The sequence below is a fragment of the Apis laboriosa genome, unplaced genomic scaffold, assembly GCF_014066325.1.
Source record: "Apis laboriosa isolate Shangri-la unplaced genomic scaffold, ASM1406632v1 scaffold53_cov140, whole genome shotgun sequence".
NCBI lineage: Eukaryota > Metazoa > Arthropoda > Insecta > Hymenoptera > Apidae > Apis > Apis laboriosa.
Genome location: NW_025223656.1, coordinates 403,352 through 547,530, shown reverse-complemented (window position 1 = coordinate 547,530; position 144,179 = coordinate 403,352). Strand labels below are relative to the sequence as shown.

Genomic DNA, 144,179 nt, shown 5'->3' with positions numbered 1-144,179 from the left:
CTTTATCTTATATATTTTTTTTAATTGTCAAGATTATGAAAAATATGAAAGCTAATGAAATAAATCATTAAGTCACTAATCAAAATTTATAACATTAATCAATTTCAATAATTCTTTGATAATAAAATTCTAAGATTGAGTATAAATAGTAATAATAAATAGTAATAATAAATATCAAATAACGATAGTTTAGTTATTTGAAAATAAATAATAAATTTTTCATTTATTATATTAAAATAAAAATATTAAATTATATTAAAATAAAATACATTATATAAAATAATTAAAAATAAACTTTAAATTAAAATTAAATTAATTTTATATTAAATGTATGTTTAATTTTATATATTTATATTAAAAGATATAATATATAAAATACTGAAATTTTAACACAAATAAAGATTTTTATAAGATTTATATAAAATACATTATATGATTGGAATGAAAAGAACTATATCAATCAATTTTCAAATACGTCATGGTAAATTGTGAATCAGCTATTGAACGAGATAAAAGAAACTTTGACAAAGAGAGATTCTTTTTCAAGTTGAGCGACCAGCGAATCATTCAATAATACAACTCAATGACATTTAAACAGGAAATGGTAAATTTTATTCTCGAGGTCAACACTAATACATTCTACTATCCTTTATTAATACAATTTCTGAAATGGAGTGTTTCTATTATGTAACCAAAAAAGTCCTGAACGAGTTTAATTTAAAAAAAAAAAAAAAAAAAANAAAAAAAAAAAAAAAAAGATAAATAAGCATAAAAGATATTGAAATTCTTTTAGAAATAAGTTTTAAAAATAAATTTAAAAAAAAGAAAAGAAATAAAAAAAATTAAAAAGAAATAAATTTAAAAAAGAAAAAAAAAACAAAAAATTTTCAAAATACCGACTCTTAAAAAATTACATAACTTTGTCATCGATCTTTTGAGATTAAATTTAGAATATTATAAAAAGTTAAGTAATTTTTATACAGATTTATAATTTTATATAGAAAATGTTATAATTTTTTTAATATTATTGACTAAAGACATAGTATTTCATTATTAATCCTATTTTGAATATTAGATTCATATTTTTAATCAAAATATTAGAACATATCTTTAATCAATTTGTATTTATTATTATAAAAATTATTATATAAATTTTTTTCTTATTTGTATTCATTATCAAAAGAAAAATTCATTTTAAAAACATCTTAAAAATTCGTAAAAACAATCAAATAATATTATCAATAATTATAAATATTAATAATTTCAAGAAAATTGATAATAATACATTTAAACGAATTATTTAAAAAAAATTTTATTTTTATCTCAATTTAAAAAATTTTAAAAAATTTTATATGAATTCTCTAATTAATTTTTTAAAAACTAAAAAGAAAAAATGTAAAAAAATGAAAAATATGATAGATATAAATAATCTTGCTTTATAATAATTTATGATAACAATAGTAAAATCATTGAATAAAATTAGAAAAACAGGATATTATTCGATCACATATATCAATTTGAATAAATCGAAATGCATAATTCATCGATGTTTTTAAATCAACAATTAGTCTGATAGTCCTTCACAAATAAAAATGTAACGAATTGAGGTATAATGAATATGAATAACTAGGAGAGCGTTTGAATGATGTTTAAAAAATTCAAGATAACTTTTTCAATAAAATCATTATCAAGAGCTGAAAAAATTTATGCAAATCTCATTCAGATTATTCGAATTATTTGAAATCAAGCAGCAAATTCAAATAATATGAAGCAACTTCAATAACGTGAATCGCTTATTTCACTTAATTTGAAATATTTTTTCAAGTTTTCTTTCTATTCATATTAAGTTAAATCATTTGCTTCAAATAGCTTGAATTCAAACAATTATTCATTTATTTTATTTGATTTTTTGAAATGATTTTTTTAAGCTTCAAATGAAAAAAGAGAAATGAGAAATTTATTAGTAAAAAATTTTCGATATATATATTGAATTCTGCCTATATAAATTAATTTACATTTACATATCTCGAGAATTGATAAAAAAATTAAAACTAAAATTTTAGATTTAGAATGCATTTCTCTTCTCTTTCTTGTTGATATAAATTTATGTATTATAAATTTCATATCAATCAGAAGTATATCCTTTCCGAAAGAATATCTAAAATTCTTTAAAATAGACAAAATTGTATTTTAAATATGAAGACATATTGAAAAATGTCAGACTTTAAGTCTGATTTCATCTAAAAAAAAATTTCTTGGCAACGAAAAAATTGCTTCATGTGTATTTATTATACACTCTTCATACAAACTTTCAACGTTCAATTCAACAAATTTCAGATTGGATAAAATTCTTTGTAATATAATATTCAATTATTTTTATGATCCATTGTAAATATTTTTTAGACAATTTCTAGGCAAACAAATTATAGTAGCAAAACAGAAATTCTCCTGTAAAGATGAGACTTATGCAACAAATAAAAAGAGATTAGAAGATCGTATCGAAAAGGAAGTACATTGTTTTCCATTTGTTTTGACTGATATCAATTTGGAATATCTTACATGCAAACAAAACATTAGTTAAGAAAATAAATATCTAAGCAATGTTATGAAATAGTGTTGTTGAATTTTTATTTTTTTTTTTTTTTTGGTTTAATTTAATTGTAAATAATTATTTGAAAATCAAAAAATACTTCTACTTCTTTCTATAGAAAATTCTACGTAAAATAAATTTCTTCTTTTGCCATGATTAAAAAATATAATGTTTAACAAACAATTGAAAAATACACAAATAATGTATGAAAACACTTTTTATTATATCAATTATGTCATAATAAACGAATATTTATTCATTTTTATAAATAGCTTAAATAAATAAAAGTTTGACAAAAATATATATTATATTATTAGAAAATTTTAAAGATATATATTATTTACTTTTTTACTGTGTAAGAAAAAATAATCTAAAATAAATATTAAAGATACTTTTTTTTTTAACAAAAAATAAATAAACATAAAAAAAAGTATAAAATAAATTTTGGACAGTCAGAAAATAAGATTTGGTTAAATATATTACAAAAAGATATCATCTTCCAATCTCGATGTTATCACATTGAATATTGTTGTGAAGATTTTGACATCATTTATTAAAAATTAATATTAATCCTAGAATGATGTATTATTTTCTTAATTCATGATATAATGAGATTTTTTTAGATTTAACGTCTTTTAATTATATAAAAAAATTTTAAAAAAATTCATTGATATTGAAATAATAGTTTCAAATATCCATATACTTACATATACTTAAATATTCAAGAAAAAATTATGTAAGTTTTATATTTGCAACTAAAATAATATTTGCGATAAAATAATAAAATAATAAAAAAATATTCTAATTAAAACTTTTATTGTATCATTGCAGAATAAAATATATAATTGAAATATATTATTATTACTTATTTATAAAATTAAATATATATTAAAAATAGTATTTTACTTAATATAGATAAAAATAATTATTCCAAATTAATTTAATACAATTAAAACAATATTTTTGAGCAAATATTTTTATTTTATATTCCAAATTCTATTATCTAAAATTAGACAGATCTGAATTAAATACTGTAAATTTCGCATATATTTTACCTCTTATCTTACAAGAATTATAATATTATGTTATAAAAATCATGATCTATATAATCTATATATATATTTGACAAGAATTATTTTATTTCACTGTAATTTTTTTCTGCAATTTTTTGCATAGATTTGCGTTACAGTATTATTCATTATACGTTACAGATTTCATTATAAAAATTTATTGAAAATATCATTATTTATTATATTATTAAAAAATTATCAATTTTATTTCTTATTATTATTATTATTAATTTTATTATTTATCATAACAATTATTATTTGTAAAATTTAACATATATCATAATAATTTAATAGTAATTTAATTTTTTTACAATTTAATATAATTATTAAAAAATTTCATGGATATATATATATATATATATATAGATTTATACATGTTACAATTATGACGTACGACTTTTATCTGAAACATTTTTCGGTATTTATTTTTACGAAATATTGAATAATTTGAAATAAAATATATGTGTGTGTGTGTGTATATATATATATATATTTGATAATGTAATATTTAATTAATACATTAAATAGCATATTTTCATTATATATATATATATATATATATATATATATATATATAATATATTAATATAATTATAATATAATTATTTTATGGAGTTCTGCAGAAAAATTTACAGATACCTTATCTCGATAGTAAGAGGATAATCAATCATAATTATTATTAAATTAAATCAGTAGAACGAAAGAATGAACATGATATTAATCACATTAATTCTATTAATTCCAAACAAATGCACATTAATGACGAATGTTCAGTATTTATAAATATAAATAACGATAAACCACATCATTAATGTGGTTTTACATTTATGAGTCGATTAATTATGTAAGAAAAGTCTAGTAAGTAATCAACGAAGGGAAGTTTTAGACGATAATAAATCTTGACCTTGAAGATGAAATGTAATAATCAGAATTGCATAATTACTATTTTCTAATAGTGAGAAAATTTGCTTTTTCAAATTTCGCAAGGAAAAAATAATTTCTATAATATTAATTTTTAAAAATTTTTATTTTATTTTTTTAATTTTTTTTAAAGATATTAGAGAAGAGAAAATATTAGATTTTTTTTAAAAATATTTTTTTTAAAGATATTTTTTTTAAAGATATCTGATATTTTAATTTTCATTTTTATTTTTCTATCAATTATAATATTATTTTTTTTTGATTTTACATTATAATTTTATCGATATTTTAAAATAAACATATATGTAAAAAAGACATTCAGATTATAAATTAAAAATTTTTGCAAAAACAATTTTTTTTAATTCCAAATTTAATCTAAGATTATTTATATATAATATAAAATATTATTTGGCAAAAACAAAACAAATTATTTTGAACAGAAATTTATATAAATAATAATTTTCATAATATATTACTAATAAAAATTAAAATATAAATTAATCATCATTCACAAGTTTTTTTTATATTTTTCTTTTTATGCAAGCATATTTGAAAAAAAATTTATTAATATACTTACAAATTATTATTTCTCTACATTATTTTTTTCAATATATTCGTCTTAGAAAATGAGGAATATAAATTCACAAACGATTAATTTTTTTACTTTTTCAATTTTTGTCAGTAAATGTATATATTGCAATTCTTGTTATATTATAGTTATTATTTTAATTATAAAAATATTTTAACAAAATATTTTAAGAAAATATTTCATAAATATAATATAAAATATTTATCTTGTGAAATTGGGGCAAAAATTATATATTAAAAATTAGAAAAAAAAAATTATATTGAATTTAAAAGATTAGAAAAAGAAGAAGAAAATCAAATATTTTTATGGAATTTCTATTATATAAAAAATAATATTTATAATATATTTTATAATGTCATAAAATTTTATGAAAAAATTTTTTTTTCATAATTCAAGATAATTTTAAAATTATTAAACGCAATCATATTATTTTTTGCATTGTATAATAAAAAATATTTTTTTAATTCACATGTTTGAAGCAATGGAATTTTATATTTATATTTGATAAACACAAAATAATATTGATACTGTAAACCTCAGGTTATCATAGAGTTGTTATATTTACTAAACTATCAGAAAATATTGATAAATTAAAATTAAAATATAATAAGTTAAGATAAATTATATTTTTTAAAATTATTTATTTTTAGTTGAAAAATAAATGATATAACATTTTAAATATTTATTTAATATCTGTTAAATCTCTAATTTTATATTAGATGCATGTAAAATATGTGCAAAATATAGTTATTTAATCTAGCCATTTTTATTTTTAACATCGAATGACATACTAATATAATCATATAATATAACAATAAAATCGTAAATATTGTCAAAATTAAGAGACATTATCATTCTATTTATCAAAAATTATAATTATAAGCATATGATTTTGGAAAAATATAGAAATATCTAAATATAATTTTTTTAGGGAAAACTAGTTTCACATCTATTCAACGAATCGTTCATGACCAATCGTCCTATGTCTGAAGCACCTAACCTACTTAATCCTCGCTCTCTCTCACAGTGACGTCATTTACTGCCATCGTGAGTGAGAACTAACTTCATCAAGCCCCCACAGATTTATTTTAAATGTACATTCATAACTTACACTCACAAAGTTATAAAGAACTGTCACCAGCAAATAATTTTTTAATCAAATGTTTTAATATAAAAAAATAAAATTTTTTATGGCAATTATACGCTTTTTTTGTATTATTCTGGAATATAAAAATAACTAATTTTGATTGATTGATTCTTTTCTCGAACATTTTCTAAATTTTCTGTATTCAAATAATTTTAGTCGTGTTAATATTACATTATTTAGAATCAATATATGATACTATAATCTGTATATTATACAGTTTATTGCATATGAAATAGTTAAGATATTATACATATAATATAAAAATTGAATTATATCAACAAATATATTCTAATTATGTAATTACATTCATATTATAATAATATTTTTTAAATAAGACAATTTTTTATGTATTATCATCGAAGGTTCACTTCAGTGTATTCTAATCAATATAAAGCATTATTAAAACATCAATATGCAAGGCTGCATAATCGCGGACTGTCAAGTTCATTGCAAGTTCATTAAGTTAAAAGAAATCTTATTTCTTCAAGAAATATTTTAATTTTAATAATTTTCAATTTTTTTTATCTTATTATAAAATTAATTATTATTAAAATTCTAAAATAATTAATTATTCTAATTCTAATATATATTTTCAAAATTTATTATTTTTTTAATAATGATAAAAATATATTTTTAATTTTCTGACAAAAAAAAAGAAAAAATAAATATAATAACTATTTTTCCTATTTTTTGTTAAATAATATTTAGTGATATGCAAAAAAAAATGTTCAATTTTCTTTTTGAAAAATATTATTAAAATTTTGTTTATTTAAAACAATATTTATTTAATATTTTTTTCTAAATTATACACAAAAAATTTTGAATTAATCTATAATCATCTTGCAGCATAAAATGCAATTTTGGAATACAACTACGAATATTAAAAGATTCTCAAAAAATTTTTTATTTAAAAGAAATAAAAAAGAAATGTATTAATTATACATTAATTAATGCTATATTTTTTAATAAATAAATAAAACTATCTTAGAAATATTGAACGACATTAAATATTATAAGATAATATTATAAGATAAAAATCATTTACTGAAGCTAGAATTACATAAGCGTTAAAAAAAAAGACGAAACATATATTTTTTTGTTATAAATACACAAGATTATATAATAGAATGTAAATTATAATAATATTATATTTGTATCATTGTACATATATTCGTAGATTTTTCTATAAATCATCAGATACAAAAATATATTACAAGATATGAATTGTTATAATTATAATTATAATAGTTATAATTATAATATCATATTGATACTAATTAATGTAAAAATATTGTGTTTTAATCTTATTTTTTAAATCTATTTTAATCAATTAAATATAAAATAGTAATAGTAATATCCAATATTATTGAAAAAAATAAATAATATATAATATATAATATATAAATAATATATATAATATATATAATATAAAAATAAATATTATCAAAATAAAAAATATATTAGGATAATATATTTTTGATCAATGATTCATTATATATATATAATTATATATATATATGATAGAGTTTGCTATGATTTTATTCTATTATACATAAAATAATTTACTTAATTTGAAGAAATATTTATTATAATATTTCCATTTTTTAAATTCCATTTTATAAGATTATATCATTTACAATTAGATAAAAGAAAGAATTACAACGAAAAAATTATTAAACAAATATTATTTTATAATCATGATATTAAAGATAAAAATTTATAAATTAATATTAATTATTACTATTAATATAATAAATAAATATATATATATATATTACTATTTAAAATTAATAAATTTGATTATTTATGGACAAGAGTGTACCTACAATTTTCTACGATATAATTAGAAAAGAAAGTGAAACATATATGTATATACAGGATGTTATCTTTTCTTCAGAATATCTTTAGTTGATTCTACATGCTAAAATAAACACAAAAATTGCGTATACAAAAATGACAATTGAGATTTATTTATAATTTATCGAGATATAAGCAATTTAAGTTTGTAATAGATGAAATAAAATGAAGATATGATAGATATAAATCTGTCTCATTTTATTTTTCATTTTACTTCATCTAAGAATTTAAACTGCTTATAAGTTGATAAATAATTCAACTGATATTTTCTTAACAAACCTTTGTCTTTATATTGACCTCTTAAATTGACTTTCTAAAAATATTTCAACAATATTATAATTTATATGTATTAACTATATAATTCTTCTGAATCAATTATAATCTATAATCTATACTTATGACAGAAAATGATTAAAATTGAAATAATTATATATATATATTTATTTATATTATATTAAACAAATATCTTATAACAACTTTTTTACAAATTTATCATGTATGTATATTTAATAATAATAACAATATCAATTGCTATCAAATACATTGAATAATAAAACACATCGAAAAAAAAAAAAACAGTCGTTTTTTTTTTCTAACGGTATGATGTCGAAAAATATATATGAGAGCAACCTCTATATGTACAATGAGACTTGCTCAAATCGATAAAATTTTTCATTTAAGATGAATAACAAGTGTGATGTTTATGTATATTTTTATTTAATAGTATTTATATATTTTATTTTATAAATATATTTTATTTTAAAAATGATGAAATAGCATTTAAATATCTTTTCATATTAAAAAATTATAATTATAATGATTATTTTGTATATTTAATTTAATAGATATTTAATAAATATTATACAAAAAAAAAAAATAATCGGAATATTATATCATCAATTGGTCCAATCATCCAAGCAAGTTTCACCACAGAAATGTAGGAAGGGATGTTGAAAAATTAACGATAAAAATAAATATTCAATTTACTTCAATTTATAATTAAAAAATACTTTAATTACAATTAATAACAGAAAATAGATATTTGATTCTTTATATCGTTAAAATTTTTGATTGATTGCTCAATGTTTACGATAGAATAATTAATGAATAATTATTGAGTAATTAGTGATTAATTTATTCGATTAAAAAAATTAATGATTAATCGATAACAATAAAGAAATTACAAAAATATAATATTGTATTTCTTTTGTCAATTTATTTATATATAATATATAATATTATATTAATATTATATATATTATATATTTATATTTATATAATATTAAAATATAAATTATTATAATATTATTTTTAATAAAAAGTTTCATATACGATAAAATGAGATATTTTATAAAGATATAAGATAAAGTAAATATTCCATTTTAAGATATTTCTCATAATTATCTAACATAGCACATAAATGTTTATATTTAATTTTTTTTTATGATATTGGGTGAAAATATTACATTATTTTCTTCGTTTCACAATTTTTAACATATTCAATGCAGGTGATATGAACATAGATGTTATGCAGATTTTCTATTTTATGGTATCTAATACAGTTCCGTCATAAACTTTTCCACGAAATAAAAGATGAAAAAGAAGTCTTCCATATCCAACTTTCCTTTTGCATACATATTCAGTACAAATTGTCGTTAGTGTGCATAGATATTTTGAATTACATTCTATTTTCACTTTTTTACAATCGTTTTTTGCATTTTTCAAAAATCTATATTCATCATCAGGAACACGATTTTTGATGACACATTGAATATGATCCTAACCTAACCTTAAATTTCTATTTATTGTCCAAAAATAAAATAGAAAAATATAAAAAGATGGAAAACTATGCTATCTTTACCTTCTCCATAGATATCATTCACATTAAACAAAAGTATAAAAACAAAAAATCTTTGATGAGAATTTCAATGTAATAATAATATATATTTTTGTATATTTTATAATAAATTATATTCGTTCAAAATCTAAGAAGGATTAGATTCAATGCATTTCATGTTATGAATGGATATATAAAGATTATATGATATTAAAGTGTAAATAATATTCATTTATGATTTTTGCAATTATAATAACTTAATGAAATGCAATAAAATAATCTTTCGATAATGATTATTTCGAAACAATTTACTATATATATATATTAATAAAAATCTAATTTTAATTTTAATTTAAATAGAAAAAATATTTTAAATTCTCTTCACCATATTACTAGTTTATGAAAAACAATTGAAAAGATAAATGAACAATAAATTGAAAAAATGAAAAAAAAGAGAGAGAAGAGAAATAACGAAATGGATAAAAACAATTTTAATCAAAATATTTCAAAATATAACTAATAAAAATAATAATAACAATAATATATATTAATTATATTCATAATATAAAAAAATATTGTATAATTATTTTATAATTTTATAGATATTTTATATATTTGCCATATATTTTGCATATATTTTAACACATTTTAACACATATTTGTCTAAAAATTTTTAACATTATAAATAATAATTTATACAACTTTTAATTATTTTTTAAAGATATTAATAAAAGATGACATGTTCTTAAAATAATTCTCTTTCCGTGATTTCTCATTCAATTTTTCTAATTTTCCAAATAATTATTTTAATATATGTTCAAAATAATTTGTAACATTATTTTTATGTTGTTTAATAAAAATTATTTTTGTTGATTTTATTTTAATTATAAGTTAATTATTAAGAAATATTTCAATATTTGAAATTCAATTTTATATCAATTTTTATATTTTTTAATTTTATATTTTTATATTTTATTAATTTTATATTTTTATATTTATATTTTATATTTTTTTAATTTTAAATTTTAATTTTTTTTTATATCAATTTACATAAATATACTATAATAATTATTTACAATTAATTGCTTTTACAATAGTTACTAATTATTAAATAATATATTTTTTGAAATGTATCTTTCTAATAATAAAATTAAAAACATTTGATAATTACATATTCTAGAACTTTGGCACAATACTATAAATAGGAAATCATCGTAAAACGATGATCCGTAACCCCAAGATGTAATCCGTTACTCAACCAATTTTGATGACGCAAGGATATAATTGATTTGCAAAACAGAAAAGACCTTATGAAATTTCTGACCATGGAATTTTCATCATCAACTCTTTACACATTGTGTTTAGTTCGATTAAAATGCAATCTTGAAAGTCTTTCGTTTTACTCGAGTAAATGCAGGTTAAAAAAATTCTACAAGGCGAAGCCTTTCGCGTAAGAAGCGTCTATCCTCACTAATTCTAAGGTTTCATTGTTATTTGCTTCTATATTTTTTTACCTTTTGATTTTGTTTATATGTAACAACCTTTGATGGAATTGATAACACATTTTAAAATTAAACTTTATGGCATCATATTTTCAAATCATAATTTTTATTCATTAAAATAATAATACATTTTAATATTTATATAAATAATAGAATGTATCATTTATTTAAAAGAAAAAATATAAAAAAAATATAAAAATAAAAATATAAAAATATTTAAAAAATATATCTTTAAATATAAAAAAATTTCGATCTAGAATGAATATAATATAATATCGCTAATAAAGATATTTAGTTGTCATATTGATCGATTTTTCTATAAATCAATTTCTCAATGTTATTTACGAATATTATTAATAGTAATAAATATCAAATATTTTATATATTATATATATATATATATATATATATATATATATATTATATTATAAATTTATAATAAAATTTTTTATAAAATTTTTATTGATTGAAAAATACTTTAAAATATGAAATTAATTATATTTTTAAAAATATAAAAACTCACTATTAATCAAATAATTTGTTAAGATTTTAAAAAATTTAAAAAGTAACATTAATTTTAGAATTATTTTAGAGAAACTTTGAAATTTAAAAGAATTAAAATTCACAAATATGTAAAATTATATTTTTAAAGATGAATAAATATTGCTTAATTCAAATATATTAATTTGCTAAATCATTTAAATTCAAAGTTTCTTGGAAATAAATGTATAATTTACCATAAATTATGGAAATTTGATATATAAAGAAGAAACAATTTCATAAATTATCAAATCATTAAAAAATAATTATTATTAAAATAAAATGTGTATAACAAGTAACCTATCTAATAATAAGAAAAATATGAATTTGATAAATACATATTTTGATATTCACAGAATTTTTTTAACAGCAAGAGATATGATTATATTTATATAATTTAAATAACATTTATTATAATTATAATAATAAAAGAAATATTTAAAATATTTATAAGAGAAAATTATCCGAAAAAAGAAATTATATTTAAAAAAATTATCAATCCTTAATTGTTAATGTTTTTATAATTGTTAGCTTACAAATAAATATAAAAAAAAATGAAACTTTTATAATTTTATAACTTTTATAATTACTTTATAATTTACTATATATTTTACTATATATTTTACGCGATAAATTGTTATGAATACAAAATATTATTATATGATTTATTATATTAACGATAATATTATTATATTATTATTATTATTATTATTATTATATTATTATAGGAATACAAAATAAAATTAAATATTTTTAAACTAAATATTTTTAAAAATTAAATATCTTAAAAATTGAGATAATGTATAAATGTTAATTAATATAATATAATAAATTATAATATAATAAATTTGAAAGATATAATTTAAATCATATTATATATTTTTTCATAACAAAATTATTTAACATAAGCAAAATAATTATTTAATTAATAAAATTATTTAGAATAAGCATTTTTATTAGAAATTATATTTTTTTAATTATCATTTTTTATTATATAGAAAACAAACATATTAACATATATTAATATTGTAAAATAAATAATTAAATATAAAAATACATCATTATTATACGTAAATCTTATAATATTTATTAATCCTAATCTTATATTATTTTATTTTATATAAAATTGTATATATATTTTTTGTTTTACATTGTAAATAATGTTTTAATACATTTTTATGCCCATAGAAAGCAAATATAGAATAATAAAAGAAAAAAAAGAATATTGTTTTTTAAGATATTCAAAATTTCAGTTTTTAAAGAGACAGTTAAAACATAATTTTGAATTAAAAAAATTTAAAATAGCATTTTAAAAATTTTAAATAGCATTTCAAAATTCTAATTTTTACATGAATATAAGGATATATATAACATATATAATATAATAAATACATAAATATTTCAAAAAAAAAAAAAAATATTTAAAGATCAATTTATTATTTCGAAACATTTATTATCTATTATTTTTTGCAAAACATAAATATATATATATATTTATGTACATATAATATAAACACATTTAATCGTTTCAAAATGCAATCTACTAAATTTGTCATTAATTGAAGAAAAGATTTGTTTTGTTTGATATTAATCAACAATAAAAATTTAAAAGAAAGATTCAAATATATATGTACTTACGAATTTCGAAGCACGTAAAGTGTTGCGTGGTGCATAAAGAATCGTTCGAAAGTGCTAAGTTTAAAAAGATAAAACGATTTGACGCTTACAAATGGCTCAAATAACTTCGTGTATTCCGTATTAAATTAGTTTTATAACATTGCAAGATGTTCGGCACGTTTTTCTAGATTACTACGGACAAAAGATTTGTATGAACACGTGTTTACTGCACAACACGATATTGGTCGAAAAATAGTTCTTTTTTCTTTCTCCCCCCCACTCCTAATGTTTTCACACACGCGTGTGTATCTTATTCCAAATAAATACAATCACTGAACTGGTCGCAGTGACGACTCAGCGTACACTGAGCAATGCAGCGTTTGCACTGTAATATTCTACAGTTTTGTTCCCCCACCACTTCTATTCCCTCACTTCTGATACAATTTATATTTCTTATAGGAGAAATTTATATGAAAGCATATACTTGAGTTTGGATCTATAACAGAACAATTTTTCATCATAATAAAAATGGGATTTTTAACATTTTTAAAATAAATTATAAAGTGAATGAATTTATAATTAGATAAAATACTGTGTAAAAAGGCGTCGATTTAAATATAATACTTGTGCATAAAGGAAGCACAATATTTTGAATATCGTTAATAATTTGAAATATTGATGTTGAATGAGAGATATTTGAAAAATTATTGATATTATTTTTATATATTTAATTTTTAATGATTTTATAATCAATGACATTTGTAGATAAATTCTAATTTTAATATTTTGCAGAGAAATAAATGTGCAGAGAAATAAAACATCAATTTAAAAAATTTTCTTTAAATATTGAATTGTTGCAATCATTAAAACAAATTAAAACTTTAGATTAAATTTAAGCTAAATTTTAAATTTAAGCTATTCATTTGTATATTAATTTTACGATTTTGCATCAATTTTGCAAGAAATAAAATATAACATAAAATTTTAGAGTTTAATATCATATTATTAATTTGGAATATCAAATAAACATATAAAAATAAATATAATTTGAAATATTTTAAAATCTATTGAAAAGGATTCCTCTTCTGCGGCAATGTGAATTACAATGAAGACAAAAGACAGAAGATTAAATTTCATATGTGAAATATAATATTACTATTCTGAAGATTATGAATGCGCTAATTATAATTGTGAAAGTTATATCTACTTACATCTAATTATGACTGTTGCGAGTAATCTTTAAAGTTTAATATTTGTTTACTTAAGAGAATTGTTTCTATATTATGATTTTTATTTTAAAAGAAAATGGTTCTATTATCTATATATTATTTTTATATATGAAGAATATATATGAAGATAAATTAAATTAAAATTGAAAAAAGAAAAATATCATTACTTCAGATTATCTACATTATAAGAAAATTATTACTTTATATTATTATTAATTAGAAAAATTTGCATTAAAAATGCATTAAAGAATTTTAAATATTTTTTGTTTTCTATTATTATTGAAAGTTTAAAATATAAAAATGTTCTATGATATTATGCATTTATTTAAACAATTATTGTAGAAATATATTACATATAACATTATACTTTAATATTTATATATTAAATACAAAAAATAAAAGTTTTATTGATATATTTATCAAGAATGAAAAATCTACCGATTCATTTTTTAAGCGTTAAAATAAAATATTATTCGTAATTTGCGAGAATATTTAGATACACTTCAACGTTATCAAATTAAGATAATATATATAGTTATATAAAACTACTATTCTTCTACTATTCTTATGTAATAAATTGAATTATCAAATGTAAGATGATAAAAAAAAGATAAATAAAAAAAGATAAATAAAAAAAGATAAATAAAAAAAGATAAATAAAAAAAAGATAAATAAAAAAAGATAAATACATATTAAATGAAATAATAAGTAAAAAATAATAAATTCATCTAAATTAAAAATAAAACAGTTTTGTCAACAAGATAATTTTTAAAAAAATGTTATGACTACCAAATGTATGTCATCAAAAAAAAAATATAAAATACAATAGTTAACTGTCATAAAAAATTGTTATTTATATTCTTTCAATTTAATTTAAATTTAATGTCCAAATATTTTCCGATGTTAAATTTCCCTATTACTTAACTTATCGCTTATTATACAAAAAAACTATATGCATTTCAAAACTTTATTACAATAAATATTTTAATATATTAATATATATTTAATATATTTAAAAATACATATTTCGTTCATAATAAAATTGAAAGAAAAAAGTTACTCATCAAAAAAAATATGTAATATATAATTTTAATATATTTAAAAATATATTTAAATTAATACATATAAGATAATCAATTCAATTAAATTATAATAAATGAATATATAAATAATTTCTTGTAATAATGCAAATCCTAATGTCCAAGTATTAATTAATTTCATTTTATTATTTATCTTCATTTAAACTTGGAAAAAAATTAACGCGATATATTTAATATAAATTTTGATTGATTTGAACTTCAAAGTAATCATTTCTATGAAATGATTTAGAAATATCAGTTCAACATGTTTCCAAATTTAAATAATGTGATAGATACTTATGTGATTCTACGAAAAAGTAAATCGAATATTTAAAATAAAATTTTTTCATTTGAGGCTTGATCTTTTTATTTTTACATATAGAATAATTATGACTACAGAATATGACTATAGAATATAACTATGACTAGAATAATAGAATAACTATTTATTCAATAAGTAGCTAATTTTAATTGTATTTGAAAAATTTTTGAAGTTGATTTATTCGAAAACGAAGGCTCAAATAAAGAATTTTATTTTATCAAAAATTTTACCGTAACCATCAATTTTTCTGTAACCAATTATAGAAATTTTATATATTCGATAATAAAAAATCTTATTGAATTTAATCGATTATATTCAGAATTTAATTGTAAGCAATGATAAGAGTCATTAATAAAATTTCAATAATCTGAAAAATGTATTTTTAATTTTCTTAAAACTAATTTTATAGTCTAATTATTTATTATTTAAAATAATTTTCTCTATAATTATCTCTATTATTTACCAAGATAATAGTTATAATAAGAAAAAAATTAATAGCTTGTGATGCAAATTTTATTATCTATTTTATTAGAATATAGTCTATAAGACTCAATTAACATTTTCTAAAGTGATTTCAATTTTTTAAAATAACTTTTTCCTTTCAGTTTTATTATGAGCGAAAAATTACAGAGCACATATATATATCATATTACAATAATAGTATTGAATATGTTTCACCAAATAAATTCGAACAAATAATTAAAATAATTTTAAAAGCATTGTTCTTAATTTAAAGAAAGAATACAATAAATTTTTTGTACATATAAAATAGAATTAATTGAAAATAGCTTATTATTTATTAATTCACAAATACTGAAAAAATAAATAAATTATACACAAATTTTATATTCAAGACTTATGGGAAAATATTTCAGAATCAGTAACCAAAAATCTGGAATCAATGCCAAATCACCAAGCAAATAAGTTTTAGATGTAAAAGCAAAAAAAAAAATATTAATTTTTTTACAATTATAAATAAATTTTAATATATGTACAATTTATATGCATCAATTTTTGTATTTGTAAAATATAATTTCTTTATTTTTAAATAAATGTTAATATTAAATATAAGCAAATAATTAATGTTATTAAAAATTTATGTATATTTAATTTTATGAGTAAATATATTCTTTCATGTAAGTAGAAGTCATAATATGTTTTCATAATATTATATATATATTGCGATATCAAGTTCAATTACAACGCAATATATAATTTTCACGATGCCAAAAGTCACGATATATATTTATTATAATAAAACTGTAAAATTCAGAATTTATTGTCGCATGGAAACATAAATACTAACAGGATTTCTAAGTGAGATTGAAAATTTCAGTCATACAAGTGAGATGTGCGATTTTGTAACTGTGTATAATATAATATAATATAAAAAAAAATGAGAAAGAGAAATATAGAGAAAGGAAGAAAAACAAGAAAAATCTGAACAATATTATGTTTTTATGCTTTAAAATTAATGAAAAATGACAATAAAATAATTAAACATTAAAAAAAGAGAAAGAGAAAAAATTTATATAATATGAATAAAAAAAATGACGAAATAAAAGCTAGGATATTTTTAGATAACAATAGATAATTTTTCACGAAATTAGAATCAATATTTGTTCGTAACTATAATTTAAATAAATGATCTCTCATTTTTTTTTTTTTTTTTTTTTATTTCTTTTTCATTTTTGCTATATTAAAATTAATTACCCAACAAAATAAAATAATCATCCATCATACAAATGATGTAACTATTATTTATTTTATTTTAATTAATTTATTATGAAGTTAAGATAATTGAAGATAAGTTTGTAAAAAATTAAAATTTTTATCAAAATAAAATCATCAGATTCGATTTCTAATTTTAAATTTTAACAAAATTTTTATAATTATCACAATTTAGGAAATAAATATTTATATTATTATATTATTACAAATTTATTAGTTTCATCTTTTATTTTATTATTTCAATACTTTTAAGTAATTACCATTGTTGCATTGCATGCCAAATCACTCTCGAACCCTAACGAAGCACGTGAGGGTTGGTTTATAACATAAGTATAAGGTTATTTTTGAGTAAAAATTTTTAGAAAGTTTTTAACAATAAACCAGATGCTCCAAGATTTCTTCCTTTCTACTCTCAATGCTTTCAATACTCTCACAGACATATTATAAATTAGACAAGGTTAAGTCGTTAAAGGTTAAGTCGAAAGCAATTTGTCATTCTTGAGCCCTTACACAGAAGACGATTTCGAGACCTCGCATACTTTCATTTCGAGCATCACTTCATTCCTTCCATTGAGAGCGTTCGACACCGCGAAACATCATCTTGTCAATGTTTTTCTTAATTGATTTTTTCAAAAAGATCACCAATTAGGGATGAAGCAATGAGTCAATAGAACGAGATGCATAACGCAAAAAGAAAAATTTAATTATTGTGCGAGATTAATTGTTATCCGCAAACAGACTCATTTCAACATCAAACAGCATTTACTTCTCATCAATGAGCCACAATTATCTCAACGAAATTCAATATTGTTAAATTGAAACTGAATCACTGAGAGTCCCATGATAACACATAATGGATGTCTTTCTTCAATATTTGTCATTTTGATCAATCAAGAATATCGATAATAATATTTTTCATATTTGACGACTCGCATATATTTTTATTCCTTTAATCATATCGTATGATCAAAAGTCAAAATCGATATAACGCAGTAACTGATTATATTAAATTTTTTTATACACATTGCAGCGATTGCAGTATCTTTTTCCTAGTATATTCGACAAAAGTATAAAAGAAAATTCTAAGCTCTGATCAAGTTATACATTATGAATTAATGCTTTTCTTCGATTATTGCAAAACTTGATTAAAATAATCAAAACATAAATAAAAAAGCAAGATTATAAGAGATTATTATTTCTTAATAATACATTTGTTTACTAAATACTAAATGTTTCAAAAGATCGTTTATTTGTTCATAATCACTTATTTTATTATTATATTGCATATTAATTTTTTTAGATAAGATAATTTACTGTTTTACGATATATAGATATGTTGTTACATTGATTTCTCAGTTTAAGATACGCAACGATATACTCTCTAGTTTGAATCTGTGCAATAAAAAAAAAATGTTATTAATATTGCTACTAATATCAATGATTTTTAGCAATTTATTCGATTTTAATTATTGTACGGGACTCCATAGAACAAATAATAGAAACGGTGAATTACAAGAAAATAATAATTTGGAAAATCTAAAAACTGAAATTGCTGCTGTTTTATCGAAACCATCAAGTCGTGCTTATAATTGTTTTCTAAGGATTAATTTTAATTGTGATATATTTGAATCTAGTAAAAATGTTGGGACAATCATTGGATTACCGGATTTCTTGGAAAATGGACCCAGAGATGGAGAAATCGCCAGCGCTGGAAACTCGTTGTATAGTATATTAGACGAACATCGTGTTGGACGTTGGAATCCATCATATCTAAAAATAAAAAAATACAATGCCACTCATTCTGTTACAAATATCGTTTGGACGTTCAACAAGAAAACGGTACTAGTCGACAAAGTGGAAATATACTTATCCAATAATGATTATACCGAAGATCAATCGATTCGAAGATCTTCGTTAAATTTAGTGTGCTCGAACAAAGGATCGATAGATGTTGATAATTACACTCTTCGATTCGACTGTTACATTCATGACAAATTTATAGAAAATCTTCTCTATAGTGTCAAAGGTTTAGGTATCCTTTTATCGACCTTAAGAATAATTGGACAAAATTATGCATTCTATCAGATTGCCGATGTTTCTCTTCATGAATCTATTAAACAGATAAACAATTACCATGGTTTCGTTTCCGAACCGCTTAGCCGAGCTAAATTATGTCAATTGAAGATAAATAAAAATTGTGGATTAATCATATACGAACCGCAAAGCGTAGAAGGATTTCAAGGATTTCCTGATGAGGAATATAGTCCACCCGATGGTAAAATTGCGAGCGGTAATAATATTCGTTTCAAGGAACTCGACCAATATGGTGCGGATCGATGGAATCGGGTCCAATTTCCCAAAGTGGAATGTCACAATCAGACACACGTGTCTTTCAAATTGAACTGGTTCTTCACTAAAACTCATCGCACCAGTGACATTCAAATCTACATCAGTAATGAGAATTACACATCGACGGAACCATTATCCAGAAGGCATTTGGATCTCGATCCATTGTGCACAACAAAGTTTCACGGGGAACATCCGCCTGATCAATTTACCATATTATGTCCAATTTCGTTGAAAAAATATCGGGAATTGAGCAGAAGGAACGAATTATTGTTGTTAAGCATATGGAATGTGTATGACACTATGATGGCATTTTATCAAGTTATAGATATCGAAAGATTGTCCGAGGAACAATCGTATGAAAATATATTGCGCAAATGTCAGTAAATATATGTGAAATACATAACTTATCTGAAATTGTATTATTTTATAATGTAAATTTTTTTTTATAATACTATTGTTTATCATATGTGTATAATAGTTTATATTATTGACTTGAACGTTACAATATTATTGAGTTAGTTATTAATTAATTATTAATTAAGTTATTAAATGTTATAACGTTAGATAATAAAAATATTTATTATTTTTAATCTTTCTATGAAATTTTTATCTTCAAATATTTTAAATATATGTCATTCTATTCTTAAAATTGTGTAAATTATCGTTCGTGTTTTTATTTGTTTTTTTATATTTCTGTACTTAGTTTATATAATAGGAAATACTATCAAACACAACTTTTAATTTATTGTATAATTATTCTTATAGAAATACACACACAGATGGAAGTTAAGAAGTTATAGTTAAGAAATAAGATAATTAATTAAAAAAAAAGAAAACGTAATTATCTAAACTGATTTTGATGATTTTTGAAATATTCTTCTAATTTCTTTATATTATAATTTATTAATATTTATTAATTTATTAATTTCTTTATATTATAAAGAAAAAATTTTTAACTTTTTCATATGCATATAACCAGTCTTTTTCGAGATATTTTCGTAAAAAATTGTCACGATTATATAAAATTTCTTTTATTGTTAGAATGTTATTTTACAATACTAATATTTTCGTTTAATCCCACGTATGATATAGTTTCGATTGAATTATAAGCAATTGTTCGAGAAAAATTTATTTCTTATAACTGGAATATTTTCATTTTTATATAGATATTCTGAAATGTATATGCAAAAAAGATTTACTTGTTATGAATAAATAAATAGATAAACAATTGTTATTTTTATAATAAAAAGAAATATTTTTTTTTATTCTTTTTTTTTATATTTGTCTTTTTTTTTTAACCTCCCGAAAATGAGGAATAATAATAAATAAATAATCATAAATAATCATATATATATATGAAAAGAAATATATCTTTCTAAACAATGTCGCTGTATCTTTTATATATATTTTATATATATTTCATATATATATGAAATATTGCAAAATATTTTCTTGTATATAAAAGATACAGCGACATTGTTTAGAAAGATATATTTCAAGATTGACAGAATTGGATGGAAGACAAGAAATTTCCATGATTTTCTACTTTCATAAATATATTTTATTATAAATATTATTATTATTATTTAATATTATTATTGTATTTCTTTTTTTACATAAAATAAAGCAAAATATCAATGGTATGAAAGATTTTAATTAAATAATCAATATACATATTATAGTAATATATATATTTAATTAAAAGAATGAAATAATGCAAAAAAAAACACAATCCACTTGCCATTATAGTTTTATTATATTATTTATTATATTATTCTTATATTATAAATTAATAATAGCAATACCAACTTTATTTTTTTATTATTAAATGTTTTGAAAAGATTGCTTTGAAAATATGGCAATAGGCAAAATATGGAAAAGAAAAGATAATAAAATACAAAAAATAAATATCTAAAAATATGTTAATAATAAATGGGACTCTTTTTTAGTAGATATGATAATAGATAGTCTGGATATGAAAATGTTATAAAGAATAGTAAAGATTTTTCAATAATCTCATAAAAAGTGCAAATATATATATATATATATATAGTAATATATATATATTAAATATAAATTAAATTAATATTTAATTTATGTATTATTTCAAAAGTTACTGTAGTGGTCGAAAAATTAATGAAATAAAATTCAAAGACTTGATGCAGAAAACACATTTATTTAATCATGAATGGTACTATATATCTGCATAAATATGCATAAATTATTAATCAAGAAAGAAAAGAACAGAATAAAGAAAAAAAATTTAAAGAAATTCAAGAAAAATTACGACAAAGATTTATTTGATTTATTAATCGAATTTCGATCCTATAATTTAAAAATTTTTTAAAAATATAGAAAAAAATTTAATAGAAGTAGAAAAGATAATAATGAAAATATAAAATTTCAGAAACACTGGTATATAATGAAACTGCTGCAATATTTTATTTTTTTGAATTAATTTAAGAAGGAATGATAAGAATAGATCTCTCTGATATAAGTAAATGTATAATTAGTATTATAAAATGCTCTCGAAAACGAAATGTTTCTCAAAACGAGTCAATTCTATACAATATTACTTCAATTTATGTTCATCCTTTTATTGCACGATTTTGCATTGTATTATATTTTCTGTGAAAAAATTAATTGAATTGAAAAAGAATTAAATTGTGAAATTTTTCACTCTAAAACAATGTTTCATTAAATTTATATTGCATATGTTTAAAAATTAAATTAAATTAAAATATTTTTTACATAGAAAAAAAATTTATAAAACATCATGACTCTCAGTAATAAGAGAAATAATATCATTCTTCTTCAACAAGATGTAATATATAATTAGAAGTAAGAATTAGTAAGAATTGAACTAGATAGTAAGATTGAATTATTTTCTCAGTTATATTAGAAAATAAATTGTTCTAAGTTATATCAAATCAATAAATGGTCATTCACCAAAATTAAATAAATATTATCGCCAAAATTTAATTATAATAATAAAAACTAGAAAAATCAATAATGCGTTGGAAATCATTAAAAAACATTTTAAAGTAGAGACAATTGAAACAGAAAATTTCTGTGCCACGAGATAAAGTTTAAAAAATCGTTTCTTACGACATAAATAAATACAAAAAATTGAAGTTTACTATCGATCATTGTCTAGATTGATGATTGAAATTGAAAAGATATAGGAGATTTATATATAATAAGATCAAGATTAATAGATTAAGGCTAAGTTTAATTATCATGAAAAAGATAGTATCTTTTTATTTTTTTGGATCAATCTCTTTGAATCCAAAAAATGAAAAGAAATTTTTATTATTATTTTGCCACTGTACATGTTTTAATAATATATAGTAATTATTATTGTATCGTCTGGCCAATTTGCATATTGATCCATCATTTATAGCTATCATGGGCAAAATGCGATTTTATATTAGTGTTGCGATAAATAAATTATAATTTGAATTAATATCATAAAATAATCCATATCTAGCATTTTTTAAATTAATATTATAAAAAATAAATTAGGATTGCATTAAAATATTTCAGTATTGTGATTTGAAAAAATTTCATAATTGTTGTCTTTAAGTATTTTGTAATTGTTAATTAATTATAATTTATTTAAACTTGAATTAAATGTAATTGTCATCATTGAAGTTTTTGTTCATTCAATAATATTGAATTCATGTTGTAATATTATATATCTCAATTCCAAATAATAGATCAATACAAAAGATTTTGTTCTTTAAAAGTAGTTTTATGTTGATGAATGATCGCATTTTTTAAAATATTGTATATTTTATTACATACACATTGCTCAAAATTCTTTCATTATGACATGGAATTACTATTTCTAAATATTTAATACAAATTTAAAAAGATTACACAATAATCAATATTGCAATTACAACATTTTCTCTTTAATGTTGCGTATAATTAAATATAAGTGCATAAATTAGTAGTTATTTTAGAATTATTAAATAATAATTGTTAAATAATATAATTATTACATTTATATATACATTTCTTCAAATTTTCTATCTTTCATAAAATATTTTTCTTCTCTCATGCACTATATTAAGTATCACGAGAAATGTATACATTATGAAATAGCATATTGCAAATTATCTAAAAAGATTTCGACATTTGTTTAAATCTTTTGATAACATTCAGGATGGAAAATAGTTTTTGTTATTTATAACAACTGATTCTAAGTTATTATTATTCATAATATAAAAAGATTTCAATCTTTCTTTCTAATACGAAAGATCTCTATACGCTATTTCCATTACTAAATTTTAAGATTAAGAAAAATACGTGATGTCATATTATCCCCTCTGTCGCTTCAAAATTAGATAGAAGCGTCATGTGACATGATGCAATGATTTTTTGGAAGCTTAATCATTTGATTTTTGCTTAACATAGTGAATATAATGACAATGAAGATATTGTAATGTCACATAATGTCTTCTCATAGAAATTTGTCGAAGAAGAATCGAACCACTTTTAGTGATAGAGAAAATAACGTATCGTGCTCGAAAACTTTAATAAAGAGTATAAATCTTTTATAATATTAATAAAAAGAAAGAAAATAAATGTTCAAATAATCATGAATTGCACCAATTATGGAAAAAAATATATAGTATATCTATATATATATGATGAAATGTCATTAACCTTAGATAAAATAGTCTTCTATAAAACAGCAACGAAGAGAGATATTATTAAAACAATCATCAAGATATACTACTAGCTAATTTCTATTATTTTTTCAACAATATATCTTGTAATAAATCTTGGAAATCATTGAATATTGATATTGAAAAAAAAAACATTAAAAAAAAAAAAAAAAGAATTAGAAAATGTACAATCATAAAGAACGCATCATATTTTTAAAAAGATAACGATACTTATAAACATCAATTACAACAATATTGAGATAATAAGATAAGATCATGAAAAAAATTGATATTATACACATATCGTAAAAAAAAAAACATAAAAGATAAAATAATATATTTTTAAAATAGTAGTACAATAAAAAATGAAAAATGCTAGAAAATAGGAGAGAATAAGACATGCTATATATTGGGCTCTAATGCATTATAAATCATAATTGCCGCAAAAAAACACAAGTTATATTGCAGTACAAATTACAAGTTAGTTTCTGATATCGAAGAAATCGATTGATATCACATAAAGAATATATTCTACTTCAATATCATTGTTAAGCAATAGCTAAAACTATATATTCACTTGTTACATATTCGTATCTTGTTATCATAACATCATTACACTATTATTATTATTGCTTACGTATTATTTGCGGAATAATCAATACCATGAAAAATAAGAGTCTTAGTTCTTTCTTATTACATTTTTCAAATTAGCAATAGTTTTGTTCACATTTTTATTCATCATATATTAAAATTATATATTTAAAAAAAAATCAACAGATTGATGAATATTACAAATGTACAAAAACCAAGATGTGTATAATAATTCTGCAACTTTTTATAGTCTAAAAAATAACTATACAATGAAATTGATAAATATAATTTTGATGCGGATAAATATAAATGATGCTTGACACTTGAACTTGTTATTATTATTCTGCAATGAATAGCAAAAAAAATTATCGTTGACCAAAATAATTCACAGTGAATTAATCGATTTGCAGTTTTAATTAACATGGATTATATAAAAAAAAAAGAAAACTTCATGAAAATCCATTTAAATTTTTTTAAATTTTTGCTTCAATTAATTAATCTCAAAATATTTAAGAAAAATATAAGATTCGCAAAGGAAATTTAATACAAGAAAGATTAGTACTGATATATTTTTTGGTCACTAGTAAATCGTATATATTTTTAAAATTTCGAAGAAGCAATAAGTAAGATCGTTTCAGAAATGTGTAACGTTTATATGAAATTTGTGTATTTAATGAAATTTTGATGAACAATTATTTTTAATGAAATTTTGATGAACAATTATTTTTAATGAAATTTTTATTTATGTTTCGAATTAATCTAAGTTAAGAACGAAGCATGCTTTAACGAAAGACGAACTACTGATCTAAGATGTAACACGCATGCACTAGTCTGGTTCAAACATTTGCTATCGTAAAATTGTGATTATCGACTAACTATATATTATCGATATCTTATTGATAGTTTTTGAAATATTAATAATATCGTTAATCTTTATTTCTATTTTTTCTTATTCAAAATAAATATTAAAAGAGTTACAATAAAAATAAATATTTGAATATAAAGGCTATCAGAAATTTATATATTTCTGTAACAAATACTTTGACTTTAGAATCAATTTCATATTAAAAAATCAGATTTATTAAAATATTAAAAAAATTTATTGTATTATTCAATATATTATTTTTTCATAGATCATAGTTTCTTCATATACCATCGATATTCACATTATATAAATCATAATTGTTTATGCTTCATACGTTATCGATATTCATATATCGTATGGACTTCGATATCATCAATATACATTACTGTTATTGCTATCTGTAGACAAAATAATGGTATATCATCGTTCGCATGGACAGATTAATGAAATGCAATTGTTATTCGTTATTTTTTGTGAAAAATATAGAGGAACATTATTGCCGTTCGTCTAGACAAAATATTGAAATGTATTTTGTTGAGGATTTAAATAATAATGCTAGAAAAATAATAATAAAATAGAATATCATTAAATTCATCGAAATTTTTAATTTTAAAAAGTATTGTATAAGAACAGAGTTTCTATTAAAATTAAATCAATCCAATTTAAAAGAAATTAATTATCCAATTTAAAAAAATCCAATTTAAAAGAATTCAAAAGAAATTAGCAATGAACAAAAAATCAATAAACATTGTAAAGAAATGGAAAAACAACATACATATATATTGCAATACAATAATAATGAAATATAAAAAGAATTAAAATCATACAAGGAATAAAAATAGAAAAATTATGAGAAAGACGAACTTTTAAGAGGCACATTGCAGTACTCCACGAGTGACAAAAGATCGATACGATGCAAAATCGAAGCAAAAACTTGCAATTAGAAATAGAGCAATAAAAAATGGATAGTTTATAGAAAGAAATTATGTATCTATTATGTATTATAAATATTTACTTCATAGATTACAATAGATATTATATATTATATTGTATTATATAATATTATATAATACAATATATAGTATAATATAGTATATATTGTATATCTATAATATTAGATAATATTTATTGTAATTTGTGAAAGTAAATAATCACAGAAATATTCCAAATAATATTTTATCAATTTATAATATCTTATCAAAATTATACCATTTGAACCATACGAAATGTATACAATTGTTGTTATTTTCAATAAAGCATTTTTTTAATAGTATAAGTTAATTATATTACTTATCGGTTCTAATCTTCATTAGAATAACAAACTTTAATGAGGAATACTATCATTTAGCTTCTTTATCTGACATTAACTTAACTCTATTAAGGACAATTATCGAATTATATTATCGAAATAAAAAATAAAAAATGTCTAAAACTAACTGTCATATAGCAAAATAATAATTTGCTAATATGATATACTTTGGATGATTTTTATTCATCACTATTTCATTATTATAAAATAAATCTAGAAGAATAATTATGCATAATATGCATTATGAATAATAAATAAAATATTTATTTCATTTATATCAAAAGAAATGAAAATTATAAAAGTGATGCAACAAATTTTATAAAAGTATGAAGATGACAAATTTTGGACAATAGAAATAAAACTAAAGAGATTTTATATGAATTATATAATATCTAAAAATTGCAAATAATAATTGTAGATAATAATAATAGTCAATAAAGTTGATTAAAGAAATTCGATGCTAAAAAAAGAAATTGTGCTTAAAAACATGCATAATTAAATAAAAATCTAGCATAATATCTAATAAAGGATATATGTAATTATGCAGTTTTCATGAAAGAACTATTCTCTATGTAAGCAACTTGATAATAAATTCATCAAATTACATCATGTCAAATGTTACATGAGCAGTTGAAAGATAAAAAAATTTTTTCGAAATTTCTGAATTCATTGGTTAACTTTATCTACTTGGTTTAACTTTATCTAATTTTGACTATGAAAAACGATCAAAATATCTCTGCTTTAAATATTAATATATTATATTTATGCAATTAAAGTATACAACTACTATAATTAAAATGCTTTCGGTTTATGTAAGAGACCAATAAAATTTCGAATATCATGATCAGATAGTGTAAATGTATGAAACAGTGAATGCAAAATAAAACTGTCATGAACAAAGAATAATGTAGATGATATATTGTTTTGCATACTGGCGCAACATAATGGAAATGCGAGAACTGCAGCTATCATTATCATGAGATATAGTTAAAACTATAATCCAGTAAGTAATATTAAGTAATATATATATATATATATATATATAGTTACTTAATTTTAGACATTGTCAAGGAGACACTATTTCTTCTACTACTAAAAATAACTTAATTCTCTATTAAATTTTTGCAAAAAATGAAAAAAATACATATAGTCATTATCTGTCATTATTATTACTGTCATTGCTAGATTAGAGATAGAACTACTGTCACGTGACATGTTGCGACGCTTGGTTTTGGTGGAAACTTGGTCACGTGACTCTGTTTAATCTAGTAACAATAGTGAGAATAATGTGATGTCACGAAATTTGAAGAGAATAAATCATTTTTAATAGAAAGCATAGAATATTTTCCTCATCGGGCAAGTTTAATTAGAGGAACTTATTTAATGCAAATTTAAAAAATATTTTATTAATGAGTATCTTTATTTTATTTTAAGTTCAATCTATTCAGTTCTAATGGCAATATACCGCAAATTGAGCGAGTATAGATAGATACAAAATTTATGATCCTAAAATTACTTTTAATTCGGATGAATTGCTGAGGAAAATAAAATAAAATCCTTTGTTTTGCAAATATATGTTATGGACGGATGAAACACTTTTCACAAAACTTCTAATCATCACATCACTTATTTGATTTTATTCAAATTTTATTTATATTTATATAGTTTGTCACAAATTCGTTAACCATTTTATGAGTCAACTTTTTTTTAGCTAATTTTATTATTGAATCATAAATGTTTTCTAATAAGAAAAAAATATAATAGAATATAATAGAATATAAAGAAAGACATTTCTGATAAATATCAACATATAAAGTATTCCTGGAAAATGTATTTCCATATGTAATTCCTAATGTCTAAATGTAATTCCAAACGACATTCTTATTGGAAATCTGGATCTGGATTTGGATCTAGATCTGGATCTGGATCTGGATAAATATATTTATTCAATATGAGGACATATAAAATCAAGAATGACTGTGTTTATTTAAATAAAATCTTTTAAAACTAAGGAATTGGAAACTTTGTAGCTCCATAGATGGATATATATTGAATAGATATATGGAATGATATATATTGAATAGATATATGAATGGATATATATTGTACTGAATTTTTTCTTTTAAGATTTATCTAAAAATAACTTTGTTATTAATATTATTTCATATGTATCATAATATATATGTTATATACATTTTTTATTTTTACAAATAAATTTTATTTTAGAATGAATTTATTTTATACTTATCGATATCATCAAAATTTAAAAATCAGATCGATGTTTTAAAAATAAATGCAAAAGCATGTTCATGAAGCATCGTGAACGGTAGTCTTATAAAATAAACAATTAAACCTTTTCAGAGCTTCCATTCTTTCTAACAAAAATAATTTAAGATAAGATAATTTAAGATAAGATATTCAATTTTATTATTGGATTATAAGAAAAAGAAAAGAAATGTAATAAAGTAATAAAAAAAATGTAAAATGTAAAAAGTAATAAAAATTAGAGCGAAAAAGGAAAAAATGGAAGAGAATAGAGAAAGAAATTAAAAAATTAGAAGATTGAAAGAAAGATAAAATAGAAAGACGTATTTTAAAGTGACCGTGACCAATAGAAATAAAAGAAGTAGAGAGTCAAGAGACAGAAAAAGAAGTGTTAGTTATGATGGAGTCAGTAATATTATTGCTTTTAAAAAAAAAATGCATAAAAAAATAAATAATAATAAAAATAATATAAATAAGATGTTCTGTTGTAAATTTTATCTTTCTTTTTAGTTTTGGCATTTTAAATTTTAGATTTCAGATTTGAAGAAAAAAATAATAATAAAAATAATTTCAAATTCTTAAAATATAATGTCAGTAGATTAATAGTATCATTAGAAAATAATATTAATAAAAAAATTTCTATTCTTTATCTTCTATATCTTTTTCTTTTTAAGTAAGATTGCCAAATAATTATTTGAATAATATTGGTGTTTGCAATTAAACACAACAAAAATAAACAAATATCATCAATAGTAAATTTTGCAGCGCCATCACAAAACAATTCTCGTCAAAAAAGCATAAAGATTTAACAGAACTTTCTCTAATATAATCAAATATCGAACAAAAAGATTTTCTAACATATGATCGAATATTTGTATACGCATATATCATTTTCTATAAGCATGGCGAGAGTTCAAGGAAATCGCAAACACAAAGCGTAATAGTCGAGGATGCTACTTCAAGATGTCAAATATAACCTAAATATTTCGAATAAGTTAATGACTTATACTGTTGACTGAAGCGTATAGAATAAAATATACAAATTTTTTTTTTTTTTTTTGTATGAATCCATTGCTATTGTAGTATATTATTTTCACAATGATTTAAAAAAGACTGGAATAAAAACATCGACTGATTTCCAAATAAATTATTGGAATATAATACATTGATCCAGCGATTAGATTAATGTAAATTTCGTTTAATATTATTAGCGTTATGAATATTAAAAGAAAATCAATTGTATTTTCGTTATTATATCAACATATCCAAGAAATCGTAAAATAAGACGTTCGTATTAAAATCCAACTAAGAAGTCAGCAAAATATTTTTAATAGACAAATTTTATTCACTGACAAATAACATTTATGCAAATTAGATTTTTTAATAATGCATAGATAAAAAAATCTTTACTCATGATGTTACAAAATAGATATTACAAAGTAATTTTCAATAGCAATTTAGTATCAATACAATATATAATATCAATACACATATATCATTACAATATACATATATAAACAAAACTAATATGTCCGCAAGTAAATTTTAAAAATTAATAATTTAGTAATGATTTATGAAAAATATATAGATAGTGTTTTGAATATATTGTACATACAATGTAGATTAAAAGAATATGCAAAAAAATATATATATATTTCATTTAAAAATTTAAATGTAATCTTCATATTTTGTAGTCATATTATTATTTTAAGGCCAAATGATTAATATCATGATATGTTTCCTATGATATTATTATGCCTTCTGAAAAATTTTTTCTTATTTCTGTTATTTATAGAAATCATAAGATCATCAAATTAAAAATCATTTAAAATAGACTACTATATATATGTATATGTACACATATGAAAAAAAATCAAGAACTATTTAAGAAAGAACTATTTAAGAACATTAGTAATTTTAAATTTTAATTTGAAATGAATGATAATTTATTGGCAAGATAAAGATGAGTACATCATTAAGAGCAAAGCAAATATCAAAACTGATTAACCAAAAGTTCAATTTCACCCGCATTCTATTCAGTAACATTCGTCTAACTATATTCATGCATTAAAGTATTGTTTAAAAGCATAGCAAAAGGTGAAAGTGAAGAAAAGAAAATATGGAAAGAATTTTATGTGAATGAGGAGGAAGCAATATTTACATCAAACAAGCAATCATATATGAATATATCCTAATGAGAACAAAATATTCAAAATATTTATCTTAATATCAAAAGCAAGAACATTTTAAGCAAAATCAAGAATTTTAGTCAACAATTTAATTATCTTCACATGAATTCAAAATTCATATCGAGAATAATTATGTTGTAAAACAAACATTTACACTGTAAAAGTAATAATGTATTACAGAATTTATTAACTAATCAATATTTCAATAAAAGAAACTGTTATAATCACTAAAAGCCCATATTCCAGCGAAAAAAATCATCTACATAATCAAATGTATATTAATTATTTGTTAAATTCAAAAAATAAAAAAACTAGGAAGATAGAAATTATCTGTACTTCTTAGAATATAGCATCATTTGATTATTATCTATTTTGATCATTACAACAAAATATGTCATAAGAGAAAAAATTTTAATAATAAAATTAAAATTAATAAAGAAGTTAAAACTTTCATATAAAATTTTTTTCTATCAAAAGATAAAAACTTTTACGTAATAGCAACTTTTACAAAATAGTGTTACAAAATTACTTTAAAATAGGATATTATTATAAATAATAATGATGTTTATACTGAATTGAATTTCTTTATTGATAATTTTATAATTTATTAAAAAATAAAAAAAATGTTGACTTTAATTATTTTTAAACTATTTTTAATAATAAAAGGAATATAGAATATACATTTTATAGCGTATTAAAGAATAGAAATATACTACGATATTCGAGAAATTTTTTTTTGCTAAACTTAAGTTAAATTAATAATTTAATTATTAAATTAAATTGTTCAACTTAAATTTTCTTTTTAACTTAACTTTCTTATTTTCATTTTGTTTATTCAATAATATTTTATATAATAATATAAAATAAATAAAAATCAAATAATAGTGAAATTTCTGAAGCATCTTTACATATGTCTTTGCATATGCAGTTTTTTGTAATCACAGTTTTTTTTAGAATCAACTCTTCAAACATGTTTCACAAATATATTAATTCTATATTATTTTATTCTTTATTTATTCTATATAATATTTTTTATTTAAAACTTTCATTCAAATTTCGACAAAATATTGAAATATGCTTTATTTCGATATTTATGGTATTAAATAAGTTTAAATAGTGTTAATATTTTTAATTATATATTATCAGACTATCAATATTATCATTTAATACAATATTATTTGTAATTTATACAATATGAGGATCCATCACAGAGGATCCATTGTGTATAATAAATCATCATTATTTTTTATATTGATTTCTGCAACAATTTTGAAATTTTTAATTTAATTTTTCAATATTGACTAATTATTATTATTATATTATTATATTGACTAATTATAATTATTTTATTATTATATTATCATTTTTTTAATCGAAATTTATCAAAGCAGATATTTCATCAAAAAATATATGAATATTTGAAAAATTTCTAGAATTACAAATTTATTTATTGTTAAATAATTTAACAAATCTATTATAAAATTATTAAATCTCTTATCGATATAGATCGTCTTTTTTAAATTTTTTAACTCGATTATTGCTATTATTATCCTTATGGATGAAAATTTATTTTCATAAATTAAGTTTGTATTTAACTTCAAGAAACATTCCAATATCTTGATTGTTTTGATTGAAGTTTCTTTTAAACTTTCTCTTCTTTTTGACTTTACAATTATCTTTTGAAATTTTGAAACTGGTTCCGTAGTCATGAAGCATCAGATCAAAATTATGAAATCTCATTATGAAATCTTCATAAAGTTAAAAATTATCTATCGTGTGATACAATTGATGGTTACTGTACAATACAGTATTCATGTTGATAGTTAATTATCTGTGCAAATACAATCAATTATGATCATTTTTAAGTAATAGTCAAGTGATCTAAACTTAAATTGTGTTTCAGTTTTTTATATATTACAAACATTTATTATATATATTAAAAAGATTTATTTCATTTGCATGAAATTAAGTGAATAAATCAGACTAATGGAATTTATTATCAAGAAATAAAATTTGCTATCAGTTTTGATTTTTAAATTAACATTAAAGACTTTTTAATTAAATATTATTTGGCTGATAATAATAAAATGAAATTTCATCTTAATCAATTTCTGTAAATCTTGATGTTTTGATGATTTTCAATTTCTTCAAAGATTAACATTAAAGATTTTTCAATTGAATGTAAGTCTATTATCTCATAATAGACGAGTCTTTTACTTAAAGAAAGACTTAGCCTTATAATCTTTCTATTAATTTAAATGCTCTTCAATGATTGATCCATTGTTAATATACTATAACAATATAATATATCATATATCATCAGCAATTTAATGTGCTTGGATATCATTGTAATTATTATAATTATACTGATTCAATCTTGTTGCAATTTGAAATAACTTGTGTGATACATTAACTGAGTTGCTGTTTAAATAGTTCATCAGTCTTCATGAATTATCACATTGTCAAATCCATCAACAATTTATAAGTAAATCTATAATATATTCAATGAAAAATAAAATATAACAAATTATCCAGTTATTATCCAGTTATTATAGACGTTGTTTTTATCATTCTGTTTTTGATTGGTTCCAAAATCGATGAATAAATTGTTATTTTATACAATATAAAATGAAAACATAGTTTCATACAACATAGTTTCGTTGCGAAGTAAACATGCAAAAAATTATTTTAGATAGATAGATCAAAAGATTTGATATATGATAAACTTCAAGCACTTTATGTATAATTCGAATTTATCATCCTTAATATGTTCGTTGAATATAAATATATATTAGATATTCTTTTGAAAATCAATTATTGATTTGTATCATATAAATCAGGAGATCAGGTTGATTTATCTCATGTTAAATCTTGATCATTCTGATATAACAATTTATTACATATTTATCGGATTTATCAGATATTTGTGAGCCATTTCTTCCACTTACAAATTATGGTAAATAATTTTTTAACAAACCACTTAATTTTCGGATGATCTTAATGTTATTTACGAGATCAAATTAAATCTTGTCCCAATATAAGAACTCTTCTTACACGTTTGTCAGATTTCTCTTAGATAGTGAATCCATTTTTTTCATTTGCAAAATGTAAATAGTCGTATGTAATAGTTGAATGTAATTAGTGTTGTTCGTTGTTTATTATTTATAATACAAATGAAAAATAATAATGATATATTTTATATATCATATTGTTTTCGAATTGCGTTGACAAAATAGCTTTGCATATAGTTTTGACATCTTTAAATATTTGGATATCAATAGCTTATCATTCTTTCCACAACTAGTTAGTCAATAGCTTATCATCATTTTTTCCGTAACAAATTGTTTTCGAATTACGTTGACAAAACAACTTTGCATATAGTTTTGATATCTTTAAACATTTGGATGTCAATAGCTTATCATTCTTTCCATAACTGGTAAAATATATCGATTGGATTTTGAATGTTGCATATAAATAATTTTCACATAAAAGTAATAATGCGATATCTCTATGAACTTATCTTGAAATATTAAGCTTAAGAGAGAGATTATAACGATAAAATTATAATGTTTTTATTTTTTGATCCAATTACTGACGAATGTTCAATTAAAATTCATATTAATTTTATTTTGGAATTTTGCAAGTTCTAAAAATTTCGTAATTTGATGATGAAATTTCATTCTCTGGATAAAAATAGATGTATGAAGATTCAGCATCATCTAAAGATGATGTTCTAATGTTTCTAATAGCGATGCATCAATTCATTTCATTAGACTATGAAGTAAATTGAACAGATAACGTCACTCTCATTTTTTAAATTATTTGATGAGATATTTTTTATATTCTGTTTAATAATAGCACATTCATAGAAATAATTGTTTTTAGTTTTTTGTCACATTAATTCAATCTATATTTATTTGTAACATAAATATAATAGATTACATTTATATGCGATTTACAATAAATCATGCCAACTTAAGTTATCAAATATTTTTGATCATCATTTGATCAAATTTTGCAACAATCAAATAAATATAATTATTTTGATAATAACATACTTATTTCATAATTCATACATATCAAAAAATTTTTTCAAATATTTATATATTTATATATAAATATATAAAGTATAATAAAGTTTATTGAATAGTTTCATTATCAACAACTGTGCAGAAATAAAAATACAACTTTGTTATATATTATTTATAAAAAAGGAACAAATATTTTATAGAATATTATTGTGAATCATGATTTAAATAAATAAATAAATAAGATTTAAATAAATATAACAAAAATTTTGAATTTTCAGTATATAATGGATAGTTTCATGATAATTCATCAATAAAAATTGCATTTTAATATTGCATTTTAATATTGGTATTATTATTATTAGTTACATTATTTATATTATTTTATATTATTATATATTGATATCTGGTGTAACGATAATATCTATTAGATATTATTCTAATTTGGTGTAACGATAATATCTATTAGAAATAAACTTTTATATATCAATCGATGTACCATCGTGTGATATAATTCACTTGAGGATACTTGCTTTTTTCATTTGCTCGACAACATAAAAATTTGATTTTGAAACTTGTTTTTGACAAAGTTGGACAGTATACTTTATTTATAATTTTATTATTATTATTATTATTATTATTACTATATACCTTCTATTACTAAATGTGATTCAATTTCCTCATGATGAATTTTCAAAAGATTATGTACTTAATTTTGACAGAATTAGCATTGTGAAGTATTGGTATGCTAAACTTTACCATTAAAAAAATTCAATTTTTCTGCAACAAATTTCCACAAGACATTGCCATTATTCTCAGTTAATGTTGAATTAAAAAGTATATCATGATCAGGTTTCCGCTAAAGCCAAGCATTGTATTGTGTCATATGATATATCTTTATTATATATTTTATTTATTAATTTTTTATTATTTTACATTATTTTTTTTTTCATTCATTTAACTGTATATCAATTTTTTAAATTCATAAAATTATAAAAACGTTTACCATTGATTTAATTTACAAATATCAAAATCAAATTCTGTATACATAGCTTTTCTGAATTTAACAAAAAAAATTAAAATTCAAAGATGATATATTATAAACAGTTAGATCTCGCAGATAAATTCTGAAAAATTATTATTTATAAATATATAATAATGAATGTAGCGAAAATGTTGAAACTTTTTTTTTAAAACAATGCGCATAAAACAAAAAATATTTATAATAGAAATATCGTTAAATATTTTTGTTATAGAAGAACTTTCAAAATTCTAATATATTATTTATTAGAAATGAGACAATAATAAAATAACAATCAATGACTTTTTTTACTTTAAATTAATAAAAGAAAAATATAATTGTTATTTTCTCAAAAATATTATAAAGAATTTAATTTATAGAGATTATTAAAATTTATGTCAAAGTTTATTAAATCACACAACTCTAAAAATATTGAAAACTTTGAACAGATTTAAAGAAAATATACAAATGTATACAATTTTTAAATCAATAATTTAAAAATATAATTTTTAATAAATAATGCTTTTTTGAACATTTTTTTCTCTTGAAAATATTCGCTAAGTGATTTTATTTGTAGATGTGACATTTTCGGCTAACGTGTGTTTATTTTTATGGATATTTAAGCCCATCACATTAACCATACTTATATTTTTTCCAGAGAATTTATAAACATAGATCTCAATTATACAAAAAAAAAAAACATAAAATAGCGATTATCTCTATATATGTTGTTAACAGTTTATATATATGTATATATATATATATTTTTTAATATATATATGTTTTTAACAGTTTTTGATATATCGAAAATATTAAGATAGAAATAACTGAAGTTCATATTTTTTTATTATTAAATAATTTTGAATTACTATCAAATATTATATAAAAATGTTATTTATAAATTAAAAAATAAAGATAAATAGATTTTATTGAAAATTATTATTTCTATTCCTATTATTGTTATCCTAATGATATTTTAAATATCACAAATTTAATTTTTAGGTTATCGTTAATAATATCTTTAACAATAACTTTGAATAAAAAAAAATAAAAACTTCAAATATTTTCATCCGTTATCGATATTTTAATGATATTATTAATATATGTAATTATTAATAATATATTAACGATGTTTTCCAATGAATTATTTTTAATAAAATGATTATGATTAAGATTATGATTAAGATAATTATGATTAAGAAAAAATATTATCATAATAATATTATAAAGGCAGATTGTTATATTACGATAAATTTAATATTAAACATGTCTGTGATTGAAATTAAATAAAAAATGAATATATATTGGACACATATAAGAAAAAAAAATTTAAATAAATAAAGCTAAATTAACGTATCATATATATATATATATTTTTTTATTAAGATAAAATGAATATAGTAATGCTATCTATGAAATATGATCTATACTAAATATAAAATATATTCATTTATAATATTCGAGAATTCCCTAAATTAAAATATATATGAACTTAATTGTTTTTAATCTTTTTTCGCTTAAAGCAAAGTTTTATATTCTTATATAAATTTCAAGATAATATTAATTTAGAAAAATATAATTTTAAAAAAAAACAAATAATAATGAAGATATGAAAATTAATAATTTTTTATTATAATAAACATCAGAATTGTAATTATAAATTAAAGATATATAAATAAAATATAAAAGAAAATATATTAAAAATAAAAATCGCACATTAAATAAAATAAAAAAAAAGAAGATTTTAACTATTATGAGGAGCGATAAATTTTGCAATCAATTAAAATTAATTTAAAAATGCTGTAGAAATAATATAGATATTGAAAAATATTTGACACAACCTTGTATTTCTTATACAAATAACTAATTTTTATTTTTTGATGATTGTTATAATATAATATAAGCAGAATTAAAAGATGTAATATAAAGCAGAATTAAAAGATGTTTAAAAAAAATGTTGTGTAAATGGTTTTTCTTTTATTTTACAGTATATCATTTTTATCCCAAAATTACAATAAGTTTTCCAATTATATTATATGAACAAAAAAAAATACTATATTATTACATTTATAAGTAATATATAGAATAAAGTAAATATTACAAGTAAAGTTCACGACATAATGTGTAGATTTAACATGAATTGTATAGTTTTAACAATATTCTATATTAGTTCCAAACCGTTTGTAGAGCTATGTTATTAAGTAATAAAACACTAATAAAATAGTAATAAAATTGATTTTTTATAAAGTTCTAGTGCAAAGTTCGTATAAATTAAATGCAAATCTACGTATAAGTTCACTAAATATTAAGTTCACAGAGTTCTCAAGTTCCAAACTTTATAAATTCAATTTCTAACAAGTTTTGTTGTTTAAGGATTAAAAATGTGCATTTAAGAAATAATGAAGTTTTTTTAAAGAATTAATAAAAGATAATAAAGTTATTTAATAATAAAAAGTTAGTGTTTTAACTTTCTTCTAATTTATAAAAACGCTAAACTTTCTCATATTTATTACAGACGATCGCGATTAAACCAATGACATTGCAAATCAAAAATTTATTTATCAATTCCCAATAATATCCTCAAACTAAAGAAAATTCCTTAACTTAAACTGGGAGAAAATGTTACACGAAGAATCCATTATTTTCATAAAAATCGATCTATGAATATTTGTTATAAATTTCTTCGAACATAATATAATGCTATTTATCATTTGAAAAAAGCATAGAAAATGGCATTTAAAGTTTCAAGATTACATTTAATTAAGTTGACGTATTCTTAGAAATATACAATGTCAAGGCTTCTCTAAATATTTTTCTCAAAAATAGCATTGTTCTTTCGCAATATTGTTTATATTCTTTGTTGTGCTTAATATTTTATTTATTAACGCTATCTATTATCTAAAAACAGTACTACTAAGGAATATATATATTACAGTCTACATTACCGACTGTATAGACTATACTATATATATAATCTAATAAAAATCACAAAAATATTTTCATTTTTATAAAATTGCGTAAAATTAAATTTAAAATAATTTTAACGTGATATAAATACATTCAATATTAAATATTGAAACAAATATTTATAATATTAAATATTTAATATTATAATATTATATAAAATATATATATGTAAAAATAATAATATATATATAAAAAATATATATATATTTAATAGTATATTGGGAATATATATAATAAATGTTGAAAAGATTAAAAAATAAAGTTCATTCAGAAAATATTTATAGAATATTTATTTACGAAAAAATAATTATTATAGAAGCATATAGAAGAAAGTCCATTCATTTGAAAAGAATAGAATTAAGAATAGAATCAAAAGAATTCGCAAGAAAATTTATTATAGAAAAAAATAGAAATTTATATTTTAATATTTATTATTATTTATTATATTTAAATCAATATATTTTTTGTATATCTGCCTTCATTTTATTATATTGATTTTTTTTTTAATTTATATATTTATTTAATTCAAAAAATATTCTTTGAACTTTTTTTTATTTATAATAGCATATTTCATAATATAAATATTAGAAATAAATATATTTTCTATGTTTAAATAATAAAAACATTTCGAAGTATATCATCTATTTGTCGTGGTATTTAAAAATATTATTATTATTTAAAAATGTACTGATAATTGAAGAAAATAGAAAACAATTGAATGTATATAATAATTGTAATTGAAAAATTACAATCAGCGTATAAGAGAGATATATATTTAATAATATATATTTGCAAATTATTTAAAATAGATACAATCATTATATCTATATATTAATAATAAACAAATTAAAAAAGAATAACGTTGAAGAAAAATTTAAACTTTACTTTATTCTAGTTATGTGAAAGTGAATATATAATATAAATGCATGATACGATAATACGAAAAATACATGTGAGGCATACTATATAATAATTTAATGAAATATCTACAAAAGCAAATCAATGAAAAAAAGAAAGAATCATCATTGACAAGTAAAATCTAGAGAGACTATATAATGAAATAAATAAAGGAGAATAAAAATTCTAAGTTATTCCATCCGAGATTGATTGCGATTATATTCTGATTAAATTACATTTACAAATATATTACAAATATATTACAAATAAATAATAATTACATTTCATAAGTTTCAAAATTAATAAAAAATAAGATTCATGTTTAATCTTTTAAAAATTAATCTATTAAAAATAATAAAATTTAAAAAAAATGATAAAATAATCAAACGATATTAATCTTTTTTTAATTTCATATTGAATATATAAAATCATATATAAACTAATAATTCAATTTACTTTATTTTGATTTAATCATTAAATATAAAATTGTGCTTTGAACGTTTATTTTATTATTGTAAAACATTATTATTAAATACTTACAAAATAATTTTTGCTTAATTAATTCACGTAATGAAAATTCCATTATTATGAAGATTATATTATGACTTTATATTCTATAATAAAATGTTCTAATTATTATTTTAGATTTATTTACAATTAAAAACAATCAAACAAAATTAATAAAAAATTAAATAGTAAACCATAGATAGTTATAGAATTCCATTTATAAAAATATATAGAAATACAAGCACATTCATAAATAAATTTTTCATGCATAACATCTAATTCCTTCATCATCTATGACTTTTTATTCAATTAATAGAAGTTCATGTTTATATAAAAAAAATTTCATGATTTTCTTTATAATGCATGATAAATTTTTAACAATATATAATTAATATATTAAATATTATGTATATATGTAAAAATAATTTATAATAATAATTTATAATTAGATTATAATAATAATAATCTAATATTTAAGAAATAAATTTTTTATTTTGTATCAGAGATACAATATATTTTCAATTATATTGTAAAATCTTTCATATAAGTAAAAACTTAGAATTAAATAATTAAGTATAAAATTTTGTTTATATAAATATTTATATAAATACAAAATTTTACTTTTAATCATTTTTTCTAATTTGCTAGTTACTTAAAGAATGTATATAACATACAAAGTCTAATAATTAACATATTAAATACAAAATTGGTTTAAATAAATTATTCTAAACCGTCACATACATCAAAAATGATATACAGTATAGTTTGATAAATATGTTATAATATATATTTTTTAAGAATTGAAAATTTATCGGATTTTTTTATATGCATGAATAAATTATATGTATGAATTAAAATAATAGATAAAATCAATTATTATAATTTAATATATTCTCGAATGTTTATTATTTTAAAATTTTGTCATATTAAACAATTTATATTATTTTTATATTATTATATTTATCAATTTATATTATTATATTAAAAAATTTATTATATATATACCATTATAATTATTTATTAATTATATTATAATTTTATTAATTATTATTATTATAAAAAACCCTGAACGTAAGCCAAATCACTATTTCAAATAATCACATTGTTCTCTTTATTCCCTTCTTAATAATAATATAAATAAATTATTCAAATTATTTTTTTTAAATTATGTATTTTAAATTAGACAAAAGTTTTATTACTAAACTGCTATTAAAATTAAAAAAAAAATAATATTCTTGAGAAATAATTTTGTCCTAATCAGACAAATTAATTGTGAGCAGCAAAATGCATTTCGAAAAAAAAAATTAAATTGCACAGCGAAATTTATGTTACTTCTACTATTTTTAATATACACTTAAAAAGTATTTTTTATGTAATAATCATTTATAATTTACTTATCAAACATATAAAAATCACATATTATGAAAAAGAAATTTATAATATACTGAATTTAATATATACAAGTATGAAAAACTAATAAAAATAGCAAAAAAAAAACTTATCGTAATAAGGAAAAAAAAATAAAGAAAGGACTTACAATAATTTAAGAATTTGATGTTACATGAGGATAAGATGCATTCGTTAGATTTAGGTAAATATCTAAGAAGCTACTAGATTTATAAATTCCTAAAAAATATAATATTAAAATAAAAATAATGTAATAAAAAATAAATATAGAAAAGCTATTTCCTCTGAGATTTCGATGATTTTTAATATGTTATAGAGAATAAGATTTTGAGTAACTTGTTCTTATATATATAACGAACAATTGGTTTTAACTCTCAAAATATTTGCAAAGAAAAAAATTGCTATTATTATATAAAATTTCGCTTATATATATATATTTGTAATAAAATAATTTATGCCTTTCAATTTTATCAATTATTTATATAAAAATATCAAGACAATCAATGAATTATTATTATTATTATTATTATTATATTTATTTTCATGTTCCACAGATTCGAAATTCTTTATAAATAAATATAATATTAATATCTATCTAATAATTTTGTTATCTATAATAACGTATAAATAAATGAAAATTAATAAATGAGTCGTATATATACATATATATATAATAGACCAAATTTTATGTAATAACAATCTTCTTTTGGAAATATATCAGAAATTAATAATCATATAAAGAAAAAAATTCACAATTTTGCCATCTATAATATATTTAAAAACTATCGAAATCGAAGATAGTTTTTCTACTTCATCCATTGAATCATATAAGATTAAAAATATATTTCATTTGGACAATTGCAAAGCTTCTAAATTACATTTTTAGGAATTAGTCAAAAATTTATTAATAATATCTATATTATAATAGAATAAAAACTACAAATACAATATAGTTTACGGATTTCTTAAATTTATATGTATTTATATATATTAATTTATATTAAATATATATATAAATTTAAAAAATATATAATATTTACCTTGAATGATCATTCAATATTGTATATTCAATATTCATTTCTTCAACAAAATTCAAAAGTCAACTTCTTAACATAGCCCAATTTTTATTTTTATTTTTTACATAACATTTTTATTCGATAAATGAAGAAAAAATAAGATTTAAATTTATTATTTATGTATATCGATTAAAAAACGATTTTTTATTTAATAATATAACTAAACCATTATTTTTACATAATTCAATAATTTAGTAACCAACTATGTCAATTGAAATTGTTTTCTTAATTCAACGATCTACACTCTTTCATATCTTAAACACAAAATGCATTCGAACAATACTGAAGCGATACCAACTGCTTTTTTTTTAGTTGATTGGCTATAGACAAGGACTATAATGGAGACTGCGCGCAAATTCTGCGCAGAAAGTTTCTTCTAAGCATTCTTACAAAATCTAAATATAATTATTTTATTAAATATAATATATATTTCAATTATAAAATTAAATAAATATTTAAGATTTTAGGAAATTAAATATTTATTTTTATTCAAATGTTTATATAAATATATGTCAAAATACGAAACTTGTCATGCATATTCGTTTTAAGTATTATAAAATTTAAATGCAATTATTATTACTTTAATTTTAAAAATTAATAAATAAAATTAATGAAGAATAAAAAAATCATAATTTTTATAATAAAAAAAACTCATGCTTAGAGATCTTTTATTATATTGTAAGAATCAGTTTATATTATACAGTCTTTTATATATAAAAGATATTATATATATATATTATATATATATATATATATATATATATATATATATATAAAATATATATATATAATAGTATACAGTTATAATTATATATACAATCATTTATAATACAGAAAATATTATTCACATTGCAAAAATTTATATTTTTTTTCGTTATTATATTCGTATTATATTTCGTTATATATATTTCGTTGAATACAAAAATAGTGTTTTAAAAAAATTTTTCGTATTCATGAATCGGCACACACATGTAATAATTATTATAACTTAAATTATCAAATAATAAATAAATCAAATAATAAAGTATTTAGTTTTGTTTACATTTATATTATTTTCTATTAAAAAAACGAATAAAACTAAAAAGTTTTCAATTAATTATGAAATAACTATAATATTAATTTCATTAGAAATATTATTAGATAAATTTGTAAAAAAATAAACCGTTTGATAAAATTTTATATACAAAACATTCGTAAGAGAAAAACTATTGTAAGAGGAATTAAAATTTGGAAAATAATGCTTTTCTTAAAATTGACAAAAAATATATGTACATTCTTGAGATGTTCATGTTGAATTATCAGTTATTATCTACAATCATAGATCGTTCCTGAATAAACAAAACGAAAGTGATTAAACAACTATCTCAATATTATTTTATATATTGTTATCTGATATTTTTATTAAAAAATAATATTAATTAAAAAAATATTCCTAACTTTTTATATTTTATCTTTAAATATTTGTTCAAAATTATATAATACAGAATGATAAATAACTTTTATTCATAAAAATGAACAATTTTATTTAATAAACTACATTTTCTATATATTTATATATTTTTTATATATATATATTTTGCATATATGTTACATATATATTATATTTATATAAATATTCATTGTTTTAACCTCAACACAATTCAATAAATAAATAGAATTAGTTCCAGCAAATGTTTTGAAAATATGATCCTTATCTGAAGAAGTGTATTTCCACGAATTGGTTTGTTATGTTATTTAATACTTTAGCATCGAAATAAGATATAGAAAGTTGAAATGAAATACAAAAGATAAAATAAGAGAAAATAGTTCTTTATATATTTAGTTCTTTTTAGCTTTTTTTTACAATGAATTTTGAAGAACACTTCACATGCGATACGCATTTGATCATAAAATATTATTTATGTAAAATTTAATCCTTATTATGCATAAATTTTCAATGATTAAAGTTATGAAATTTCTGTTGTTTAATTTAATCTCTTTACTATAAGAGATATAAGAGATATCAAAGGCATTGTTATAGTACTTTCAAAGCATGATGTCAAGTAAAATATTATCAGTCTTTTGAGTTTTTTGTTTTTATTATTAGATGATTCTATAATAAAAAAATTCCTCAATTTTAATTTTAATTTTTTTCTTTTTTTAAAAATAATAATAATTTAATTTAAAAATAAATTAAATATTCATATGTTTAATCATTAATTTTTCTGAAGAAGTTAATTCTTATTGCTATGATTGAATAAAAATTTCGATAACTCTCTTATTAGTCGATTAGTCTAGTCGATAATTATTCGAAAGTGTTTCCTTCTGATTTCATGATCTTTGAAATATATAATTAAAATCATTATTTTTAATAATTTTTCTTCATATGTATCTATATGTTATTAGTATTAGTTCTAAGATATTTAACATAATAAAATAAACTTAACATAATAAAATTTTTGTTAAATATTTAGATTTATGATAATATATATCATATTCTTATTAGATATTATTATTTGTATTTAAATATTTGATAAATATTTCTTCTTAAATGTCTTAGTTTATGAACGAATTATTGACAAATAAATCTTCATATATTTTACACTAATTCAAATATTCTATTATCAAAACCAATAGTAACTTTATTTCATATGAAACATTATGAATTTTTTCTTTTATTGATTAATATATTAAATTATATAGAAATATAATCGTGATTAACTAATTGCTTAGGCCAGAAGAAAATTATATATTGTGTAATACTAACAGAAAATAAGATCAATTAGATAACATATATATAAAAAAGAATTATTTAAAATTGATTTTTACAATATATAAAAAATCATTGCAAATAACATTTTCTAAATAATTAATACATTTTTATATATATATATTTTAAAAAATCATATTATTTTAAAATTTCGAAAGTTTTTAAAAAATAAATCATAGATAAAAAAATAAGAAAATTTTTTCAATAAGAAAAAAATAAAAGGAAATACATTATATAGTATAATAGTATTATATTTAGTATAATATAGTAGTATATAGAGTAGTAGTATTATATTTGTCTATAATAAAAAATATAATACTAAACATTGTTTTTTAATAACAAAATAATTTTTTTTTCATTACATTATGATAGATTTATATTTTTTTAGATTTTATTACAATATATCTTTGCATAAATATCTGCATCTATTTTCATCATGATAATTTATGATAAATTTATAATAAATAAGATTTGTATCATAAATATTATATTAAGTTTTTATTCGAAGCATATATCATAATATCTGTAATAAATGTGAAATCAATTTTATTATATATAATATAATGCACATGCTTGGAATATAATTTAATATTTAATATTCTTTTCTAAATCATGATATAAAATAAACTGCAGTAATAAACTTATTGCATTTATGTTGTATGTTATTAGAAATATACATAATTTTTTGAAAAAATGAAAATAATGAATTAAGAACATATTGAAAGTGATGTTTAATATTTGTATACAAAGAAAAAGAAGAAAATAAAGTGTACTGTTGACAAATTATTTGTTCGTTTAAGTATAAATAAGAATATACATATATTATAAATAATAATTTTCTCAAACTTAAAAAGTAGTAGATAAATTATATTGGTCTCGAAATATGCATATAGCAATTATGTTATTCTTGTTTTTGTTCAAATTCTTCGGTCTTGCCACATTTTCTTTAAATCGAAGAAATTCGAAGATATCATCTTCAAAAAACGTTGTACTTTTTGTTGGCTCTAAACTGGGAATATTGTACAACTTATTTGGCAGCTTTCTAATAATTGCATCAAATTTCTTCTTAATGCCACTTATATTTTATGCAGAATATGCTTTTAGAACAAATATGACAATAATATTAGAAACTTTCCAAGCATTATTAGGCAGTTCAGTTATAATTTTGACTTTATTGTCTTATTGTATATTTCAATCAGTTATCACAAAGATTGGAAATTATTTGATTCGTATTGAGATTATATTACATCGTCTGCAACAACCACTGAATCAAAAATATATTTTCAATGTTCTATTCTTCGTTTGTTTATTTCAATTGGTTATATTTGTCGTTCTTTTAATTACTGAAATCATATATTTCAAACCTGAACCAATTACATTATTAGGAAATCTCATACCTACGACTTTCACAAGCTTGCTCTTCGTTCAATATTTTTTTGTGATTACTTTAATAAATGAAATTTTTGTAAAATTAAATTGTATTATACAAAATTTTTATCAAAATAGATCGGATGATTTCAATTCTAACATATTGTATCAGAATCGACGTATATTCATGAATTATTCAAGAATTCATCTTCTTCTTCAAATTCGAAATATACATGATCATCTTTGCAACATCTCTAGAGAAATTTCACAATTTTATGCTTTTCCTACTCTTATTGGACTCTGTTTTATTTTTTTTACATCATTATATATCATTTATTTCTTTTTGGTAGTTTTTCTTAAGAATATGAATGTGGATCTTATGCTCACTATAAATGGTATACTTTGGATAATATTGTTGTTATTTCCTTTCGGTTTATTAACTTCGAAAATAACTAAAATCGTAAACGAGGTAAATATATCTAAATTTTTTTCCTTTTTCGAAAATTAATTATTTTACGAAATTTAATAGATTTTTTTGCACAGATTGAAAAAACTGGATGTATTGTACACATATTATTAAATTGCGTGATCGATCAAAAAGTAAAAAAAGAGGTAAAATCAATCATTTTAATTTTTTCGTTATTTTATATTAAAACATATTCCAGCTCAAACAATTTTCATTTCAACTGTTACATCAAAAAATAATATTTTCAACGAATGGATACTTTACATTAGATAATGAGTTCTTTCAATCGGTGAGTGAAAATTGGTTAATTAATTTGAATGTTATTTGAAGATAATGATGAATATCTATATTTCAAGGTGGAACGAAAGAATTAAAATTGATGATTATATTTTAATGATGAAAAAAATTTATTTCTAATTTTAATTTAATTTTTAATTTCTAGATTTAATAAACTGGTTATATATTTTTAAAATTAATTATTTCAAAATAATTTTGAAATTTTAATTTTTTGTTTTTCTTTTAAATTTTTAATTCTTATTTTTATTATTGATCATAATATTATTTTTATTAATCTTATACTTTAAATTTGATAATTTAAAATAAATGTATAAATTAAAAATAGATAAAAACTTATAATATAATATTTTTTTTTTAATTCCAAATCTAATTTAAATGTCATCATTATTGTTATATTATTTTTTCATTATTACATACTTTATATAAATAGAAAGATTTCTTTTTTCAATTAAAAATTATGGAAAATTTATAAAAATGATAATAAAAATTGAAATCATCAAAAATGAAAATAATAATTTTTAAATAAATTGTAGCATCTAAAAAATTTTATCGATCAAATTCATATTTTAACAGTTTAAATATCATTATAAAAGGCAAAATTTTTCTTATTTAGAATTATATTAAAAATTATAAATAGGAATGTTGTCCCTGTTTCGTTCCATCTTAATACATATAATATGTATACACTATTTATTTGATATTTGTGATTTCTATTGTTAGATGATCAGTACAATAATTACATATTTAGTGATTTTGCTTCAATTTCAAACATAGACTTCAAATAAATAAAAACATTAACTCCTGTATGCAATGCTTATAATAAGAACGTACTTACAAATATTTTCGAATTGTCAAAACTTACAATTGAAAACGAAGAAAGAAAAGAGAGATCTCAAATTGTTACCATATATAAACATATGTGTATTTGAAGAAACATATAGTAGGTTGTTGTTATTGTATATATTGGATGTCGTAGTTCATCGTAGTATCGTACATTCGATCAATGCTCAATGTTTCTTTCTAGTTATCTATCCAAATATAAACCTCTACACTCACATTACAACAATGATTATTTCTATTTGTTTTATCATATTTATTTATACATCTTTAATAATTACATTTTTAATACATCTTTAATAATGAAGCAATTAATTTAATATAATATATATGATAAATGCAATTTTAATATAAATATAATATAAATATAAATTAAATTCAATACAATATGTATATTATGTAAATATAGATTATGTAAATTACTAATGGAATTATACTTTTTAAAAAATTAATTTAATTATTACAATAATTAATTTAATTATATTACAATATAATGCATATAGATTTCATGAAAATATTGCCATAGATTTATCATCATCTTTGCATCAGCACAATGATATTATCGAATATTGATATTATTACATATGATATTATACAATATGATCGAGTCGATTGCGATTATGTAGATCGCTTAGAATTGTGTATATATATTTTTGTAATTATTGATATAAATTATTTTAATTATTTTTTTCAACTTTCAAATCTTTGAACTATTCTAATTCATTGATTCATTATCAGTGATTATATTTAAACAAAAAATAATTGGAAATAATAATTCAAATAATTTTATTTAAATAAGATAATGTTTGCAGATTTATTTTATTTAACAGTTATATTAACAACTATATCAAAATATTTATCTAAAATATATATATATTTAAATTATTATTTGAAAAATATATTAGAAATAATTATTTTAAAGTAACATTTTTTAATTCTAAATTTACATTAATTGTTTTAAAAATTATTTTTCATAATTATTATATAATAAATTATATAATGAATTATATATTGTATTATAATAAAAAGTATAATTAACAATAGTGCGGAAAAATATAAAATGAATTAATTATAATTTTTGTTTTATGCTAACGTGCATATTTGAAACAAAATTAGACAATATTATTCTACAGAAATTACTTCTAAAAAATGACTAATTTATTATTAGTGATTTCAATCGTTTATTTAATTTATTTATTTACTTTATAACATATAAAATAAATAAACGATTATAAATAAATATAATTATAAATATTTAATTATAAATAATTATAAATATAAATATATAATTATAAATTAAGACGTATTTACAGTTATTTAATGAATTATTCATATAATAAAATAAATTTTACTTATACGAAATTAAAAAAAATATTAGATATTTTCATATAATTTCATATAATTATATAATTTTTTTAAGAATAATATTGAAATAAATGAAATGAATAATATTGAAAGTTTATAATAATGTAATATTATTATAATATTATAATAGTTAGAACAATTAGGGCCTCTAATAAATCATGGTCATTTTATGTTGATATTAAGAAGTTTGATATTGCTTAATTGATTTCTTATTTAAATTATTTTTTATTATTATATACGAATATATACTATTATTCCAAAACAATATTTATAACCTTTGAAACTGTTAAAGCTTAAAAGTGTGTCAAGGTATTAACCTACCATTGAATCATATTATCTTCAATAATCTTTAAAAGGAGGACGCTTCATCAGCATGATACCCATAATATTCAACCTTCATAAATCATAATTTTATTATTAAAAACAGACTTTCGAATTATTTTTTCCCATGATCCTTTATATCTTAAATAATGTTGTAAGTTATGAATGTATATCGAATCAATTGTATAAAGTATAAAATGAAACTGCATAAATGTTACTAAAGTATAGTAAATACATTAATATCTTATAATTTTTACTTTTCTTTCTACTTTACTTTCAATATACTTTATATATAAAAAAATAATTTTATTTTTTAAATTATATGATAAATATATAAAAAATTATATTTAATATAATTTATTATTTATTACTTATTACATATTATTATTATTTATATAATAATTATTATATAATAATAATATTATTATTTATATTATTATTTATATGAATTAATATTTAAAATATGGGAATTTTGTTATAATATGAAATAATGTAACATAACTGTATAAAATATAATGTATAACTTTGATAAATTAATAAAGTAAAAAAAACTATTCATTTTCAGCACAATATTTAATATTTATTCAAATTGTATATAACATCTTATAAAATATATTATTTCATTAAAAATAAATAAAATTAATTATTATAATATAATTATATATTAATTATATATTAATTATAATATAATTATTATATTAATTATTATATGATTCCATACGCCTATTTATAAAAAAGAATAATTAAGTTATAATTATTTCTTTACTGTACAATTTTTCTATAAAATATTTTTTTATAGCAAATAATTTTTTTTTTATTAAAAGTAGTCACGTTATATAACTCACAATGTATAACCACTGATGCATGCAATGATGTATTAATTTCTTTTAACAGAATAATAAATTTTTAATAAAAGAAAAAAGAAAAAGGCAAAATTATAATATTATATTATATATAATATAATATATATATATATAATAATAATAATTATATATATATAATAATTATAATAATTGATAATTGTATGATATTTTTGATATTATTTCTAATATATAAATGAAATATTAAAAATTATAAAAAAAAATTATAATTATTGAAAAATTAATTTCTATTAAGTTTCTATAATATGTATGGACTATTCTTTCAATAGATTTTCATATAAACAGACGAAGATATAATTTCAAAAAATAGTTTTATTCAATGATGTATTGATAGCTAAGCATAATCGATTTTTAAAAGAGTTGAAGAGATATACAAACGAATTCTTTAAACGAAATCAAAGGAAGAATTTTTAGAATCATTTTTGGACAAAAAATTAAAATAAAAGATTTTCAAATAGCAATTAAGATATTAAAATTGTATCTTTACACAGAATTTTATTGTATTGTACATTCTAAAGATTGGAAATTAAATTATATTAAATTGTTGAATTAAATTGTTAAATATTAAATCATAAATATATAGAGGATATATAAAGGATAGAGATTATATAGAGATGGTAGTTAGATGCTTTTGAAATTGTAGAAGCTTCAGAAGATAAAGCTCAAATTAATTTTCAACATCATATTCAAAGAATTAATCCATGAGTACAAATTTAATATATATATTTCCAAGTTGACTTCACATTAACATCGTATTATATATATAATTATGAAAAATTATTTTATATATATTTTAAATTTATATTTATATTATATATTTATATTATATATTTATTATATTTTATATTTATTTCTACTTTCATACAAATTTAAAAAAAATATTATTATTAATCCATAAGTATGTAAATTGTATTTATTATACAATGCTCAAAAATAACTCATATGAGCAAAAAAAGTATATTCTTATTCTAGTGATGATAAGATATGATCTTATATTGTTTACTTGTACTGACTGTATCAATTCTATTGAAAATAATAATTCAAGTTTGCATTTCTTTTAGAAAATTTTTATTTAGCAATAGATACGGAATATTTTTTTAAAGAAAATCGAAAGCAGATAATTTAACGCTATTTGATTAATTTATAACAAGAATTAAATAGAATTTTTATAAATGACATTTTGGTAAAAAAACTCCAGACCTAAGCCTAATCATTTAAAGTGATGATCAAATGTTGAGTATCTATTGTGTGTATACATATTATTTAGAAAGTTTGAAATAAGCAAACAATCCAAGGTTATATTACTTGCTTAAAAGATAAGTATATTATTCCTAAAAGATCTGATCACGATAGGATTGCTAGACAGAAATATTATCCTCTTCACCACTAAAAATTTTTCTACGAAGAATATATAACGTATAATCATATTATTCCCACTACTGCTAGATTAGGCAAAAGTATATCACATAATTATGCGATGCTTGCTATAGGCAGAAATTTATTCACATGACATGCATCTATTTAATTATATTATTAACAATAATAATGGAGATAACATAATATCGTATATTTTCCTGTGAAAATTCAAAGAAATTAAATTTTTAATGATAATATACTGTCGTTATGCGATAATCTTAGATTACAGAGTTGAAAAGTTATCATTTAGTAAAAAGATTATAAGTGATCACTCTGCATTTATCATTAATAAATAGAATAATAAAACAGAATAACAAAAAAAAATTTCTAACATATGTATATACAGTGTTAATATTCTATTCATAGGACATTATTCTAGAGATTAAAATACAATATAATAGTTTATAAAAAAATAATTTGAGGATTATGGATTATTATGAGTAATTTGATTTTATTAGATGAAACGAGATAAAAATAAAGCGAGACAGTAAAATGATTGAAATAGATTATTTCATTCTATGTTTTGTTTTATTTTTTATTTATATAAAATTCATTGTTTTTAACTTAATAAATAAATTAATATTTTTATATAATAATTTTTTTGTATATAATTCTTGTGTTAATATAATTTTCATGTTTGTTTTGATTTCTAGAATCGATTCTTCAAAGATATTCCGAAAAAAAATTAATTATAGAATGTAATTATAGAATTATTTCTTGGTAAAATACAGGATATTTTTTTGATGATTGTGTGGAATATTTTTTTGAGTTCAAGTTACGGTGTTAAATGACTCTTTTGTAAAGAATTTTTGTGTTTTACCAAAAGTTAAAATATTATATAACTTATATATGAGATATATATTGTTGATAAAAGTTAACAATTTGTTTTTAGTTTATATATATATATATATATATATATATATATATATATTATATTATATATAAATGTTTACGAAATAAAATTTTTTGAATAATCATTTCGTACATTTTATGTAATATAATTTTAATAAAATTTCAATAAAAATTTAAAAATATGCAATTATAGAGAATTATTAAATTTTTCAATATTTTTTATTTAATACTTGTAAAATATGTCTACATATAATACATTAAACAACATTCAATATTAAAATGTAGTATTCTGAATAATATAAATCAAATTACATACGTACGTTTTACCTTAATAATGATGGTAGAAAGAAAGGCTCATATAACGGTGTACTTGCATTAACTGATCAACTAACTAGCATTGACACGATATCAAATTTCGTGGTTACGAGAGAATGGGATCAAAGCGCGAATAGATATTTCCTTTACTTATATTTTCTTATGTTTCCCTTACTTCTATTTCGGAAAAATTTAACATCTTTTAATAAAAAGTTTACAAAAAAAGAAATAAAAATTAATTTCATCATTATACTGTTAATTATTTGTTTACTTATTATTAAAACTTCTTATACTTATTTTCTAATGCTACTCATCAAAAATTAAAATAAATGAGATTAGAATATCTTTTAAATGTTATAAATAATCTAACTTAAATTTAATCTAAATCAATTAACTATTTCAATTCTTAAAAAATACATTATATCTAGTATTACATATGTACAATAATAAAAATTTACTTTTGTGCGAATAATTTTTAAAAATTAAAATTAAATAGCAGGTATACATAAATAAATGTTGTACAAAACAAAATTTTCCAAAAAATCCTTATAATAAGAGATAATATATTTTCATTGAAATCGGTAAAATATTTTCTATTCCATATAATTATCGGATATTTAACTTAATTGAAAAAATAATTAATTTTTATCTTTTAATACATACAAAATAATTATTAAAATAGTACTATGATACAAGAAATGTATCATATTTTTACGTCAATTTCTAACAACATAACATTTATTCGTTCCATAATATTTCATGTTTTACAGTTAATATAAAATATAAATCATAATTGTTCAATTTTTATACACTTTCTATATACTTTTATATACTTTTTTTTTTCTATACACTTTTATATACTTTCTATATCTTTATACACTATCTATAGTATGTAATAAAATAGTCAACGTTCTAAATGATTTCCTATAGAAAGCGATTGTTTATATAGCTGACCACGAATCGAAGTAACCTTAATGCAATCGGTCAAGTTGAATCGTCAACCTTGTTAGCCAATTATTTGAATCAGGTCAAGGTTAAAGGAATAAACTTGGCATCTCGTCACTTATTTTTGATAGTCGAATAAAATCATACTTTATTTGAATTATTTAAAATTTCTATTGATTGATACGCATCGATCGATGACGATTTAACAAAGATATCTTAGATATCTATTAAGATATCCTTGAGTAAACTTGCCGATTAATTTCTTACTGATTTTAATGACTTCGAAATATATTATAAAGACCATTATTTTGATTTTTTTCCTTTATATATATAATCGGTAGGCGGTTTTTTACATTATTTGCAAAAAAATTTCGATTCTTTACATTAAATTCATTAAGATACATTAAATAATATTTATATGTACATATTTATAGATATATACCGCTATTTTTTAATCGTTTATATAAGTACGAATTTAAGCAATGATAAATATTAAGTATAATTCTATTATTACTAATTATTACTTAATTCTATTATTGTAAATTTAATTATTGTAATTTCGATTTTATATTTTATTATGTATTTATATTTATTTTATATTTTATTTATTTGAATTCGAATTATTTATATATACGGAATATCCAAGTTTATAGAATTTTTATCTAATCTTCAGAAAATGATGATAGTGTGCAGTATTATTCTTGTTGATTTTCTATTTCAGCACGATAAAGAATATTATATACATTGAATTTTACATGGCTTTGAATTGTCCTGTTTTTCAATTTTCTTAGACTGTACGCAACAATTTCTCCAAAAACATCAAATTCATCTCGTATTCTTATTTCATTTGATAATTCATTTGGACATACAGAATGTGATTCTTCACTTATATCTGCTTTCCTTTTGATACCATTTGAGTTTGATTTTGTCTGTTTTTTCATTTGTAAATTTGAATAGTTATCATTCTAAAAAAAAAAAAATCAAGATTAATAATTTAATCATATTTTTGAAGAGATGCACATAATATTGAGAATGATTGGAATTTGAATGAGATTTATTATTTAGCTATTTTAATTATAAAAGATCTTTTAATTGTAATGAATATTGAATATACAATGGCATAAATCATAAAATTTATAGTTATTTAGAAATTATTTAAATTTATCGAATAATAGTTCTATCTTGAAGAATTTCATTGATGAATTTCATTCATTTTTTTAACTTATGATACTTTTTTCTTAACAATACAAAACACTTTTTTTTACCATTCTCTATCAAATACTCAGAATTTATTATTCGAGCAAACATATAATGCAACATTACTCAAAATGTAAAAATAAAAATTTCACGTATCATTCAAATTGCATTTGATATCATATTTGTTGTATTTAATTTTTTGAAATATAAATAAATGTGAGAAAATGCAGCACATCGATAATATATAGCTAAGAAAAAATAATAAAAAATTAGATAATTTATAAATGTAATATGCAATAAGTAATTTTTTTTGAAAATAAAAGATACATATGAAGGACAGCTTTGTTTTTCAAATTGAATTATGTATTTTTTTTTATTATGCTATTACTGCTTTATAAAAAAAAATATGAAGAATATGACATAAAACTATTAATTCAGAAAACTATTAATTAAGAAATATTTTTATTTAAATGTTGTAAATCATTATTAGCTAGTTTGCGTAATATCGTATGATATAAGTTTCCATATTTAATATTTGTAAATAAAAGTGTTAATATATAGACATGTGAATAAAATATGAGATATATAGATATATGTAAGATATGTGAATAAAATATAAAAATATGGCATTGTTCGATTCTTGATATATTTTTTTATATATTCGATATATTTTTATTATAATTTAATGATAAAATTATTATCATTAAAATAAACTGTTCATCAAATGCAAATGCGTATAGTTCCATAATCCAAAATCATAAATCATTCGAAGTAAATTCTGACATATTTTCATTCTTTATTATTAGTTAGTAAATAGTTTATTAAGCAATTTGTTCAGTTATTCGTAAAAATAATAACAATTAGACGATGCTTGTATCTTTGATCTCTATTCATATGTTCTGTATTAATTCTTGTTTACAAATATATTCATTCAATATTATATTCATGGAAGCTTAAATTATTCGGAATCATTTTAAGCGAAGAACAATGCAACATTCAAATCAAAATATCTATACTAATTATATCATAAAGATTAATATATATATATATATATATATATATATAATATTTTCTAAAAAATGTCAGGTACATAATGCATAAAAAAAAATATGCGATTTAATTTAAAAAAAAACAAAATTGTATTTCTTATATGTCTTATCTATGTCTATCTGCAATTTAAAATTAATACGTTAATTAATTACGTCAAATTTGTGAAACTATTCGATATTTATTTGAAGTATTTTTTTGTATATATATTATATAATTTAGCAAATATTCGAATAAATCGATTTAAATGAGATTATATATATATTTAGATAGAAATTAGTATATATATGTGTGTATATATCCATAATGAATTTGAGCATTATGAAAGATTTGTGGAATCAAAAAATAAAATATAACAAAGATCCTTGAATAATCAAAATTAAATAATTCAAATAACAATGATAACGATATGAATTTCATGCTTAGTAATTACATATTATTTTTTTTACTATACATATATTTGCATATAATTGGAGAAATCTTAAAAAAAGATCCTGTTCATTCATAAGAAAATAAATTTTTTATAAATTTACACGTTACATATTTGTTATTATTTTGATGTATTTCTATAAATAATTGATAAATTGCAATTTAATGCATACTCTGTCACGAATATATACATATAAGCAGAATTCAATGTAATATCATTGAAAATTTTTTGCATAATTCGAAAATTAAGACTGATTATATTTAAATAAAAAATATCGTTATTAATTTATTATATTTCAAGTTCTAAACTAAAAATTGATAAAAAAAGAAACTAATGTACAAATTCTCTTCTTTCTTTTTAAAGTGAATGATTCGATTAATCGTTATTGCAATTTTAATATATTTTTCAAAAAATATAATAACATCTATTATTCGTATCATTTTTTTTATACTGAAAAATAAGAAATTAACACATAATTATTAATTGTAATTAATTGTTATTAATTTTAATAAAGACATATATAGAGACATGAAAAATAACCTTGTTTTCTTTAAATATATTAAGAAATTAAGTTTACTTAGATTATTACTTATATAGATATTATATAAGATATTCCAAAAATTTTTTATTATATAGATATTTTAAAAATGTAATAATTGGTTAACTGGAGATTTCTGGAAATAATTTCAAATAATATTTTTCTTTTTAAAAATTTTCATTTCGGATTTGTTAACGTCTTAATAACCAAAGCAGTCTAATCATAAAATGCATCGAGTCGTAGTGTTGGATATGAGCCGAGTTTGAACAAACAAATCAATATGTGTCAAAAAAAGTGTGTATAATATAATATAATAAATATAATATAATAAATATTTATATAAATATAATAAATATAATATAATAAATATTTAATATTTTTTTTATTGAATATATATCTTATTTAAACAATAAATAAAATAATTAATTGTTATTTGACAAATTTAATATATTATAAATTATAAATTATAAAACAAATAATATATTTAAAAAATTATCACTAATCAGTTTTTTGTTAAATTATATATTATAATTTTATATTGATTTAATAGATACTTCTATATTTTACAAACAGTACAGTACAATTTTATTAAATATTTTGTAAAAAATTAATGCTCGCAAAACTGAATATCATTACTAGTTCATTATAGCTTTATTAGTGTTTTTAATTTTTCTTATTATATAACATTTCATAAAATCATTTGTTATAAAATATTTATCATATTTTGAATACTTTATTAGAGAGTATTATTAATGATAATAATATTTCAAAATCTTACTAATAATATTTAAGAAAAGATTTGATAGATCATATTTCAATTTCAAATTCGTAATTAATTTGTGAAAATAAATTGTAAAATATAAAAATTATAATTAAATATTTAATTTATTAATATTAATAAATTATATATTTACAATATTTAACTTTAATATTTAAAAGTTACTATTAAGTTTTGCTTACCTCTATCAAAAGACTAATATTAGAATTAGAGTCCTGTGATTCAATGGATATTTGTTTAAAAGATTTTTTTAATAAACTATTTTCTTCTATTGAATTACTTGTTTTTTCTTTTACATAAGTCTTATCTTTCAGAAATAGAAAAGGTTTGAAAAAAATCCATTTTGATTTATAAGAAGCATCTGTTCCATCACCTTCATATTTTCCCTTTTTTATTTCTCGTTGAAATTGTCCAACAAGTATTCGTACCTTTTTTTCCGCTTCATTTGTTTGTATTTTCATTTCTTTACTTAATTCAATCCACGCACTGTGTTTCTTACTTCTGTTTTTATATTCCGCATGCATAGGATCCCATAATATACGTTTTTCACGGTATAATTCGATTAATCGAAATGTCATTTCTTTATTCCACTCCATTTAAAAAAGAATAATAATATATAAAAATGAAATGAATAGAATAGTAATGTCTTTTCTTCGGGAGTTTCACATAGACTGAAGTTCAATAACAAATGTTTCATAATCTGGTTTCTGTTTCAATCCACTGACATGTTATATAACACAATTTATAACTCCCTCCAATCTTCTTATATAATAAGAAATATATTATATATATAATTCTTTTTATATATATTTTAGCAAATTATATATCATTGCTAATAATATATATTTTTAGTTGAAAAATAATGAATATTCCTATTATATAATCGATACCAACAGTCGATACCATTTATTGTTTCTTCATACATATAATTTTAGTTGTCAATATCGACTATTATATATTTACATATATGTGCATTACAAAAAAGAAAAGAACCATTAAAAAATCTTTAAGGAAACACATTTACATTATATATTTTACAAATATTATTTTACAAATATTATATAAATATATTATTTTATATATATATATATTATACAAAAAATTATATAACTTATTAAAAGTATAAAAAACAAAATTTTATATAACTTAAAATATAATAATAAAATTTAATAAAGATATATAATTTTGTCTTATACATAATACTTTATCTAAGAGAAAATTGATAAAATAGGTAATTGATTAGAAAAATGAGATTTTGAAAAACTTTTTTCTATATGTATATAAAATTGTGTGTATATCAATTGTTTTATAAATATCACGTTTACATAAAATATATAATGAATGAACCAATCGAAATTATTTTCTCAAGGATTATAATGGAATATCTCAACGTTAATTAATTTATACTGAATGGTAATTGTATTATAGAAGAGAATATTTATTATTATAGAAGATTTATTTTTTGGATTAGCGAAAAAAATATAAAAAAATTCTTAACATTATAATGATATTATTATTATATGATAAACAATATTATCATATTTAGTACTTCTTCAATATATTATCATATCGAGATACAATATTGTTTTTAATTTTTATTGATTACTAAAAAATAACATATAACTTATATAATGAAAAAAATGATATATTATATAACATTTTTTTNATAATATATATATTATAATATAATATATTATATAGAATGTCAATTTTAAATTAAGCATCTAAATTATTTTCATTAGAAGAGTAAAGTAATTATTATTAATTAAAGTAATTATTAGTAGAGTAAAAGCAAATAACTAAGTATTTAAGAATAAATAAATAATTAATATAATATAAATTAATATAATAATTTCGATAGGCATATTAGATGATGAAAAATAAAAATCGATGAATTTATTTTAACAGTTTTTTTAACACATGATTATCGTATTTTTTTTTTTTTTTTAAATTAAAATTATTTTTCAGCATAACATGATGTTATAGCCAGCAATATAAGACGAATTCAACAATCAATATACCTTTAAGTAATCTTGAAACGAAGATTACTTATTTGTTGATATAAAACTAATAACAAGAAGAGTAATATTTCACTTTATTTTATCAGATATTCAAAATGTTATTATAATAGAATTATATTGAACAGAAATTGTTGAAATAATAAAAATTGTTTTAAATAAAAGAAATTATTCGATTATAAAATTGTATCCGTTTTGTTTGCCTTCAAAATTCGTAATCTATCTCTTTCTATACCAATTTTTCATGCTTTGTACATATCTTATTCAGCATTTCTTTCATTCTTTTTTTTATTTACTTTGTCTTTCACATTTCTATTTGACATTTCTACGTTTACTGTTTATCGACAACGGTCGATGACTCGCGCTCTTTATCCGTTACATATTTCGCATTTTTTCGTTAACATAGCGTCGCGTGGCCTCAACCCTATAATTGGCACAATGAAGTCATTGACACTCTATGATATAGAACTCTACTGAACTAGAAAATTGTTAGCAAATCGCTAATAAACAAAGCGTTTCTGTGATATAAAATTTATTTAGTATTATAGTATATGTGCGCATGTTACTATATGGCGCAAATATTATAAACGATTCATAATCTTTTCTTGAGCCTCTTTATAAATAATTTTTGATTATAGCAGATCTTCAAGAATTGTAATATATGTATTTATATATATAATATTTATATAATAATTAATATATATTTTAAAATACTTATCAAGTAATTATCAACAATATTCAAATTTTAAAAGAAGAGATTTATTATAAAAATATAGTGATAAAATAAAGTGATAAATATCAATGTTTTCATTCATTGATCTATATTATACGAGAATTTTGAAGATCATTAATGATCGATTTTGAATATTTGAATAATGAAATTTATTTATTCATTTTCAAAGTCATTTTAAGATTAAGACATATAAGTTATTAAACTTATTTTGATAAGCTATAATATCATATTGTAAAAAAATGAACATTAATTTGCAAAAAAAAAGATTAAAATCATCTTAAAAAAATTGTTAAAATGATTTTTTACTAAATATTTTTTATCAAATATACTAATTTCAAAACTAATTTAAATATTATCTAGTCTTTTCTTTTCACTTCTAATACTAGAGAAAATAATTTAAATGCTCGATTAAACTTAAAAATATTTTGTATATAGTATAAAAACAACTATAGAAAAATTTTACAGTAACAACTTATGACATAATAAAATTATATAAAAATTTGTTTTTTATTAATATTTTATTCTAATATAATCTAGATCTGTATAAATAGAACAAATATGATTACATATATGATTTGTTAAAAATATAAATTAAAAAATAAAAAAAATATTATATAATGATATTTTCTTTAACATTTACTATCAATATTTATAATATGATATAATATAAGAATAATTTAAATTTATAAATAATTACTAAACTAAGTTTAATTTAATTTTCAATTTATGTATCTTAATACATTTTAAAAACAATAAAATGGTGCATCAATTGATACATAAAAATATTTTTGTCTAAAAATATATTATCTTTTATAAGTACATAAATACTCTCATTCTGATTATCTTTAATAATTTATATTTTCTCTATTTTAAATAGTAGTAATATTTAAAATTAGTATTAATATAAAATTTGATATTCTCTTTTAAATCAATTTTTAAAATTGAAAAAAATTTTTTAAATTAATAAATATTTAACATAAATAAATTAGCATAAATTGCTAATAAAAAAATTAATTGTCAGTTTTAATATATATGTTATGACTTATAAAAATTCAAATTAAAAATATACAAAGTTTCGTATTTTCGAAAAAATAAGGAATTTATTATAAATTTTTAATATTAATTTTGATAATTAATTTGTAAATTTAACAAAAATTATAAAAATATTTTGGTTAGATAAAATTAAAATCAGTTCTTTTATTAATATTTATATCTATTAAAATACAATAAATATAAAAACTAGAAAAAAAAGATTACTTTTAATAGATATATATATCTTATTAATTCGATAAACATAGAAGTTACAAAAAGGATTTAATATTATTTCAAATTAAAATATATTTAATGATTTGTTCATATTGTAATTAAATAGGGATTATAATCGATATTATTTTATAGATTATTATAGATTATGTAGATATTTTTTGAATATCTTTTTGTCAAATCAATTAATATTACATCGTTTTATAAATTTTTTAAAATGATTTATATATTATTATATTTATTATTTAAATTATTAAATTTCAAAAATTAAAATAATTTTATTGTATATTTGTATATTTATTCTCATTACAATTTTGATTAACAAATGAATAACAGTATGAATGAAAAATGAATATGAATAATAAGTCATATATATGATATTAATTTATTAATTAATATACATATATAATATTTTAATTATTATAAATAAAAAGATATTATCATCAAAAATATTACAAGTATTATTAAAAAGTTTATAGTTTTTTATATTAGAAAATTCTAAATACATAAGAATAATTGCTAATGATAGTGTATAATTATTGATCCATTAATATATTGGTAAAAAACTATTATTTTGTATCCTAAAAAAAAGTAAAGCATATCTATAATAACGTGTAATAATATAACTATAATATTCGACTATTTTTATCATATTGTATTCGTACTCTATACTATTCATATATTATATTTATAAGATATAGAATATTATTATTGTATGTATAGAAAAAGTTGTTTAAAATGGAACAATATAATTAATTTATTAATTTCTATAATTAATTACTAATCTTCCTATGTATGTATAAAATAAATGTAAATTTAATTTTTTTTAATTTGAATTTAAATTTATTTAAATTATTTTCAAAAAATATTAAATTAAAATTTTCTAATAGTGTAAACTCATTATGTAAATTCATTATCATTCCATTTATTTAATATTTATCTACGTCTTAAATTTATTTTGTCTATAAGTTAATTTAACTAAAATTTCTTATAACATTATAGGTTTTTATCATATAATAGGTTTTTATCATAAAATTTACAAATTTTAAAAAATTTTTTATAAATTTTTTTCATAATTTTTAAATTATTATAAATTATTATTATGTTTTACAAAAAATATCGACGATTCTGAATTTTTGTTATTTTATAATTTGAAGCTTTGATCGAAGTTAAATTGTTTAGTTAAGTTTATAGTTAATTTATAGTTAGTTAAGTAGTATTTTTTGATCCAATATCTTTCGATTAAATTGTAAGACAAGAAGTTAAATACTAAAATTAAATTATTGCAAGCATTTACAAGTTATTTGAATTGATATTTCAAATAATATTATTTCAAATGCGTCCAGATTTGTTCCTTTAAAATTATAGATCTCCACAAATCCCGCTGATTTTCGTTTAAACTGGGCTTCCGGTATCGTTGAAGGTAATCCAGTTAAAGATCATAGATCATATATAATATTATCCAGTACGTCCACGACGAACGTTGAGAAAGGGACTTAATCGAAGTGAGCAATTTATAAGAGCGTGGACGGTCGAATGTTTCATTCAGTTGAGCCATCGTGAGCCAAGGCGACTAGTCCCGACTAGTTACCTAACGAACCGCTTGCCATTTTCTGCAAACATTTTCATCAAACTTGAGTGATTCTTTCTTCAATGTAAACCTTCGAATTTAATCTTTGAGAAAATTAATTTTTCCTGTTTTATTTGCGATTAAAAATCACTTAATTTTGTTTCATAATTGATTCATTAAATTTCGTTGTAAATAATACAAAGTTTATCAGAGAGAAAATAGTAAAAATATAAAAGTGAAAATTCCAGTGATGGATACGTGAGTGTCAAAGCGAAAATTTTCTAAAATAATTGTTATTTTCTAAAAATAAATTTAAAAAATTTATGTATATCATACACGAGCAAAGTGTTTTATTAAAAAAAGAAAATCGTATTTATGAAAAATTTATCCTTATATTTGTGATTGTGAATTGTTAATAGTAAGTTAAAAATAATTTTTTTTCTTTCTAATACAAATATATTTCATTTGTTATTACTAAAAATATAGGATAAATATGAAATAAAAATTGTTAATTGTAATTAGCTTGATTTTAAATAAAACATTTTAAATAAATATCTTAGATATAAATAATTTAAATAGATATTTTAGACATATTCTATACATTAGAAATTTACATTTCTTATATAATAAAAATATTATAAATGAAAACAAAAAAAAAATAATTTAATAAATAAAACCATTTATAATTCATGAGTTTATAATTACTTGCATATGAATTCGAATATTCATTAAATGTATAAATTTTATGCAACATTCATATTTTATACGTGACAGACAAATTTTAAATTCGTATCTTGTTTAACAAAAAAATTCATAGTTATAGTTTTTACATTTTACGTAATATTTAAACTATATCAATTTTTAAAAATTATATTATGAGATGGGATATAGAATATATATATAGGATAAAGAAAAAATATATAAATTTAATGAATATAAAGGATAATTACATTTTTATCAATGTATTCTTAAGTCACGTAAAGTCTAGGACAATTCTGGCAACTGATGGCTCGCGAATCGAATGCGACTCCTCTCCTCACTCCTAAGTTCCCTTCACCATACTTCTTGGAATGTAGAAAAAGAATAAAGGGGAGGTTAGAAATCTATAGAGGCTTGCTTGTTTAAGCGTTTGCATTTTTGCTTTGCTTTAAACGTTTTTCCCTATTTTCACCAAATTTTGGAAATGAAACTTGAAGTGAGTTTTGAGCGTGATGAATGAAACTTAATACCAATCATTAATTATTTCGGCATATATCAAATTATGGATATTATCTGCAGTCGTTAAGCTTAATAAATATAAAGATAATTTCTAAGAATTCAATTGAAACTGAAGAAAAGAAGATAAATTTTCTTTTCTTGAGTGAGATATCGATAACCATAATGCATTGATATCGAAACATTGGTTTCGATTTAACTTTCATTCAAAAATTTTACTTTGAAATTCCGTTTTCAAAAATTGGAATAATATTTAAATAAGTAAAAATATGTATTGCAATATTATAATAATATATGTATATTCACAATTACAGTGAGATAAAACATAGAGAAATATAGAATAATTAATAATGAAAAAAATAAATATTGATAGTAGTAGATAAATAAAATAAAGAAAAAGTTATCCAAACTTGGTCTAGGATATAGTCTCGGGAAACATATTATATGTATATAGCTATAGATTGTAGTTCAAGTTGAAATATTAAACTGAATGTAGATTCGCATACAATCGCTGGAATAATTATTTATTAGCTTGACATTGATAACTTGACATTAATGATAAATGATATACAAATAAAGGTCTGACAATGAATTTCGCAAATTCATTGTGGTAAGAGCTGTATTATTGATTAATTTCTTGGAATGGAATTCATTTCTTGAAATCTAATATTAAGTATGAAAGTATATAAAAGTTCAAACTGCTACATAACATTTAGCGGACATATGGTCTCTTTTCTAAGTATTTGCTACTATTATATCAGCAACGTAAAAAAGAAACAGAGGATAAAGAAAGAGAGAATAAAGATAATCTAAAAAAAATTTTTCAGATATAACTAAAATTTATTATTTTCCGATTAGATATAAATAAATCATCGATAAATAATTATTCTATGTGTAAAAATAAACAAAAAATGAGATTTTTAAAAATAACTTTTTTCATTTAAAAATTAGTTTTTGAAAAAATTGAATTACACGCCGATTACATGAGTTCTTAACTATATATTTTCAATTTCAAAAACAAAGAATAAGCGATAAAATTTATTTTATATTTTATTTCTTTTTCACATGTAGAATAATCAGTTATCGATAGTTTATTCATATTTAATTAAATTTTATTTGAACATTTTTCTAACTTTTACTCAAAATGAAATTTCGAATAAAAAAATTTTATTTTGATTTATTTTTTCATATAAAATTATTCGATTTATTATTAAGATATGTTATCTTATCAGACTGAATGGAAAATAGAAAATAACAAATCTGATCACTCATAACTAAGTTTTATAATAATATTATAATTTTTATAATAATTTCATCAATATATTAATGAAATTTTCACCAATATATTAATGAAATTAATATGATAACCTGATAAAACCTAATAAAAAAAGTGACAAATTACTTATTATAGATATTATAAATAGAATTTTTTACTTTATTTCTTAAAATTAGTTAACAATAATAAGTTCATTATCGAAAATAAATGAACGATCACCGAGAGTCACGGATCTGTCAATTCTTTTGATTTTCATGATAAAAATTCGCTTTCTATAAAAAATTCTTCAAAAATCTGCAAAAGAGATTTTTTCACTTTGACTTATCGATTAAATACTTATCGACAAATACTTTTTGGGTCAGTTATTTTGTTTTAGTATTAGACTAAAGTAAAAGTTCATTATATTATAAAATAATGAAATCGATGTAATAATTTCAATCAATCAGAATTCAAAAACTTGATTAGAATTTAGAATTTTGCTTGGATTGCATGTAGAAAAGGACAGTGAAAGAAAAATCCAGAGAAAAAAAGGATTCAGAATGAAAATATGTACTTACATGTATCATTCGTTTCATAGTATTTTTGATTAATTATATAATTTTTATTATATATATTATTATCTGTCGTAATTATTAAATTTTTCAAATATATTTAAAATTTAATTATATAATATCTTCTGCAATTGTTCATATTTCATAATTCATAAGCTTAGTCTCATCATATTATATTTAATATATATATACATATATACATCATAGATTTATGCACTTGATATAATTTTGTTTTTAAATTATTATATAGATTAGGTTAAACGTAGGAAAAATATATATTATGTTTGTATTTGCATCAAATTAAATTTAATAAATATATATTTAGAAAATTTTTGAATAAGAACAATTATTAAAAACAATAATACGAAGAATACAATGTTTTATATTTTTATAATTTATTAAATAATCTTTTGACTAATATATATTTTTGTTTAATTTATAATTGACAATATAAAATAAATATTATTTTGAGTATTATTATTTATTTTAATTATTGTGCTTATTATTGTTAAAATAATTATAATTCTTTTTCTTAATAAAATTAGAATTATCTTTTTCTTCAAACTTCATTCATAATATGATGAAACGTTTCATATATTACAAATGAAATTATAATTGTCATCATGAATGCTCATTTTTTAAAAAATTTTATTTAATTATATTTTATAAGTAAATTATATTATAATCATATATTTAAAAAATAGTATAATTTTGATTCTAATAGATTCTAATAATAATAGTAGATAAAATAATAGTTAGATTAAGGAATATATTATCAAGTTGCAATGCAATAAAATATCTAATTTATTTTATTTATACAAAATCTAATTTAATTATATAATATATATAATTTAATTTATAATAATTTATATAATTTAATTATATTTAATTACACGCTAATTTAATTACAATTAAAAATATATATATATTTTTCTATAAAGATAAATTTATAACAAAAAATGATATTTTGTTTTTTTTATCAATAAATAAAATCAAATTAAAAAAAAATGCTTAATTTTTATAAAAATTATTTATACTATAAATTTATTGTGTAGATATATATTAAATTCATAAAAATGAAATGAAAAAATTATTCTACGTGATATTCATTTATAATTATTATATCATTAAAAATTATAATTGCAATTTTCTATAATGAAAAATTATTTTTACCTTTTTTTGAAACGCATTAAATTGCTATAGAAAAAAGAATATTAAATATTTCCTGACTTAAAAAAAAAATTTTCTTGAAAATTAAAACTTTAATTAATTATATCTTGTTCTAAAATCATTACTTATAAAAGATTAGAAATTTCAATTTCGAGTAATAATAGAATTAATTGATTTATGAGAATTAAAATCGAATTAAATTAAAATCGATCGTAAAATATTAAATAACAAATTGAATTATTTAAATATATGTGATGAATATTTTCGTAAATATGTTTTGTTTATTTATTAATATCATGATAATAAATGAATTTTTGCTTTCGTAATAGATGCATCTTCATGGAATTCTTCAGCATTGATATTAGATATTAACAATCTATTATCATCTATCTTTTTTTCTTCTTTATTTAAGCTTATTATTTTTTTCTTTTTATTAAAGAGCCAATTCTCAGAACTCGTTATTTTCATGCAGACGTGACGTAGAATCTCTATGTGCATCTACTATCGGAAGATTATATTTTAAGTAAGTTAGAATGGTAAATAAGACTTTAGTGTTTTAATAATTTTTATTGAACATATTTATTTAAGTAATATTTTATGACAAGATAAGTGTGATGGAAATGTGATGAAAAAACTATAAACCAGAAATAATAAAATGTAAAGAAATAATAAATGTTGTCAAAAAAATTATGATTAAAATAGTGAAGTGAATTTTTAAAGTGATATTAAACAGATTAAGATTCCTTAAACTGGATTCAATATGACATCACCAATACCAAGGTATGTTAATAATTATTGTTAATATATTTTCATAAAAAAAATTGAAAATAAAATTTTTCATAAAAAGTATTATTTTTAATAATTCGATAAGATATATACTAATTAAATTACTTTACCTTGTATTATATTAATTATATTTCAAGTGTATTTCAAATTAATCAAAATGAATTTATTAAAAAAATGTTTTTACAAAAATTATTTAATATAAAGGGATATTATGTGATATAAATGATTTTATATATAGATGAAATAATACGGGAGATTTAAAATCAAAATAATTTTTTTAAATGATTATATTTTTTCCATAGCATTGTAGTTAGTTGAAATGAATTCAATGATTCGTTATATTCGTAAATAAAACTATAAATTAATACAATTAAAATCGTATCGATGTATGTAATTATAGATATGTGTGTTTATGTTTACTATAGTTTACTATAGTTAATGTAATTAACTGAACATCATTTTTTTCATAAATTTTTTTCTTTACGAAATATTGCATTATTCGTTTAAATGACTTATAAATCTGTTAATAAAACCTTTTATGTAAACTAAAATTAATTTCAATTAAATTGAGTGTAAAATCATAAAAATCAAATCATATAAGATACATAAAAATCTTAATTGTTAAGAATCCACAGTTAATAAATTTTCATTTGATTAAATCAAACTGCTTGTCTGCTCAACTTGAATTGTATAGAACGATATTGATTGGTGGATTATGTATGATTTAGCATTTCTATTTTATAGAATAGAAAATAGTTAGAAAATTTGTGATATATAAACAATAGAAAAAAATAATTAAAGTTCTTTGGATTTGAATTTGAAATCTTTTTACAATATTTAACGTAACGCATGATTTCTTAGATACTTTCTTCAATCTAAAAAAAAAAAAAAGATTTGTAATAAAAATTAGTCAATTTTCAATCAGCTACAATTTGCAATTTTTAAATTTAAAAAAAAATATTTTTTTTTAAAAATGTGAAGATTAATTATTTTGACTTTTTAAAATGATACATTTATTTTTAACTTTATAACATTGTTATTTATATCAAAATTAGAATTCAAAAATTGTATTTATTTATAACGATTTATGTTTAATTCGATAAAAAATTGATAAAAATTTAGAAATTTTGTATTTAACTTTTTTATAAAAATGAAAAGGTGTAGATAAAATTTCTGTAATAAAATTCTTAATTTGCAATTTTTTTGATATTTTTTTGATTAACTTAACTTTAACAATTTTAATAAATTTTCTTTTTTATAAATTTAAAATATCTAATTTTTATAAGTTAGATACTTTAAATTTAGATATTCTAAATGAAACTTACTCGAATATTTTTAATCTTTATAATTCGATAATTTTTGTAAAATTACACTTTTGTTTATTCCGCTTTGCTATAAAAATATCTAAAAAATCATATATAATATCTATAAAAATTAAATATATTATATTTTCATTAATTTTATTAATTTAAAATTACAAAATTTAGAAATAAATTAGAGACAATAAATTTAGAGACAAAAATTTTAAAATAACTATAATATAATATTACATATTATATTAATTAATAATGTAATAAATTAATATTAATGTAATGTAATATTAATATAATAAAAATTATTGTAGTTTTCAATTTAATTAATTAATTAAGTTTAATTAATTAATAAATTAATTTAATTAATTTATCTAGTAATTTAACATAATTTAATTAATTTAATATAATTTAATTAATTTAATATAATTTAATTAATTTAACATAATTTAATTTAATTAAAGTTAAATTTCTCCTATATTATTATTTAAACAATTAAAATAAGATTTTTATTTTTTTGTTTTATTAGTGAAGAATGTTGTTCAATATTGGAACATTCTACAGTCGATTATACAAAAGTAAACGAAGTTAAAAATGTTTGTGAAGATATAGAAAATAATAATACTCAAGATAAAGACAAAATTTTTAACGATAAAGATAATGTAATACATTATTCATCGAATTCAAAAGGAATATTTGCACAGGTAAGAAAATTACATAAAATACATAGAATTATGAATACTATCTAAAAATATGCAAAATATACAAATAAAAAGAATATATAAATAGAACAGAGAAAAACTAGAAAAAAAACTATTTTTAATATAATAATTCTTTTGCTTTTAAATTATTTGAAAACTATATTATTATTATATAATTATTAGAAATATTTATTTAATTTTTTTTCTTTTGAAAAATAAGTGATACATTGTTATATTTAGTAATACATTTTATATTTAAAGATGTATATGTATAAAGATATTTTATAGATAAAATACAAATTATTTATACATATATAAGTTTATAATATATATATATATATAAACACATAATATACATTATATATATATATATATATTATAAACTTATATATAGATAAAGAATGTTAAAATACGTTCTTAAAATACCTTAAAATACCTTAAAAAAATCGATTCATAATTTGTTTAAAAATAGACTTTTTTATTCTTCTTTAATTATTGTATACAAATTTTTAAAAAATTATTTAGAAAATCATTTTTTCAAGTATTATATTTTAGTGTTTATTAGCTGGTGCAGTTCTATTAGTAGCAGCCGCTGGAGGAATGCCAATTGGTTACAGTGCTACATTATTACCACAATTGGCTGAAGAAAATGGCACAATGCACGCTGATCAGGAACTTGGATCATGGATAGGTACGTGAAGTTAAAGAGTCAAAATCATTTACTAAACTTGATTTTTTTAAAATAAGATTAAAAGTTTGTAAAATAAAAATTTTTATCTTTAATGATAATTAAATTGATTTATTTATAATCGAATGTAATAAATCAAATATTATAAATTAATTTGGTAATTCAATAATAGTCTTATTAACCAGAGTTTATATTTTTTTATATTTATACTTAATTTGTTTTTCTTTAAATTTTTATTAAAATTTTCTATTAACAATTTATAACGCAATTATTGGTTGTACATTATAAGAGAAATTTTTCCATAATATAATTTTCAAAATATTGTTTTTTTAAATATATTAATTTTCAAAATACTGTTTTTTAAAATTACTTTTAAATTCCAACTATAAATTTTATGATCAAAAAAGTCACATACTGTCGATAAAAATTAATCTAATGCTAATGATGTAAAATGTAATAATATGCGATAAAGAAATATTACTGTATCAGTTTTTATGATATTAGAAGCTTATAATTTTTAAATGATATATCTTTATAATTTTTAAATGATTTATATCTAATTTATGATGACTTAAATCATTAAAAAATGTTTTAAGTACATAGAATGATATAATTTTTAAAGTTTTTTAAAAAATATTTTGTTTTTGTCTTAGCATAAAATATATAAAAACCAATTCAATATAAAGAAGGATGATATAATTTAGAAGAAATTATTTAATCTAAAATGTTATACTTATTAACAATCTATAAAAAAATATCTATAAAAAAATATTAATGTTAAACGTAATATTAATATTTCTTTACCGAAATATATAAATTCACAAAAAATAATACGAAAAATACAAGAAATAATTTTAAAATAATTTTAAATGTAGTGATTATATTCATTGTGCTAATGTCTTATGAATATGTCATATATGTATAAAGAAATGTTTATATTTTCGTTTTTCGAAGATTATAAAAAATACTAAATATGCTAATTAAATGATAATATTTTTATTTATTTATAAATTTTGTTATAATTATAAGAATATAAATAAATAGATAAAAATAATATAATTAATTAGATAATTACAAAATTATCTAATTAATGACATTCAAAGAATTAATATATAATAGTATCCGATTTTTTGTCGCAAAATCCTTACTAATTTTTGAAATTAGAATTTCGATTTTTTAGGAATGTACATATCTCTAGAAACTTAAAATCATATCGTAAAACAAAACACTAAATACTTTTTTTTTATCTCATTCATAAAACCACGTTTCTCATTCAGTTGATATTTGCTATATATATTATATTATTATTATATTATATTATTATATTATATATACTGCTATAATAATATAATAATTTAATAATAATATAATAATTTATTCAATTGAATTTATCAATATTTATAGTACATAAGTTATTATTTTACCGGCATATAGCAAATATTCAACTCAATTATATAAGAAATATAAGAAAATAGTCAATTACGGAAAATTTAATTTTGAATTTAAAATTTAATTTTACATTATATTAATATTTATTTATATAATCTTGAATGTACATAAATGCAACGATAGATTAAGAATTTTTTTTTAAAATATTAAACCTTGAATTTATTAATTTTAAGCATTTATTAATTTTAATGAGATAAAAAATTAAGTGATGCAAATTTAAATAGAAAAATAATTCCCATAAAAAAGCATTTTGATTTAATATTTGTAACAACGAAGAATACGTACCACTCCATTATTTATTCAAACTTTTTCATTTACCTTTTTTTTCTATTGTCGATCACACATATTTAGTATTATTATTTTTTTTTATATTTATCGACATCAGTTAATATTTTACCGTTTGAATTTTCAAACTATACACATAAGACAATGCGCAAATCTATTTCTTAATAGAAACAGTTTTGTTGATTAATAAATGCTGACGCAAGAGAGATGCAATTTAAGAAACATTTTTTTCTTTCGTTCTCTATGAGCCAATAAAGCGAATAAAATTGAAAAAAAAACTGTTAACAATTCTTAAAATATCTATTTTCCAAAATAACTAATATGTTTTGGTCTATTCAGCGATAATAAATAATTAATAGATTATTATTGTAATTGGAAATTGTTATTTATCTATTGATAAAAATATACATGAAAATAAAATTTCAATCGTAAAAAAAAAAAGGAAAAAGAAACTATTACAGAAAAATATTCACTATAAAAATGCTATAAATTTATTAAAATTATTGATATTCTATATAATTTATTTTTTTACATTTTTTTTATATATTAAATATTATAATTATAATTATATATAATTATATATTATATATTATATATTATTATATATTATAATTATATATTATATATTATAATTTTTAAATAAATTGTAAAATAAAAGAAAATAAAGAAAATAAAATAAATATAAATAAAACAAAAAATAATGGATAAATAAAATAAAATAAATAAAAATAAATAAAAATAATTTTTCGTTCCATTTTGTTCTACTTTTTTTGTTTAATAAAAAAGTTTAATGAAATTATGAAAATATCATAAAATATTAATTATATTATATAATAAATTAAATATTATTAATATTATAATAAAATTATTTATATAATAAACTAAAAAATATAACTATTAATATTATTAGATATATGATCAAATTTTATTATTATTTTATTTTTAAATTTTATTGCAATCAAATTTTATTCCTATATTATTATTACAGTATACTATTTATTCAAATAAAAAGTATACTATGTGAAATGTTAAAGATGCATTATTTTATTTCATTTTTTAAAACTTAAACCTGAAATAATTTAAAAATAGTTAGTTAAAAATAATAATTATTAAGGATTAATGAGTTAGAATCTTGTTAAATTTATTATTAAAGAAATTCTAAATAATTTCGTTTGAAAATGCATCAAGAAACAAAAGTTCAAGAACTAGCTTACAAGTTCAAGGATATTTTATGATTGATATAATACGCACTATCAGACTGTCTGACTATTTCTACTATGTCGCGTGTCACGACTGACCTACATATTGTCTGATTGGATAATATTTATCAATGAGATTCAAGACCAAGTGTAATCACCAAGGATATAACCTTGTTATTGAGATATGTCTTTTTTTTAAATGGTATAATCTCTCTTAGCTCTTATACAATAATTTATGAATATATTTTCAATTTTAAGAAATCTTACATTTCCTGATTACCATTTTTTGTTTTTAAATTACTAATTTTGTATAAATTGCAAATTTTTTTATATATAAAATATATTAATAAAATAAATTATATATAATAATTTATGAATATATTTTCAATTTTAGGAAATACATTTCCTGATTACCATTTTGTTTTTAAATTACTAATTTTGTATAAATTGCAAATTTTTTTTTAATTACAATCGTTTTTTTATATTAATTAAATAAATACGCTTTCATATTTTTGTATTAGAATATACAAAAACATTTTAATAGATTAAAAGGATTATAACATATTAAAATTAAATTTTCAAAATATAATTTTAATCTATTATTTAATTTGAACATATGTAAACTTGCTGCAAGAATAACATAATTCAAAATATGTTTTTATATTATTAATATAGCAAATACTTGTTCTTGCAAGAATATTTTTTTTACCGATAGTTTCCTATAAATATAATTTCTATAAATTTGAATTATTTTTGGAATTATGACAAATTGTAATTTTTTCGAAATTTTTTTCACATCATAATAAATTAATTTTTTTAATTTCTCAAAATAACTCAAATTGTTAAATCCAATTTTAAAAAATTATTGTATTTTAAACAATATGCTAATATTTTTTGAAGTCATTATATTTAAATATATGTTTTTATGATTTATCTTTCAGCATCAGTTCACAGTTTAGCAACACCTATTGGGTCTTTGATGTCCGGTCCATTATTAGATGGAATTGGTAGACGTGGTGCTTTACAATTTTCAGCAGTACCGCTATCCGTTGGATGGTTCATCATAGGTTTTTCTACAAATATTCCCTGTCTTTTAGTAGGAAGAGTTGTATTAGGTTTTGGTGTTGGTCTAATGGCAGCACCAGCTCAAGTAAGAAATCTTAATATTTTATTTTTTCCTTCCTTTACATGTATCGTGAATGTATGTATCATATTCATATAAATAAAAGTTATTGTATTATATTATTATATTTAATAAATATAATATTTGAAGAGCATATATGATATGCAGCATTGATATATTCACAGGTATATTGTCTGGTTAATAACATTATTGACACAATCAATGAACTATTCACATCATATATCATCACAAAAGTATATTTTCAATTGTCATTTATTTTACTCACAAATGTTGAAATCCAAATTTTTTTTTTTATTTTTCCATTATTCTATTTCGTATGTATCATAAAGTGAATATTCCTGAATTATAGTTTTGTTAATTTTTTGCGATATATCCTGTTCATTATCAATGCAGAATTAACAATATAACCTAGCAATATCAATCTTATTCACGATACATAAATGGCATTCAATCATTACATGATGATTAACAAATATAAAATTTTTATCGAGACAAGAAAACGTATTAATATTTTTGTTATTAAATGAATACACTTTTATTAAAAATACATATAATGTGAATTGATACTAATCTAATCGATACTAATATATTGATTCTATACATAACTCGATGTCATATTTTTAAATCGTTATGACTATTTTTTATTTACTATTTTTGGTCTTTTATCTATTGAAATTCAATTGACTTCTTTCATTTTTTTAGTTTTTTAGAACAATGAATAAATTGATTTCATTAATTTTACACAAAGAGATAAAATTATAAGGATTATAAGAATTCTAAGATTATAAGAACAAGAAATAGCTTTTACTAGCTTTATCCATGATATTTTAATGTATGTTAATGTATGTTAAATATTCAAATCACATTAAATAAATAATAGATTTAGAGATATAAATAAAGATATAAATTAAGATTTAATTATAATATATATAATATATATATAATATATATATAATATAATAATTTTAATATATATACACATTATTGTAATATATATATTAGATATTTGTCTTTAGGTTTTTCTGGGTGAAATGGCCGATCCGAAACTCCGTGGATTATTAACAGGATGTACTTTAACCTTTTATTGTTTCGGAATTCTCATAATATACGTCTTAGGGGCTTCTTTCACATGGGATATCGTGGCTTTTTGCGGAATCATAATTCCTACGACAGCATTAATTGCGTTGCTCCTGATTCCGGAGAGTCCCGCATGGCTCATAAGACGAAAGAAACCCGACAAAGCAAAAAAGGCTTTACTATGGTTGAGAGGAAATAACGAGAAACAGGTAGAATATGTGTTTGTAAAATATATATCTATATGTTTCAATTTCTATTAAAAAGTAATATCAATTTATTTTATCATTATTTTAAGATTAACTAATATTTACAAATAACATTATTGATTGTAGTTCCTAATTACCAAATAAATTTATGTAGAAAATTTAAGTAGGAGAAAAGAATCTTAAATCTAAGATTTCGAATTTTTATTAGTTTTTTGAAGTATTTTCAAAAAACATTCGCTATTGTATATTAAAAGTATATAAAAATTATTAAAAGTATATAGATATTAGTAATCATTGAAATGGCCTATTCAAATATTATTAATACAATAATCTTTATCATCGCCGTTGTAGGGTATTGTGTAATACATAATAATTATATCGAGCTCATCTATAAGATGTTTTATTTACAATCTAACAAAAATCTGATCACTCATTCTCAAGAAATTTGACTTATTAAATACTATTAATTATACTATATGAGTAGAAATAAAAAAAAAAAAATTGCCAAAATAAAAACATTTGATATGCAAATGTGGCAATTGCTATTATTGCTATTATTTGGGTTATTTTTGAATGAAAACAATTCTATAATTTATTTAACTCGGAATTTAAAATTCCCATGAAGAAATTATTATCTATATATATATATTTATCTATATATATTTGCTATTTTTTATGAAAACAATTAAAGATTTTACCTAATACTTTATATCCTATAAATATTATGAAATATTTAATGATAATTTCTACGATTGCATTAGTTACTTTTATATAGAATTAGAATTAGAATTAAAAATATAGCAATGAAAATTTTTTTATATCTTAGAAATTAATACTCGAATTTAAAATTTTATATTTGAATTCTTCTTTCCTTCTATACTTCCAAATTTTATAATGATCAGATTGAATCTTTTTGGAATTTTATCCAAATTATATGTATAATATCATGGGAATTAAAATTATATAAATAAAAAAATATTATTGTACTTAAATGTAGTGTAAAATTGTGTAAATATAGTTATATAGTTTGTATTTTAAGAATATAAATTATTCATTAATCAAAAATTTGAATATCATGATGATAAAATGATTAATCTTTTAAAACAAATTTTTTATTGCTTTAATCGTTCTTTGTAATTAAAAATATTGAAAATGACTCTTCAATTTTTTTTATTTTTTCCAAGAGAATAAAAAAATATTTTAAAATATATATATTTATTTATATAAATATATATATTTTTTTTCAATAAATTAAAATTTCAACAAAATGTTCATTATTCAATATAATAAAATATAAGTATCTATAATCTAATAAAATTATTAAATAAACATATTTAAAAAAAATTATATTTAATTATATCATAAAATTATATAGTAAATTTTATAATTGAAAATAGGCAAGAGTAGTTTTTGTTATAAATTCAATTTGTTATTCATTAATTTTTCATAAAATTGTCTTTACCATATAAACTATTATATAATATTTAAATATAATTTAAGACAAATTTTAATGAATTTTACATATAAAATAATTTTTATAAAAATATTTTATAAAAATATGTTTTTATCCTCTTAATAGCTTATATCTAAAGGATGAAAATAATCCTCAAAATTATGAAATGAAGTATTTTTAATGATGTCAAAAATATTCAAAATTGAAAAAAAATTATTTAAGCCAAAAATGTATTTTTTTATAATTGTTTTAATTTTGATTAAAAATTATTAATTTTTTATTGAATTTTTTATTTTATAATTATATAATATAAATTACATGCCAATATAATAATTTATATAAAATTATATACTTAAAAGTAATTTAATAATAATTATTTAATCAATTACATTATTGAAAACTAAAGTTTTTGCAAAAAAAAGAAAAAATCGATTTTAACAAACCATATTTCATATTTATAAAAGGTTGAAGCTGAATTGGAGATATTAGAAACGCGAGCAAAAATAGATGCAGCCCGAATGGCGAATACATCATTGTTTGAAAAAAAGTCTTCTATTATTTCCACGCTTCTGGATCCAAGTGTTTTCAAACCATTGACCATAATTAATATTTTTAATTTTCTTCAATTATTAAGTGGAACATTTATCATGGTTTTTTATGCAGTAAATCTTGTTACAAGTATAGGTAAGAGAAATCTTCATATATAAAATATTTATAAAAATTTAATTGCAATTAATTATTTAATTATTATTAATATTATATAATTATTTTATTGATTTTTTTAATTAAAACAAAATAAATATTCAGACATAAGTAATTCTTTTATAAGTAAAAATATAGATAAAATACTTTTTCTATTTATTTTATAATTTATTTTTTAATATTACAAATTTGTAAGAAATTTTAATATATATATATATATATATATATATATAAATGTATAATATGTTTCTATCGAAATACATTTTTGTTATTTTTTTTGACAATTAACATTGTTTTATTATATTTTAAAAAATAATAAAATAAATAATTTTAATTAAAATTTTAATGAATCAAACTTTTTAATTGATTTTCATTATATTCAAAAATGTAATAATTTGTAATTAGTTTTTTTAATGATTAACCATTAACTGAAGTATTTAATAAATAATCAATTGATAATTAAATCTTCAATCGATTAAATATTAAATCAATCGTAGAATATGCGACGATGAAAATTTTTAAATAATTAATATTCATTTAAAATTTAAGTGTAATGTAATATCCTCATAAATGATAAATCACATCATTTTTTAATTGATATTTTGTTATCTTTAATCGTATAATTCAATAATCTTTTATTGGTATTTAATAATTAATTTAGAAAAATTTGAATTCTTATTTGATTTTTTTTATATAAAAATATAAAAAATATTAATTATGTAATTTTGATCAAAGTGAGATCAGTATTTATTAATGATTTTAATTGATAATAATATGATTGTGAATATATAATGTATCTTGAATCATTTATTTTTTTTTTAATTTTTTTTTAACTTGAACTAAAAAAGATATTGCTCGTTATATGAATTTTTCTTATATCTATTTTTTATCCATTATATATGCAGGTGGTGACAACATAAACAGTTATTTGGCAGCAGTAATTACAGCGATTATTAGGCTTGTATTTAGTACACTGGCAAGTTTTTTATTGTTAAGAGTGAGCAGAAGATATCTTGGAATATTTTCCGCTTTAGGATCAGCCTTTGCTTCGTTTGCTCTTGCAATATATATATCAATTAAAGAAGATTTTATAGATGTAAGTTATTCTATTATAAAATGCATGATATATAAATATATAAATACATAATATATATAAGTCTTATTTTTAAAAATAATCGATAAAATAATTAAATAAATACATATTAATCTTATCTATTTACATATATAGAATGTATACATTCGTGAGGCATTTTTATAGAGTTAATTAGCTTTAAAAAAAAAACATAAAAATTGATATAAAAAAATTTCGATTGAGATTTATTTATTAAATTAAAAATTAAATGTATTATTATTAATAATTATTTTATATTAGACAAAGTGAAGTGAAAAAAAGGAATAAGCCGTCTCTTTTTCTTTTTATATCTTGTTCTATCTAATATAAATTTAAATTAAATTTTATAATTTAATAAATAAGTTTTGAATTGAAATTTTATGTTTGTTTTATGAATCTTTCAAGAATATTTTAATATCTTATATATCTATCTATATATTTATGTAATAATAGATAATTATTTAATAATAGATAAATTGTACTCGTTTTATTAACTTTATTAAAGTATTGTTATTATTTTAATGATTCTCATTTTGTTTTTATGGTATTAAAAAAAAAACAGTAAATTCTAATTAATTCTAATTCTAATTATTAATAAAATGAAAAGCATAAAATAATGGTTTTATCAAAAAAATCCCTTTTTAATAGAGATAAATTCTTTTTTTATTTATCATTTAATAAAAATTGAGTTTATATTATTATATTAATATAGTTGTCATAGTCCAAAAATATGTTATTATTTAGAACTTTCGGATATAAGATGTATCTAATAGAAATTTTATCTCAATATATACTTTATATATTTTATATTTGTGTCATCTAATATCTAATTCCCCGAAGATAATACTAGCAAAACATTTAGATAAAATTGAATATAATTTAATTCTAATAATTATCTATTATTTTTTTTAAAATTTTAAAAACATGACAAAAAACAAAATATTGGAATAAAATTTCTATTGGATGCGATTTATATTTGACAATCTTAAGTAATAAAGATTACGGTATTTATTATTTTATAAAAATTGCAATTTTATTTTTTTTTAAGTGATATATGTTAAAAATTATCAGTATAGCTTTAAATCTAAGTTTATCTAATTTAATATATTTTTAAATTATAATAATTATAATAATTAATATTTGTAAATTATAATAATAATAAACTTTATTGTAAGAAATTTTTTTTTTATTTTTAAGCACATTTTAATTTATTACATTTGTATGTTTTAGATATACATTGTTGGTATACTTTTATTATTATACGTGGCAACTAATACTGTGGGATTGATGGCACTTCCAGGATTAATGGTTGCGGAATTGCTTCCGCAAAGAGCTCGAGGAATTGGCGGTGGTTTCAATTACTTTGTTGTCAATTCTTGTATTTTTATTGTAACAAAAATTTTCCCTATGGTATGTTTGCAATTATATGAAATTTATCTATTTTATTAATTTATACAAATGACCAAATATTTTTAATTATATATTTAGAATTTGTAAGAAATTAATGAAAAATAAAAAAAAACGATTTATTTGATTAAAATTAATTATTTTTTAATTCTTAATTTTTGATTTTTATTAATTATTAATTTGATCAAAATTCTAACAAAATTTCATAAAAATCAATATTTAATTAAAACAAAGATTTTGATTGCTTGACATTTTTTTTTAATTACTATTTAATTCTTGATTAAATGTCAATATTCTATTAATTATTTTTTTTATTACTTATTTAAATAACTTTTATTTTTTTATCTTTTTAATTGTATTGTTTATTTAATATTTTTATATTGAAATTTCTAAAAAATTTTTATAAATATAAAAATATTATTATATATATAATCTTATTTATATATAGTATCTAGTAAATTAAGTTTATTTGTTATTTTTCATATCATTTTTTAATTTAATATTTATAAAAAAATACAAGAAGTATAAATTTTTTTATTAAGATAAGACGTGATAATATAATTGAGAAAATTTTAAAAATTAAATGCCTTTTTACAAATCATGATTAAAATAATATTTAAAAAATTCTTTTTAAAAATGTCATTCAATATAGAATGTACAAAATATTGCATTGAAATATATCAACTATAAAAAAATATTTCGAACATTCCAAATAATTTAATATATTATATAATATTGTATATATATTGTATATTATTATATTATCATATATAATAACATATTATATTATATTATATAATATATTATAATATGTAATAATAAAATATATTATTAATCTGATTTTTTTATTGTTAAAATAGGTGAATGAGGCAGTGGGCGTTATTGGAGTTTTTATAATTTTTGGAATTTCTTCTCTTGTAGAAGGATTATTTATTTATATTGTTTTGCCAGAAACGAAAAATCGTACACTTCAAGAAATTGAAGATTATTTTCAAGTATGTATCGTGTATTTATATATTATTAATTTAAAATAAAATAATTAAATATATTAAATTAATATAATATATTAAATTAAATAAATTAATAAGATAATAAGATAAAATTAAAAAAAAAATATAAGATAAAATTAAAAATGAGTTAATTATTATGGAATTATTTTCATCAATTTAAAATTAGAACTCTGGTTTTTGGAGCATATATAAAAACTTAAAATTTTGATATTTGCCAATCAATTAAGTACTGTTGAACAATTTAATTGGTCGATTTTTGCCAATATTTTGCGTCTCATTGATATCAGCATTAATCATATTCGATTATAATGGAAAATCAAATCTGATTGTTATCGATCATGTATTGTCAGTACTGATTTTGTTTATATTTACTAACATCAATCGGTAATATTGCAATTTATAATTATTACAAAAAATTTATAGTTATTACAAAAAATTTTTTATTTTTGTAATAACGATTGATAAATATCGATACAAATGTAGTTTAAAATATATATTGAAAACAAAATACAAAATACATTTTTCTTTTATATTTTTCTACTTCGTCATGACTTAATGAAACGAATGAAATCGAATGAAAGTTGTCAATAATTTTCAATATACTTATTTCTCTGGGTAATTGACGCGTTTCAATCTTGATTCTACGACAGTTATCGACAAGACTATATGCTATTGTATACAAAATATTAATATATGAAACAGTTTTGAAAAATCGATTTTAAAAAAAAAACATGAAAATTAATATATAAAAATATCAATTGAGACTTAGTTACAAATAATTAAATTTATGTTAAATAAAGCAAAGCAAAAATAAAGTAAGATATTTTTATCTTTATAATATGAATTATTCTGTTTCTATTTCGCTTGATTTAACATAATTTAAATTTTTTATAAATTTGTAACTTAATAAATAAACTTTATTTTTTATATATAAATTAATATTTTTGTATATTGATATACTAATATCTTTGATAGAATCGATCTTTCAAAGATATGTCACGAATATATTTACAAATGTATAAAATATAAAATTTTTTCTTTTATTTGTAAGGTTAAAATCAAGAATTATATTTTATAAGAAAAAAAATATTTTAAAATAGAAATAATTTAAAATCATAAGTCGAACAACATTATAATTATTATATTAATACAATAATAATACAAACATTAATGCAATAATAATACAAACATTATTATAATTCAAAAATTAAAAATTTTTTTTATCTTTTTTTTTTGTATTTACAAATTAATTTCCTTCTCTTTTTATAAATAATAATTAAAAAGAAACTTTGCAATCATTTTTATTTTATGATATATATTTGTTTTTATAACTGTGTGATTAAAATTAACATTTATTTCTGATTGCAGCAAGATAACTTATTTTGGATCACCCGTTCAAGGAAAAATAGAAAATATGACATCGTAAATAAAGGTTAATATTTTAAAATGTTTAAATACATATATTATATACATATAATTGTGATAAAATGTTGATGTAATTTTATAATGTTTATTTATATGGTATAATTTAAGTAATATAATGTAAATATGTTTAAATTTTATTATATAAAAATTTAAATCAATTTTAATTATTGGCTGAAATTATTAAGGCAATTCACAAAGTACTTGAATTAAATGCTATTCCTTGAAGGATCCACTCACAATATTGTGGAAGTATATAACTATAATTGTGAATATTCAGTGAATTTAATGATGATTGATTTTTAGCTCTTTTCTATAATAGCTATCTAGCTTAATTTTTATAATCACTAATTGAGATTTGCAACGATTAGTTAAGTTCTAATTGCATTCTAATTGGATTCTAATTGAGATGATAATTGAATAATATTATTGAATAATATTAAATAATATTGAATAATAATAAATTGCATAATTATGATTTATTAAATTATTTTTTTTTAAATACACTTGTCATTTAAAAATTATTGAATTTATGTATATAGTTTATAAAATTATAATATATATATATATATATTCTAAACATACCATAATCTGTAACATGTTAATGACTTTTATTATATATAAATATCTAATTCATATAAAACAATAATATATACGTATAAAATTAATATTTAATATAATTTAATATAATATTTTAATTTTTTTATACGTACTAATTTACAATATTCTAGAAATTCTAGAAATTTATTATCAAATTATATAATTAATTAAAAATAAATTTATATGATTTATAAAAACAAATGTTAAAACTATAAATTAAAAAAAATTAAAGATTAACAAAAATAATATATATAGATCAAAGATTTAAAATAAAATATATTAATGTTTAATAAATTTTTTTTATATAATAAATAAAAAAAATATATAAATTTATTAAATAGTAAGGAATTAAAATGCTTAAATATTTTTATTAATATGTTCTATTTTTTCTTTTCTATTATCATTTATTTATTTATTTTATTTACTTAGACATTTTGATAATAAGATTTACAATAATAATTTTTAATGACTTTATTTAAATAAATGTTATAATTAATGATAAACTAGAATTAAATTTTATACTATCATATATTATCATTCATATATATTATATATAATTATAATCATAAAGATTATTAATTTATAATTTGTGCTTCTAAATTGTTATATACCAAATTTTTTTATTTTTTTGTACTTTTAATATTATTTAATCTGATTTAATAAACTACTCAACAAGTAATTTTATATAATTTAATAAATTGATATTATATCATTTAGTTAGTATTAAATTTAAGTAATTATTAAAATAATAATTAATTAATAAATGATACATTAAAATAAATATCTGCATATTTTTATTTTTCATAATATTTGTTTTAACAGAAATTCTTTGATTTCTTCATTTCTCTATCTCTATAATTGGAAAACTTTTTCTCTTTTAAATATAATAACAATAATGGTTTTCAAAATTATTTCATCAATACAATGTTAATAATTATAAAAGTATATATTCAACTTATTTTGCAGTAAATATAATAACTAAAACTTTATTAATAAAAAGATATAATATATCTTAAGCGTGAGGATTACGGAATTTATTTCCTGCATATCTGGCAGATGAACCTAATTCTTCTTCAATACGAAGAATTTGATTGTATTTTGCCAAACGTTCTGAACGGCAAGGCGCACCTGTTTTAATTTGGCCAGTCGATAAACCAACAACTAAATCAGCAATAAACGTATCTTCTGTTTCTCCGGAACGATGAGAAACCATTGTGCCCCATCCAGCACTCTTAGCAAGTTTATGAGCATTGATTGATTCTGTGACAGTACCTATTTGGTTAACTTTCAATAACAAACAATTACAAGCTTTTTTGTCAATAGCCATTTTGATCCTGTAATGTATAATAAATTTGATAAGATATATATATATATATATATTTTTTTATTATTTACATATTTGTTATCATTTATAAATATAAGAATTAAATAAATATTATAATTGGTTATATAATTTTTTTATTATTATTAAATTTCAAATTATATACAAAATTTTAATTTTACCTATTAGGATTTGTGACAGTAACGTCATCACCCACAATTTGAATATCAGTAGAAGATGTTAATGTTGTCCATGAATTCCAATCATCTTGATCAAATGGATCTTCAATTGATACAATTGGGAATTCTTTAATAAATTGTAGGTATAAATTCTTTAAAGAATTTGAATCCAAATATGTGCTTGGATCAGATTTTTCATTCTTAAAATTTAAATCATATTTTCCATTTTTATAAAATTCTGATGCAGCAACATCCATACCAATTTTGACTTTTCCATCATATCCAGCAGTCTAAATTTTATAATAATTAAAAATTAATTTAATGTTAAATAATAAAAATATCAAATTAAAAATAATGTCAAATTATAACTTTTATAACAAATTATAATAATTATAATTAACAGGATATAATATATATATATAAATTTATTGAAATTATTATATAATAATTCATTGAAATATATATATATTTTTTAAATAATAAAGTTTTTTAAATAAACTTATTTTTTAAATAAACTTACTTTGATAGAATCTATGATCAAATTTAGAGCTTCTTTGTTGTCCAAAATATTTGGAGCAAAACCACCTTCATCACCAACAGAAGTAGCATCAAGACCAAACTTCGATTTAATACCATTTTTCAAATGATGATAAATTTCAGTACCCATTTTCATGGCATCTGAGAAACTAGAAGCACCTGTAGGTAGAATCATGAATTCTTGCATTGCTAATTTATTTCCAGCATGCGAACCACCATTGATAACATTAAAAGCTGGAACTGGTAAAATAATATTCGTATTTCCTGCCAAATCTGCAATATATCTGTAATTATAAGATTTCATAAAATTATTTATTATATTTTTTCTTTTTCAAACATCAAAAATAATATTTATAAAAGAAAAATTTTGTACATACGTTTCATTTTATAAGAAAAATAATTTTAATAATTTTAATTATTTTAAATTATTGTATTATACTATTATATTTAATAATATATTTAAAATTCATAGATAGTAATATAATAACATTATTAATTTATTATGAAATAATATTACATATATAACTTTTTTAAAATATATTGTTACAAATTATAATATGAAATTTAAAAAATAACTTACCTATATAATGATGTTTTTTTTTTTGCTGCTCCTGCTTTACAAACTGCCAAGGAAACACCCAGAATTGCATTTGCTCCAAGTTTTGATTTGTTTGATGTACCATCAAGTTTTAAAAGCAAGTTATCAATATCACTTTGTGAAGTAACATCCAAATTTGACTAAATAATAAATATTGTTCAATTAATATATTGTTTAAATATTATCATTTAATAATAATAATAAATAATAAATCATTTTAATAATTGATAAATTTTGTTAATTAGCAAATTAAAAAAAAAATGTTAATTTTTAATACCTTTATTAATTCTGGTCCAATAATATTATTAATATTATTTATAGCTTTAAAAACAGACTTTCCATGATATTTAGATTTATCATTATCTCTAAGTTCTAGAGCTTCATGAATACCAGTAGAAGCACCTGATGGTACCTCAGATCTGAAGAGTCCATCATCTGTGACAATATCAACCTAAAAATATATTATAAAGATATAAAATATATTAAAGAATAATAATAAAAACATTTTATTTTTAATCACAATTAAAAAATTAAATATATTATAAACTTTCATATATAAATATATTAAAAATCATATGCTAAAAATAAGAGTTATATAATAAATTTTTATAATTTTTTTTTTAAATTATAAAATATAATTTTTTTATCCATAATTTATATTATTATTAATATATTATTAAAATGATACATTTTTTTATTATTTTACCTCTACAGTAGGATTACCACGAGAGTCAAAAATTTGACGTGCTTTTATGGATTTAATGGATGATGACATTCTATTACTGCGAGTAGTACTACGAGTAGTATATTTATTTATTAGAAATCTGAAATAGAAATAACGTTAGTCAAAATAAATAAAACTCTCATTTAATGTAAATAATTCAATATAAGGTATATTATAGTATATTACAATTTCTAAATTATTTTAATTAATGATGTTAAAAAAATAGTTTTTTTTTAATTCATTGTCTTTCTTTTCTTTTTCTTTTTTTCAAATTGTCTTTAAATTTAAATTTTGTTTTAAATATTTGTCAGAAAAATGTATTTTATAACCTCCAAATTAATAGTATTGAAAAATAAATTGTTTTTCCTTAATTTTATCATTAGATTGTTTTTAAATTTAAATATTTTAAATATTTATCGATAAAATGCATAGAATATCGATGATAAGTTTGTCTTCAAAAAAATATCTTTGACCTTGACAAGGTTACTGGAAGAAATTTAATATTTAAGAATTAAAGAACTTACAATGACGTTAATATTTTCTTCATTTAAAAATGTTATATATTTCAATGCTATCTTTTAAAATTACAATTAATTAATTATAATATATTTGAATAATCTCATATAATAATCTTAAAATTAAATTTTTGTGCACGCTGTATGAATTACAAATATATATTATATTTTTTATGAATTAAAAAACAAAACACTATAAAAAATATGAATATAAAATTTTAATATAGCAAATAGAATTCTTAAAGATATAATTTCTTATATCTATATAATACAAAAATGAAAAAAAAATATACTTACCTAGCGTAACACTCCCCTTAGAACGTTCGAAGTAGAATGATATTGTCCTACAATTGACCTCAAATTACAAACGTAGTTCGTCTATCGATTCTGATTCCTTTATATATGTATTTAAAGCGAAGATAAAACTAAAGTTCCTCAATCGATTATTAGTAAAAAAATAATATCTATATAAAATTTGAAAAAAAAATTTTAAATTCTTATCAAATATAAATTTTGTTATTAAATATTAAAAATTATATGATCTATATCTACTACATAATTAATTGAATATAAGTTTCATTATGATTACTATCTTTGTATTATATTATTCGTGGTTTTTCTCAATGGTGATTTATATACAAATGCGCGAATTTATAAAATAATACTAAAATAAATGAAATAAATATTAAAAAATTTAAACTCTATATACTTATATAAATATGTATTTAATATTTTTATACAATCATGTAAATATTAAATTAAAAATAAATATTTTTTTTTTTTTAATTTAGTTATATCAAAATAATAATATCAATTTTACTTATATTTATCATATTTTTAAAATAATAAATTATAAAAACAAAATTTTAATAAAATTAATATAATAATTGAAATAAAAAGTATATAAATTAATTTATTTTGAAACAGAGTATATAATGAAAAAACAAATATATTATACAAAATATAATAATATAATAAACTTTATTGAATAATTATTATTATTCATATTTTTTTATTAAAATATAATATATAATTATTTTATTAATTATTTATTAATTATTTTTATTTGAAATAGAATAAATAAGTAAAAAGATTATATTAAATTATTCATTCAAAAAAATAATTTAAATATTTATTTGTTTAATATATCTTAATATAATTTTTATTAAATTTATAATTATTATTTCATTATAATTTTAAACTGTGTATTTAAATATTTTCTAGAATATTTTAAAAATTATAACTATAATTTTCAAATATTTTAATGAACATAAATTAATCTTATAAGATTTAATTTCTAATTAGTCATTATTAAAATTTATTTTAATATTATAATTTAATATAATATTATAATATTTGCTATAATTTCATAAATTTCTAATATTTTTATAATAAATATTTTTTTAACAATTTTTATTTTTATTTTAAAAATTTGAGATATTATTTATATAATAAATATTCTTATAAAAGATTTTTCTATTTTTTTTTTTTTTGCTAATTGTAATAATTCTATGAAAATTAAAATTTAACCAATAATCTCAATAGAATTTTAATTTATTAGATTAATATATATTAAATTGATGTTCATTTTTTGGTTAAAATTATGTAATATGTTTATTTTATTGCATTTTTAGTATATTATCATTTAGTGTATAATAATAATTATATATACTATTATATTATCTACATTTTATATTTTTTAATTAAAATTATGTAAGTATTCATTTTATTTTATTTCTTAATTTTATATCTTTGAGCTTAATACTCTGTTTTATTCATTGAATTTTTTTCATTCATCTAAAAAATAAATTTTTTTTGAGATTTTTATATATTTATATAAAATTATATGAATTTTTTTTAATTAATTAAAAAAAAATTTTTGTTTATAGTTTCATATTAAATTTAGAAACCTTAAAGGAAAATAATTTAATATATATTAAATTTTCATATTAAATATATGCATATATTTATATAATATTTTCAATTTAATTTTTTTTTAGTTTAAATTTAAATAATTTTATAATAATAATTAAATTTAAAAATATTTTTTTTCTTTTTTTAGCATTTTATTTATTTATTTTTTTTATATGTATTTTAATATATATATTATGGTAACAAATTACATTTTTATTATCATTTTAACATCATATATCAATATTTATATTTATTGTTGTTGTAGAATATTTTACAATTATTTTTATGTAAATATATTAATTATATAGCAAATTAATTAATAAAAATATCTTGTAAATTTAATTTATTTTTCAAAACGTTTTAACATAAATTAATTGCTTCATAATATTAAAAATATTTTTATTGTTAAAATATTTAAGTTTTAAATATATTATATTTATATATAGGTTTAAAAAATGTGATATATTATGTAAATATCAAAAATTTATATTCATAAAAGATATACAAATATTTACTAAACATTATTTTTTTTAAGTTTATTCAAAAATATGAAATATATTCAAATATATTACAGTTTGTACATGTATGACAAATCGATAAAAATTAAATTGATTTTTTTACTAATAATTTTATAAATAAATTCTAGATTAAAAATTATAATATTAAAAGTTAAAATCTATACTTATGATTTTCAAGAAACATATTTTACAGAATTCATTATAAATAAGCTTAAAATTATTTAAATAAATTTTTACATTAAATTGATTTTATAACAAAATATTATATTCGTAAAAAAAATTTAACAATTATTTTTACAATTAATTAATATTTTGTTAGTTTATCATGAATTGTGCTTTCAAAGACAAAGATACTTTGTCATAAAATTTTTCCATTACTCTATTTGCACCAGTATTTTATTAATTAAAATAATTTTATAGAGATCAAAATGTTTTTATAGAAGGCACTTTATATATGTGTTATAAACATAAGAGAAGTGCCAATAAATGAAGATAATGATCGCTCTAATATCTTTTATACATCTTTTATATATATCTATAAAAGAGCAATACATTATCATTAAGATTGTTATATTTTTAAAATGGATTTATATTTCAATGGATGTATCATTATATTATTTCAGTTTTTCTACTGCTTAAACTTTTCTTTATCAATGCCCAATCTTCAAGAATATCTGCATCATTAAGCATGTAAACAATATAAGGTCCCGCAACAGAAACAGCTCTTCTTCTTTCAGTATGATTTCTGCGTCTTCTACCATTAGAATTTAACCATAAATCTGCATGAATATCAACATTATTTCTATCTTCTTCTAATCTACGAATTTTTTCTTGCAAATCATTATGAATGCAATCCCAAATTAATTCTTTTTCACTTTCAAAATTTTGCAATGCAGCTTGTTCTTCTGCTAAAAATTTATTCTGTATATTTTGTAATCTATATTGTTTTAATATCCCAGCTACTTCTGTTTTGGTTTTCATATTTTCTTTTAATCGTTCCAATGGTATTAAATATTCTTCAGATTTTCCAACTCGAACTTCACCTAATTTTGTATCTACTTGAGTAATTCTTTCACGATAAAGCCTAAAATTATTTTTAAAAGTTATATATATTAAATTTGTAGTAATTAAATTCTTTTTATAATTATATTTTTAAAAAATTGTATCATATGAAAATATTTACTGCTCTTTAAGAAGTGTAAATTGTCTTTCTAAATCTACTAAGTTTTCCATACATTCATTACGTCGTCTTTCACATTCATCTTCATCCATTTCTGAAGAATCATCACTATCACTGTGTTCTGCACTACTATCGCATGATGCAGAACTTTGATTACTTTCATTGCTATCATGAGACATTTCTTCTCCTTCTGCTTCAGATTCATCTTTAACACTTGGCATCTGTCTAGATATTACACTCACTTATAAGAATAAGTAACAAAAAAAATAATTATATGCTAAATATATACATAAATATATAAGTATAAAAATTTTTAAATTATGTTTTAAATTAAAAAATATTTTTTTAAGATATTATATATAAAATTTATATTATGATACATCATAACCTCTAATATTTTGTTTTATTATTCAATAAATTTTTATTTAAATATTAATAACATTAAATTAATAATTCTAAATTAATATCAATCAATAATAACAATATATTATAGATATAATAATGATATTTTATAGTAAAATTTTCCGGAAAATTCCTTTAAATTATTGTACCTTGAATTATTTAATATTTTTGATAGAAATTTATATTTTTATATATTATATTAAAAATTATACTCACTCTTAAATAATTGTATATTTTTCTTTTTAAAATAATATCATAAAATGACTATTAATACGAAAATAAAATAACAGTATTTGTCACTTTACTTGAAATCAACCATTTGTATTTCATCACCTAACGTGCGGGATTATCAATGAGCATGCGCCATGAAATTCTTAATAATTCTTTGCTAGAAATGAAAATCTCATTATGAGATTTGAAATTTTGAAATTTCGAAATCATTTGATAAAAAAATTTTGATTTTTTGATCCTTGAACCTTTCTACTAATTTTATAATTCGAAACTTTCAAAATCTAGATAAAAAATAATTTATGTAAATAACTTATAAAAATCAAATCGTATATCTAATTTATAATAATAATAATTGGTCGATTTGAAATAAATTGTTTATTTTAGAATAAAATTATATATAAAGAAAAAATAAAATATAATAAAATTATTTATTATATTATTTATTAAATTATTAAATTATTTATTATAAAATTATTTTTTGTAAGTTAAAAAACTTTTATTGATTAATTAATATTAAGTTTTTTTCATCTTACTATTTTTGTTATTTATATAATTAACTATGTTGTATAAATTTCATGTGAATATAAATATACGGATTCTTAATTTTTTAGTAATAATAAATTCTTTATAATTCATTTATGTACATTATTTACGCACAATGCATGTAGATTACATATAAAATTCACTATATTGATCTATCTTCAGTTTTCTTTATAATCAATATGATAAATTTCATTGTATTGCGGATTAAAAAGATTAAATAAATGTATTTTGTTATTAGTAATAATAGTATATGACAAATTTGAGCATTTTTTAAAGAAACAAATTAAATTTTATAACTAGAAAAGAGATTTTAAAAGTTTTGAATTATTTTTCTATAAAATACCAAATTTGAATCACTTCAAATCTAATTTAAAGCTTAAAAATTTTTAAAAATCTTAATAAGATGAAATTTTCCCGAAAAAAATTTGAAAGTTTTTTCAAATTGATAGAATTAATGAATAGATTCCAAAAATCACAATTTTAACTTAAGAAATTCATATTAAAAATTTGAATAATATGAATATTTAAATATAATTCAATGTTAATCTAGTACTATATAGTTTACAAATAACTAGATCAACTTCAAAAACTAGATCAATAAAACTAAAATAATTTTCAAATATTGAAAAAAAAATATAAACCAAATTTAATTTCAATAAATAAAAATTAGTAATTAATATTTCATTTAAAATGCAAAACGACTAGAATAAAATTAAAAATCTATATTATATATAATTTCAATAAATCGTTATAGGACATCTGTTTTTTATTACTATTTAAACAATATATTTCATCTGTAATCACTAATTTGTTTTATTAAATATGAATATCAATAATATTTAAATATTTTTAAATATACATAATTTTAATCTTTTCTATTCCTATAATTAAAATTGTGATTTTTGAAATATATTTGTTATACATTATATAAAAATATTCTATATAATATAATAATATTGCATATATTTTATATGATAATAATATTATTCTACTGCAAATATTTAGCAACAGAAAAGTTGCAGATTTGATACAAAATCTATTGTATTTAATTATATTAATAAATTAATAGCAACAAAAATAATAAATAACAATAATAATAAATTAATAGTAACAAAAATATAGCAAATTTAGTTTTTGATAAAAACTATTCCGATTTTATTCGTAATTATCATAATAACGATAAATTAGTAGAAATTGAATAGAAAGTATACAATATAATCTGACAGCAGAAACACTGTAGATCCTGCTCTATTAAATGTAATCATTGAATAAAATGATTGTATTTTTCATTCTTTGCTTATTACAAATATTTTTTATAATTGAAGAAATACACATAAATGTAATATTTTTATTTTTATTTTGATAATAAATATTTTTTTTTTAATGATATAAATTACAATTTACAAAATATATTTTAAAAAATTATATTTGACATAATAATGCATTAATAAATAATTAATTCATTAATATACAGGGATCATAATAAAGTAGTATGTAAGTAATTATGTAATATTATAACTTTTTTTATAATTAATATTATAACAAATTATAACTTTTCTTTAATTTTATAATTTTATAATCTTTAATAAACGTTTCTTATAGATTTTAATCTATAAATCATTTTTTTCTAGAATTTCACAGTTTTTGAAAAAATCATTTCAAAAAAAAATTATAATTTTTCAACATTCGAAATATTTTATATTTTTATAGTAATTGTTATTTAGTTGCTCTTAACATGAAATAATTATGTAATATTCTTCTGAATAAAATGATATAGTTATTAGATTACATATAAATATCATATATAATAATGATCAAAGATAAAAAACGTTAAAAATGTACTTATTTTAACTGATATTTTTTAATTTATTTAAAAAACTAGAAATCTAACTTCGAAAAAAATATAACTTCAGAAGAGATAAATCTGATAAATATAGAGCAGACTTTTCTATTAAAAAAAGTTGAGAGAAGTTACGATTATTTTTATTTTCAATATAAAGGTATAATATAAATAAATCGACAAAAGATAAAGTAACAATATATGATTAGTAAATATGATAGTAAATAAACTAATGATAGTAATGATAGTATACAATAATAATAAGGATTTCAATACCGATACAAAATCATCCATGTTATTCTACAGCTATTTGTACTTAGTTACCCCGTATATATCGATTTTAGAACCGTAGCAGACATGCGTTGACATTTTATTATGGAATGCACACACAACTTTATTTTGCCGAGTTCAGTTTTATCACTTGAAAGAAACGATATGTGTCAAATAATTAAACGAAATAAATCTTCCTTGGAAAGTAAGTGTTCAAGATGTTACATTTCCACATTTTCAATGAACCTATCTTTCGAATTGTTCGAATTAAAGTTGCATTAATGTTCGCAATTTCTCTTTGTTAATATAAGTGAATAGTTTTCAACATAAATATTTTCTTATCGTATTTATTTACTTATTAGCTTCGAAAAAATATTTTTACATGATTTGAAATGCATATTTTGTACTTTATATATGATTATTATTATACATCATTAATTATCTTTCATATGAAATAGATATATAATCTTTTGTTTAATTCAATTACAATTGGACTATATCCTATCCAATAGAGCCACGTTTATTAAACTTATATATAATACATATATCGAACAATATCAAGGTCTTTAACGTTAACATTAAACGTGGAATTTTCCACGTTTCTTTACACCACGTACTCTTTATATTTTGCTTAAGATATTTGACATTTACTGGAATTTGTCCACTTATAACATAGGGATCTAAACAAACGTATCAGCAGTTTAAAGTTATTCGTAACTTTTAAAGTTGAAGACGAAAATATGTAAAGTTAAATGATAAAATATATTTTACGCCGCATGAATAGAATTTTATGCTAAATATAATGTAGTTATTTTGATTATTTTTTATTTATTATACGGTATTATCGCGTTTGCTATAATTCTTATAACGCTGATAATAGGTACATGAAAAATATTAGTAACGAAATTAGTACGTGCAAATATGACCACCATCATAGAAAATGTACAAATTCTACAAACTTTAACATCTCACACTAATGATGTAACTAGTGTTGATTTTGCTGGTGATTGCGTATTAGTAACTGGATCTGGGTAAGAAAGTTATAAAAAATTCATGATTTGTAAATATGTAGAAAAACTTTTTTCAAAATAAATGATCGATGAATCTTTCTATATTCTTCCAGAGACAAACGAGTTAGAGTTTGGCAATGGCGATCCGGCACAGGATACATAGAAGCATATTTTTCTCCATTGCAAGGACACAAATATGGAGTTACATCTGTCAAAGTGAGTCCTCGATCAACGATGTTAGCTTCGGCCAGTATAGATGGTACAACATTACTTTGGAATTTACGAGTAAGTTTTTATTATTATGTTCTATCTATTATCCGAAACTAAAATAAATTACGATTAATATTATTATTATGATATTATCATATTATCAAGATAGTATTAGATATAAATATCATGTATTTTCAGACAGGATCAAAAATTCATACCATGGTTCAAGTGGGTGGAGAAGCTGTGAGAGTTTGTAGATTTTCACCCGATTCAACGTTACTTGCAACTGCTGGAGATAATGGACAAGTTTGTCTTTGGGATTTGGTTCGACGCAATTTAGTTAGGCAAGAACCAGCATTGTAATCTTATATAGTATAATATAAATTGATAAATAGTAATAATATATTATTATATATATTATATATAATATATATATATATATTATTATATATTATATAATAGTAAAATAATAGTAAAATTGATAACTTCATGAATTGAACATGTTCAAAAACTCAATCGTCAATTTTGTCAATTCGTATTTTCTTTACCAATCAACATTGTTACGATATTTATTTATTACGACCATATATAAATGAAATCTATCTCTATCGGTAATTTAGATGTTTTCAAAAACATGATGGTGCTGTACAAAGTGTATGTTTTTCACCCGATTCTACTTGGTTGATTACCACTTGTACATTTGGTGTCTTGAAATTATTCTCCACCGCCGATATCATCGACTCGTGCCTTTCCGATAATCAAACAATCACTGCTCTTGCCTGGGTAGATGATGCTCATGATCTAGGCGTTATTTCTTGTGATTTTTCGACTTCTCAAAAGATTATAAGTAATATATAGAAAATTTTTACAACACTTTTGTTTTAGAAAAATATAAATAATTAGATAAAGATCTCATGATACTAATATATTTTTAATTTGATTAATATTTAGGTAACGATCCGCTCACGAAATTATATCAACTAGTTACTTGCGGTAATGACCATTGTGTAAAACTATGGGAAATAATTATAATACAATCGAAATGTGAAACTCAACCGTCCTCTGTCAATATAAATCTCTGCAGAATCATGGAAAAACACAGCAGTGCTTTAACTTGTGTTTGTTTCAACATAAACGGATTGTTCATTGCCAGCAGTAGTCTTGATAAAACAGCAGTGATTTGGGAAACGGTATAAAATATATACGTATATATATTTCTATTCTTTAAAACAATAAATCATGGAACTTGTGTTGCAATTGTTGATGACATTGTGATTTTATATAATCGAATTTCAATATTTTAAAATTCTAAAATAAATTAATATAATGATTTTTAGAATTCGGGAAAAGTAATGACGATAATATCAGGGCATAATAGATATGTAGCGTGTTGCGCATTCTCGAGAGATGGAAATTTATTGGCAACTGGTAATTAATTATATATATATGTATAATACAATTGCATATGCTCTTCATTTTATTAATATTATCATTATAGGTTCTAACGATAAATCTGTGATTGTTTGGGATCTCAAAGGAAACTTAAGTCTTGATTCGGAACTTGTACGACGATTTACACCTGCCTTATTTTTAGATAATCACGAAGAAGTAAATATATATGTTTTCATCTATCTTCAATCGTAAAAAAATAATCGCATTCGTGTAGAACGAAACTAATTTTCTATCATTATATCCAGAGCACTGAATATGAACAGACTGTAATGAAGAATGTTGAATCTATTAATGATGTTCGATTAATTCAAAAATTGGAAGAACACACTGGTGTAGTGAATAGTCTAGCTTTTTACGGAAATCATCTTATCGCTTCTGGATCTGGGTTAGTTAGAATTTTTATATGATTCATGATTAAATTGCCGATGTTTATGCACATATATTTTATATAATATATTATTTATATATATAATATAGTATTATTTATATAATAACATAATATATATATATTTATATATATAATATAATATTATTTATATAATAACATAATATATATATATATATATATATATATGTAGAATCTTATTGTATTCGTAAAAAAATTGATTAAAATCAAAATAAATATGAAAATTGATATATAAAAATTAAGATTTTAAGATTTATTATATAAATAATTAAAATTTGCATTAAATGAAACAAAATCGAAAGAAAAAATTATCCTGTTATACTTTGTTATATTTTTCCTTCTTTGCTTCATTTAATTATGAACTTAAATTATTTATAATCTAATAAGTAAACGTAATTGACATTTTTGTATGTTAACTTTTATATTTATTTTAACTTGTACAATCGATTTTCTAAAAGTGCTCTATGAATATATTAACATCCTACATATAAAAATATAAAATATGTATATAATATTTTCTATTCATGAGTTCATAGATAAGTAGTAAACATATAAGTACATTCGTAAGTACATATATATTTAATATATTCATTTAATTCACAAGCAATGCTTCGTTTTATTTTTGCTAACAACGATAATAATCATCGAGAATGACAGATAAAGAAAGACAACGAACGATTAAAATACAAAGTATTTCAAAAAATTTATAATTTATTTCGATATGAAATCGCTTACATAAAAAATATGAATTATATATAATATACAAAATAACTTTTCGTTCAAATTTCATTGCTATCATTATCTTTTTTTTATTAAAATATACATAAACATCGATAAAATTTCTGAAAACTTATCATGCCCGATTTGGCTAAAATTTTTTGGATATTTTATCTTAGGACAAATATTATGATTACTGATTATGATTACTATTATGATTATTATTATGATCTTATTCTGCGTGTATTATTTATTGTATTGATGATGTTGATACTAAAATAATAGAACAAAACATAACGACTTTTTACAAAATTTTGAGTTTTAACTTTCGAATCGCCAAAAATTCTTCTCGCAAATATTATTTTTATATAAAATGAAGTTATTTGCAAAATTTCAAATCGGCAGATTTTAAATCTATATCATTAAATAATTATATTAAATGTATAGGGATAAATTAATACGAATTTGGACTATTGAAAACGAAGAAGAAGAAACAGATTCCGAAATTACCATGAAATTTCAAGAAAAATCTTACAGTCCATTAGATGGTCATAAATATAGCATAAATCATGTAGAATTTAGTCCTTGTGGTCGTATGCTTGCCTCCTGCTCTTTAGATGGAACTGTTGTTATCTGGAATACTGAGGTAATATCACATATATTTAAATAAAAATTATCAATGTTAAAATAGGAAAATAACAATATTGAAACATCTTAAAGAATAACGAAACATAACGACTTTTCTTTGGTCCATTTCATATAACTTTGTAAATTGTAAATTAAACTCACTGTTAGTGATGCTCTTTTATTACTTAATTTCTCGTAGGACGGCTGTCAAGCAAAATCTTCTTTCGTAAATTCGGGATCCGGTATTCGCGTTTGTCGATGGTCCCCGGATGGTACTAAAATTGCTACTGCTGGAGATGATGAAAGGACAACATTATGGAATGTGGATAATATGGAGGAACTTTGGTATATCTTTAAAATATTTTGACTATATTTCCGAATAATATCAATGATTGAAATCTCAATTTTGGCAATTTATGTCAAAAGAAAAATCACCATTACAAATCCCAATTACTAGATAAAATTAAATTTGTGAGAAGATAATATTTCTTAATAATTCTGCTGATAATATTTTCTGATAATTCACATCCATTCTCTGTCTTTAAATCCCCTAAAATCTACCAAATTTCATTTCAATCAGTCATTAATGCCTTTCCAAGTTTTTATATTTAAAATAGAAAAATCATATCTTTTTTTTTTTTTTGTCTTTTCTATTTAGAAATATACAAGTATTTAAAATTATAGATTTGACTCAAATCGGAATTTTTTTGGATTCGGATCGAGATCTCGAAAATTTATTAATTCATATTCAGATATTCATTATTTCGAGATTCGATTTTCGATTCAAAATCTAAAGTTCGATTCAAAACATGATTTTTTTGTCACTTAATTTTTTTAGTTCTGATTTTGTAATATAATTAAATACAAAAATTCGTAGATACCGATGAAAAGAAGGATCTTTCTCTTTTTATCTAAAACATCAGAACATCAAACTTGAAAAACGAATTATTGCTATTATTTTATAACATTCAAACTTCGATTACGCATGAAAAGGCGCATAAAAAAACTTGTTTCACTAGGGCCTTCTAAATATATATGTATTTGCTATTAAATTTTTAAGCAAAGAAAATAGTATTGAAAATAATATTATTTTATTTTAATTTAGAATAATTTTAATTTTAATTTTATTTATAAATTAGAATAAAGGAAACAACAATATTGCCAGAAAAATTTTGTTCTAAATGGAACAAATAGAAAATCAAATGAATCACAAATTGCATCCAAATAATATATTAAATACAACTTTATTTTTTTATACATTATTATAAATATTAATGAAAACATTATTTTTGCATACATACATATATATATATATATATATAAATAGTAAAATACACATTAAGTTATTATTATGTGCAGTGTTTTCAAAGGTCACTCCGATGCAGTAAACGCGATTGCTTTTACACCTGATTCTTGTTATTTAGTCACGGCTTGTAACGAAGGTACCTGGAGATTATTTGACATTGTGGATAATAAAAATTGTGCGGCGTTAATTATTTGTGGAGAAGCTCATGACTTAGGCGTACAAGGATGTGACTTTAGTCCATCGTCTGATTTTATATATAATAGTGAGTATTATAAAATATTATGAATTAATATTGATGTTTATAACTGCTCTTCGTAATTTATCATATTATCTTGATTTACAGAAAGAATAAATATAAATAATGATAAACACTTTTATTTACTGGCAACTGGTGGCAATGATTCAATGGTTAAATTATGGCAAATAACAATTGGTAAACGAGATGTAAGTGCAACAGGAAGTATTGGAAGCACTGGCGATGACATACAATATAAAGAAAAAAAAACTTTTACTGGACATGGTGGCAATGTAACTTGTGTTCGATTTTCTCCAATTCACAGCGAAATCTTAGGAAGTGTAGCGACCGATAGAACTGCACGTATATGGAGTATAGTAAGTATAATATTTAAATTATCTCTTTTTTATCTTTTATAAAAAATAAGTCATTCTTTTTCAAAAATGGCAATAACAAAAAAAAGAGAAAAATAATATCTAGATATGTGAAAAATTATTTTGCATAATTATTTATAACTTAAAAAATTATACATATAATTTTAGTATTCTGGAGTGTGTTTGTACGTATTAGAAGAGCACGAAAGTCTTGTAACTGCTTGTGCATTTTCGGAAGATACATCCCTTTTTATTACAGGTTTGGGTTATATTATTTTATCCAATGTACATTCTTTTAATTAATTCTTTTTTATATAAATAAATTATTTTAAATCATAAATATAGGTGCTCTAGATAAAACTGTCTTAATTTGGAAAATACCTCAACAATTAATTTCACAAAATATATTAATGAATAATTTAAAGTATAATAGAAAAAAGGTATTTAAAACATGATATTGTATAAAATAATATTTTGTTTAATAATAAAAAATTATGTTAATTATTAACATTTTTAATATTTAATACGAAAGGTTATAGATTGGAAGATTGATGATACCTTAAAATGGTTAGACGAAATAGGTTTATCAATATTAATTAAAAATGCTTCTGCGATTTCTTTAACGGGACGTCAATTATTTTCTTTATCGGAAAATGAATTAATAAAAAAACTGCATATAGAACAGGATGATGAGGTAGAATTTAAAATAATTTATATTTTTTCCTATTCCTATTCATTTTATGGTAATTTTAATTGCGTATACAATTGCAGACAGCAGAAGCACTTAAAACACAATTGTATTGGTTGAAACGTGAAGATGATAATTCTATAGAAATTTCTATAGACGATACCGAAATACCTCACGAATTTTTATGTCCTATTACACATGAAATAATGAAAGAACCTGTTCAATGTTCTGGTAATATAAATAAAAATTATAATTAAGAATTATTAACAAATAATTATTTTAACAAACATCTTAATTTCAGATGGATTTACATATGAGAAAGCAGCTATAAATGAATGGTTTTTATGTGGAAAATATACTAGTCCAATGACAAATAAATCTCTTCGAGATACTTCATTTATCCCAAACATTATACTCAGGAACGCGATATATACTTTTCTTCATGGAAATCGACCACAACTTTAAATACTAATAATTGTTAATGATTAATTTAAATTATAATTGAAAGTATAAGTATAGTATAAATATTTGTAACAATTTTTTTTTTCTTTTTCTTTCTTTTGATTAACATGTTAGCATATCTTTTTCTTGGTCACTTGACACTTTTCTTTGTCACAATTTAAGAAACTTTATCAGAAAAATTGTATGCACTCCCATACATAAATATATATGTAATGCTATAAAAGAACAAATCATAAATGCGCACAAAAATTTATTGTACAAATATAATTAAAAAAATCGATGAACTCGATAAAATATACTTAAATACACTTATATACATTTGTAATAATTTTATAAATATCTATTAAATAAAAATTTTAATTATATACATATAATATAAAAATGACTTATTTTTCAAAAATATTAAAATTAATATTTATTATCGATATTTTTAATATTGAAAATTAAAATATTCGATATTTTATATAAAAAATTATTTGATTGATATTTTTAAACTAAATAAAAATATACATATGTAAGTATTTAAAATAAAATGTTATTATTTATAAACATTTGGAATATATAATAGCTTCTTATTACTATTAATATTCGACCAATTAATATTGAAATTGTTTAAAAACAGGATGCTCATAAAGAAATTTATGATTCAAAATTATATGAAAAATCGAATTCATGTAAAAATTGAATAGTTTTTGAATGGGTACTATTACGCGTAGTTACAGCACTGTTGAATCAAAACAAGTGAATAATATCCGCATGACAACAAAATGTCGTAACATTCCTATCGTATATTTTTTTATATTTTATTTTCAAATTCAAAATGATACTCGAAACATTTTTAGATGATTTTGTTTTCATAAACATCGACAAAATTTTAAACTGTATAAAAAATTTATATTAGACAAAAAATACAAAGTTCATACATTAATTTTTTTAATAAATATAATTATTTTTTATTAATTAATCAAAATTATCAAATTAAATATCTATTAATATTCATATACAGAAAATTTTAAAATTCTATTTTAAAATTCTCTATTAAAATTATATTTATGTAATTTATTATGTGATTTTTGTCCCAAGATTATGCAATATATTTTTTAAAAACTGATAGAACGTGATAGAACAATTCTGCTTCTAAATTCATTTTTAAGATAAGAAATTTTATCAAAATCTTGTAAATATTGCAAATTTAAATTTATATTGTACAATATAATATATCGAAATATACAAGATAGTCTAATATAGTGACCTTTTCAGAGAAAAACCGAAACTATGTAATTCATCGAGATTAGAAATCAGTATCAAGTTCGTAAAAATATAATATTAATAATAGAGTTTCAAAGAATTTATAGAATATTTTTAAAGAATAATATTATAAAAACCGATAAGTTATTATGAATAAATGCAGCTAAATTTTTAGTTTCAATTATTTATATTATATTACTGTTACTATCTCATATAGCTTATAAATGAATATAATTTTTAGAATTTATTCTTTATTTTTTTGATTTCTTGTTTTTAACTATTTTATTTTAATCATTATTTTAACTAAACATATTTTAGGATTTATTAAAAATTCTAAATAATAATAATTTGTTAAAAATTCACTTTCATCTTGATTATTTTTATTTACTTTGATAATATTGCAGTAAAACCGATGACTATATAAATTCTTCGAAGATAACTAGATTGAAAAACTTAGTATGATTGGAGCGCTTGTGTCAAACGTGCACATATATACGTTCACTGTAAAAAGATACGTATTGTGTCTCTGACGATAAATAACAAAATGGTTAGTATTCTTATATACTTTCTTTTCTTTGCTTTTTTGCTATTTTATTACAAAAAATGTACTTAAACAAAAGTAGCAATAAAAGAATGCGTCATATTTTCAGGCATCTTACTCAGAGGATCAGTTAGCAGGTAAGTAAATACGAATGACATTTGCGATATCAAACAGAATAAGATTAAAGAGGGACGGACAGATTGTACTCGATGTTCAATTTAGGTCAAGAATATCGTTTACCTTATTAGACCCACCCTGGTGACATCGATTTACGTGTCGGTGATTTCCTTTTATGGTTAGGCACCTGAAAGAAATAGCAGCAGGAAAGAAGAAACGAAGACAGAAATCGAGTAGCATTGCGTCGTAGCGTCTGTAGAGCCTTTATATTCTGTTTTAAATCGTTTCCAAATATTGTTTTATTAATATACTTGTGTTGTAAACGAGATATATATTGTGTTAAGAAAAAACAAATTTTAATTTATTTATTAATATTCTATATTCTTGCTTTGAAAATGAAACGCAATATAGTATAAATTTTTTTTTTACACATATTTAATTAATTGTAATTGTTTCACTTCTTAAAAAAAGAAATCTTATTTTTTTTCATACAATTTATATGCACATGTATCTACTTATATATAAAGTACACAATGTATGGTTGTAGTTATCAAGAATTAACTAACAGAATGATGTCATCAATTGAGGGTAAATAAATTTATTATTCATAGAATATATCATTTTTTAGATATAATAAATAATAAAGAATAAATATTTCTTTACATATTTATCTATATTTATTCATTTTATATAATTATAATAATTATAATTATAAAATTTTTTATTGCAATAGAATTTCAAGAGGCGTTTCAACTATTTGACAGCCGAGGAGATGGAAAAATTCATGTAGCTCAAATTGGTGATGCATTACGTGCTTTAGGGCAAAATCCAACTGAATCAGATGTCAAGAAATTTACTCATCAACATAAACCTGATGAACGTATTAGTTTTGAAGTATTTCTACCAATTTATCAAGCTATAAGTAAATCTAGAACTTCTGATACTGCTGATGATTTTATAGAAGGATTGCGCCACTTTGATAAAGATGGAAATGGTTTTATTTCTTCTGCAGAATTGAGACATCTTTTAACCACACTAGGTATGTAAAAATATTTTTATTTCTAATTATTTAATCAAATCTGAATGTATAATTTAGTTTGTAATTTACAAACTAATTTTCTTCATTTTTTGACAGGTGAAAAACTTAGTGATGAAGAAGTTGAAACCTTATTAGCTGGTCATGAAGATTCACAGGGTAATATTAATTATGAAGACTTTGTTCGTCAAGTAATGTGCGGTTAAATTTATTTTAATAGATACAGTAATTCAAGTAATTCAGTACATTAATCAAAAAAATTTTTATCTATTATAAAATCTTTTATAAACATTTTTTATCTTTTTGATTTACTTATATTGTATTTTTTTATTATTCAAAATTATGTAAAATTATATACATAATAGTTACCCCAATATTATTTTATATTAGAAATGTAGAACATAAATCTTCTTTTTTTTTTTGTTTATTTGATATAATGAATATACATATACATTGTGCCTTGATGTGAGAAATTCATAAAAAGGTATATTCAAAGTCAAAACTAATATAAAATTTAAAGAAAAAAAAAAATTCAATCTCAATATATATAAAATTTTTTTAATATTCATGTAATTAATTTAATAATTTAAGTAATTATTTTTAATATTTGTTAATAATTCTTTGTTTCTTTCTTTCTATTTTCAAAAATGTTAATTATAAATATAAAAAACTGTATTCGAAAAAAATAAAATTTGTTAGAGATGAAATTTAAACATAGATAAACTTAAAACAAATATTTTTTTTTACATCTAATTATTTGAAATAAATAATAGTATGTAATGCTGTTATGAATCCAGAGATCAAATTTAAATAAAAATATACATATCAATTTTCATATTAAAATAGCTTTTTTATTCTTAATAGTGTAAAAATTTGTATTATAACGTGTAAAAATATTAACATTGTTATAAACATTTATCACCGTGTAAATTAAACAAATAAAAATATTATAAATCGATTTAAATCGAATCGATATATATCGAATCGAAACAAATCGAATGAAGTCGACATTTAAGAAGGAGCGCTTCAGTATCGTTGCATTCGCTTGAGTAGTACGGTTGCCTTGTGTGTTAGTAATTCTACGATAATTTTTTATCAGATAGTAATCGCTAGTCTAGCGAAGGTTTCATTGTGAGAAAGTAAAATTACAACCGTCAAAATTTTACGAAGAAAGAAATATGAGTATTAATTCCGGCCTATCATTAAGTAATTGTGAAAGTACTAAAAAAGGCATAATAATGCCAAGTTTAATATCCAGCAATTGGTAAGTAGCGACTACTGCGCCATTTGTCTTTATTTCATCACCGCCATCTTACATTCTATTTATTGGTATTTATGTATTCTTTATTATTTTTATTGGTCCAATAGTTTTTAAAAAATGTTTAATAATATATGTCCAAAATAATTTTTTTTTTCATGAATAAAAATTTTATCATAAATATATTTATTTAAACAACGAATTTTAAGAAATATTCATATAACAATATCTTCTATCATTCTAAAATCTTTAGATTTATAATTTGTTGTTCATGTTTAAAGTTATATTTTTTTTAATGAAGCGCTCATTATATTAAATACATATTAAGTAAGTATAATATTTTAAATTAAAATATTTTATATAATAGAAGACAATAAGAACAAGAATAAGAGAGAAAAACAAAATAATAATGAAATTGTAATATATTTCATAATTTTTCGGAAATAATATTTATTCTGTTATACTATGTATACTGCCACGTGAATCATGAACAACCATTGCGTGACGTAGAAACAACACGTATTCATCGATACATATCAGCTGTTTTCTCTATGCGTATAAAGCATAAAAATATAATAAATCAAATTTTTTCTGTTCTATTCTATTCTATTTTCTATTTTATTTTATATTATTTTATATATATGCATGCTATATGCTTGCATTCATATATATGTATATACGTATATATGTCAAAGTTAAACGATAAAGATTTCTTACATAATTCTTACTGTACTTATATAGACATATATATATATATATATATATATATATATATATATATATATCAATTAGTAAATATAAAGTAAAATCAGGATAATTTTAATAAGATTAGTAATTACAGTCAAAAAATTATCATTAGATAAAAAAAATATTTTATATTGATGATAATTACTTATCATTTCATTTCATTAAATTTATTTCAAATATGCAGAAACTAACTTAATATCAAGAATTTCACTTAATTATTCCATTATTTTCATATCGCAATATAAAAGATAAAATAATTAAATAATTAAATAAAATTGAATAATATATGTTAGTAAATTTAATAAATAGAACTAATATGTTAATAAGTTTATTTAATATGTTTAAATTTTTTTTTTCACAATAGTATATTCATAATATTAGTCTTATATATTTGTTTATTTTAGATAATAGATCGCTGTATAACAAGCAGTGATATATTTAATTTTACGAGTATACACAAATATATATTACATTACAACATAATATATTATAATTAATAATATATAATAATTATAATATTATATATATTATATTTTTTTTTATATTATATATATATTATATATTGTTAATTATATTTTGTAAATAATTTAATTTTAATATCAAGAAATTTTTAATAGTATATATAAAAACATTTTTTTTTTTATTAATTTGTAATAATATTTCATTTTTAATTTAATGAAATATTATTATATATATAATTAATTTTAAAATTTTATGATTTACTATTATGTGAATATTTAAATGATTTTATGTATACATACATAAATATATGGTAAAGATAAGATTTTAAAAATATTTAAAAAACATTACGAAATGAAATGAAAAATATATATATATATATATAATTTTTTCTTTTATCTATTTATTAAATTATTTATTCTTAAATATATATATATAGATATTTATATACATATATAAATTTATTATTCAGAAATTAATAAAATTACTTTTTTATTTAAATTTTAAAAATTTTTGAATAATAATTTTATTGTAATATTGATTTTTGTTATTATTAAAATTAATAGTAAAATTAATAAGAAAGAATTAAAGAATTAATAAGAAATTAAATATCTAATTTCTATTGTCAATGATAAAATTTAATCAAAGTCTTTTTATCTAAAATATATTTAACATGTATGAAATATTAAAGTTGATTTTACATGGAATTACAGTGACATGTCAAGTAAATGTATGGATGAAAGTTTAGAAGAAGGATCTAGATTTCAACAACATTATTGTATAACGTTGGGTGTGGGGCCTCTGTGGTGGTCCTGATGTGCCCCATGCCGCATTGTCTGTATCTACAGTCAACACAGAGAGCCACGGCGTGGGGATCAAGCAGAGTCAGCTCTCTGTGAGCTCCCATATTGTACAAGTATGTATCCTTAATTATTAATTCTGATTACTTTTTATCATTATGTTGTGATTATTATTTACTATTTACTATAATATTGGCTATAATATTATTGAAATATATATAAACCATAATAAAATAAAACTTATTCTTCTTTTATAATATTATTGTTAATTATAATTATAAATTATAAAATAGTAAAGTTTATTTATATAGTTTTAAACTTTATTTAATTTATATAATTTTAAACTTTTTTTAGGAGGATGAATTATTGAAAGCTGTACGAAATAGCGAATCATTGCGCTTAACTTTTACTTTGCATTTGACGGAAAGCACATCTGTCGAATGGGAAACAGTAGTATGGCGTCGTTGTCTTTATATTCGCGTGCCAAGCTGCCTTTTACCTGAAGGTTCAAAAGAAGGCTTCGTTTCTCTCCTGGAGTATGCTGAAGAAACACTACGATGTATAAATATCATCATTTGTCTGCGTAAAGACAGAGCGGATCGAGGTACTTGTCGTCAACCGTTCTTTGACTCCAATGAAAATGATTATGGAGGAAAAAATTTCTCGTCTAAAACATTTTGTTGTTATGGTTTAGCAATGCTGGTTCGTACCTTCATGTTTTTGGGCTTCAGTGTTCTACCGCCGACTCACTCCTTGGTACCACCAGGCAGTGATGCTGGCAATCTCTACATGCTCTATGCCATCGAGTAGTCAACCAGAAGCTCAACTTCTCTTTCAAATTTAACGCACAGGTATTTTTTTTTTTTTTTTTTTTTTTTTTGTTTTTGAAAAAAATTATTTCAATTAATTTTTAATCATTGGTAATTTTTTATTTTTATTTTTTCTACTTATTTAAATATTTTTTAATTATTTATATAAATCTTTATTATTTTCGAATAACTTTCTTTTTTCATTTTTTTATTTTGTCGATTTTTTTCAATTACAGGGGCGAACGCTGAACGGAAACGTATGTATTCTACGGCCACATCTCAGCATAAAAGAAAAATTACATTATACAATTTAACCCTTTGCGCTCTAATGGCTCTCAGACACCAATCGGTTTGATGCGATAATTCTAGAGGTAACTCTCCAGCATCATTTGAATTGATGTGACAATTCGAATGGCAACAATATTTATTTATGTTTGATTTTTTTTAGAATATCGTTTTATGAATAGATTTCTAAGTTGTTACATATATCTTATAAAGTATGAAATAATATATTATCAAATGGCTAGATTTTTTTTATCTCAAATTAAATTGTGATCGCGGATCAGATTATCTTCAACGTCCGAGTTTGAGAGTCGTGGCAATATTTTCAAAATTTTTGAATTTTGTAAACATAAAATATGATAATGAAATTAGTTCAAGATGAATTTGATTTTTTGTTATTGAATAACGAAATTACTTCTATTCATTAAGAAATTGACGAGAGAAAGAAAATAGTGATGAAAATAGAGATATAATAAAAGAAGATGAAAAATAAGAATAAGATAATAAGTGTGAGAGCATTTGTTATTGGGTTTGGTCTCAATGAATAAAAGTGAAAGATCAAACGACATTTTATTATGATACTTGCCCTGATAAACCAAGAATGCATCTTGATAATTTATATGTTAATTTGTGTGTAAAATCATTTTAAGTTAGCTTTAAGAATCACCAAATGGGTGCAGGAATCCTCTGGAATTATTGGTTTGGCCGAGCGAAAAAGATTTGGAGCGCAAAGGATTAAATATCCTAAATTATAAATGATGTTCTTTCTTTTTTAATTCCTTTAATAAATTTCATTGTGTTTATTATTAAGAAATTAAATTCATAAAAATTTCATAAAAAAAAATAAATATTCTAAATTCTTCTTGCTATAATAATAAAACAAATACAACAAATAAAAAAGTTAATACTTTTGAAATATGTAAAGTATGTAAAATATGTCAGAAATAACATTTTTAGCATTATGCACCTTGGCGTTAAATTTAAGGGAAATCTTTATATGTATACGTACATATATATAGAGAGAGAATATATGCATGTGTATATGTGCGCGCGTGTGTGTGTGAAAGTACGAAGATATATGAGGAGAGATACGAAGAAATAAAAAAACCGAAACTAATAGTCGGGTATGTAGATTGCCAACATAATATGTAGGCAAAAATGTCGATTAATCCTCTTGAATACAATATTAAGAGCATGTAAACAGCTGACGAAGCTTCCCACGTAAAAAATTTGACGGTCTCAAAATCGTAAAACAGAATATGAAACGTCAAATTACGCAAAAATTTATTATTAATAAATCTCAATGTTAATTGTATCAAATTGGGTTTTACCGCGTCTTATTCTGTATTATTATATATTTTCTTATTATTTGTAAGTATTATTATTGTATACACATACATACATGTTATAACAATGCTCAACCAGCATTTGATTGTCTTTAAGTAAATCTTTTGTTTAGTTTATATTTTTTTACACGATGTATCAAAATCCATTACCTTTCTAATAAAGATTAATTTAAATAAAATACTAACTTGTGACATAATTCATAAAATTTCAATATAATTATGTTTTTGGAATGAGATGAAAAACAAAAATAACCAAGTATATTATAATTAAAAAATTATATTTAAAATATTTTGTTATAATACTTACATATATATTTAAATAATAAATTATACATTGACAACAATGATTGTAATTTCAATTAAATCAATTTTTCTTTATTATGTTTATATACAATTAATGTTTGTAGTGATAATAGCAATTAATGATAATGATTATGATTATAGTTAAAATGTTTGGTAATCCCAATCAATTAACATTGTAGTTTGTTTTAGTAAATGCGTTCTATAGTGTTGACTCGATAATGAATGACATGATTGTAAAATCATAAAAAAAAGTAAAATATTACAAAAAAAAGAAAAAAAGTGTTTATAGCTTGATATAGAAATATAGATAAATACGGAATAAATAATGAATTATTATATGTTAATGCATTATCGTCCAATTTGCCTCAATTTTTTTCAGTTGAAAATAGAACTTTGTGTTTCATTAATTATTATTGTATACTGTATTTATACAGTTGATTACATAAAGATATATGTATGCTACATTCATTATTGGAATTAAAAAAATTACTCATATTCCTATTATATGGAAAAAACCCTTGATAAATAAAAAATTAAAAAATAAATTTGTACTTTATTCTATAATATATAGAAGAATTAAAGAAAGAATAAATCTTCATATGTACACACATAATTGCTTAAACACATTTTTTTGTTTAAACTGGAAGTACAATACATATATATATTTCTATACAACAACAATTTATTATTATTTCATATAAAGGTACAACTCAGCAATATAAACGTAATAATGATATTGTAAAACATAATTCAATAAAAATATGTTTAATCATTATGATAATATTTGCAAACTAAGAAATAGATTGTATAGTATGTATAAAGTGTTTAAATTTCATTCATTAAAAAGATTTTCACTATAGATATTTAATTGATGAACAATGAAAATTTTATCTATTATTATTCCCGTTTCTCTAATAAAAATAGATAAATAATAACAGAATATGAATTTCGGAAATAAAAATGAAAATGAATGTATCGATATATGATACATATAATCGATTCAATTTATGGTTTACTTCCATTTTATTATGTTTTATAATATTCTTACCCAAATTATTCTATTACAATTATATGTAGTACATAACTACGAATATAGTGAAGTTACAGTAAGAAAATGAAAAATTAAATATAAATGTTTCGACCGTTGAAAAACATTGAAAAACAACTTGAGCATAATTTAAATGCATAAAGTATTCAAGTTCTTAAGTTTATTTTTTCGAAAATCAAAACATTTATAATTTCTTACTTACTATCACCTCACTATATCTGTGATCCATACTATACACACTGTGTAACTTATTTTTCTTTCAATATTTTAAATCATTCTTTAAATGATTTATTTATTATTTACGATATTCGACGTATTTAAAAATTTGTATTCCACTTGTACTTTAACGTAAATTAGTCCTTTTAACATCGATATCTATTTCATCTGAATTATTTTTTGGAACTAAACCCAAACTGTTTAACATTCCGGACGGTGCAGTATCTTCCACTGGATAGGCAGACATTTTTTTACATCTAATTAAATGTGTTGCTAATTGATTTCCATCAATTGTTGCATAACCACACGAACATTGCATTTTTTTATCTAATGGAATATTAATAAGAGGAGAAGGAACTACCAAACTTGTCATTGGTCGTTCATTATGAATTTGTTGTTGGTGTTCTTTAAATGCACGCCAACAACAAGTTACATAGCAACATAATTGACATTTTTGTTCACCTGGATAATGATCTTGTTCATCTATGTCTTCTTCACATTCTTGACAAGATAGATGTTCATCAAATGGAACATTTACTATAACTGGACCAGTGATCCATTTTTTGATTTTTTCATCACATGGTAATTCTGGTACAGGACTATCAATTTCATATCGTCTACTTTGAAATCTTTGTTTTGAAATCATAATTCCATTATTACCATTTGAATATGGAATAACTTTTGTACCAGATACAGAGTCATGCAATTCTCTTTGATGAATTTTTAATGAACTTTTTTGATTAAACCATAAACAACATCTTGAACATTTATTTCCCCGTCCTTGTTCCTTTCTGATAACATGCCTTTGCATATGTAATAAAAATGCATGAACGCTGGTAACATTAGGATTACCGTTTCTTACAAAACCTATTACTTTCAAACAATAAGGACATTGTAATCCTTCACCTTTCTCGTGAACTCGATAAAAATGATCAATAACGTCCTTATGACTCGAAGTACGATAACCACAACTTTCACATCGATAGGGCATTTCTGAAGGACAATGCATCGATGATAAGTGATTTATAAGAAGGCCACTGTTTCCAAATTTTTGTTCACAAATGGCGCAAACAACCATGTCGCTATCAGAATGACCAAAGCTACTATGTGCTTCTGTAACGTGCGTAATCATTTGATGTTGAGAAGAAAATGCTGTGCAACAATACCTACAAACCGGAGAATTTGATTGTCCTGGTACTTGTGGTGGCACATGACCAATAGTGTGTTCCATCACATCTGTATTTGAACGCATCATTGTAGGACAAAGAAAGCATTTAAAGTATAAAGACGATTTATATTCTTTTAAAAGAAGTGTTTTTTCACCTTCCATTGTAGCATAATAAAATTCTTGTAATTGTATTTGGTCGTTTTTGCACTCCTTATCTTTTTCTCTACCTTTTGAATCAAAACTTTTTTTCAGATCAGGCTCTGGGCTAATTGTTGTTGCTATATTTCTTTTTCGTCCTCTTTTCGAACCGGATTTTGTTATTTGAATAGAAGGTAATGTCTCTTGTTGTTGTATAATGTTGCTACTAGTTGAAACTAAAACTTCGCAGCCCGAATGAATTTCTTCTTTATTTATTGTCATAAGTGGTGTTAATGGTGGTGGATTTGCAGTTGAATAAGACCAATTATGAAAAGGATTAGCAGCTATTTTAGTTAAACGATCTAGAAGACTTTCATTTGAATCAATTCTAGTTTGTTCCGCAATGTGTCCGATAATGTTGTCAAATGCTCGAGCAGCAGTTGATCCATATATTTCTCTCCATACTAATTCATCTAAAAATTGTTGTATCATTTGTCTACTAAGCAAACTAAGAGTATTTTGAAACATTCTTGGAACAATTTTTCTTAAATATTCCATAATGTGATAGTTGCTCATGAAATTTCGAGGACTTTGATCAGAAAATGCTGATTGTGTTACATGATTAAAACCCATTTCTTCAAGTGTGCTTTTATCAACAGTGAAATCAGTCATAATTTTTGAATCAGTATGTACCCATTCTTTCAATGGATGTAAAATATTATTAAAGCGTCGTTTATATGATCTATCACCATCTTGCACTGGATCGCATGCTCTTAATCTTAAATCAAGTGTAGCATAATCCAATACACCAAGCACTTCGACTTTCACTTGCCTTAAATTTCCATCTTGTGATGTTGTACCTAAACTAATTACACCAACTTGTATCACGGAATTTTTACCTCCCATTTTTCGAGTTTTATCCCAAACTGCAGCAGTACAAACACTACGTAAATGGGTATAAAAATTTTTCACATATACATTGGATACTTTTACCCAAGAAACAACATTTTGAACATTTGTTTGACATGCCCAATGATAAATTAATTTTAGAAGAACGGTAGGTGTATATGTAGCACCTTCAAAAATTGAGCCGGAAAAAACGGAAACAAAACGTTCTGGACAACAACTTGAGATCCAAACGTATCCTCCCGAATATGGAAATGTACCTTGATCACTATACATTCCTAATTTCAATTTATACATTCCTAATTTCCTTTGATAATTATTACTATGTTGTGTACAATATTGTTCGGATTTTACTAACCCTTGCTGTATCAACCATTCAGCAAATTTTGTAGCTGAGAACATGAGTACGCTTTTCACTTTTATATCTGAAACATAGAATTAATAATTTATGTAAAAAAAAATAAAAACCAATAATTTGATTCATTTTAATAAATACCTAATTCCGATCTTTCTTTTTGAGCTACTTGTGGAGCGATATCCTTTGTACGAAGATTTGGTTTAGCTACAACAACCAATGAAGGAAATGTTCTGCCTCCATTTACTTTATTGAAAGTTACTTCTCTTCCATCTGGAAGATTTTTCTTCGACTCATCAATTTGATCGCAAGCTAAATTTTAAAATAAATTATATTAAAATTGAAAAATTTCGTTTATTTATTATATTTACTGTGAAGAAATTATATATTTTTAAAAAATTATTCGATTTTTTAGCCAATATAACTAAAGCTAACATATCAACAATCATAATTCATGTAATTCAAATTCTTTTCTTACCTGCATTTTTACTTCCGACTGATATTCCACCGATACTTGTATGCTCAGTTGGCTTTGTAATTGCTAGTCTTGTTGTTGCTGTTGCCGTTACTGTTGGCGTTGTCGTTCCTGTAGTCGCATTTATAGTTGCTGATGTTGAAGACACCGTTGGTGTAATCTGTTGTTTACTTACTGTTTTTATTCTAAGATTAGTGACACCTTGCGGACTGGTTGTAGCTAAAATATTAAATTTAATTGACATAAATATATACTAATCTATAAATTTTGTTATTTATCATATCAAATATATATAAAAGTAAACTTACTTGGTGTAACAACGTGCGTCGAGCAACCCAATTTTTGTCTTCCTCGAGGGACTAGCGTAGGCTATATGATTAATATAAGATGGAATCAGTTCTTCAAAAAAAAAAAAAAAAGAAAGAACTTTAAGTAAAATAATATTTAAACATAACATACTTCCTCTATTATATCAGATTGTTGCACTTGGAGCACTTTTGTTCTGCGTCCGGAACGGGTATATTTATACTGAAAATAAATAATAAAAGAAATTTTTAGTTTTACACTTAACTATAAAACTTATTAATTATAAAACAATGATTGAAATGATAAAATTTTGATACATTTTCTGTTTGAGAATGTGTAACAGAAGATATAGCTGTGGTAGTAGATGTGGATGTTGATCCTGGTGTCAATGCTGATGTGGATACTGAGCTTGATGAAACATTTGTTATAGTAGTTCCTAAAATTTGTTATATTTGATATATTATATGATATACTATATTAATATTATATTTGATATATAAACAATGATCAAAAATTCTCTTACCTTGAGCTTGAGCTACAGATCCAAGAATAACTCCCATTCGTGAATCCACAACAAGTTGTATATTACCCTGAGATCCATTTGCATTATTTAATACATTCAACTTAATAGATTGACTCTTATTTTGATTCTGTAATTATTAAATTATTTTTAAGATGGCACTAATATTATAGTATATATACAAATCTACATGTATATACGTATATATTACTTATAACATAACACTTACTACATTCACAATAGGTTGAGGATTATTTTTAACCGTTGTTTGTGCAGGATTTGAAGGCCTGGTATACGAGAAGATACAAACACTGAGTTTGCTAAAAGAGCAGCAATTGCAAAAAGATAACATCTATGTAGAAAATGATACCTACAATGTATATTGATAACCGTTGACATTGCCTGCTTGGCATACCAATTTACCTCCATGATCTTTAACCAATTCCTCTAAAGTAGCAGCAACCTAAAGTAAGTTAAAAAGTTAATCCACTATGTGAAATTAAACTAAAAAGATAATTTAAAAAACGAACAAAACATACTCTATCATAATTTTCTTTGAGTTCCAATCGTAACATTAATTGAGCTTCACTAAGAGGCTCTTCTGTACACTCCAAATTTAAAGTCATATGAGGTGGTCGACTGTTCGTTACTGAACGTGTAACCAATCGATTTTTTGGCATTTTTGTAAAATGAACAATTTTTCGAAAATGTACGGTACTTCCTACAGAGAGTAACATACATTTAACTCAACTAAAATTTCACTGTACGTAGTTGCCTGTCTTATGCAAGCAATATTGACAGTACATTTACACTTCATAGACTAAAATGGATTTCATACTAGAATAATCACAAAATTTCTTGATTTTCTTATTCATATGACTCTTTTCCTCTGATGACACTGATCGACTCAAAAATTAACTATGATGGCGACGCCGGTGACGCCGCCATAACGAAAACAATGGTAATGATTCACAGCACTGCATAATAATACTTTGTTAATACATATTAGTTCACTTACGAAACTGATAACATAACGATGATCACAGCAGCAAATACACAATGATAATAAGACAATGAATAGGGCAACAATGAACATATAACTTGTAAGAGATACGAGCGACCTCTATAACGAACAAACTATTTTATACTAATTTTTAATTCATAGTAATACATATATATATATATATTTTTTTACATTTACTTAAAATATCTATTTTTTTATTGAATATTAAAATATTTTAATTATTGAGATAAATTCATTATAAATATACTATAGTAAATATATATATATATATATAATCTAGTACGAACATATATATTTTATAGCATATAATTCACCTAGCAACGTAATTATTTTTAATTATCCTTTTAATATTAAATCAAATATAAAAAAATGATAATAGAAATTAAATGCAGTAGAATTATTATTATAATATTTAAGCTTCTTAATATATTCTATATGACATATGATATATATTCAAAATTATATAAATACTATATAAATAATATTAATAATAAATATGTAATATATATATAATATAATAAACAGACTTTTTGCAAATATTTTAATTTTTTTTTATATTCATTATTTTCTTATATATTTTAAAATTATTTATTAATTAAATAACAATAGGATCGAAGTATATTTTTACAAAAGATATTTTTATTTTATATTTATTATTTGGCAAAAAAAGAATTAATTATTAATATTATTATTTAAGAAAAAATCTATTAATGGTAAAATTATATAATAAAAATCAAAATATTATATATAAACGATAAATAATATATTTATTTTATTATTAAAAGATATTTTATTATGATTTTTTATGAATCTTTAATATTAAAATGATTAGTAGAACAATTTGGAGGTGATGTTTCATGAAAATAAATCATTGGCCAATGACGTGCGATTGATTGACGATAAGTTGAATGATCCATTGCATGATAATATGGATAATATGTTTCACTACAAGGTCTCCATTGATCTTCATTAGAACCCACATGACACCTGCAACAAGTATATAAAAAAAAAAAAAAAAAAAATTGAAATTTGTTTTTTTAAATAAAAAAAGAATTAAAATCAATATAAATTGTACCAAGGATAATGATATCCTTGAGAAAATCCACATTGATGATTAGGCTCGCAACAATAATCCCAACTACCATGTTCATTTTCAGTTTCGCAAGACCAAAATCCTGTGATTTCATTTTGTTGACATATAGTGCCATTTTTGCAAGGATAACCATTTACTGTATAACGACGAAATGGAGAAATTTGATTTGCTAATTGTTGTAACGTAAAAAAAAAAAAAAGACTGAATATAAATTGATATTTTTAAATTAAATAATATTTTTAAATTAAAAATATATTCATTTTTTGTTTTGTTTTTCTTACTTACAGTAAAAAAGATTAAGTTCATGTTCTAAAGTATCAGATTCAAAAGAAGGATTATTATTTCCATTAAACAACTTATGTTTATAATCTTGTTCATAGTTTTCATCTTTAAATTTGTTTTTCCATTGAGCAGGAGAATAAAAAATCGGTCTATTAGTATGCGTTCTTTCATGATCTAATATCTTTTGAGTGTTTAGATAATTGAACATATTAGGATATAATTCGCCATGTTTTTCATATTTTGGTGTTGCATTTATCATATTGAAAGCAGTTAAACTACAGTATGGATCAAACTCTTTCCATGTATATAACATGTGATCATTGTCACGAATATAATCTAAATTTTGTCTTAGATCTCGTATTGATATATCACTTAGAAAACAATTATTTTGTGCATTATCAATGGTAATACTACAAACAAAGTTATATGACAATTATTATAAAAAAATCGATATTAAATATATATATATATATATTAATACTCATTTATTTACTTACATATAATTGAATGACATACAAGGTATCACACCGCTATTTCTCATTATCGAACATTTATTCAAGCAATCCGACTTTGTAACAGCTCGTAATGAAGATATTATTGCATGAGACATTAATTTACATGGTTTATGATATTCGGAATAACAAAGATGATCCATATACATTGGAGAGAATTCTTTGCCATATGGAGTAATCATATTTGGAATTGATAATGGTAAAGAATACATTTTGCAACCATGAGAAAGTATATTTCTCTCGTATAATTCAGCACCATCCATATCTGGCATATTGATAGGATTTATTTCTTCTGCCGGCCAATCACTTAAGAAACAATTTGATGATAGGTGTTCATGATTATCTATCTTGTGATTAACCATTGTATATTTGAAAACGAAACTTCTACAAATAAATTCTTGTGACGAAGTACATGCAAGTTGGCATTCTCCAAAATCTTGAACGAACAGTGATTTTTTCGTAACGTCCATCGGTATGTTAAATCCACTTCTGATTCTTGAAAAACACTCTTCCGAAGAATATCGATTTGCTTTTTTTAAATGACAGATTTTAGTGTCTGATGTTAATCCATAACTATCATAATCACGATTTGGTTCAAGATCCGTATAAAAATTTAGATCTTGATAGGAATGATCACTCAATAAACAATTATCAGTAGGATTTGTAGTTACTGTGTTGTATCTATATGGAGTAAAAAAAAGAAATAGAAAAAAAAAATATAGACAAATAGATAAAATAAAATAAAATAATGATATTAATAATATAATATTATAATTTAATTCAAATTATCTACTATTCTTTTATTCAAATTATACAAGATGATTGACTGTGACAATATAATGATATTTAATTGTGACAAAATAATTGAATCTTAGCTATTGAATTCTTAATACGATAAAAACAATTTGATGTTAGGAGGCATATTGATCATTATACTCGTTAAATTTAAAATATTTACATAATAAATAAAATAAATAAAGTAAATAAAAAAAAAAGAAATGATCCAAGTTATTAAATTTTTATCATTGTTTATATATATGATAAAAATTTTTATTTATTTCTCTTACCTGTAAGCAAAACTTTTACAAGAGAAATCTGTCTCATTGATACAAAACTCTTCGCATTGTTCCAAATCATGTGCCACGCAAGTCTTTCGTAAAATACTTCTGCTTAATTTTGAACCCGAAACAACTTTTATTGAACATTTTTGTGTTATTTGTAAATTTTCATGTTTCTCGTAATATGATTCTTTTGGAGCGGACATGTAATTATTATTATAATCGAATGTATTTCCATAAAATTTTCCACGAAACTGTTCATCCTCATTAGGAATGGAATGTTCTTGTATCGGAGAATGTTCCTCGAGTCGTGAGGAAATTGAAGATCTTATATCCGAATATTCTTTATCATAATTGATTAGAGAGCTAGGAAAAGTATTGTCATTAATAATATCGGAATAACGAGAATGTGATGTTTTCCAATTGCGATTCCAATTTAAATCACGATAACGAGACATGAAACCTATAAAAGAAAATATCTTGTTTTTCTATCACATTTCTTTCATATTTAATAGATTTAACAGATAATATTCAAAATATAATAGTAGATATTTAAATAATAAATATCGATTAAATTCGTATATAGTTCAAGTTCAGAAATAGTGTGAAATAAAGGTAAAAAAAAAAAATTCTTATACAATATATCAATATATTATATTGTAATCAGATTTCTTTCATAATTGTCATACACACATACATATGCAGAATTATTTACCATTTTCGTAATGAGATTGTTTGCCAGAACGTGAGGGACTATTGGAAAAATCATTAGCTAATTCGCGATTAGGTGAATAAGTTTCTTGATGAATATTACCCTCATGACCAAACCGTCTATTTTGATCATCATTTTGTTTATAATTTTTAATATGGTCTTTCCAATGGGATATACCACTATCACGCCACGTTGAAGAAGGGCAATTTTCAATCTTCTCATAGTAATCATAATGAGAATCGATTGAGAAATCTTCATCAATATCCATACAAGAATATGGTGTTGACGTCAGTTCGCACGTACATTTCGAATTAGTATTGTGTCTCCTCGAATGATAAGTAAATATTATTATGATCTATTATACTTGACTTATAATGATATATTCTGACTGAGATATATTATTGATTTTTATAAAATATTTTATTAAATATTTGATTTTCTCACTATATATTCTTCGAATCTCAATAATATAAAAATGAAAAATAATTTTTAACACAATATTAATTTTTAATATAAATATGTACTTTGTCAGTAAAAGAAAAAAAAATATATTTATAATAGATATACCTATGATTAAAACCTTTACACACGAAAGTCTTTTCATAATCACATGCCTGATAACAATCTTGTAGGTTTTCACAATTTATTATGCGTTCAATGAATAATCCCATTATTTTCTTGCCAGGTTGTATTTTTCGATGACAAGTCATAACTAAATTTTTTAAATGTATATTATATATGATATATGGTACATTAATGTATATAAAATTAATATATTTTAATAAGAAAATATTTATTTATATAAAATATACATGTGAATAAATTTTTAAACTTCTAACATTCTGTTATTTATAAACTTACGTGTGAAATCATCGTTATTACTTCTCTTCAAGATCGTTGAACTATGGATTGTATGAAGAAAGAACAATAAGAAAAGAAAATTGAAAAACCATGATTTTGTAAACATATTTGAATTTTTATTTTTCATTTCTTTTTTTTTAATTATCAACACAGGCAGAATTTAATTTAAATTTTTCTTTATGTTATTCGAAACAATTGAATTTTTTTTTGTTTTTCTTCCCACAATGATTTTCATAATGAGCACAAAAATTAATTTTCATAATTATGATTCTTTCCAATCAATTATATCGATATAAACTATTAAATTTAAATTATTACATTTATCATGGATACATTTGAAATGAATATTAATCGATGAATAAATATCAACAGAAAACACTACACCCTTAAAGAAATGTCGAAGATGTGTATAAATATGTAAGATGAAAACAGTAAAACGTGTAAAAAGTGATGGTGAAATTACAGTTGTGCATGGTTTTATAGAAAAGTGAACGCTTTAGCTGCAATAGTGGGAGGAAATATTCACACGTAGGGAAGGGACATCTGATTGTTAAGATTTGTTTAGATTAGTTCTTAATATTCAAACATTTGTTTTCACAAATACTTTTCTCTTTATAAAATAATTATACATTTAACAAAAACAATTAAATTATATTTATATTGCTTGCTTATTATTTTGAAATTAAATTACTCATTTTTTATATCCATTGTTTTTCCTATTCTGTTTCATTATTCTAACTATTTATAAAACGAAAAATTAATTTGATTTTGTAATTTTTTTTAATATTAAAAATTAATTATTAACATTTAAATATAGAGATTTTCCATACCTATGTATACCTATCAAAATGATGTTACTTTAAAGTCGAACAAGTTCTATTATTTACGTCCTTGGAGATTCGTCAAGGATACAAGATGCAATTATTTCAGCTAGCTCAGCCATTTTAATTATAGAATAAAATTTGAAAAAATCAATGATTTACGTGTACGTTTAATATCGTTAATTAATTAACTGTTATTTCTAAGAAAGTAGTCTCATAACATTTGCATTAAAAATTATAAGAAAAATAAATAGAAGAAGAGAAGATCAATAATTTTTTCTATTTTAATACAATGAAAACATTTATTAAAATACTATTATTAAAAAAATGATAATATTTCTTTTTGATAAAAATTTATTTCTTTTGAAATTTATAGATATAAATTAATTTATAACAATACAATATCGTTAACGTATCGTTTGTATAAATTATATTACAACTTACCGAAATGATCGATTGGGATTCTTCCATTTTTGTTTTTAATAATATCCAGGATATTATGGTTATCATCAGAAAAAGAATATCTATCACGATTGATGAATAAATCATAAGTACCAATGGGCCCATAATTTTCCAAGTTATTTTTGTTTCTTAAAATTTCAAACAAATCCTTCTATATTTGATTGAAATTATTGCATTCAATAATTAAATTAAATGCATATCACACAATTCACAATGCTTAGAAAAAGAAGTATAAATAGTATAAAGAAAAATATAGAATGGTAATAAAGATACTGTACATATTCGCATGTGTATATATATATATATATATTATTTACATAAATGTATGGAGATAAGAAAAGAGGAAATGAAATATTATAAAGAATTCTAAATATTAATTAAAAATATTAAAATGAAGTTAAATGTAAGAGAATTATGAATACTACAACAACTTGAATAACAATTGCATAAATGAAAATAGAATGACATTACGTATAGTCATATTAATTAATCAATATCAAATTACTAATTTCTTTCTTAATAACTTAGAGATAATTCTATTTTAATGGATTATTCACGATTGTAGAATAAACAACTTATGTATTTATAAGAGTAAATATAAAGTATTACCTTGAAAATGATAGTGTATTATGTGGTGTTAATAATACTGGCTCTGATTTTGATAATAATTTTGAGAAAGAATTGTCATTATTTATCATAAATTCTTTTTTAATAAATTTATTTATTTTCATTAGATGATTTTCATTTTTATGATTAAAATTTCTATGTATACGATCAAAATCACACGATAATGAATCTTGTCGCTTTCTCGCGTAAACATCGTATTCCGGATGAGTTTCTAAATTTTCTAACACCGGTATCTGTGAGCTAATCAAACAGGTACTGTTACCTTTCACACCAACACTAAAAAAAGAAGAAAAAAATTAAACATAAAAATAATAGAAAAAATAAATTCCATTGAAAAATATATAATTTTATATAATTTCTGGTTTATTCTTTAACATTCAATGAATATCGACAATATGAAATAATAATATCGTACCCGAATGAAAATGCATTGCAAATATGTTTATTTTTTAAACAATATTCTTCACATTCAGTTAAACTTATAACATTACTTCGTAATACGATGTCCATATCTTGTAATTTAGAACCAATGGATATTCTTGTATAACAATCTAAAGCAAAAATCTATTTTTATCTTTATCGTTGCATAATTTATATATATTTTTTATATCTTATTCAAATATAGAATTTATTAATATAAATTACCATTCACAATAGGTGTTAAACGATTATCAATCGTAAGACACAAAATATATAAACATTGTTGAAGAATATTGAAAGTTTGAAACAGTAGTGGCAAGGATACATGACACAGTGTGAACATTTTAATAATTCGATAATCTATCAATAATTTGAATTTTTCTTCTAATTGTGATTTATTATTTATTATAATTATTTGAAAAAATAATTGAGTAAAAATTTAATTCAAAAATAGGGAATTTTCGAATTTACATTCACTGTTACTATAAAACTTCATAACAATATCAAAAGCGCAATCATACATCTTACACTAGATATATACTTTAATTGAAATAAAATAATTGAATAAATTTTCCAATAAGGTTTCTGAAACATTCAACGATCTAAACTTGACTGAGAATACTAACGAACAATAGTTCTCTCTTATACAAAACGCAAAGAGAATTTACCAAAGCCGCTATTACGTTAGAGACGTTTCTCTGTCCGTTTCTTCCCTTCTTCTATTGTAGATTTAGACACTCATAGACACGAAGCAACTCTTTCAATGTGCATTCGCAGTAGGTACATTGTTCTCTTATGCAGTTACATGTATAACGTAAGTTCAAATAGCGCGCTTCTTTCTTTACGCAATTGATCGTATAGAATGAATGGAACTAATTATTTTACTTTACAATACAACTTTACTTCGTGTCTATAATTATGTACAAACAGATAAAATTATATACAAAATAAATTAATGATCGGAAATAGATCGAAGAAAAATATAATAATAAATATGAACTTGTATTTTAATATTAAATATATGATATTTTCTGAATTATAATATAATTTTAAATTGTCATCTATATTAATATAATTTCCTGAATGAATTTTTATAGAATGAATCATCAGTATTATGAATTAACAACTGAAGATATACTAAAGAAATGCTTATATAACGGAAGTGAGACAAATTAGACATAAACAAAGCTGTGGGATGCGTTACGCTTCGCGAAGCCTGGCCCAAAGAATGAATGACTCACCTCACTTTACGATACACCTCACCCGTACTTATTAGCACAAGAATTCCTTTATTTGCTTTATTATAAATATATATATTAAATAATACTGTATTAAATAAATAAATTTCATATATTAAAAGCGTTAGAACCAGGCTCCAAATTAAGAAATAAATAGCATGTACAATTTAATTTGATTTAATTTAATAATAATAATATCATTATTAATGGCAATATATAAACATTTATCTTATAGCATTCAATATGGCAGTTAAAGCATAAAATATTTTTTACTTTTTTTAAAAACTTATTAGAAATGCTAACATATATGAAATCAAAATTTATAACAAAATTAATGAATATATTTTTTTGAATCAAAAATAAGAATGCTCACATTCATTTATGTTTGTGCATATTTACATAAAAAAAAGATTTAGATTTTATCTCAAATAATTATTAAAAAACAATTATACAAATTTTATCATTTCATATTTTAGAAATCAAAATAAAAAATCAAAGACTAGCAACATGCATATGGTCTTTCTTGCATTCCATGAGCAATACTAAGATTTTGAGCACTTTCCTCGATAATTGGTGTAGATAACATATCTGTATTGTTCCAATTCAAATTTGTTGATTCATATACTCTGATTGATGTAGAATCACATTCAGCCGAAGATAATTTAAGGAGACCACTACCAATAGCCAGAAATACATTTTTAATTCCTTCGTTTTGGAGAACCGATGTTTCATGATAACTTGCACCAATTTTCGTAGCATAAACTCTACCCTCTTCCGCATCAACTTGGCGTTCTTTTGTTAAATCTGATTTGTTTCCAATTACAACCAATGTCATAACTTCTTCTACATTTCTTCGAAGTTCTGTTACCCATCGTTTCATTGCTGCAAATGTATTGTATTGAGTTAAATCAAATACCAACATAGCTGCATTAGCATTTCGATAGTACATTGGTGCCATTGACTTAAATCTTTCTTGTCCTGCAGTATCCCATACCTATATCAGGTAATAAAAATATTCAATAAGTATAAATATTCAATTTTAATAGAAATATTTATTATAATGTTATTTTGAAAATGTTTATAAACTTTTAAACAATGTTAAATTTATTCAATATATTTTAACAAATAAAAAAAGAAATATAAAAAATATAAAAAAATAAATTTCATGCACATTCATTATATCTTATTAAATAATTATATGAATATAATGAGTTTAAAAAGATTTGAAATATATAATTAATATTATAAGTATTATAGTACCCGTAGCATTATTCTTGCATTTTCTATATTTAATTTACAAGTAAAAAATGATGCTCCAATTGTAGGACTCAAATGCTCATTACATGATTTTCCAATATAACGCATAATTATACTTGTCTTACCAACACCTGAAAAGATTGATAAAAATTAAATAATATTATTAAAAATATTATAAACAATGGGTTAACCTAAAAATATTTTTTAATATTCTTATAAAATTAAAAAACTAATTAAAAAATTATATAAAATATGTAATATAGAATATTTTAAAAGAAACAAATATATATATGTATAAATGCATATATATAGAGATATATATATATATATATATATATATATATACACACAGGAGGTAAATATGAAATATAAAATAAATGAAAGAAAATTAATAAAATTATAATCAATTACTTTCTTATTTTCAAATAAGATTTACCTTGTGAACCCAATGCAACTACTTTTCCCTCTAAAATTTTCATTTTCTAACTTAAAACATAATGCATGATGCAAGCACTTTTATTTATTCTTCATACGATTTAATAACAAAGTGAATATTATTAGTCATTATGCACATTCAAAAACAGGATAAGGTAGAGTAAGAATTGATTATTAATGCCATCTTTTCAGTGATTTTAAAAAGATAATTCTTTGAAAAGATATCTTTTAAATACAATAGATGGCGCTGATGATCAATTCTTATTCTATGTATCTTTCTTCTAGATTTTTTCTTCTTTCTTTATATTTTATTTGCGGCACTCTGGAGATGGCACTGATTTCAATATTTTTATTCTTTCTCTTTCCTTTTTCTCTTATTTTTTTTCCTTGTCTGTATTTGTTCTCATTAGAGCGTAATCACGAACAGATAAGGATTTCAATCGAACATTTCTTTTTTTAACCATGATGTGTTTTAATTTTTAGTGCAAAAAATATAGATAAAATTTTTGTTTTATTATATATTATATATTATATATTACTGATGTCGCAAAATATATGTAATTTTATATTGAAATTCAATTATATTTTAATTTAAATCATCACATATTGCAATTTTATTTTGAATCAAACCAATAACATTAAGAGTAATACTAAAACGATAAAAACTTCTGTTCTTGAAACATGCGAAAATGTATTGAATGTAGGTTAATTCTATAATCTCGTTTGTGGAATAAAGTTCAAAATTCTTTTACCATTCTAATGTCATTTTCAACATTAACTCAGAAAATAAAATCATTTTCGTCTGTGATAAAATTATAATTGTTGCAATATTAATATTTAAAATTGCAATGTAATTTTAATATAAAAATATCATAAATTATAATATTAATATTTTAAAGTATTAAGCGAAAGTAAATTGAGGATCATTCTACTATAAAAATAAAAATTTGAAAAAAATTGCAGAAATAATTATTAAAAATAATTTAAATTAAAAATAATTTTAATTAAAAATAGAATTTTAATTTGAAATCTATAATTATTATAAATATTTTACTATAAATATTTAAAAAAATTATAAGTTAATATTGTATTGATAACATCAGCACAATTTATAATCACCATAATTATGTTTAGTTATGTTTATATAGTATGTTTATATAGTTATGTTTATATAGTTATGTTTATATAGTTATGTATTATTTAGATTAGGCATATTGCAATTTAAAGATTAAATAATAGCAATTAATATAAAAGAATTGATTAATATTATAATATAATGCTTTAATAAATGCATTCTTAAACAAAAAGTATATACATAATTAAAAATAATTAATTTAGTATATACTATACTAAAAATGAAATAAATATAAACTTTTTATTTTTTTTTTGTTTTTTTACGTACTATTAACATATCTTTTATATATTATCAGTTTCAGTTTATCATATTGATTTGAAACTTTAAAACTCTTTTTATTAATATATTATATATTATATATTATTTGAAAGTTATCTTTTATTTAAAGAAGTAGATCTCGATTTGTAATCTTTATGCAGGAAAATCTATATAATGATCGATTATTTGATACATAATATCTAATCGCATTAATATATACTATATATATATAACTAGTAAAAATAAATGATAAAATTATGAATTATAATATTGCAAATAACAGTTATATAATATAATTTTGATTTTTATATATCTGATTTTAAAAAGATCTAAAAATTACTTGTATAATGATAATAAAATATTTACTAAATTTTTTAAATATTAAATTTGTAAAAATAATCAACATTTTTTGTTTATTATCAATGATATTGATATAAATTGTATTTTTATCTTATGTTTCATTATTTGTCCGTTGTAAAAATGTAATTATTTGGCAATAGTGTAGTTTTTTTATGAATTTATTTTTTGTAATAATAAAAAAAATAATTTTTATTTAAGTAAATTTTACAAGTTTGATACGTTAAGCATTTAAATAAAATAACAATTAAGAAAAGAAAAAAACAAAAATAGAAAAAGAAAGAAATATGAAATAAACTACCAAGAGAAAGAATAAGAGGTAGAGAGAGTGAGAGATAAAGAGAAGGAGATAGAAAGAGAGAGAGTGGTCCTTTTGGATGCTACATTTCTGTTCCTCATCAGTAGTCAACCTTTCTTCGCAGTGTCATCCGGTGATCGGCGAAGGAAAGACATCACAGTGATTCCGATCGCGATGGAAATGTAATTCAAATTAAACACCTGTTACTTTTATCGTACTAAGGATCGTACGCTTTTTATTTAATATTCGTTATCGGTCGTGAATTCGTGAGGCAATTGATCGAGAATCGGTGCGTTTAATCGCTTACCCACGTGTGTGAATGCTGTGTGTATGCGTGCATGTGTGTACTGTTGGATAAAACATCAATTCTAAAATTCATAATCGGAAATAAATCATTAATTAAAAATAATAAATACATAAATAAAAGGAATTTGTATATAATTAATTTTCGCTATTCTACAGTGTGAAACAAATTGTCACATCCATATTCTATATAATCTATAAGATATAACTATCTTTTTTGAATTTTACATTGCGAGAATAAGAGAAGAAAGGAAAGGTATATGAAATATATAAAAATGGAGATTGTGTTACCAAATGTGTTTCGATGAGTCGATTCATGTCAAGTCAAATTGCCATTGTCAAAGTCGAAAGTTACCGACTCGAACTTTCACTAATAATCAAACGGTGTAATGCTACGGTTTCACGCGTATACCGCACGTTCACGGGGCATCGTAAGTAACTGAGAACGTATTACGAAGCCACCACACGAAGAGACGATGTGCCACTTGTTTCGATGACCTGGTTTCTCAACCCACTTTTCCACCGGACCACACTTCATACATGTGAATGCCTTCGCTACGCTTGGTGTATCTTACGGTACACGGACGATACACAGAAAAAAATACCGAGTTCAGAAACGAAATTAAAGAAACAGTATTTGTACCGTGTTTCCTCGATCAAAATTTCTCGATTTAAGTTTAACTATGTACTACTTACTAGTGAAAACAAGTATATACGTAGGTATGTCTATTTTGTAGGATCATTTTATCATTGGATTTTTGTGCGCAATTACCTACTGAGAATAAAAATGCGATCAATCAATGGTATTCTACATAATGTTGCATTTATCTGAACTTGATTCGAAATAAGAAATTAAATAGAGAAAAAGGTTCTAGCAACAATGACAAGTCATCGATTGAACTTTTTATTGCGATTTCGTTCAAATAAATCAGAGGAGGTATGCACACACACACGTAAAAGTATTGAATGGTATTTAATATTAATGTTTGAATAAGATCAACAAACAAAATTTGAAAGAATAGATATTACATAAAAAAATATTCATAAAACTTTTGTAATATAAAATATAAAAATTTCGCTTCATGCTATCTTTGCATTAATGGACTGATAAAAAACTAATATACTAATATACAAACTAATATACAATATCGCCAGAAATCAAATTTTTGTTGATCATTCATTAAATCATTAAGAGGAAAAAAGAAATGAATTGGTTGGCAAGTTTATTTTTGATTCTGTTCTATATTGGATTCTATTGTCAAGCCGAAAACAGGAAAAATGACCGGTATTTAAAAAATTTTGGTGAGTTTGAGTCGATAAGAAGAAGCGAATACCATATTTATATCTTTTTCTTAATTTTCACGAAAATATTTAATGCATTAATATCGATTACATACTAAACATTTTGGCAGAACGTCAGTCATTCTTTTGCATAACGTTTTGTGCTAATATAATTACACATTTCTAGATCTAGATACAAAGAAGGAAACTACAATGGAAAATGTAATCGATTCAAAAGGACAGTCACGATTTTTCGACGAACTCGGATGTAAGTTTTATGCGAATATATTTATCGCAATTAAAAATTAAACGATTGATTGAGAAAATATTAATATAATTAATATAATCGATAAAAAATCGTTATAGTTGAATTATTATTCCATTATTTTTATTTTTCTTTTTATTTTATTAAATATCATATACTTAACTTTGATTTTCATCATTCATTTATTCGCCCATTCGCTTATTTGTTTGTCTATGAAGAATATCTTAACTTAAAAATTGTCTATTTTAATACATTATAAAAATATGAGTCTCGGGCATTATTCATTAACTGGACGAAACGAATAAAATAACGAAATAGATATGCATCGAAAGAAAGAACAATTGTATCATTACTTGGAAAAGAGAATGTTAAAATACGGAATGTTATACGTGGGAAAAGAAGAGGATGGAAAAAGATGGAAAAGAAAGGATGTAAGAAAGACAAGGTAGGGGGAAGAAAGGAAAAGAGAGTGAAGAAAAGAATAAGTGGGGAACCAATGTTAGAGAAGATACGCTATCGTAGCAATGAGAAAGCTAACTGTTGGTGAAAGCCAGGAGCGCTTCTTTAGATGCCGGTAAAGTCTCGTCAGTCGATAGAATGCATCAATTCGTAATAGGTTAGGTAAAAAAATTAATTTTTCAAAGTGTTGGAATGAAAAGTTGCTATGTATGAACATAAATGAACATAAATGGTGATTGAGATGTATAATACGTGAATGTTGTTAATCGAGGACACATTTCTCGAGGCATTTTAGAAAAGGATAAATTTGCGAGGTGTTATCGTGATCAAAATATATTATTTCGAATAACATCCTTGATAGGTGATACACATATATATATATCCCTTATCGTATCGATTAATAGAATGAAAATAAAATGTCGAAAATACAATTTTTTCGATTTTTGAATTATTACCAATTTGTGCATTTTTTAACGATAACAAATATATCGATGAGATCAAGAATTTTATCGATAGAATTTAATTAATATACAATTATGCTACGAATTGTGACAAAAATTCATTAACTCAATCAAATCTAATTTATTTAAATGATAAATTAGAAAAATATCGGATCATGAGTGTCATTGCAGTGGTACACGTGTTTCTAACAGTAACCGTTACTGCATTCAAATACAGTAATTACGATACAGTGACTTATGATCGTCCTTTGGTTACTTCTACACCGTCTTTGCCTCATTCATACAATTGGTATTCGAAATTGCAGAGATCTAAGAAAAACGAAAAAACAGAGAAATTCACATTATTATCTACTGGCCAATTTGTAGAGCAAGATCCTTTGAATTTATGGATCGACAGGCAATCAAACACAAGAAATCTCAGAGAAACGAGAACACTGGATAATAGTTTGGGGATTGGAAATCCATTTGAACAAAAGACGCGAAAGGCGACATACAAAATTGATACCTCTGCACAAGATATCGAAATAAAAGAATGTTTCGACTCAAAGAAGAAAAACTCATGGAATGGAGATAACGATCATTTTGACAAATTTCGAAATACAATTGTTCGAAGAACGTACATAGGAAACAAAGATCAATCTCAAGATAAGTTGGATCATTTGAAAAAAAAAAATTTATCAGAAGGTAATAATGGAATTGGAAATCGAGAAAGACAAATTCGAGGAAGATTTATAATTAACGATATTAATAATGATAGCGAAAGTTATATTGCAATCTCAGATAATTCAAACATTCAACAAAGGCAACAATTAATACGTGATATCGATGATAAATATTTAAATGATACGGACGAAGAAAATCATTTTCTCAATTTTCTTGATCGATTGAAAAAAAAAATGAATAGCGAAGACATCGAACAATTGACATCGATGAGTTACAGACAAGGAAGGAAATATAAATTAACCAGTCAACAACAAGGAACACTTCTCGTCGAGGCTTTAAGAAAAAAACGAAATTATACAGGAGATCATCGAGGTCACAATAATGATCTACAAAATGGCATAATGGACATGCTGGGTAGAAGTAGGTTTCGTATAATAAAAATCGAAATCAAAGGGGGGATGATATTCTACGTGAAAAATAATTCAAACTTTAAAAAAATCAATCAGCCTAAAAAATCCTTATTTTTTTCTAAAATAAATAAAAAAAATAAAAAATAGTGTAAAAAGTATGGTGCGAAAATAAAAATAATAGATAGTGAATCATATATGATCGGTAATTTGATTGCAGATGATTCAATTATCGCTTTAAAATTTTCGTTGATTATTCGAACAATCTAAGTTCTAATCGTTTGACTTTCCTACTCGATCTCGACACTATGAATCCTCGATTTCACTTATGAAATCATTATTCGAAACGAAAGCACCCGTATGTATTTATCTCAAGAAACAGACCGAAAGAAAGCAATGCGGTCTTGTATGACGACGCATTGGGACATTTGGCCAACAATGCTAGACAGGACGTGACAGGACATTACGGAAAAAAAGAAAAGAAAAAAAAATATAATTTGTTAACGACATTAGTAAACGAACAAAATAACAGTAATTAACATATTAAAATTATTTTTATCATATATTTATATATAAAGATATAGTATAGTAGATATAGTAAAATTCTACTTTATCGAAGTTGTTCTTTATTTATATAAAATAATTTGTAATAATTAAAATTTATATGTTATTATATATTATGATGTATAACAATTATATAATTGATTCTTTCAATGATGTAATTTCTCACTGAAATGCGTACTCGTTCGAATTCAGTTATAAATGAATTTAAATTCGATAAAAGTACATTTAATCGAATGTAATTAAAATTTCATAATCAATATAATTAACTAATTATAAATATAAATATTTATATCAAATATATATATTATATATGTATATAATACGTGCATATACATCATGAAATAATATATTACAATATATTTCTAATAAAATTGTAAAGAAATTGTGCGTGACTGGAAAATGATTTGTTTCAGTGATACCACAAACGTGTACATATAAAGGAACAACATTCGACTGTGGCCTTAGTATTAGTTGTGTTCTTGGAGGCGGTCGTCCAGTCGATCTTTGTTCCGGAGGGTTAATATGGAGTTGTTGTGTCGATGATGATGACATTCCTGATAAAATACCACGACCAACAATTGGATTATTACAAAATGCTAGTGAGTTTTTACCGACTCTTTTTTTCAATTTTTTTCTTCTTTGACATTTAATTCAACTATAATTATGTCGAATATCAGGTGAATCTATCGATTAACTCCTCTTTCTTCAATTTTGAAAATACATTGTAAAAGACAACTTTTTTCTTATAAACTATATAAATTAATCGAAACTTAATATAAAACAACGGTTAACTTTAATTTTCGAATTATTTGCAAAAAATTTTTAATACTATTTATATGTGATGCATTCGTGATAGTGTATGCATCAATATGCTATTTCTCAACAATTTCAAGCTTATTAAAATTGATAAAAAAAAAAAGCTAATCAGTTTGACTCGAATATCATTATCCTTGATTAATCATCACTTACAAATCTTTCGCGATAAAGATAATTTTAAGTTTAATAATTTAATATAGTTTAGGGGGGGAGGGAGAAGGGAAAGGAAACAGTGCAACGATACAAAAAATAGGAATTACATATCAACTTGGATGTCTTCTGTTTTTAAATATATGAAAACAATTAATTGTGATTAAAAATGATAAATACAATCTACGTGTAAATTATAATAATGTTTTTGGACCAAGTGAAAATGACGATTAATAAAAAGAGGGTAAAATCGAAGTTGTTTAAACATAGCACTTTCGTTAAACTTGGCAAATCAACATCCCTATGTGGACGATGATGTGCAAATCTACGACAATGCGGCAAGACCGAGCAAGCCAACATACAGTAGTCAGGATGAGCATGGAACAAGCTACCCGTATGCTGACATCGCGAACAAACCAACAACCATTTATGAGTCTTCGCATATATGGAATTATGATCGGCCTGTGTATACGAATCGTCCATCGGTTTATCATCCGCTCCAGCTTGATTATCCTCAGGATGAATATGATGCCACTTACCCCGATGTTTCGGGAATGAACATCCCAAACGAGGACGTCTCAAACTCCGTGGATTATTCCAAATACCGTGGTAATCCGCAAGTCAAGTTGCACAGTCAAAAGTTTTGCACTGCGAATATTCTATTCCGAATTTTTTTCCCCATTATCTATCCTGATGTTGTTTTTGATTATAATTTGAAAACTGTATTAGATTTTTTCTAATATATATAATGTATATACCGATGTATTCTTTAAAATTTCTAACATTTAAAATTTGATTACCAATGATTTTTTTTTTTTGATCAAATGGAAGAATTTTCCTTGAATTTTTCTCGTAATAAGTGTCTATCTAGGAAATGAAGAAAGCACGTTTCTTCGCTTGATATTTTCCTCTGTTTCACTTTGCACGTTTCGTATGTGGCTTTATTGCTATCATTCACGTACAAAATAAATATCAGGTGAAGGATAATAAGAAAATAAAAAATGAAAAAAAGAAAAAGAAAAGAAGAAAAAAAGGGTGGGGAATTTAATATTCACGCGCTATTAATAATAGCAAAAATAAGCAAGAAACAATATCAAAAACTGAAAAATACTTGGAAATGTATTTGTGATAGATCAGATATATATACATATATATATCTATTAGTTATCTTATAGTAGGCTTATTATCTTTTTCTGTGATCACATGCATTACTTTAGCTTTATTTTTCATAGTAATCCATAAAAATATTATAAGCTTTCATATTTTTTTACAGGTTGCGGTGAACTTTATACAAGAAGTAATAGAATCGTGGGTGGACACAGTTCCAGTTTTGGTAGTCATCCATGGCAGGTAGACTTATCTCAAAGAATCATTCTATAAAATTTGATAGATTTTTATGACAGAAAATTAATATTTTTTTAATTTGTTTGTTATATGTATATTTATTTTATACTTTTTTCTTTCGATTTTCAGGCTGCTATTATTAAATCTGGATTCTTAACAAAAAAATTATCATGCGGCGGGGCTTTACTCAACAACAGATGGGTTGTTACTGCCGCCCATTGTGTAGCAACGTTAGTATAATGAAATACATATGTGACAGAAATTTTATATATAAAAAATTTTTAATCCAAAAAATTGTATTCAATGTTTTACTTTTTTCTTTTTTCATATAGAACACCAAATGGTAACTTGAAGGTGCGTCTTGGTGAATGGGATGTTAGAGATGCATCCGAACGATTGCTACACGAAGAATTTAATGTTGAAAGGAAGGAGGTAGATAAAAGTTAAATTTTCAAGTTATAAGTGAACACATGTATGTGGATGTGCATAGAAAGAAACAAAAATGAAAGTAGAAAAGTAGAAGTAGTTTGAAAAAAAAAGCAAATTTGAAATAAATAATCTAGATTTATTATTATAAAAATTATAGGTTCATCCACAATATTCACCGACCGATTTCCGGAATGATGTAGCATTAGTGAAACTTTCGAGAACAGTGGCGTTCAAACAACACATCGTACCTGTTTGTTTACCGGCGAAAAATCTAAAAATTTCTGGACGTACGGCAACAGTTGCTGGTTGGGGTAGAACGCGACATGGGCAAAGTTCAGCACCAACAATTCTTCAAGAAGTTGACGTTGAAGTATGTATTTATATTTATACTTTGCAAACATATATATGTAATGTAAGCATATATTAATATGAGAGTCAAAAAATAAGTTTTGTGAATTAAACTCGATGAAAATTTAATATAACAATATCATTTCATATTTTTGTTATATTCATATTTTCGTTTAGCAATTACCTTTTTTTATCAATCATGAAATATGTCGCGTTCGTTGAAAATATCGTTCAAATTAAAAATCCAATATAAATATTAATATTATATAATAATATTATTAAGTTTCATTAAAATAATTTTAATACACAAAAAAGTCTAGACGAATGCAACTCACTATTTTGACTCATCCTAATAATATATCCATTTTTTTCTATTTAAACTGAAAACGAAATAACTTTTAGGTAATTCCTAATGAAAGATGTCAGCGTTGGTTTAGAGCAGCTGGAAGGCGAGAAACTATACATGACGTTTTTTTATGTGCAGGTTATAAGGAAGGTGGGCGAGATTCTTGTCAGGTAAAATAAATTTATAATTTAGATAAATGTGTGCGATATTATAAAAGATAAAAATATCTTATTAAATAATGAAATTCAAATATTTACAAATTGTTTGAATAGGGAGATTCTGGTGGTCCTTTAACTATGTCTGTAGAAGGAAGACATGTATTAATCGGTCTTGTGTCATGGGGTATTGGATGTGGTCGTGAACATTTGCCTGGTGTATATACGAATATCCAGAAATTCGTCCCCTGGATCGACAAAGTTATGAGTTAAATTTCATAATTCAAAAATATGGAATCAATAAAATACAAGAATTATTCAAACGAGAATAATTTAGAGAATAATTATTTAAAGAGGCAACGATATGCAGAAACGATATACTTTATAATATAAATACTTTAACTATTTTCTAAAAGAAAGTATTTATATGTTTTTTATTTTTTTTTGTTTATTTATTTTTTTAATAATATCAATTGGAATATAATCTCCAAATTATTAAGGAAAATTTTTGTTTTTATTTCTGCATAAAAACAAATAATAAAATAAAAAAAAAGTTACAATCCTTCAAAATTCATGCATTTTTTATTTTTATTAATAGGATTCATTCATTTTCTTATTTCATTCATTTTTAAAGCTTTGATTAATTATTTGTATATTTATTTATAGATATTTTTTGTATCTACTGAAGTAAAAAATTTTTATATAATGTAGTTGTTAACTAAATTTGACTTAAAATTTCAAAATTTTAAAATTAAATTAAATTATGAAGATGATACAGTTACCTACGAATATCTATTTTAAAACTGAAATTATATATAAACATTATATCCTTGAATAAAACAAGAATAAGAATTTAATTAAAAGTTTTTTTTATTACATTCAAGAGAATGATATTATCGAGAAATATTAAAATTATCATAGGTTGATATATAATTCATATTCTCTTAAGATATGCTTGAATTTGAAATAATTACATAAAAATATTTCATACCTGAAAATCAAAAAAAAAACTAGAATAAATAAAATAATAAAATAAGAAAATTGTTATATAATATAATATTTTATTTATAAGAAAATTAAAAATGAGATTTGTTGGTAAAAAAGGAAATGATAAATCACAAATGATAAAATAGAATTGGTTATGTTACGTGTACATAAATATAAATAATAAATATATATAGTATGTAATATAAATATATTACATCATATTAAAAATTATTAATTAAAATCAAAATGATTTGTTAAAGAAACTAAAAAAAATAGAGTAAAAAATATTCAATATTAATTGGAATACTAGATAAATTAAAGTAACATAAATATATATATATATATATACGATAATTAATACAGTTATTAATATTTTATCTCAGTAAAACAAAATAATAACAATAATTAGTTAAGAAGATAACTTATTCAAAAATATTAAAAATATTAAAGAATATGATTTGATAAATAATCAAACATAATTAAATATTAATAAAGATATATGTATAAATGAGCAAATTAATCAAATTTAAATGAATGATAAGTAAATGAATAATTAATGAATGATTAAATACGTAATTTAATTAATTAAATATATGTCAATCTAAACGACAGATAATAGCTATTAGTAATTATGAAAAGTATCTTATTTTTGCTTGTTAATAGCTGAGTAACAATCGGATAAAACAAGAAGAAAATGTGTTGCAGAAAGAGTAATATAGATTATATATATATATATAGAAAATATAAATATTAATATATAGAAAGAGAGAAAGACAGACATAGAAAGAAAGTAATAAAATAGATGAGAGGAGAGAGAGAGAGCTGTGGAAAACAAAGAGCGACTAGGTGAAACGTCGAGACGTGGGCGGAGGGTAAGTTGCTAATTAGAGCCAGATTAAACGCTTGTCTGGGGAACCATTTTCCTTGCCGTTCCTCGCCGTTGCTCGGTAGAAGACGAGTGCGAAGAGAGAGAGAGAGAGAGAGAGAGAGAGAGAGAGAGAGAGAGAGAGAGAGAGAGAGAGAGGAAGAGAACCAACCATGCTCTAGAGTAGGGGTGGAAAAAAAGAAAGTAGGAAAGGGTGGCTAAGGTTGCAACAGGGAGGGGATAACTCGACTCCGGTTGGAGGCAGGACCGAGCTTAATGAAAAGTGTTTGCCCCGTAAAAGTTAAGATTAATTGGCGCTCGGGGGATGGTTACCGCGGTAATCAGCCAGTGCCAGTGGTTTTCAAACGTACGGTACATACTTGTTTCGCGTTAAATTGTATCTTGTTTACGATTTCGTTTTTCACTATTTTTATCATTTTTTTCTATTGAATTTTATTCCGACATAAGATCTGTATCTATCATTTTTTTCACGTATTATATTAATTTTCTATTAACAGAAGTAATTTTATTTAATGTCCATTTAAATATACATAACATTTGTTAAATGTTGATGAAATATTTTATAAAATAAAATGATAAAATCGATGTTTAAAAGCTTCAATCGTAACACGAGTGCAATTGCTTCCGCGGTTTTCGTGGATTTCATGGTTCTCGTGGCTTTCGTGGCTTTTGTGGTTTTCGTTTGATAAGTTATACGTGTATAAATACGTGCACACTATAAATTATGAAGTTGAAATATACGAAATTGTTTCCCTAGATCGGAGTTACCGTACCGATTTCAATTTCAGTTGAGCATTACTGAAACGAGAGGTTAATTTGGCGACACCTAGTTTCATTAACAACGCCATTAAAAGTAATGGGCGGTGAGGGCCGAACTTGACGATGCGGCCACATGGGGGCCGGAAGATTCTAATTAGGAGATAGACCTCGAACTGTGGCGAGGGTCGAAGAGTTGAAAAGTCGAATGCAAGACAATATTTGGAAAATGGAAGGAAGGAAAGAAGTAAGAAATTAGCCAAAATACGAACGAAAAGATTAATATTATTTAAGTGTTACATCATTCGATGTTCGTAAAATTATTCGTAATTGAATATTGCTTGTTAAAATCACGCGATACGTATCTATTAGGTTAGCAATTGAGAATTTTAAACGATATATATATATTAATTTAGAATGATTAGGTAAATCTTTGTAAACATTTATTATATCACTGATACGTGATTATATATTGTCGAATAATTATCACCTTTCGGCTCTCGTGTTTCTCCAGATTTCTCGATACTTCGTGTTTTCCAATACATACTTTGAACCGTTTAAATAAAACCGAATCTAGCAAAGAGGATAAAGTATGATTAACAGCATTTACATATACACAAAAAACAGTGCCAAATCGATACATGACATCAATTAAGATTTATCTATCGCAAGCGATACCTAATCGAAGTATTAATCAAACAATCTTATCCCTAAGATAAAAACAGATGAATTAACCATCAAATCGTTAATTACTTTTGGGATAACAAGATGGTGTTTGTCCTAAATTGTTATCATTAAATATGTGAAAGTTACAACGATCCACCAATTATAATTATCAATCGTCGTAAGTTTAATAAATCGAACTTTGTACTTCACGCAAACATATTTCACGTAAATAATACGTGTGCATAGATACAATTTATGTACCTAACTATATATTATTACAAGTAGTATTATGAGCAAACATTGATATTTTTTAATTAAATTATTTGAAGAAGAGAGAGAGAAGGAAAACAAGAATGCAAACTAGATTTTGAAAATTTGAATTTATCTAGTGAGTTTGAAGAAGAAGGGCAAAAAAAAAAAAAAGGGAAAGAAAAATAAGCTAGATTTATCGTGACGAAGCATAATCATCGGTCAAAAATTTGTGTATTTGCTCGATAGTCAAAGGTTGAAAGGTGCTACCTGCATTACTTACTTACTACACACACACACATACACGTATAAATGCACGTGCACGTAAAATTGAGAATTGTAGTCACAAAGAGATGTATTTAATTATTGCGACTTAAAGATAATAAATAATAAAAATAATGCAAGTTATTACAAAAATTAAAATTGAAAAGATTTTATAAATTTATATAGAAGAAATAGTGCGAACGATATCGATGATTTCATATCATGAAAATATGTTTAATAAAAAAGAATAGATAATTTGTCGAGGAATAAATAATATATAAAAAGTAGTCCATCGATCTACGAATAATACATATAAGATGGGTAGGTATATTAGGAGACATGTTTAAAATTTTCATTTCGTATAGGTATACGTACGTGCCTCGATCCTTAAGTAAATAATCTACCCTCTCTGTATTATTTGGTTAAAAAGCGGTCACCGATGAAGTTTGCCTTCGACTTGTATACTTATAGGTAGATATACACATAGTATACCTAAGTACTTTAGTTGCGCTGCAATTTTGTGAAAAATATACAAGGAGTCATAACAAAACGTAAAAGGTATGTAGGTGATTTATCATTCTTTCAAACACGCAACGAATTTATCCATATTAATTTTGCAATAAAAACAAATTGATTTATTAACAAAAAGTAAAATCGGAAAATAAAATATCTACGTGTATATCCAAGCAATTCGATAACGATGATTAACAACGATACACGAATGTGACGATAGATAGATGTTAATAATCGTATAATCAATATTTTTTCTAGAATAAATAATACCAAAAAAACATAATTATTCCTTCAGTGTATCTGATTGTATTTTCTCTCGAAAAATATATATATTTTCCTCTCCCTTCGTTTTTT

The 144,179-nt window shown here is 20.8% G+C and overlaps 12 protein-coding genes and 1 long non-coding RNA gene across 32 annotated transcripts in view; 6 read left to right on the top strand and 7 right to left on the bottom strand.

The window, feature by feature from the left end:
* Window positions 1–14,008, bottom strand: part of LOC122717541 (sphingomyelin phosphodiesterase) — a 43,111-nt gene extending 29,103 nt beyond the window's left edge. For all 3 annotated transcript variants that reach the window (XM_043941726.1, XM_043941729.1, XM_043941728.1), the window contains exon 1: window positions 13,692–14,008. The gene's annotated coding sequence lies outside the window, so the exon portion shown is untranslated. The remainder of the gene's footprint in view (window positions 1–13,691) is intronic.
* A 29,520-nt stretch (window positions 14,009–43,528) lies between these two features.
* Window positions 43,529–49,832, top strand: LOC122717568 (putative gustatory receptor 28a; the record flags this gene model as incomplete). The annotated part of the gene is given in 5 exon segments (XM_043941786.1): window positions 43,529–43,566; window positions 47,774–48,764; window positions 48,839–48,907; window positions 48,961–49,050; window positions 49,779–49,832. Coding segments are annotated over 5 exon segments (1,242 nt in total), but the record flags the coding sequence as incomplete, so codon positions are not given.
* A 6,773-nt stretch (window positions 49,833–56,605) lies between these two features.
* On the bottom strand, window positions 56,606–60,613 carry LOC122717595. The gene is made up of 2 exons (XM_043941818.1): window positions 60,163–60,613; window positions 56,606–56,955 (listed from the first exon to the last, which is right to left on the bottom strand). The coding sequence occupies exons 1-2, from the start codon at window positions 60,574–60,576 to the stop codon at window positions 56,686–56,688; spliced, it is 684 nt and encodes a 227-aa protein (XP_043797753.1). The 5' UTR covers window positions 60,577–60,613; the 3' UTR covers window positions 56,606–56,685.
* A 4,954-nt stretch (window positions 60,614–65,567) lies between these two features.
* Window positions 65,568–86,190, top strand: LOC122717543 (facilitated trehalose transporter Tret1-like). Of its 10 annotated transcripts, XM_043941734.1 has the most exons (12): window positions 65,568–65,982; window positions 70,216–70,299; window positions 70,382–70,556; window positions 72,402–72,576; window positions 73,129–73,264; window positions 77,136–77,344; window positions 78,355–78,624; window positions 80,539–80,758; window positions 81,682–81,872; window positions 83,118–83,297; window positions 84,155–84,289; window positions 85,673–86,190. In XM_043941734.1, exons 3-12 carry the CDS (start codon window positions 70,537–70,539, stop codon window positions 85,739–85,741), a joined length of 1,605 nt encoding a protein of 534 aa, XP_043797669.1. In that variant the 5' UTR covers window positions 65,568–65,982; window positions 70,216–70,299; window positions 70,382–70,536; the 3' UTR covers window positions 85,742–86,190. The 10 variants fall into 10 exon arrangements, with proteins under 10 accessions (XP_043797669.1, XP_043797674.1, XP_043797670.1 ...); XM_043941739.1 differs by lacking the exon at window positions 70,216–70,299 and having other exon boundaries at window positions 65,568–65,822; window positions 70,365–70,556; XM_043941735.1 differs by having other exon boundaries at window positions 65,568–65,822; window positions 70,249–70,556.
* A 1,026-nt stretch (window positions 86,191–87,216) lies between these two features.
* Window positions 87,217–90,615, bottom strand: LOC122717609 (enolase). Of its 2 annotated transcripts, none has more exons than XM_043941835.1 (7): window positions 90,498–90,615; window positions 89,668–89,785; window positions 89,239–89,412; window positions 88,944–89,101; window positions 88,347–88,647; window positions 87,830–88,116; window positions 87,217–87,660 (listed from the first exon to the last, which is right to left on the bottom strand). In XM_043941835.1, the coding sequence occupies exons 2-7, from the start codon at window positions 89,734–89,736 to the stop codon at window positions 87,339–87,341; spliced, it is 1,311 nt and encodes a 436-aa protein (XP_043797770.1). In that variant the 5' UTR covers window positions 89,737–89,785; window positions 90,498–90,615; the 3' UTR covers window positions 87,217–87,338. The 2 variants fall into 2 exon arrangements, with proteins under 2 accessions (XP_043797770.1, XP_043797769.1); XM_043941834.1 differs by lacking the exon at window positions 90,498–90,615 and adding an exon at window positions 90,210–90,269.
* A 2,364-nt stretch (window positions 90,616–92,979) lies between these two features.
* Window positions 92,980–94,530, bottom strand: LOC122717590 (breast cancer metastasis-suppressor 1-like protein). 2 transcript variants are annotated; one of them, XM_043941810.1, is made up of 3 exons: window positions 94,431–94,530; window positions 93,816–94,053; window positions 92,980–93,716 (listed from the first exon to the last, which is right to left on the bottom strand). In XM_043941810.1, coding segments are annotated over exons 1-3 (714 nt in total). In that variant the 5' UTR covers window positions 94,432–94,530; the 3' UTR covers window positions 92,980–93,241. The 2 variants fall into 2 exon arrangements, with proteins under 2 accessions (XP_043797745.1, XP_043797746.1); XM_043941811.1 differs by having other exon boundaries at window positions 93,816–94,037; window positions 94,431–94,524.
* Window positions 94,531–97,008: 2,478 nt separating this feature from the next.
* LOC122717554 (WD repeat, SAM and U-box domain-containing protein 1-like) lies at window positions 97,009–104,912 on the top strand. Of its 2 annotated transcripts, XM_043941760.1 has the most exons (18): window positions 97,009–97,303; window positions 97,979–98,129; window positions 98,222–98,393; window positions 98,517–98,662; window positions 98,939–99,165; window positions 99,270–99,508; window positions 99,656–99,746; window positions 99,817–99,926; window positions 100,016–100,155; window positions 101,341–101,539; window positions 101,720–101,865; window positions 102,880–103,088; window positions 103,170–103,438; window positions 103,604–103,694; window positions 103,781–103,875; window positions 103,968–104,129; window positions 104,207–104,354; window positions 104,425–104,912. In XM_043941760.1, exons 2-18 carry the CDS (start codon window positions 98,020–98,022, stop codon window positions 104,586–104,588), a joined length of 2,718 nt encoding a protein of 905 aa, XP_043797695.1. In that variant the 5' UTR covers window positions 97,009–97,303; window positions 97,979–98,019; the 3' UTR covers window positions 104,589–104,912. The 2 variants fall into 2 exon arrangements, with proteins under 2 accessions (XP_043797695.1, XP_043797696.1); XM_043941761.1 differs by lacking the exon at window positions 97,979–98,129.
* Window positions 104,913–106,264: 1,352 nt separating this feature from the next.
* Window positions 106,265–107,842, top strand: LOC122717558 (myosin-2 essential light chain). 5 transcript variants are annotated; one of them, XM_043941767.1, is made up of 6 exons: window positions 106,309–106,380; window positions 106,484–106,511; window positions 106,597–106,742; window positions 107,039–107,079; window positions 107,225–107,530; window positions 107,627–107,842. In XM_043941767.1, the coding sequence occupies exons 4-6, from the start codon at window positions 107,061–107,063 to the stop codon at window positions 107,731–107,733; spliced, it is 432 nt and encodes a 143-aa protein (XP_043797702.1). In that variant the 5' UTR covers window positions 106,309–106,380; window positions 106,484–106,511; window positions 106,597–106,742; window positions 107,039–107,060; the 3' UTR covers window positions 107,734–107,842. The 5 variants fall into 5 exon arrangements, with proteins under 5 accessions (XP_043797701.1, XP_043797703.1, XP_043797702.1 ...); XM_043941769.1 differs by having other exon boundaries at window positions 106,597–106,746; XM_043941768.1 differs by lacking the exon at window positions 106,597–106,742 and having other exon boundaries at window positions 106,299–106,380.
* Window positions 107,843–108,572: 730 nt separating this feature from the next.
* Window positions 108,573–111,287, top strand: LOC122717557. Its single transcript, XR_006347232.1, has 3 exons — window positions 108,573–108,791; window positions 110,705–110,907; window positions 111,146–111,287. It is a non-coding gene; the product is annotated as an uncharacterized LOC122717557 (long non-coding RNA).
* Window positions 111,288–114,458: 3,171 nt separating this feature from the next.
* On the bottom strand, window positions 114,459–119,770 carry LOC122717542. Of its 2 annotated transcripts, none has more exons than XM_043941730.1 (10): window positions 119,203–119,770; window positions 119,038–119,126; window positions 118,893–118,950; window positions 118,667–118,793; window positions 118,461–118,579; window positions 118,297–118,365; window positions 118,146–118,206; window positions 117,841–118,056; window positions 117,504–117,674; window positions 114,459–117,432 (listed from the first exon to the last, which is right to left on the bottom strand). In XM_043941730.1, exons 1-10 carry the CDS (start codon window positions 119,398–119,400, stop codon window positions 114,923–114,925), a joined length of 3,618 nt encoding a protein of 1,205 aa, XP_043797665.1. In that variant the 5' UTR covers window positions 119,401–119,770; the 3' UTR covers window positions 114,459–114,922. The 2 variants fall into 2 exon arrangements, with proteins under 2 accessions (XP_043797665.1, XP_043797666.1); XM_043941731.1 differs by having other exon boundaries at window positions 118,893–118,983; window positions 119,087–119,126; window positions 119,203–119,297.
* Window positions 119,771–120,490: 720 nt separating this feature from the next.
* LOC122717546 lies at window positions 120,491–126,895 on the bottom strand. The gene is made up of 11 exons (XM_043941744.1): window positions 126,761–126,895; window positions 126,531–126,666; window positions 126,098–126,391; window positions 125,471–125,616; window positions 123,912–124,056; window positions 123,348–123,670; window positions 122,642–123,095; window positions 121,560–122,255; window positions 121,066–121,472; window positions 120,763–120,949; window positions 120,491–120,674 (listed from the first exon to the last, which is right to left on the bottom strand). Exons 1-11 carry the CDS (start codon window positions 126,876–126,878, stop codon window positions 120,491–120,493), a joined length of 3,090 nt encoding a protein of 1,029 aa, XP_043797679.1. The 5' UTR covers window positions 126,879–126,895.
* A 1,107-nt stretch (window positions 126,896–128,002) lies between these two features.
* On the bottom strand, window positions 128,003–129,555 carry LOC122717545 (ras-related protein RabJ). The gene is made up of 3 exons (XM_043941743.1): window positions 129,467–129,555; window positions 129,034–129,161; window positions 128,003–128,767 (listed from the first exon to the last, which is right to left on the bottom strand). The coding sequence occupies exons 1-3, from the start codon at window positions 129,507–129,509 to the stop codon at window positions 128,273–128,275; spliced, it is 666 nt and encodes a 221-aa protein (XP_043797678.1). The 5' UTR covers window positions 129,510–129,555; the 3' UTR covers window positions 128,003–128,272.
* A 4,882-nt stretch (window positions 129,556–134,437) lies between these two features.
* LOC122717536 lies at window positions 134,438–139,777 on the top strand. The gene is made up of 9 exons (XM_043941719.1): window positions 134,438–135,365; window positions 136,330–136,515; window positions 137,153–137,491; window positions 138,156–138,232; window positions 138,356–138,456; window positions 138,559–138,658; window positions 138,813–139,025; window positions 139,406–139,519; window positions 139,622–139,777. The coding sequence occupies exons 1-9, from the start codon at window positions 134,438–134,440 to the stop codon at window positions 139,775–139,777; spliced, it is 2,214 nt and encodes a 737-aa protein (XP_043797654.1).
* Window positions 139,778–144,179: the final 4,402 nt, after the last annotated feature.

Excerpts from the sequence above, each read along its gene's own strand:
- LOC122717558 (XM_043941764.1), top strand. The coding sequence starts at position 107,025 with ATGTATGGTTGTAGTTATCAAGAATTAACTAACAGAATGATGTCATCA. Across the intron at positions 107,080-107,224 it reads AATGATGTCATCAATTGAGG|AATTTCAAGAGGCGTTTCAA; the intron begins GTAAATAAATTT and ends TTATTGCAATAG. Across the intron at positions 107,531-107,626 it reads ACATCTTTTAACCACACTAG|GTGAAAAACTTAGTGATGAA; the intron begins GTATGTAAAAAT and ends ATTTTTTGACAG.
- LOC122717590 (XM_043941810.1), bottom strand. Across the intron at positions 93,717-93,815 it reads TTTACACTTCTTAAAGAGCA|GCTTTATCGTGAAAGAATTA; the intron begins GTAAATATTTTC and ends AAATAATTTTAG.
- LOC122717595 (XM_043941818.1), bottom strand. The coding sequence starts at position 60,576 with ATGGAGTGGAATAAAGAAATGACATTTCGATTAATCGAATTATACCGT. Across the intron at positions 56,956-60,162 it reads ATATTAGTCTTTTGATAGAG|AATGATAACTATTCAAATTT; the intron begins GTAAGCAAAACT and ends TTTTTTTTTTAG.
- LOC122717543 (XM_043941739.1), top strand. The coding sequence starts at position 70,537 with ATGACATCACCAATACCAAG. Across the intron at positions 70,557-72,401 it reads ATGACATCACCAATACCAAG|TGAAGAATGTTGTTCAATAT; the intron begins GTATGTTAATAA and ends TTGTTTTATTAG. Across the intron at positions 84,290-85,672 it reads AAATTGAAGATTATTTTCAA|CAAGATAACTTATTTTGGAT; the intron begins GTATGTATCGTG and ends TTCTGATTGCAG.
- LOC122717554 (XM_043941760.1), top strand. The coding sequence starts at position 98,020 with ATGACCACCATCATAGAAAATGTACAAATTCTACAAACTTTAACATCT. Across the intron at positions 101,540-101,719 it reads TTGTTATCTGGAATACTGAG|GACGGCTGTCAAGCAAAATC; the intron begins GTAATATCACAT and ends AATTTCTCGTAG. Across the intron at positions 103,439-103,603 it reads CTGCACGTATATGGAGTATA|TATTCTGGAGTGTGTTTGTA; the intron begins GTAAGTATAATA and ends ATATAATTTTAG.
- LOC122717542 (XM_043941730.1), bottom strand. The coding sequence starts at position 119,400 with ATGTTACTCTCTGTAGGAAGTACCGTACATTTTCGAAAAATTGTTCAT. Across the intron at positions 118,207-118,296 it reads AATCTGATATAATAGAGGAA|CCTACGCTAGTCCCTCGAGG; the intron begins GTATGTTATGTT and ends TTAATCATATAG. Across the intron at positions 117,675-117,840 it reads AGTCGGAAGTAAAAATGCAG|CTTGCGATCAAATTGATGAG; the intron begins GTAAGAAAAGAA and ends TTTAAAATTTAG.
- LOC122717609 (XM_043941834.1), bottom strand. The coding sequence starts at position 90,232 with ATGAAGAAAATATTAACGTCATT. Across the intron at positions 89,102-89,238 it reads TTGGACCAGAATTAATAAAG|TCAAATTTGGATGTTACTTC; the intron begins GTATTAAAAATT and ends TTTATTATTTAG. Across the intron at positions 88,117-88,346 it reads TGATCATAGATTCTATCAAA|ACTGCTGGATATGATGGAAA; the intron begins GTAAGTTTATTT and ends TATAAAATTTAG.
- LOC122717546 (XM_043941744.1), bottom strand. The coding sequence starts at position 126,878 with ATGTTCACACTGTGTCATGTATCCTTGCCACTACTGTTTCAAACTTTC. Across the intron at positions 125,617-126,097 it reads AATACACTATCATTTTCAAG|AAACAAAAATAACTTGGAAA; the intron begins GTAATACTTTAT and ends TGAAATTTTAAG. Across the intron at positions 123,671-123,911 it reads TGTAAAGGTTTTAATCATAG|GAGACACAATACTAATTCGA; the intron begins GTATATCTATTA and ends TTATCATTCGAG.
- LOC122717545 (XM_043941743.1), bottom strand. The coding sequence starts at position 129,509 with ATGAAAATTTTAGAGGGAAAAGTAGTTGCATTGGGTTCACAAG. Across the intron at positions 129,162-129,466 it reads AGTTGCATTGGGTTCACAAG|GTGTTGGTAAGACAAGTATA; the intron begins GTAAATCTTATT and ends CAATCTTTTCAG. Across the intron at positions 128,768-129,033 it reads ATGCAAGAATAATGCTACGG|GTATGGGATACTGCAGGACA; the intron begins GTACTATAATAC and ends TACCTGATATAG.
- LOC122717536 (XM_043941719.1), top strand. The coding sequence starts at position 134,438 with ATGAGTGTCATTGCAGTGGTACACGTGTTTCTAACAGTAACCGTTACT. Across the intron at positions 138,233-138,355 it reads TTGGTAGTCATCCATGGCAG|GCTGCTATTATTAAATCTGG; the intron begins GTAGACTTATCT and ends TTCGATTTTCAG. Across the intron at positions 139,520-139,621 it reads GTGGGCGAGATTCTTGTCAG|GGAGATTCTGGTGGTCCTTT; the intron begins GTAAAATAAATT and ends TTGTTTGAATAG.